Source organism: Nymphaea colorata, chromosome 8 (genome assembly GCF_008831285.2).
Source record: "Nymphaea colorata isolate Beijing-Zhang1983 chromosome 8, ASM883128v2, whole genome shotgun sequence".
Classification (NCBI taxonomy): Eukaryota; Viridiplantae; Streptophyta; class Magnoliopsida; order Nymphaeales; family Nymphaeaceae; genus Nymphaea; species Nymphaea colorata.
The window spans coordinates 13,131,109-13,275,287 of NC_045145.1; the positions used below are offsets into that span (position 1 = coordinate 13,131,109).

The window sequence follows — 144,179 nt, forward strand, 5'->3', positions numbered from 1 at the left end:
GCAAAGGCCAAGGTGATAAATGCAAAACTGCCCTTGGGGTATGCAATACTATGTTCTATTTGTTGCTCATAATCTAAATAAATTTCTGCCTGTATTATGCATTCAATATGGGTTATGTGCCTCTGAGTTATGTTTATAGTTCTATAAGGGATAAGGGATAAGAAACATGATCATACTAATGATGGGAACTACTTTCTTTTCAGTTGATTCCACTGGGAACTGGATCTGATTTTGCAAGAACTTTTGGTTGGTCAGTTTGCCATTTTCTGATATAGTTAGAACTTATATGTTAGGTTATATGCGCTCATAATGTCTGTTTAATTTTGTCAGGAAGAACGACCCTAATCAAGCTATTGATTGCATTGCTGCTTTAGGCTTAAAGCAAACCTCAAACCTCCAATTTACTTGCCATTTATATTATGCTTGAGTTGCATTTGATTTCTTAAGTTCTTAACAATCAGTTTTGCTGTCTAGTTCTTTGTGATTTTAATGCAATGAACTGAACATTGAAATGCTTGCAGGACTGAAGAAATACACAGATGTTGGTGTGACTAGTCAACTAGGTTCCAAACATCATTACTTCTTGAATGTTGCAGATGTTCACTTGTACGTTTCATTGATTGAGTTTGCTGGAACTTGCACAATTTCTAATGATGGCTTCATGATTTTTTTTGCGAAAGCACACAGAAGTGCAAAGGCCGGCTATTATGCTTCCATGTAAAAAAAATTTGGCAATCTATGTTATGTTTTTGTTGCTATGAGAGGTTTCATTGGGCACAAAAACCGTGATCTGAGGATAAGGGTTGGTAACATGTCTGATAATACTCACGTAGTCTGTAGTCTCAGTTAACGTTGTATAATTGTATTTTTGTGCACTGTAGATTGATGCTGGTGAATGGGAATTAGTTCCTAAAGTAACAGCCCTATGCATAGGGAATCCAAAATCCTTTGGTGGCAGTATGAAAATAACCCCACATGCGGAACCTCACAGTGGAAACCTTAGGTTTTAGAATTTTCTTTATTTTCATCCGTTGAAAGAGGGAGGCATCTTACACCTGAGGGATGTTAAGGATTACAGTCGCTGCTTATAATAGAAACTCCCTATCGGGGCATGGATAGGTTTGAAGGATTGGTTGATGAATGTTTTGTTAATTGTAGAGAATTTGTTAATTGTAGAGAAGCCAAAGGAGGATGTTCACACTATGGGGTTTTGCTTATAGAAACTCCTTATGGGGCATGGATAAGTTTGAAGGATTGGTTGATGTATATGCTATATTTTGCCTCAAATAACTGGAAATTTTAATGCGTGGAATATTTTGCCTCAAATAACTGGAAATTTTAATGCGTGGAAAAAAGTTCTCTTTCTTGGAAGCGTTTTATTTTAATCAGAATCTTTTCATAGATTTTATTACAAAAACTGATTTTATTTAATTTATAAACCAAAAGGTGAGCCAAAAGAATTTTCCTTAAAAATATATTTCTTTAAGAAAATTGAGCTCAGTTGTATAATCACATTTTGTTAGGTATTTAACTTGAAAATTTTGGATCAAAGGAAATTACGGGTGACAATGAAGGGTTTAAACCCCAACGCTGATGAAGGCAATTTGAACTCCAGGCATCTTTTTTGAGATTCGGCTGTTGTTTTGATTGCCACCAGTCCTCCCCCAACAAAGGTTCCTACTCATTGTTGGCAGCTCATGGCAAACCGTGTCTCATATCTTTTCGCGGTTGGGTACTCTTGATTTAACAGAAAATAATCTCATAAAAGTGATTACAGGCACCGCCGTAAGGCGATGCCGGTGATGGACGCCATCGGAATTGGTCTTTTGCGGTGATTGAATTCACCTCTGCATGGGATCTCGACCGGTGATTTGTGCCGCCGCTATTTCGAGCAAGTTATAGCGGTGATGGGATTCACTGCTGTAGATCTATAGCGGTGATGGTTTGCGTCGAAACTGTACCGGTGACGTCTCTCACCGTTGTAAATCTATAGTGGTGATCGACTTGAAAATGGTCATTTGTGATTAAAACGGATATGCAAGGTCAGAAATGGTAAATCTGATTCATTCTAATCCATTGAATGCGATGGAATTGAACCAACTTCACTCAATCTCTCTCTAGAGATCAATTTTCTGTTATTCTCTTCTCTTCTCTAAAAGGTCTTCCTAATTTTGCTTATAGTCTCATATCCCCCTATGAATGAATCCAATCATATAAACGACATTAAACTTTATTGTGACACAACTTTGATGAGGTATGAGATGCGTTTCATCACATTCATTGATTTTACAAGCGCGAAATTTCAAACAAAACGAATAAACATCAATAAACTTGGACACACACAAAGGCTCTTGCATTTCTAGCAAAAGCGCATCTATCAAATTGACAAGACAATGCACGTTTGAAATTTTGATTAGGCAACCCCCTGAGAAGGCTCGGTAGGGCAAAGAATGAGAAGAAAATCAAAGGGAGGAAAGGCAAAAACAAAAGTTTATCTTCATATTGGACAGCAAGGCAAGCCCAACGATGACATCAAAAATTGCATGTCATAGAATAAATGAAAACAAAGAGACATATAGGGCAGTACCTTATTTACATAATCAGGTAGAAGTCCAGCTCATAATTGTATAAAATTGGCCATGAAAGTAGAACTAGTAGAGAATTTTGGAAAAATGCAAGCAAGTTATTGAACAGCCAAAGAAGCTAGTAGAGAAGTTTGCATTATTGTGTCTTTGGCTGTTCAACAGCTTGTTTGCATTTCCTTAGTTTCATTTAAAAGTACATGTGACAAAACATCACAGATAAGAACAACCAACGGAAACAGAAAAACTTAGCCATGTAGCAACTGTAAAATTATTTATTGTAAAGCCAATTATAGTGTGCAATTTTATAACTTTCTAAAAATAAAAAAGGAATGACAAGCGAATGGAGGCACCATCAAGATGCATACCTCAGCAGCACTGATTTTTGTCAAGCCCAAAAAACATAGCCTTCTAGATCAACTTCAACATTTAAGTTCATAATAGCGGTACAAACCTAGGAGAATGTGTCAATCACAAAGTCTGTTATCAAATTGTTGAGTACACATCCCACACACCCATACCTCCAAACAACTTGTGACAGATCACATGATATATATATATATATATGTTAGATTAATCTAAAAAAATATTTCCATATTCCAATGCTAAACATGACAAGAGCAGGACAGGAAAATATAAACTTAACCCATTGAATGTAATGTGAAAATCATAACTCACCTTAAAAACAAGTTTCTTTCGCCGCTGTTTTATGCCATTTCTTACTTTTAAAAAGACCTTTTAATTGTTTTTAAAATTGAACAGTTATTTACTATTTTGATGGGGAGCCCATAACGACCGAATAAAATTCAAATTGAAATAAAAAACAAAAAATCCCTGCCCATTATACGTGAGATAAACAAAACGCTCGTTCGGGCAAATCGAATTTTTCTTTCCTGCCCATTAAACCTGAGTTGAAGAATATGTCCGTTGCACGATTTTCCCGTAATCATATTTCCAGAAATTTCGGATCAGCTTTCCTATTCGATGAAAATGCCCGTTAGGGCTGGCATGGTGAGCATCGGCTTCTGCCGCAGCCGCCGTCCTCCTCCTTGCAGCTTCCTTCATCGCAGCTCCCTCCTCTAGCCCTGCAGCTTCGTGGGTGAGCGGAACGGCGTTGGCGGTAAACAGTTTTCGTCTGGCGACATCTGGTCCGTGTGCCGGCTGCCGTGAAGGTCTTCAAAGCTCGTCCGGAAGCCTGCTTCAAAAGGGACTGGTTAAGAAGCACTGGAGTTCTCCGTATTCTGCGAAGCTTTTGTTCCTCCCATCGTCTTCTCAACCAACCGAAAGCTTTGAGATTTTCACCAACTGCAGGTTCCTCTCCCCCCCCTCTCTCTCTCTCTCTCCTGCGATGAATTAGATTGATTGTCTTCTGTCTCGCTATTTCCTTGTCCTGTTTCTCCTTTCTTACCTTGTTCTGGTTGGATAGATTTGAGCGACCTTTTCCTCGCTCTCATCTTGGAAGTTGAGGGTCTTCTTTTCCTGCCTCTAGTTGCTGATCATTTTAATCCATGGGCATCCGGTTTTTTTTTTTTTTGTTTCGCGAGGTTGAGATTCCCTGATTTCCTTTGTTCTTTTTTTTTTGTTTTTTTTGTTTTGCACGGTCGTGTTTTTTAAGGGCTTTTATTTTTTTCTGACCCGAGAATGTTGTTTTTCCTTTTCTGGCGACCGTTACGGGCTTACACTTTGTTCCAGGAATGGAACCCCACAAGGTTTTGTTTTAATAGAATTTGGCAGAAGAACATGGTTTGGCAGTGTCTCAGACATGAGGGGATAAGCCGTGTTTTTCCATGCTTCAAGCACTGTTACAAGGACGATTCCTAAATCGCAAACGCAGGCTGTTTTATGGTGAAATTGAGTAATTTTATGAGAAATTTTCACATTGAAGGTGTGGTTAGGAGCTTGGCAGCACACTTGATACGTTTTCTTGTTTCAAGTTCTGTTTTGCGTTCTCACGGTCTTCAAACTGTGATACTGCAGTGTAGCTGGAAGTTTGTCTCTGTATTAGAAGTGGTGTTGCATTGTTTTATGTGATATAAATGAGGGGGTCTGACTGACAGGATTTGTTTACATGCTCATCTTCTGAAACATCACCTCGACAGTAGTTTCGGTTACATTCTTCACTTCAGTATGGTCTGAGTCGTAACTGCTGTTTTCTAATACCTTCCTGTTAGTGTATTTCTGCTACTGAGAAGACCACTTCAATACTCGACAAGGATAAGCTTGCAGACTGCTCTTATGCTAGATCTTTCATATGTGTGTATATGTAGATCTTGTGTTTTCCATTGTAAGGAAGCTTTTTCCACAACTTTTGTTGTGATCCAATTATATTTTTCATTCTTTATTTTCTTGGTGACTTGGCATTAGTGCCTTTCATTGAGTTTCAATTTAGGTTTACATGTCACTATTGTGACTCACATTTTTGTGGTATTAGAGCTCTGGCTTGGGCTTTGATTTGCTGATTGTGGATACAACTTTTTAGTTGGTTCATAAATGTGGTGTTCACCAACTATTGGTGAAATTATTGAAGTTACAAGTTGTCGGTGGGCCAAACTTTTGTGCAATCCAAACCTAGTCGTTTGTTTAGGGAGAGAATGTGCTTTACCCAATTGTTTGAAACTTCCAATTAGTTGAGGACCTGACACTTATGAGAACTTTTCACCCTTAAACCAACATTTTGTGTAGAATGCCCTACTTTTATAGGAGAGCTGAAGTAGTTCATTCTTCTTCCCAACAAATCCATCTGGTTTCATAGACACTCCTCTCGTAGTGGCAGACGAGAGTTTTCTACTTCTAGGTGATATACCATTTGATGTCAAGAAGTTTTTTGAAAGTGAAAATTTTTAATTTTACCTAAAAACATTTTAAAAGTGTTTTCTCACCTAATGGTATACCTTCATCTTATTCTTAATACCTCATCGAGTAGAAGGAAAAAATTTCAAGTTTTTGATGCCAATCATTAGAAGAGGAAATCTTCAAAGATCCTGGATATGAGCAGTGAAGAAAAATTCAATGAAACTGAGAAAGTCAAGACTATGAAAGGCTATTGACTTAAGTGATCAAGCGTCTGCAAGGATTTATCAGGAAAATATCTTAGGAGAGAAGCCATAATGCCTTTTAAAATATTGGCAGGTAGCAAAATGAGAGTTGAGAGATGGGCTCGGGGCTTGTGTGGTCGTTCCTCTGGGTCAGTAATCGAGAGTACCGGGTAGGCATAAAGGTGATTTATGTCTATACCGCGAAGATGAAGACTTATGAACTTTTGACATGTTGAAAACCCGCAAGGTGAAACGGGTTGGATACATGAAAAAACTACACATAACCACTAAAGTGGTGGAGCTCCGTAGTAGCCTTTGGGGTGGTGAGGGATTCCCTCAAAGGTGAAGGTCGGCCTAAAGAAAAAAATCAAAAGCAAAAAAAAAACAAAAGAAAAGAAAGGGCAAAAAGCCTATTGCAAAAAAAAAAAAAAAGAAAAACAAAAAAGGTGGCTGCCAAGATATGAATGGCATGAAGGCTGAACTCCTAGGAATTGAATGTGACAGTCTTTTGTGGATGCACGAGTCTTGAGTCAATAGCCATTCCTCTTTTTGACTTTCTAAGATGTTGAGGATGATTCTTTTATGTTCATATTTTGAAAATTTAAAGATTTTCCTTTCTAGAGATTCAACAACATTGATGCGAAATGAATCATACTGCTTGTACAATATTGAGGGTAAATGAAGGACATATCATTTGCACAACGAGCACTCAAGCTTATGATTTAAATCGATGATTAATGAGTTGTTTCAAAATAAAAACTTGACATCTTTTGTTATGTTTCTTAGCTTCTTGGACCTGTAAGGAACTCCCAACTCCTCTTTGTTCTTGAAAGATGTCGTTTTCTGATTACCAAAACGGCTACCCCGCAAACCTATTCCATTCATATCGAGTGTAATGAATTTCCTATCGTGTGTTTGCAGTGTTAGCTGGGCAATGACTTGCATAAAGATGGTTAAACAGTTGTTTGTTTGTGTTTTTTGTATATTGGGTTGTCATAATTTGGTAGGAAACCAACTCTATGCATGTACATTTGAGAGCTTGAAAACCACACCCAAAACACCAGAAATCTCCTCAGGGATAGTGTTGTTGTTGTAAACTTCTATTTCCAAAATTGTGGATGTTTAGGTGACTTCAACCTTTGACAATTGATTTGTTTTGCTTCCCAAGACCGGTTATCCCTTGGTTTAGCTCATTTGATTGCAGGGAATCTGATTTGACCCAGTGGTTGCAAATTTATATTGAAATGAAGAATTTTTGCTATAAATTCATGAGAAAATTACATATATGTGCAGAAATTAGATTGCTTGCAGCAACCTGACAAGTTTCTAGTAGTCAATTAGTCTGTCTTTTACCTGAATTTGTGATCTCAGTTCTGCTAGTGTATGCATGAGACAACTTAAGTCAGAGTCATGTACACTTAAAGCAGTCTTTCAAATTTGTTGATATTCAGTTGCCGTTTACCATAGTCCAATTAGTTTAGAGAGTACAGACTCTATAATTAAAGCGTTTATCAGTTTATCTTAGAGCTCTTACATTTTTTTCCAAGTCTTATTCATTTGTTTCCAAGTTGGTGATCAAAAGAAACTTTTGAAGAAATTAAAGGGCGGATGCATCCAGAGAATCTTGCATTTTTAGTCTATCTTCGTACATGTTTGGCATCTAGAGAATTGTGCATTTTTGAGTCCGTTTTAGTATCTGTTTGTTCCCCATATTTGATACGGACTTGCCACTTATTGGAAAATTTAAAATTTGGTGTATGGTTTTCTCTGGTTTTTATGAAGAATATCATTTTAAAGAGATTTAACATAAAAACCACACCAAATTTTTGTGGACATTGCCAGGGCATGGAGAAAGTATACTAAAATTACTTTTGTTGCCTCTTAGGTAGAATCTGCAACATTGTTTAGTATTCAAGCGGAATCCTTCTCATTAACCTTGTAGCCATTAGTGGAAATCTTTGTACACTTTGTACTATTGCCTGCTTTGTTGATTTGGTTTTTCCTTTTTCTTTTGTTTTTGTGTGCGTGTGGGTGAGAGAGATTTTATATCTGGTAGTTAATAAGCATAGAGTTCAACTTAGTTAGTGAATGTAGGATTATTTCTTCATTTTCTTGGTGTGTTTTTATTCCAACTTTTTTGGCTTGAGTTGTTGAATTATTGAGCTTAAAGTGCAAGGAGGAGAGATTAGACAAGTAGGGATAGAGTAGAAGTCTACTTGTGTTTGATGGTTTAATTGAGTGTTTATTTCTTGATTTTATTGCGGCTCAACAGTGATGGTTTGTGGAAGAACAAGATCTTGCGAAGCTGGGATCCTAAAGTTACTTGCTTGAAAAAGAAAACTGAACTTTTTTCATACCTTACTGTAAATGAGAAAAAGAAGGGTAGCACTGTTTGTGAATAATGTGTTATTTACTGAACTTGCGTAGATAGTGAATAATGGGCGGTTCTTTTTTCCTTAGAATTAGTATGATCGCTCTGCAGTTACAGTGGGTCTATATGTTGATGAGGCGTCAAGAATAATTTCAAGCCAGCTTCAGTGTATAGTAGTAAACTTTGCGCCCTAACTGAATTTGACATGTTTACCCTAAGCCAAGGCCACCTTGGTTGAACAGGTATTTGGCAGTTAGGTGGTATTGCAGACTTGAAAGCTAGAGATTAAATTGTGACGCCGAGCTTGCAAGGTTAGGCATTTTCAAGTGGATTGTCACTGGCCTTTTATCATTTTCCAGATATCCTTTCCTTGTTCTGCATGGGTTCTTGCAGTTGCACAGGCCATTAAATTTTGGGAGTTGAGGTTAGGATCTAGACAACAAGGCACAAGAAAATCCTTGAGCATTAGGGATACCTTGCAATTCTACATGCTTTTCTGAAAAGCATTACTCAGTAACCCTATTATAGTTGGACCGCTCTTCCTCAGGTTAATAGATTTGGGTTTTTGGTTAATCCACAATGCATATGTCACACTTTCCTTTCACCAATGATATTTGCTCAATTGTTCCTTGAAGACGACTGGGCTTTCAAACTTCAAATATAAGCTAAGCTGTTCTTATATGGTGCAGGTTGCTTATCCTCTTCCACAACGTGTTTGGTCTGCTGCTTTGGCGGATCTGAAACACACTCCCCCCTCAAATAGCTTCAGTTTCACTGCTAATAGCCTAATAGACTTTAATGATTTCATGATTTCACAGAGTAGAATACTAATAATGCTGACCCACAGGTGATCCTAATGCAGCCCAGCAAATTACCTTTATATCGTCACTTAGAATGTGATGTAAAGGTTCGGTCAAAGACTAAATAATTGGATCTCCAATGAGTAAAAAGATAAAAGACAAGAAAGAGAGCAGTAGTAGGGGCATGGTGGTCAACATGGGCAAAATGTGATGGCTGATAAACTTGCAGTAAATAGTTTGGCAGAAGGCTTGTGCCTGGGAAGGCGAGTAAGCTGTTTCTCGTGGCAAGGGAGACTCACTGGTCATTGGGATGCACATTGCCTAGTTGACGCAATCCATTGATAGTTGAAACCCGTGAAGAAGTCCATGGACCAGGTGACAGATTGTAGGGCGGCCTGTGAATGGAAGGTGAGTGGTTTATTATATCAGGATCAGTAGCATGGATTTATTTTGAAATAATAGATTTGATGTTCACTTGCACCTCCAGCATGACTTTTTTATTTTTTGCTGTATTATAGCAGACTGCCTAGTAAAGAATTCTTGTGACACAGGACTATGGACATGCCTTAGAATGCCCAATTTAACCAATAGGCACACATACATTATGAATCCCCAAATTATGCTGGAGGTTTTATTGCTTGAACTGTTTTACCATTCTAAAAAGGACCAATGCATTCCTGCTTGATGTTGTTGGCCAAAAGGACCAATGCATTCCTGCTTGATGTTGTTGGCCGAGGTACGCTTTGTTCATGGGTTCAGGAGATCAATTCATGCTCTTAAGAATGCTAGCAGAATTAGTCCTTTGGTGGACAAGGGGCCTCAGAAGTGTCTTGCAAAACAGTCATTTTGAATACAACATGCATGTGTGGTATTGTCCTTTTTTTTTTTGGTTTATTCTGTAGAAAAAGAACTAGGAACTGGAAGTCTGGAACTATATTGGTGCACTAGATGAATGGCTGAAGGTGCTTTCTCTCTCTCTCTCTCTCTTTTATGATACTCATTCGTGGGTTTAGGATGTGGGCAATTGTAGAGCCATGTTAAATTTTCAATCAACGTACATCGCCCTCCTCCTCATCCTAATTCTTCGGGCACTTTAGTCACAGCAACAAGTTCAACAGTCTCCCAGGGGGATATAGAGAAAACATACCCCTACCCCTAGGTGAAGACGCCTAAGGAGGTATTTCACTTAGCTGGATCTCTGGAGATGAGCCTAACTGCCAGGGAATTTTAGTTTGCCAAAGGGTTTCCCTTTCTGTAGTGCATTTGGAAGAACCAAAAATTAGATGGTTTAAGTAGTTTGTCTCTTGACCAAGGTGACAGCAGTCTAGATTTGGCCCTTCAACTTAGATTATAATATTGAACAACCACAATTGTAGGGGGCGTACCTGATGAAATTCACATTGATGAAATTCACATTGAAGTACAGGCAGCTAAGCCATTGTTGTTGGCCTTTTCAACGGGAGAGAGTTAGGAGTCCTTTTAGGAAATTCTTTGATGTTGCTTATGACAAAATACAGAAGTTGGTTTAACTGTCAAAGTGTTTGGCATTGGGTATAAAATTGTGTGGGATCCCCAAGAGACTGATCTAGTAGTTTATATATATATATATATGGTCAAGGACACCACAAACATTGGGAGTCTGGCGAGGGAGAACCCTAATTGGGGATTAGGGCTGATGAGCGTGCGTAGCGGTGGGTACAACTGGTAGTGGCTAACAACTGGTATCATAGCATACCAGAGCAGTGTTGATCCTTCAGCCATAATATGAAATTCCTCATAGCTGTATGGCCATGCCCTCGCGAGTTTTGGGCTATGGCTTCGGTGGCAGCTCTTCCTCTTCTTCGTCTACTTGTGCCGTGGGTATTTTTTAGGAGTAAGAGGGAGGCGTCTTCACAATAGATGGTTCTTTTCATCCGTTGAAAGAGGGAGGCATCTTACACCTGAGGGATGCTAAGGATTACAGTCGCTGCTTATAGAAACTCCCTATCGGGCATGGATAGGTTTGAAGGATTGGTTGATGAATGCTTTGTTAATTGTAGAGAAGCCAAAGGATGTTCACACTATGGGGTTTAGAAAGGTCTGCTTATAGAAACTGGGGCATGGATAGGTTTGAAGGATTGGTTGATGAATGCTTTGTTAATTGTTGAGAAGCCAAAGGAGGGATGTTCACACTATGGGGTTTAGAAAGGTCACTTGTCTCCGACCAACTAGTGGTGCAAGGCTGCAGGCGGCCTAGTGAGTGGGAGGCCTAGTGAGTGGGAGTCCTACCGAAGCATCTCTTGATGTTGGCAAGTTAATGGTGAGAGTTGCAAGCCGAGTCTTTTTTCTTGGAAGGAGGCGAAATTGTGATTGCCTGGTGGGTGGACTATTAGATGAGCAAGAACAAGCAAAGTGGATGGTGCACTACTCGTTGTAGGCATACAGAGAGGGGTGGTGGGTCGACTATTAGATGAGCAAGAACAAGCAAAGTGGATCGGTGTACAGAGAGCTTAGATGGCTTGCAACTATGCAATCTAGTTAGTACTTCCTGCAAAAACTAGGGGACTCAATGTCATTGAGGGCAGGAACGGAGCAGCAAGTTTGGAGAAGATGGGTAATCAACAGCTTGTTAGAGTCCATCTTACCATAGCTATAGCTGGAACTATGCGAGACAAAGTAGTTCCAATGGGGCAGGCTGAACTCTCTAAAGATGCTACCATTGGGTATCAATTTTTTAAAACATGCTTGTGGGGGGGCATGTAGGTATGTAGGTGACCGAATGGTTACAAGCATTGTATCTGTCGGAGGGGGAACGAGATGGAAGCCTATAATAAATCCGAAAAGAAATGAATGATGCATTCTCTGTGATAGTAGGATCACATGTTCCTCGAAGTACTAAGCAGGTAGAGGGGCATATATCACAATTCAGGCATTTCCAAACCTTTAAAGATAAGTGAAGAGATTACTCAGCCTTCAAGAATGATGAGCACCTTTCTTAATCTCTTGAGGCACACCTTGTTGATGACCCATTTCCAACCAGTCACAGCAAACTCGTCTGCCGAGCACTTTGAAGTTAATTTCAAGGTTAGGCTAACATTGATTGAAATTGCCAGAAAATTTAAGAAATATCCTTTTAACAAAGATGTTGTTCTAAAGGGTAATTACACAATTAGGAAGCGGCTGTTGAAGTTGTAGAGAGGGGAAAAGATTTTGCCATATTGCATATTCATTCCAGTGGGCCGCACTATGATGGGCTACCCTGGTCACATTGCTTGAGAAGATCTGCAAAACAAACACAGTCAAGAAGTCAATGCACTGTGGGGGCCTGGACTGCATCTCCTGGCTCAATGGAAGGCTCTTCTCGTACAACAACCATTTTTCTTTACACGTTGAGGAGAAGGTGGTTTTTAGGCATTGGGTATAAAATTGGATAGGATCCCCAAGAGACTGATCTAGTAGTGCTTATATATGGTCTAAAGACCACCACTAACATTGAGGGTCTGGCCCTCTGGCCATGGATAACCCTAATCGGGGATTAGGGGTTCGAAGGGGGGACTCTTGTTAGGGGTGGCTGACACAAAGCCTTTCCAATAATTAGGTGTTTGGATTCACCTACCTAATATTGTTAGGTTTTTAACTTGACAATTTTGGATCAAAGGAAATTATCTTGAAATGTGCATTGGGTAACAACCAACCCCAATGTGATAACTCGGATGAAGGCAATTTGAATTCCAACCATCTTTTTCGAGATTCAGCTGTTGTTTTGATTGCAAACGACTTCCCCCAACAAACTAACTTCATTCTATGTTGGCACTTGGAGAATCCGTCCATTCTATTCATTGCTAAGTTGACATATCCTGCTCAGGACAGTGCTTGCTTGCTGTTATCTGAAGTGATGATTTTGACAAGAAAATTTTTAGAGTAGGATTTTAGATTGTTTCTCTCGGTACTTTAACTTGGAGACTGAAGGACGGAAGTAAATTCCTTTCATTTGTGTTGTCAACAAAAAGTAAAGTTTGAGTGCACAGCATTCCTGGAGAAGCACAGCTGTTATTTTCTCTTTGATTCCTCTTTCCACCAGTCCTTAAACCCAATATCCCCAGACTGCAAGGATGAGATAGAAAGCTTCGTTCAAGAATTCATTCAGTCGTAAATGAAACCGTTTTCTTTGGTTCGGGAAGCAGTTGGATCCACATTTCAGGTATAAAGACGCAAAAGCTTTCTCAGTTCATCAGTTAAAGTGGAAACTTCTTCAAGGAGCACTACTTGTTGAAGCCCAGTATGGGCCACCGAAGTCCAATTAGATAGAGAAAAGCATTTTCGTTTTGTTACTATTTTGAGTCATATGAAACGAGTTGCCACACCAAGCTGACAGTGCATTAATGTCATGCCCAGACCTCGTTACAGCCGTGGAATAAGTTGAAGGGAAAGCCTTTTTGGCCTTTAAATAGCAACTTAAGGCAAAACGTACCACAAAAATTTAATTATTGTATATATGCTATATTTTGCCTCAAAATAACTGGAAATTTTAATGCGTGGAAAAAAGTTCTCTTTCTTGGAAGCGTTTTATTTTAATCAGAATCTTTTCATAGATTTTATTACAAAAACTGATTTTATTTAATTTATAAACCAAAAGGTGAGCCAAAAGAATTTTCCTTAAAAATATATTTCTTTAAGAAAATTGAGCTCAGTTGTATAATCACATTTTGTTAGGTATTTAACTTGAAAATTTTGGATCAAAGGAAATTACGGGTGACAATGAAGGGTTTAAACCCCAACGCTGATGAAGGCAATTTGAACTCCAGGCATCTTTTTTGAGATTCGGCTGTTGTTTTGATTGCCACCAGTCCTCCCCCAACAAAGGTTCCTACTCATTGCTAAGTTGAAGCGATGAGTTTGTTCAAGTGGGATTTTGGATTTTATGGCAGCTCATGGCAAACCGTGTCTCATATCTTTTCGCGGTTGGGTACTCTTGATTTAACAGTTATTGTGACAGAAAATAATCTCATATAATTTTATAGTAAATATATTATTGAACGTAGGCTTCCTTCTGTCAAGACAATTAAGTCTCGAACTTTCATTAGGCTGCGTTTTTTCGTTAGAACCGTGCCCCTGACTTAAGCTATACCGGTGATACTAAGAGCCTGAAACATGACTTTTCTTGCACTCTGTGAGGCTTCTCTATTCAGATTCATAGTGATAACTTATGATCATGTTAGCTGTGACATCATTTGATTTCTATTGTAACTGTGATGACCTCAAAGTCTGTCATAAATATGCAACTTCAGCATCAGCTGTTAACAGTTATTTCTTCAGCAAGTTAATCTAAAGAACCTCTGTTAACGTGATGTGATAGGAGACTTAAGCTATACGAGATTCAGCAAGTTAATCTATAGACCTGTGATGCCAGGTAATTGAAACTCACGCTGCGGCACATTTATGAGGTCTGATTATGGTGATGGAAGATGAATTGGCTGCTGAACCACTGTATCCTACAGTTGTAAATAACAATAGCATACATTAGCATGTCCAGCTAGTTGAAAACATGTTGCTTTGTCTGACTCAAAGTGATGGTTGGTGAAAATTTGCTTTCTATTACCAGCTGTCTGTTGCTAATATGGATGGAACGAAAGATAGGAAAGACCATGGGTTTTTGTCCTTGCTGTGCTCAGACTTTTTAGCTCCACTATGCAAAATGGTACAAAACATAGATCATGGGATTTATCTTTTCCGTCCTTGCTGCGGTCATTTATTTGCGTCCACTAGGAAAATGGTACAGATCTTTCCCTGTTTCTGTCACTAAAGTATTCAATGTTTTATATCTTTATTGTGTGATAAATTTTTCCAGTTTCGGTGGTATGAATCTATGATGTTTTAAAGCATAAGGTGGTACCATCGGGCATGCCCTGTTGCTCGGACCATCTCTGGCCTAGTTACTTCAGCTCCAAAGAAGCATGTGAGGATACAGTAGCTCAAAGACAACATGCTTACGGTCCTCTTGCTACCACTTTCAAGTTTCAGGAACCTCCTCATCCACACACTTTAGTGCACCATCCTGAACTTTTTGAAGTGCAGAGCTGCATTCAACCATGCGTACATGTAATGGTCTTTTGAATTTATCAAATTTTGACGTACCCTGCAGTAAAACCACATACTTTAAGCCTGCAAATTTGAAATACCAATGACAACCACAACTACAAAATAATCATTGATTGAAGTGTACTTGAAATCTAAACCAAATAGAAGAAAGTTAAGGTATCATATGGTACACGGAGAATATCAGTCATGAGAGTTCCACGTTCAGGACTAAGTTCAATAAGGTTCACTAAGTTCAATAAGGTTCACTTTCTCTGGTTGGCCCATCTGTTCCCAAAGGCATACACTCCATATGCCAATCATCTACATCAGGAGTACCACTAATAAGTTCTAACATGCCAAAACCAGGGCAGCAATCCATCAAGTCTCTTAGTAGGACAATACAATAATCACTTATACAATTTCTAACATTTGCAATCACTATATCACATTCCATGTTTTAATTACAAAAAATGGGAAAAAAAATTGGAGGCAACAATATCACTAATGATTCCCATTTCACCCAAAACAACCAAGACAAAACCTTTCCCTTTATCAAACAAACCACACACACACTCTCTCTTTCTCTATTCCAATTGTTTTGGATCTAACCTGACCCGTTCATGTTCCAAGCTCTTACCTGGGTGTCAAAGTGTTAGTCTTGTATACATCCAACTAAAAACCTGGCCCCTTTCTCCTCAATGAAGTTTGAAACCTACGAACGTCACACAATATTATAAAACAGCAACACACAGGAACACCACTAGCATTACATTTACAAGTCAGACAAAACTTGAGAAATAATTTAAAAAGAAAAGAAAAAAATTAATTTGCAGTTCTTTCATCTTTGCATCCCTAACCTTTCTCTTAACTATCATTAAACCAAAAGAATGAAATACACAATAAAATAACAAAAAAATGAAAAAGAAACATATTACCCACACACACACCTTTGCAACTATAACTCATGGTTGACATGCTGACCACTTAGATGGGATGCTGCTGTCATAGATATTCAATCAAGCAACCTACAAACTTAAGCAATGTAGACATGTAGTTCAAAGACTACATCAAGAATGTGACGCAACCAGTAGTCCCATGAACTTCATCAAGTTTTATTTATCAAAAGAATTGAGCAAAGACAGAAAAAATAAAAAACCAAGCAACTATGTCAACAAAGCTCCTAAACAACCCATGCCAAAATGAAAGTGAAAATTAACATGACAAGCACTATGCTGGACAACCACTAAAGCAAAAAACAAAATAAAATGATTGAATATGGTCCTACTGAAAACAAATGAAATCAATAACCTTGACCTATATTGGACAACTACAATACCTAAGGCATCTACTCAAGTAACATGACACAAGAAGAAACTGAGTACTAACCTGGTCTAAATACATGAAGGACTCTGCAGAAGCAAAGGCACGGCTGGATAGTTGATGAGGAAGAAGAATACCTTCACCCTTGGCTGCTCATTTTTGTTACTGAAAAAAGCAACGCCAGCCAAGTTGAAGAAGGATGAAGAAAAGCGGGCTAGATGAGAAAAAGATTGATAGACGGGTTAGGCAATAGATATGAGGCTTTCCACCCCCCCCCCCCCCCCTTTTACCTTGGATAATAAAGGAACACTATATTTTGCAAAACTACCTATTGCAAAAAGGCCAATGTAAAGATTGGATGAAGCCATGGACAAAACCCATAACACTTTGACGAATAGAACTTTTCAAAAATGTTACAATTCAAAATCGACCAGTTCTTTTGAAAGGAGATAGGAGGTTTTTTATGAAAGTCTCAACCCTAAGTCTAGGTTATGCTGTTGAAAACCAGGTTGAAGACACTCAGTTAAGAGGGAATAATGGCTCAACTTCCCAAACGATTTGCCTCTCCCAAGACAGAGGAAAAGATGGATGATTTATCACACTTAGCATAATTGGCCTATGTTTGAGGAGTTTCATCCATTCCAAGAACGGCCTAGTGGCTGGTAATGAAATGACAAACACCTTTTAAGATCAAGGGATTGATTAGTTCCTCATATGCCTAGAAAGCCTCGAAACATAACAAGAGATGTCAAGTTTTTACTTTTGAAATAGTTCAAAATGATCAATTTAACTCATAAGCTTAAGTGCTTGTGTTGTGCAAATAACATGCCCTTTGTTTATCCATAGTACCGTACAAGCACCAGGGTTCATTTCACATCCATGCCGTCGAATCTCTAGAAGGGACATTTCACATCCATGTCGTCGAATCTCTAGAAGGGACATCATTCAATTTCCAAAATATGAACATAAAGGAATCACCATCAACGTCTTAGGTAATCAAAAAGAGGAAAGGATATTGATCCCATAATTACACATCCACAAAATATTGTCACATTCAATTCCTGTGAGTTCAGCCTTCATGCTTTTCATTTCTTGGCAGGCACCTTTTGCTTTCCTTTTTTTTCACCTTTTTCCCTTTTGATTTTTTTTTTCTTGCTTTTGATTTTTCTTTTCAGGCCGACCTTCACCTTTGAGGGAATACCTCACCACCCCAAAGGCTACTACGAAGCTCCACCGCTTTGGTGGATATGTGTAGCTTTATCACGTGTCCCACCCGCTTCAACTTACGGGTGTTCGACGAGCTAAAGGTTCATAAGTCATCATCTTCGCGGAATAGACATAAATCACCTATATGTCTACCCGGTACTCTTGATTACTGACCTAAAGGAACGACTACACAAGCCCCGAGCCCATCTCTCAACTCTCATTTTGCTACCTGCCAAGATCTTATAGAGCATTGTGGTTTCTCTTTTGGGATATTTTCCTCTGAAATCCTTGTAGATGCTTAATCACCAAAGTCAATAGCATTTCCTAGTCTTGACTTCCTCAGCTTCATAGGATTTTTCTTTATCGCACATATCCAGGATTTTTCATTTTTCCTCTTCCATTGATTGGTAACAAAGACTTGAAATTTTCTCCTTCCACTCGGGAAGGTACTAAAGATAAACCAAAGACATAATATTGTGTGAGAAGACAATTTTAAAAGGCTTTTAAGGAAAATTAAAAAATTTCCATTTTACAAAAGTTTTTGACATCAAATGTTATGTCACCAGGAAGGAAGAAGGAACTCTATTGAATGTTAAACAAGATGGGTTGGATTGTAGAAGAACGAACTCCATAAAAGTAAAGCCCTTTACACAAAAGGTTGATCTAAGGGTGACCAGTTTCCATAATATTGGGTCATCAACTGAGTGAAATTTTGCAAAATGGTTTGAGTTAAGCTCTTATGTTTTCTCGAAGGAAGCCCAGGATAAACCAATCATACACAACCGAATTTATAAAATCATTGGGTATATGATAAAGGCAACTACGGGTTTGGACTTTGTTAGATTCAGAATGCAAGGATATTCACCAAAGTTTTGACTAGTTTTGTGTTCCGGTTATACAAGGACTTTGTGAAATTATGATTTTGAAAAAGGATAACAACACAAGGGACAAGTTCTCCTCAAAGTCTCTTCATAAAAATAGAGCCTTGTGGCAGACAAAATTCCCCAAATTCTCATGTTGTAAGGTTTCCTTGCATAGGGTTTGATCATTGATTACCAAGAAAAAATGTCTAGACCAACAACTCACTCTTCTAGCCAACTAATAGGGTACTTTCAAGACTGAGTTGGATTGGATTGAATGGTTTGAAATGCTTTTAATCAAAACTCGTGTTCATGATCAACATGACTTTGTGCACAAAGATAGAGGACAAACCTTAGTAACTCGAGTGTGTTGAACAACATGAATTAGTGCATAAAAAAAGAGGACAAACGTACAATATTTCATCCATCTCGTCCTCTTTCTTCTTGCCAGACACAAGATTTTTTGGCAGTGCCTTTTCCTTTTCTCGCTGCATCGCTGTTGGATCACCGGTATTTGTTTAGAACGGTGATCATTGTCCCTGCTATAGCATTTTGGGAAAAACAATCACCGCTATAGATCTATTGCGGTGAGAAAGTTCCTCGCTATAACCTGAGAGTACCGGCGACAATGCTCGCCGGTAGAGGTAAGCTGTACAGGTGACTGCATCCACCGCAAAATATCAGTTCCGACGAAAATTACCGCCGCTACAGTCTTACAACGGCGAAGTCAATCACCGGTATTAGTATATAGCGACGACCAAAATCACCACTGGAGACCTGGAGGATTCATTACATTGATTATAAGACATATCTAGATAGATTCCTTGATCTAGCTTATTCATATGCTATGCGGTGTTAATGCTAGTGTGCACGGTTGTGCAGCCAGAAACTCCTTTTGCTCCCTTCTTCTTTCATGTTTTTAACATTCCTATTCAACAAAACTTTAGGTTTATATGCAATTGAATTGTTTTTGTGCAGAAGTGTTGCTTCTCTAGTTGCTTTATGAAAATGTTAGTCACGTCTTCACGTGCAATTCTCAAGCATCCAAACGTTGTCAAGCTTAGCTTGGTGTGTCTTATGTTCCTAGACTCAGAACCTCCTCTGTCTTCCTTCATCTAGTTCATGACCATTGTCCACATGTGAAGCTTCAAAGAGCAATGAACATCCCATTCAAAAAAGTTACTTTTTTTTCTTACATCAATAAAGTTTAGCTAGCCGTCAGCATTTAAGCACGTCTTGGCATGAGCATATCTAATCCTTGCTCGGTTTCATGTTCTATCTACTTGGATATTCGTATCCTGCAACACAGAAGCAAGGCCATTTATTTTATAAGCAAGTTTCGTTGGAAGACCAAAATAACAAATACATAAGAAACCTTTTTATTGGCCAACAAAGAAAGCAAAATAACGAAATACAAAAGAAAGGGGAGGCGGATGACTTATTGATCTTATGTCAGTGGAACCCATGCACCAACCAAAGATCGGATTCATTCTTCGTCCTGGACCTGCAATTGGAGCCTGCAAAACCCTATTCTTTAAGCTAATATCAAGGAAATGTCAAATGGCTTCCGTTCAAGAAGCTGAAGAAAGAAACCAATTGGGTTGAACACGATGCCAAGTCTGCTACAAGACATCCCCGATACATGCTATCAAGAAAATTGAGAAAGAAACAATGTAGAATATCAAATATAGGAACGTCAAAATTACAGTTACACAATGCAGTGCCTTGGTTCATTAAAATGAAAAGGAAAAAATGCAAAAGAAAGTTGGGACAATTTATCCTCATCATCAAAAGTCAGTGATCTTGGATGCGGATGTTGGTAATGGCAAGGGAACAATTATTGCATTTGTTGCAGGGTTAGATTTATGTAATGGGCGATATGATACCAAAGCATTCTTCATTTACGCCTTCGTTCTCATGCTTTCCAATTTTTTTGCTCTTAAAATTTTCTTGTTTTATCCATTCCCTGCACCATTCTCTTAATCCTGGAAAAATTTCAGTTTCCATTCCATCACTCTCCTGTGTAAAGTCAGCAAAGCTATAGACATAGTTAATATTGCTTCATCTAATAACAGCTCAGTCTAACAATGATGAAGATCTTTGTGCCATGAGTTTTCTTGAGACGAAAATCGGATTGCAAGCTATAACATTCAAAACATTCATTTGTCATTTTTCTGTTAATGGGGCCCTTATAAGCAGGTGTGACTTCCCCAAGGGAGTCGTGGCATGATTTACCCTGCAAAACTTGATGGCCCTAATGATTCATTACCGAAGCTTTCAAGCATTTCTGAGATACTTAATATAGAAGATGTGTCGTACTTAAAATAAAATGGTCCAAACGCATGACATGTACATGTCATTCATTGTTCCCATTGGCGCAACAAGTTCTCGGTCTCAATAATGTAGAGACATTCAGCCCATGCATCTATCAACCAAGAATCTCTTAAAACTGAACAAAAAACACTGATTCCAATGGTAAGTCTAGCTAATTGAAACAACCAGCATCAAAATTCTACAGAAGAAGTGAATTAACGAGCGATGAAAATGATGGATGGATGGTGTGGGTATGGACCAAGTTTTTGGGTGGGAGATGTGGAAAATGATTCTCTGAGACGGGACATTTTTTCTTGATCCCATACTCTTTCTTTCCTGTTTCCCAATATACGTTTTGATAAAACCCCTCTTTGTCACTGGCTCTAAAAACCAAATTAGAGACATTAATGTGTAGAGAAGAAGACGAGTTGCAAAACCGGCTCTAAAACTTAAAGGGGGCCAAAAAAAGAAGGTTATTAAGAAGAAGATGAACAATCAATGCAATAGGCAAACAAAGAGGCAGGAGAAAGGAGGTGGCACAAGAGAGAGAGAGAGAGAGAGAGAGAGAGAAACCTTCTCAAGAAAGCAAGACAAAAATCACGGCAAAAGATCACGACATTGACCTGTAAGCAAATGGGAGAGAAGGGAAAATGGTCAACTCAAAACTTTTTCATTGACAATAACATTGGAACCTGAAAGCAATTCGGAGAAGACACACCCATCTCGATCAATTTGCTCCAGATGTGTGCTACCAAGTGGAAAATGGCAAATAGCAACTTCTAAATATTAAAAGTTCACAAAAACTTTTTTTAAAAGAGAAAGAACAAAGATATAAGGAAAAAAGAATCTATCTATGCACGTGAATTGCATAACCATACAAAATAACAAGTAAAAGAGGGTCTAGTAACAAGAAAAACAACAATTACACTACATCATCTATTGCCTTTCCCGACATTTAATAAATGCACTCTACCGGCACCCCACCAGCGTTGGGTATGCACTGGTTTGGGAGAGACATGAGTTTGGGCGCCGTTAAATAAATGCCAGTAAAATTCCCAAAAAGCACTACCTCCATTCCCGCAAGCTACATTTTGCTGCTGCCTGCAGCATATTGCCATTTGCAAAATGTATAAGTGGGGCAAGTTTGTCCGCTTGTTAAAGTAACTAATGCATGGATCAAATGGTTTAATACCTACCACTATAATGTTAAAAAAACAAGTCACCCAAGCATGCTGGAGTACTTTTAGCTATTTACCACGTCATGAATTGTTAATGAAGAAAATGTCAAAACAAAGTTTGGAACCAATACTTTGATCTTATGCAATTTAGTTACAACTTGATGATCTAACATGCATCTTACTCATAACATGCATTTTATGAGAGAGATTAAAAAAAAAAGGAACATTACATACCTAAACAGATGCTTTCACTTGATTTCATCTCTCTGCCCCTAATTGAAATTCTTTCTTCCTCCTTCCTTTTATTTTTTTCCTCCCTAGAACATGAAAGAGAAATGCAGGAGAAATATTGCACTCCAATATGGTTAAATGTCTCCTAAGCAGGGTTTCCCTGTACAAAAATATTAAAACAGGTGGATTCTTCATGACACAACTTTTTATCTCATCATATATCAACACCTCAACCAACTCAAATCATGTTAAAGAGAACAAAAATGAGGGCATTACTTTTCAAGAGAAAACCAGACCGCAACAGACATGTACGTCAAAGGAGTTAGCTCTCTTAAGGTGGTTGGGATGTTCTAGTAAACTGATTTGCTGAAAGAGAACTACATGGAGAAGTAAACTTGTAGTAGAAACTCTAATAACGATGAAGAAAAAAAATTCCATGCAATTAAAACAGCTATCCAGTGCACAACACCATAGGCATAAATGTTAATCACGTCTTCATGTTCAATTCTAAAGAATCTAAAGGTTGTAAATCTTAAGCTAGGCTTCTTTCAAAGTGTGACTTTTGTTCGTAGACTGAAAACCTCCTCTGTTTTCTTGATACCTTCATATGGATCATGACTATTTTCTAAATGTGAAGTTTCAAAGAGCAATTAACGTCCCACTCAAAAAAGTTGGTTTTTTTTCTACATCAATAAATTTTGGCTAAGTCATCAACACTTGTGGATTTGTGGCCACTTCAACATCAAAGCACGTCTTGGCATAAGCATATATAATCGTTGCCCGGTCTCATGTTCCATCTACTTGGATATTCATATCCTGCAACACAGAAGCAGCCATATATTTTATAAGCAAGTTTCATCAGAAAACCAAAGTAACGAAGTACAGAAGAAATCTGATCTGGTTATGCTATTTTACTGTCTACAAGAAACCAAAGTAACAAAATACAGAATCTTACGTCAGTGGAACCCAAGCACCAACCAAAGATCGGATTCATACTTCATCCTTGACCCAAGTAGAGAGAGAGAGAGCACCTAAATTGCAAGATATTCCAAAAGTTGAAAAACCTTAGTGTGCATGGTTGTGCATTAAGAAATGCAAACAAGTCTACACAATTCAAACATGATCAACTACAGGAGGGCGTAAACAATGACTCAAACCTTGTTTGACCAAGCTCACAAAGAGCAGGGAGCTTCTGATTATTTAGTATTTCAGGAAAATAATTCTCTGATAGGTTGATCAATATTCACACAAACAAAAGCAAGCACATGTTGAAGGATTCAAATCAACAAACCATGGTGGGTCGATCAGGCCATGGACAGCATGGATGAGAAGTTGCAGGCGATGGTCACAGGTTACGAGGTGATGAGAACGACGCTTGAGGAGTTGCTCGGCAAGACGATAACAAGCGTTGCTTAGGACATTCTCTGAGAGAATGTCAAATTAGAATTATTAAGAGCCAGAGAATGTCAAATTATAATTATAAAGGGCCAAATATTCAAGCAGACAAACTACGTTATATTGAAACTGATTCAAGAACAACCCAGGCATAAAGCATATCCCCATTTACCATCCACTGTTAAACATGGAAGAACCAGATTCTTAGAGCGTGATAATGGCTCATACATGGAAGTGGAAGCTAAAATGAATGGTGACCCCTTCTTTCCGAAAAGGAGATGATAATCTCCATGCCTGGCATGAACTGTTTATGCACAAAGTGTGAAAAAGTCTGACATATCATGCACTTTAAACACTATATTGTCTCAAATTTTCAAGACCCATTAGCAGACCCTTTAATAGAGAAAAGTGCTAACCCTATGAACAACCAAACATTTAAAATACTTGTTGAAACAACAGCATGAATAGCATAAAAAAGGCCAAGACCAGTTATCTACTTTGCTATCTATAAAATTGTGGTAACAGTAAGTAAAATTGGAAGCATGAAGGAAATCTATCGCAAGTAAAAAATGTGCATTTCATGTGGAGAGAAAACTTTTCAGAATCTTATGGTACCCAAAAGTTATAAAATTTTAAATTTGGCAACTAATAGTGGTATATGGTGCTTGCTGGATCCTAACCCCTTTCTGAAGGATTTTACTGTCATCTTTGTTATTAAGAGAACTCAAACCACCAGAAATGATGCAAAGCTTAAAGGGAATTCAGTCTTGAAAACGTCCTAATGTTTTGTTGCCATGTAAGGCTAATAAAACTTGCAGGTTCAGAATCTTGTTGAACTCCTATCAAATCTAAATACCTGTTTTTGCAAACTAGCAGTACACCACCAGGACACAACTTAACATCTTGCATGTATAGACCTTTATGGAGGAGAAACGTTTTTTCCGTTAACTAGGGGGTAGGGGACTTGATCAAGTAAACAAGAAAGGCTAAGAAAGAATAGTTGGCAATTGTCGACTGACTTCCTTGGACACTTGGTCTTGTGAACTATCTTAGTTTACAAAAGGATTGGTTGCTGCTTTCATAGTACTTGGTTTGCATGATTAAAAATTTTTGAAAAATTACCTATTAATTTTTGCAAAGTATGGCTGGTCCTCTTACAATCTACATATATTTTATGGTTCCACCTGTTTGTTTGTCATGCTCTTATGGACGTATTTGTGTGGTTTATGATGAAGGATTGACATTGTTCCTTTTATAGATTTCCAATTGTGAAATGGAGGACCCAAGATTTGAGTGGTGAGTGGAGATTGAGTTGTGATGAAAGGTACGCGCAAGCTACGGACATGTATGCCAATCTTCTGGCTTTGTAGTTTGTTGAAAGTCCAGTTCTTTTACAATCTCATGGCCAGTTTACTAGAGGTTTTCTTAATTTGGGTAACATGTGTGCCTTTTCTTATTCGGCACGGCAAAGTGCACTTGCTTACGTGATCAAAATCTATTGGAGCTAGGATTGGTCAGACGATGAAGTGATGTATAATGAGCTTTTGCTTGGGGGCACAGGTATGACATAGCGTTGAACATCGCCTTGGGAGTGATGGCATTTGGCACCGATGCCACAAACAGCAGATGTTCCTCCATGTCTCCACAGGTTCCATTGTTTCCTTTCTCTCTGTAAATTCGGCCTGCCCAACGAATGGTTCATCTGCCAAACTAAGACAAAACGAGTTATATTTAACACTTTGTCTTTGAGAAGGATCAAAGTTCCCATAATCCATCATTAAATACTGAGAGGAGGACTCCTGATGTCTGCCAATGATAACTAACTAATGAGTGCTGTTTACTCCTCAGGAAAGCATAAATGGCTAGTTGAATTTCTACACTGCAAATGTCTCCAAAAATGTCAATGTTTGACTTGCCATAATTTCAGCATATGTTTGTGGATGTGGATCCAACACAGGCTTGATTCTGGAGAAACCGATCCAGATAGGGGAAGCACGAAAGGAAGAGTTTGATCTTGACTTAGAAAGGAGTTGCAGTGCAGCTGGTGGAGAAAAAACCAGAGGAACTCCGAGCTGGAGGAGTTGAGAAGGCGGAAAAAACAGCAGCTATGAAAGAATGCATCTTTCAATGGTCGAAATTATATAGAGCCGACGCTGATCCTTAGAGAACATCTATGTGAACTGACACCCTCATTTTGTCTTCATTCAGGGAAAGATCTTTTGGGTGGCCTAATTCATATGAAACGCATGGGAGAAATGCTGATCGGAGAGTTCATGAAAGACCTGTGACTGGTGATTATCCGTCCAACCATAATCCAAGCCACTGTGCGAGATCCTTTCCTTGCTGGATTGAAGGATTCAGGTAAGTTTCATTTTCTATGTTCCAGGAAAAATTTCAATTGGAAACAACGCAAGTATAACAATAACTTGGCATGCTCAACTCGCCACCAACATCTGCATGCACCAGCGGAGAAACATCATAAGCATTTGATGCTAGTTGGTAGTTGATCTTGTGCATTTGATGCCTTCAGTTTTTAGCAGTAATAGTTCAATCATCATAAGCATTCTCAAGTTGAGTTGAACATTTTCCCTTCTTGCTTATTTGCTTACAGGTTATTGTCCTTCAGAAAATTTCGCATGTTTATGATGGTTGCCTTTTGTTTGTTCTTTAAATCAGATTTTGTTTGTATCATATGTTTGTACCATATTTTGATCACTTAACGTGCCCCAAGTTGATTTTAGATACCGGTCGAACCCAAATAATATGCAGAAGAGCCTACTCTTTCTGCCGATAAAGCTAAAATTTCGCCTCTTGATGATGATTGCCTTTTGTTTGTTTTAAATCAGATTTTGTTTGTATCATATGTTTGTACCATATTTTGATCACTTAAAGGCTTCCCAACCTCATAGCTCCTAGCTCGTTGGGATCCGAAGGTTGATTTTAGATAACCCAAATAATCTGCAGAAGAGCCTACTCTTTCTACCGATAAAGCTAAAATTTCGCCTCTTTACGATGGTTGCTTTTTGTTCGTTCCTTAAATCAGATTTTGTTTGTATCATATGTTTGTACCATATTTTGATCACTTAAGGCGTCCCAACTCCCAACCTCATGGCTCCTAGCCCGTTGGGATCCTGTCAGCCTACTCTTTGTGCCGATAAAGCTAAAATTAGGATGGTTGCCTTTTGTTTGTTCCTTAAATCAGATTTTGTTTGTATCATATGTTGTACCATATTTTGATCACTTAAAGGCTTCCCAACCTCATAGCTCCTAGCCCGTTGGGATCCGAAGGTTGATTTTAGATACCGGTCAAACCCAAATAATCTGCAGAAGAGCCTCCTCTTTGTGCGGATAAAGCTAAAATTTCGCCTCTTTATGATGGTTGCCCTTTGTTTGTTCTTTAAATGAGATTTTGTTTGTATCATATGTTTGTACCATATTTTGATGCATCCCAACCTCATAGCTCCTAGCTCGTTGGGATCCGAAGGTTGATTTTAGATACCGGTCGAACTCAAATAATCTGCAGAAGAGCCTCCTCTTTATGCCGATAAAGCTAAAATTTCGCCTGTTTATGATTGCCTTTTGTTTGTTCTGAGATTTTGTTTGTATCATATGTTTGTACCATATTTTGATCACTTAACGCGTCCCAACTTCATAGCTCCTAGCTTGTTGGGATCCGAAGGTTGATTTTAGATACCCAAAAATTACCGGTCAAACCCAAATAATCTGCAAAAGAGCCTCCTCTTTGTGCCGGTAAAGCTAATGGTTGCCTTTTGTTTGTTCTTTAAATCGGATTTTGTTTGTATCATATGTTTGTAGCATATTTTGATCACTTACCTCACAGCTCCTAGTTGAGATCCAAAGGTTGATTTTTAGATACCGTCGAACTCAAACAATCTGCAGAAGAGCCTACTCTTTGTGCGGAAAAGCTATCTTCACCAACAGCCTAATGGGTGGTTTCAATAGGAATGAGATTGCATCAGAATGGGCAAAAGGAATGTGACTTATTTGTTGCCACAGTTTCATCCTTCTTTCAATCGTTTAGCTCTTTTTTTTTGTGGGGGTCTTGCCATTTGTGATCTTTCCTCCTCTTTTCTTTTGGTTGGTCAATCAAAGGTGGACAGCTGCTGAAAACAGAACATTATACTGCGAAGGTATGTCGGTAATCAGCGACTATTAACACAACAAGATCGAAAAAGGAATCAAAAGCTTCAGAACGTCTTCCTGAATCACATCGCCTAAGCTAGTTTTTTTTTTTTAAAAAAAAATAAAATTTGAAAACATTCACTTCCCCACGTTCCTAAAACGAAACTTTCAACCATGTGTCCATCAGAGAGGGAGAGAGGTTGCTATGTTGGAGGGAATTTCCAAACTTCAGGCAGATACTGGAAAGCTGCAAGAAGCCTGACACACCACGACTCCGGAGCTCCCATCTTTTTCCTTATCAAAGGAAGGGATCCAGAAGATTATGCAAAATCGATGCAGAACGTGTTGTATTAAGAGAAGATGGAAAAAGAAAAAAAAAGGAGGAAGGATCAAGAAGATTACTGCAGGAAGTTCTGTGCAAAAACAGAAGAAAAGGAAGGGAAAACAAACAGTTTTATTGTGAAACCAAACTCATAAAGACAGAAAAATAAAGAGCAACAACACACACCCCGATAAGTGGCATTTGGGAATGTAAATGGGTCGGTTCCAAGTCCGACCTCTGGAGTAGCAATTTCTTTTGGCAATACCACCAAAGCTAAAAATGATGTTATGGCTTCAAGAACTGGGATGCTGAAACCGTGATTTCCATTCTTCTAAGGCAAATGCTCCTCTGGTTTGGGGTCATTTCCATAGCCTTGAGTGGTATAGGAGCTTCTATCTTTATGGGGGTTTCTCTGGCTGCCTCGATGACCTTTTATCCCAATCCATACAGTCATCTTCCTGACATCTCTTTTTTTCCAAATAGGAGCCCTCTTTGGGTGTCCAACAAGTGGTACTACCACCTATGCTAGCGTTGTGATGGTCACACGCATGTGGTGTTGAGCATTCCAGAACATGACATCCTTGGGCAGAGATGAGAGCGGAACGATGCCCACATTCTCGCCAACATTTTCTATGAACTCATCCACATTCTTCTTCTTATTTATCAGTTTTACCTTCAGCATTGTCGTACTCACTCATCTAAAAACTCTGGTGCTTCTCTAGGTTCTACCCATTTTCTGTTATCATCAGGAATATTTTCTTGAGTTATGGGGTACCTGTTCTCTGGAATGGCAACGCTTATCGTCTTGCCGAGCAACTCCTCAAGCGTCGTTCTCATCACCTGGTTGTGACCATCGCCTACAACTTCTCATTCATGCTGTCCATGGTCTGGTTAATCATTGAAGAAGTAGTCTCCATCCTTTCTAGGCGACCCGCCATGGTTTGTTGATTTGAATCCTTCAACATGTGCTTGCTTTAACTTGTTTGTGTGAATATTGATCAACCTATCAAAGAATTATTTTGCTGAAATACTAAATAATCAGTTAATGCTCTTTGTTAGCTTGGTCAACCAATTAATAGGACCTACAAGTCCCTGCTGGGTTTGAGTCCTTGTTTATGCCCTCCTGTAGTTGATCTTATTTGAATTGTGTAGACTTGTTTGCATTTTTTAATGCACAACCATGCACACTAAGGTTTTTCAACTTTTGGAATATCTTGCAATTTACGTGCTCTCTCTTTCTCGCTCACTCACCCTCTCTCTCTCTCTCTCTGTACTTGGGTCAAGGATGAAGCATGAATCCGATCTTTGGTTGGTGCATGGGTTCCACCGACGTAAGATTATGTATTTTGGTTTCTTGTAGCCAATAAAATAGCATATGCAGATCAGATTCTTCTGTATTTCGTTACTTCATTACCTTGGTTTTCCAATGAAACTTGCTTATAAAATACATGGCGCTGCTTCTGTGTTGCCGGATATGAATATCCAAATAGATGGAGCATGAGACCGGGCGAGGATTATATATGCTGATGCCAAGACGTGCTTTGATGTTGAAGTGGCCACAAATCCACAAGTGCTGGCGACTTGGCCAAAATTTATTGATGTAAGATAAAAACCAACTTTTTTGAGTGGGACGTTAATTGCTCTTTGAAACTTCACATTTAGATAACTCATAATAGTCATGATCCATATGAAGGTATCAAGAAAACAGAGGAGATTCTCAGTCTACGAACAAAAGACACTTTGAAAGAAGCCTAGCTTAAGATTTACAACCTTTAGATTCTTTATAATTGAAAGTGAAGACGTGATTAACATTTATGCCTATGGTGTTGTGCACTGGGTAGCTGTTTTAATTGCATGGAATTTTTTTTCTTCATGGTTATTGGAGTTTCTACTTCAAGTTTACTTCTCCAAATCAGTTTACTAGAACATTCCAACCACCTTAGGAGATCTAACTCCTTTGACGGACATGTCTGTTGCGGTCTGCATTTCTCTTGAAAAGTAATGCTTGCATTTTTGTCCTCTTTGACAGGATTTATGTTGGTTGAGCTGTTGATATATGATGAGATAAAGAGGTGTGCCATAAAGCATCCACCTGTTTTGATATTTTTGTACAAAGAAACCCTGCTTAGGAGACATTTAACCATATTTGAGTGCAATATTTCTCTTGCATTTCTCTTTCATGTTCTATGGAGGAAAGAAATAAAAGGAAGGAGGAAGAAAGTGAAGAAAGAATTTCAATTAGGGGCAAAGAGATGAAACCAAGTGAAAGCATCCGTTTAGGTACATAATGTTCCTTTTTTTTTTAATCTCTGTCAAAAAATGCATGTTAGATCATCAAGTTGTAACTAAATTGCATAAGAACAAAGTATTGGTTTCCAAACTTTGTTTGACATTTACTTCAACAATTCATGACGTGGTAAATAGCTAAAAGTACTCCAGCATGCTTGAGTGGCTTGTTTTTTTAGCATTATAGTGGTAGGTATTAAACTCTTTGATCAATGCATTAGTTACTTTAACAAGCAGACAAACTTGCCTCACTTACACATTTTGCAAATGGCAATATGCTGCAGGCAGCAGCAACATGTAGCTTGCGGGAATGGAGGTAGTTCTTTTTGAGAATTTTACTGTCATTTATTTAACGGCAGCTGAACTCATGTCTCTCCCAAACCAGCGCATGCCCAACGCTGATGGGGTGCCGTGAGAGTGCACTTATTAAACGTCGGGAAAGGCAATACATGATGTAGTGTAATTGTTGTTTTTCTTGTTACTATACCCTCTTTTACTTGTTATTTTGTTATAATTATGCAATTCACGTGACATTTAGTGAGAGAATCGTTTTCCACATCTCCCACCTGAAAACTTGGTCCATACCCACACCATCCATCCATGTGTGGTGTTGCGTTTTGATGTTGGTTGTTCCAATTAGCTAGACTTACCATTGGAAGCTGTGTTTTTTGTTCAATTTTAAGAGATTCTTGGCGGATAGATGCATGGGCTGAATGTCTCTGCATTATTGAGACCGAAAACTTGTTGTGCCAATAGGAACAATGAATGACATGTACATGTCATGCATTTGGATCATTTTATTGTAAGTACGGCCCATCTTTTATATTAAGTATCTCGGAAATGCTTGAAAGCTACAGTAATGAATCATCAGGGCCATCAAGTTTTGCAGGGTAAATCGTGCCACGGCTCCCTTGGGGAAGTCACACCTGCTTATAAGGGCCCCATTAAAAGAAAAATGACAAATGAATGTTTTGAATGTTATAGCTTGCAATCCGATTTTCGTCTCAAGAAAACTCATGGCACACAAAACTCATGGCACATAGATCTTCATGATTGTTAGACTATGGGTTGTTATTAAATATTAACTATGTCTATAGCTTTGCTTACTTTGCACAGGAGAATAATGGAATGGAAACTAAAATTCTTCCAGGATTAGGAGAATGGTGCAGGGAATGGATAAAAAAAGAAAATTTTAATTGCAAAAAAATTAGAAAGAATAAGAATGAATGCGTAAATGAAGAATGCTTTGGCATCGTATCGCCCATTACATAAATCTAACCCTGCAACAAATGCAATAATTGTTCCCTTGCCATTACCAGCATCCGCATCCAAGATCATTGACTTTCGATGATGAGGATAAATTGTCCCAACTTTCTTTTGCATTTTTTCCTTTTCATTTTAATGAACCAAGGCACTGCATTGTGTAACTGTAAGTTCCTATATTTGATATTCTACATTGTTTCTTTCTCAATTTTCTTGATGGCATGTATCGGGGATGTCTTGTAGCAGACTTGGCACTGTGTTCAACCCAATTGGTTTCTTTCTTCAGCTTCTTGAACGGAAGCCATTTGACATTTCCTTGATATTAGCTTAAAGAATAGGGTTTTGCAAGCTCCAGTTGCAGGTCCACTTGGGTCAAGGACGAAGGATGAATCCGATCTTTGGTTGGTGCATGGGTTCCACTGACATAAGATCAATAAGTCATCTGCCTCCCCTTTTGTATTTATTATTTTGCTTTCTCTGTTGGCCAATAAAAAGATTTCTTATGTATTCGTTATTTTGGTCTTCCAACGAAACTTGCTTATAAAATAAATGGCATTGCTTCTGTGTTGCAGGATACGAATATCCAAGTAGATAGAACATGAAACCGAGCAAGGATTAGATATGCTCATGCCAAGACGTGCTTAAATGTTGAAGTGGCCACGAGCGCTGATGGCTAGCTAAACTTTATTGATGTAAAAAAAAAGTAACTTTTTTGAATGGGATGTTCATTGCTCTTTTAAGCTTCACATGTGGACAATGGTCATGAACTAGATGAAGGAAAACAGAGGAGGTTCTGAGTCTAGGAACATAAGACACACCAAGCTAAGCTTGACAACGTTTGGATGCTTGAGAATTGCACGTGAAGACGTGACTAACATTTTCATAAAGCAACTAGAGAAGCAACACTTCTGCACAAAAACAATTCAATTGCATATAAACCTAAAGTTTTGTTGAATAGGAATGTTAAAAACATGAAAGAAGAAGGGAACAACCAGAGTTTCTGGCTGTACAACCCTGCACACTAGCATGAACACCGCATAGCATATGAATAGGCTAGATCATCAATGTAGATATGTCTTATAATGAATCCTCCAGGTCTCCAGCGGTGGTTTTTGTCGTCGCTATATACTAATACCGGTGATTAACGTTGCCGTTGTAAGGCTGTAGCGGCGGTAATTTTCGTCGGAACTGATATTTTGCGGTGGGTGCAGTCACCTGTACAGCTTACCTCTACCGGCGAGCATTGTCGCCGGTACTCTCAGGTTATAGCGAGGAACTTTCTCACCGCAATAGATCTATAGCGGTGATCGTTTTTCCCAAAATGCTATAGCGGGGACAATCCTCACCGTTCTAAACAAATACCGGTGATCCAATAGCGATGCAGCGAGAAAAGGAAAAGGCATTGCCAAAAAATCTTGTGTCTGGGAAGAAGAAAGAGGACGAGATGGATGAAATATTGTACGTTTGTCCTCTTTTTTTATGCACTAATTCATGCTGTTCAAACACTCGAGTTGCTAAAGTTTGTCCTCTTTCTTTGTGCACAAAGTCATGTTGTTCAACACACTGAAGTTACTAACTCTGCTTCTCACAATTGCTAGGGAAAAGTGAGCAAGAAGCTCGACCTCTCAAGAACACAGAGTCGACACGTTAATTTGTCTTTTGCTTTGCTTTCTTTTGGGTATTTGGCTTGTTTTTTTTTTTTTTTTCAAGATTCTCTCCAAAGCTATACTTTGGTAAGTAGAAATGAGGTAGCCTTTTTTTTTTATGTTGCTGCACATTGAGTTTATTTGCAAAAGAGGCACGGTGTTTCACCATTCATCAAGTAACTTTAATGTCTGATTTTCTGTCTTCAAGATAGATATACAATAAACAATCTATTCGGTTTGAAGGTCGCCTTATGTTGTTATATTTGTCATCTTAATACTTCTTTAAATTATTAATTATCTAAGAAGGGGAAACGAGTTTTCCTGGGAACTGTGGCTTTTATGGGAAAATGGAAGGATTTGGCCTCATAAGTATTGAGCAAATGGTTTGAATAATGCTACGTGGCAGAAGAATTACATTGGTTTGGAATTTTTGGAATCATCCCCCTTATAGGGAAAATCATTCACATGCATTTTCTTATATGAGAACAGCTATGTGGCAGAAGGATTATAAGGGTTTTTTTGCGTGAATCTATCACCATGTTCTGTTGTTGACAATGGTCATGGATCACAATTGGTGAGCTGCAAGAAGATTTCTAAGTCAGGGAAGATCTGAAGTCCGTCAAACGAGTCCAAATTGGGTGAGTTATTCGCAAGTCGTCTAGTGCAGCCCTCACATGTTGTTGTCGATGTTATTTCAGTTTTTTTATATCTGAAATTTTCTTCATGAAATATACATGAGATCTAGATGATTTCTGTTAGTTGTTGCAGTTAACGTCTAATATGAGTTCTTGTTTGCTAATTGTCATTATCCTGTCAGTGGATTGATGATACTGCTAGTTGTGTCAACTTGGATGTAATATTTAGATCATGGTGTTTATATACGTTAAAGACAGAGAACCAAATTTGATTTTTTTGAACAGAACCAATCTGATCAACGATTGGATCTGCACAACTTTTTATTGCTTAAAGTTTGTGTGCATGTTAATTGATGGAGCAACCTGGTGGTTGTCGATTGTTTGGAATTTTTTGGTCATGCATTCCTAGCAGCTGAATATTAATTTCTTTAACTGCCATGGCTGAGGAAAAGGGTCACAAGAGTGATTCCACATTTGATCTTGTGGCTAAGTATAAGGCAATTGCTAATACTTTCTCATATGGGTCAGCTATCAAATTTGACAACAACAACAACAATGAAAGGTGCTCAAGAAGTTTGATGATGTCAGTGATAGGGCATCGAAGAGAAAATATTCTTTCAAATCTGAACCCAAGGAGAAGACCGGAAAATATGACGCATGGTGAGAGAATAACAATATTGCCATGTACTGGATTATGAACAGTATTCAAACATATCATAGTTACCCTAGTTTACCACACTATAGCAAAACAAACGTGGGATTCATTGTGAGACACATATTCTAAGGATAAAAATGTCAGCAAGATTCTATAGGTTCCACACAAGATCTTTCAACTTCAACGGGTGATTACACCTCATTTACTTCCCATCCATCCTTTTGTGCTCATAATGAGACTATCACACCACATTTACTTTTTATCTCTTCAACACTACTGAAGTTACGTGTGCCATTCTCTTTGCCAGGATGATGCAACATAAATAATCGTCCCAAATAAAGTACGCCTTTTTATCGCTTTTCATTATGAATATGCACCCACATGGAGCATCCACTACTTGCCTATGACAACCAATCAACATATTATTTTAATACCACCTAATTACTATTTTTAATGGTGGGACATTACTTCATCAAGATCCTTAAATAGTTCTCCGGTGTCACGACACTACTTTCCCGTTGTTGAATGGGATTCATCATAGACCTTCCATCCTATTTCGATTTACCTATATGGAAATCTATTTTTCAAAAACTTTTTGCATCTCCTCTCATTTACTAATATTAACAACACCCAACAATTTCAACCCGTATTTGTTTGTTCATCACTATTTGTCAAGAATGTGCTCCCACATGCAGCATCCACTACTTTCCAAAGACAACCAGCCAGTCATTTATTTTAATTGAAAATAATTGACATTTTTGAGCTTGCTTGTCGGGACATTGTCTCATCAAGATCTTTGAATAGTTCACAGGTCTCATGATGATGGCAGGGTCTTCATGGCCTTTTTCATGAAAAGATTGTAGCATTTTTCATCAATGAAAATTGAGCGTCTCAACCATCTGGCCTCAAACTGCTGAAGGCAGCATGACATTACTATATTAAAAAATAAACTTAAGTAATAGAACATTTAGTTAACTATTTTCATCATGTTCTCGCACTTGTCTAGTGTTGCATGCTTTTCATTGTCATTCCTTTTGTCTCACCCATAACCTCCTAAAAGTGACCATTACACCGCCATCAAGAGGAGGGATGCTGCCGGTTGGGATCCACCGGCCACAAGAGGTGCAGCTGCATTTCCAGCCTAGCGTGCAGCCGGGCGGGCCGCCTTTGCCTGTATCCCTCGGCGCTGCACCCTACTGCCCGTCGCATGTGCCAACACTGTTGTGGCCGACAACTGTCAGTCGTCTTGCTTGCTGCTACCTACCGACTAGAGCCAACTCTGTTGTTTGCTGCGACCAGCTTCTGCCGCCGCCTGCTGCGGCCAGCGCCTGCAGCCTGTCACCTGCGGCCATCGCCTGCCTACAGCCAGCGACCAACGCCTGTTTGCCTATTGTGGCCGGCTACCAACGCCTGCCAACAGGTCATTCGAGCTGCCGCCTTCACCACCCACAGCCGCTACTTCGAGTTGGTATTTTCCTGTCCTGTAGCTGCAATACTCGAGGGCTGGTTATCACCTCATGGTCCATTTTGCTGCTCTTTGCCAAGCTTGTCTTGACTGGTAACCTCTCTAGATCCCCCCCTATAAATTCGTGGGAGGTAGTACTTGCTTTTGCTCTTTGATTTAGCCAGGCTACGACCCTTGTTGCACATAGAGGTCCCTCGGAGGCTCCAAGCCGAAGACACGACCTCATGGCAACTAGCCTCCTACGAGTGGGTGTGGTTTGCTTCGATTAGGTTTGGATTGCATGGTTTGCTTGAGTGAGTTGTGAGTGATTAAATTGTATCGCACGCGTTTGTACTGGCTTCACAATTTGTAGTTCTTTGTAGTAGGAATTGCTTGGGATTTGAGAATTAACCTCACTTGTATTCCTTAGTCTTATTAGGTTTTAAGCCGTGGTTTCTGTCCAACTGAATAGTGTCTTTGTATTTCATCTATCTTAGGTAAGTCTTAGGCTGTTTCAAGGTGATCTTAAGGGTAGGCACGACAGTCGGCATGAAATTTCGGTCGACACCGAGTTAAACCCTAAACCCTAAACCATATTTCTCTCACCATTTTATTTATTGTTTCTATGTTTTCATTGCTTTATTTCATATAGTTATTTGACATTTTTTCATTTAAGGTTTTTTTCTTGAATGAATATTAGCAATATTATGATTAATTATATGTGTCCGATCTAGGTCTCTTCTTTTTTTTCTTGTCTACGTTCACCTATCACCTTAATATCAATGCATAAAAATGAGGTCCGTATTGTCGAACCAGCCAACCAGCCGATTCAGTTGTAACAAATATGTTGAAATTGTTTTAAATTGTTTTTTAGTTATAAAAACTAAGATGTTGGTCCATTTGCTCTTTACTTATGTTGTTGTTATTTTAATAGTTGCTTTTAATATAACATTATTTTATGGATATTATATATTTAACGATTTTGGTGTAAAAGCGCTTAGACTCACCCGGAATTTATGGGATAAGAGTTAAGAGGTGAGGAAGGAAGATCGAGAGCGAGTAAGCCAGCGAAGGCTGTGGCGATGAACATCGTTCCTCCCTATGTTGTCATGGGGGAGCAAGAGAATGGCGGCCAGCCTTATCACCATCACCTCAACCTTTCCTTCCTATCTTGGTAGGCGTACTTCCCCAATCGTCCACAAACTAGCTGGCACACGTCCCTCCTCCTCACCTCTGTTAGCTCGTCCTGATTCTTCAGACACAGAGGTAACGAGGGTAATCTTCCTTCTTCATCCAATCGCTGTTGTCTGGTCGTTTGCCTGTTTATCCCGTCGATCCGTTCTCCCTTTACCTTATCCTCTTGATTTGAGCTTGCCGTGTTTATGGTTGTTCATAGGCTCATTACTTGGTCGCTGCCCTTCGATCTCGAGGCATTTGCAGCTCATCTGTTGAATCGGAGGTAGTCATGAGCGGTAAGGTCGTTCCTCAGAAATCCCTGGAGAATTTTCAGACTCCGGAAGAGATTTCTTACCTTACGCAGCAAGAGGCGGCGGAGATCGACGACATGCTGATGGGTCCTTTTGGCTTCAGCGTCGATCAGTTGATGGTAAAAAAATCGCACATCCTCTCCTGATTACGCACATATTAAGGCAGTGAACGACTCGCTAACTGATCGCTTTTTTGATTTATTGGCACTGAGACATGCAGGAACTTGCCGGATTGAGTGTTGCAACCGCTGTAGCAGAGGTGTGTACCTTCTTTTGCTCAGGTAGCGTCAAGTTATGAACTATATAATATCCATACAAAATATGGAACTCAAAGATAAATACTGGTAAAACACACAGAAAAATGCTTTAAACACTGAAATACATAATACAAACAGGAAACACTTTGAACAGAAAACATTTTGAAGGTGAAAATACACCTTCAATGGACTAGGCATGCTGGTGCCTAGTCCATTCTAGGCGCCAACCCCAAACCCTCGCTTGATGACTTAGGTGAGGGTTGTGGACTCACGCCTAGTCCACGACTAAGCGTCACCTAGGCGATACCTTAACAACTAAGTGTGACTCAGGTCTAAAAGCAAAATGAAGGGAACACTTATAGTGATCCATCAGACTCCTGGTCCATGCTTCACTTGTCTTTGCTTTGTTGATCACTTTCAACTTTGTCACATGTCAGTAGACACAGCTATCTGTCTTCACCTATAAACAAAGTAGAACACACTTACACACTCCTAATCCCAGATTGGGATGAAGCCCTTGAGTGCCAGAGGTTCTTTTCATTAACCAAGTCATACAAGTATATATATACATATATAGTATGTGCTAACACAGGGTCACCATTTAAGACCCAACCCAAACAATTCAGATTCTTAGAAGACTGTTTTAACTTCTGAAGGACCCTACTTATTCTCCTTTTCATTTACTCACTATTTCCAATTTTACATAAAAGGCCCTCGATTATCAATTGCCCCTCCCTTGAACAAACACCTTGTCTCGTGTAAAAGTAGGAAATCGTTGCAGCAACTAAGAGGAGTCTTCCCAAAATTGCACTGGTGCATCGAATCCTTCCCATTCTACCAGACAGGCAGACAGTGAGTTGAAGAAATCCTTACACAAACAGCTTTTTGCTATAATACTCAGAACGGGGGTAGGTAGCTAAGTTGGGCAGGGGCTGGAATGTGAGAATAGCATGGCTTCAACCTTGATTCAAGGAACTTGGTGGATGGTGGATTCAGTAAGGAGTTGAAGCTTGTAGGCCACCTTGCCTATCTCTTCTAGCACTTGAAAAGGCCTAGAATACTTAGCTGATCATTTGTGAATTGCCAATGTACCTTGCGTAGGAAAGTTCTTTAAGTAAACCCAGTTTCTGATCTGATATTTCTTCTCCCTTTGGTGTTTATTGTGCTCTTATATCATTTGGTGTTGGGCCTCCACTAACTTTCCTTCGGCATTGCTAATACTTGATCTCAACTCGACAACTGAACCTCAACCTTGTCAATCTGTTGTGTTCAAGGATGGAATTGTCGTAGATCTGGTGGGGGCCTACCTTAGGCTGCTTGAAATGGTGAGGTTCCTATAGCTGAATGTGAAACGGTATGAAAATTCTACCCGGAAAGGTATTCTATCCAATTATGAGTTTGGGGTTCAACGTAGCATCACAAGTATCTCCCCGATTCCTGATTTACCTTCTTATAATAGTCACTTAAAAGAATTCAGCAAGTAAAGAATGCATTGTTCACATGGTGGCTGACGAAGGTTGGAGTTCTCATCATGCTGCAAGCAATTAAGCACATCATTGCGGATGGTTATGGTGGGATAAAGTTGCTTATTTTTTGGACTTTACAAAGCCAATTTGGTATACATTGACAGAAGTTGATAAAGATGAGCCTATGGTTCATGGGGTGCCACAAATGTGGGATAATATGATTGAGCAAATTCAATCTATAGTTTTTTATTCAGGAATCATACTTCTTATCTATGTCACACGGATACGGCAGAATGGTTCAAGTACCGGCGTGGACACGCCGACACGGGGATCCCGACACGGCGATACGGCTGGATACGTTTTGGATCGGGTCTGGGTCAGACCCGATCCAAACCACTTTTATAACCGATTTTTTAACCCATTTTGTTTTACGCATTAACACTTACCCTCGATCGTCGACCTTCCTTTACCCTCGACGGCTTCCGCGGCAGGCTGGCAGCACAGTTCGGCAATGGCGGGCGACGGCGACGACCTCCGGCGACTTCCGGTGGCGTCCGGCGGCAGCCGGCGACAGACAGGTAAGTGTTTCTTTTGTCTATTATTTTCGATATTAGAAGTTAGGGTTTCAACTTTTATTTGGGGATTTTTTAGATTGGGTATTTCTTGCCGATTTTGGGATGTTTTCGGTTTAGAATCATATTCTTCAATGCTATGTGTGATGTTTTATTTCACTGTTTCATAAATTTTATGTTCATTATACGTTTTTTCCATCTTTTTTTTATGTTTAATGTATATTGGGCATTTCTTGCCGATTTGGGGATGTTTTGGTTTGAAGATTGGACGGTTTAGAATCATATTTTTCATCTTATGTGCGATGTTTTATTTCACTGTTTCATAAATTTTATGTTCATTATACGTTTTTTCCATCTTTTTATCATTTTTATTTTTTTTGAATTTAATATTCGCCGTGTCCGCGTATCCTAAAATTTTGAAACTTGCCGTATCCCCGTACCCGTACCCGTACCCACAGGATACCCGTACCCGTATCCGTGTGACATAGCTTCTTATGCATCCCTACAGTCCTTGGCCTTTGATGTGGGGCGTCTAAGTGCCCCACTCTTGTTGTGTAGTTGCTCCTATCAACCTTGGAGACAGCGCAGCTTAGAAAACATTGAAGTTACAATAGGAAATAGTTCCTCTATAGTCTATAGTCTATACATACAAGACCAAGAGGACTAAATGTGGTTGTTATTGCAAGTATAGCTGTTCGAACTAGTCATTGGCTAGTTGAGCTTGATGAAAGTCCAAATTTTACAAAAACAAAAATAAAGAGGAAAATATATATTCGGCCCATATCACATATATATACCTAGTGTATGTATATGTGTGTCATTATGTATATATACTAGAATAAGTATATAGCGTATAACAGCTCTAATAGTCTAATTAGAGCCATAGGTACCTCATTCAGTCTTCTTACTCTTTGTATGTACAGGAATTATTTCCTTTTGTAGCGTGTTGTGCCTTAGTGCACTCCGTTTGAGTGATTTGGCGATTGGCCTTGAGCGCCTTATTTCTCTTAACCACCGGCTGGTTTGGATCGATTTCATGTCAACATTGATGAACGGTGGAAATATCGGAAAGGAGGAAAATTGGTGTTACATTTATTGTAATGCCCCTAGTAATTTTTCTTGATCAAACAGATTATTTAAATTTTAACCAGATGTTTCTTCATCAGGTTTTCAAGCCAAGTACACATAGTCGTGTACTTGCTATTTGTGGCCCTGGAAATAATGGTGGTGATGGTCTGGTGGCTGCTCGGCATCTATATCACTTTGGGTATAAGCCATTTATTTGTTATCCAAAACGTACTACAAAGGCTCTTTATAGTGGTCTGGTAACTCAGGTATGTCTTGTAACATTCTAGACCATCTCAACATGAACTGAAAAATATTTAAGTAACCTCTTTTGTGTTGATCTGTGTAAACAAGGCTTTATTTTTATATTTTTTGCAGCTGGAATCATTATCTATTCCCTTCTTGACTGCGGAAGAGCTGCCTTTTGACTTGTCAAATGATTTTGACATAATAGTAGATGCAATGTTTGGATTTTCGTTCCATGGTAATGTAACTGCTTCACACTCATTCAACTTGGGTGTTCAAAATTGTACTTGTGATATGGATAAGAAATTCTATATGTCCTTTTGTGTATCATTGTATCTTCAGTTTTTGGATAGACAATCTATAATCATGTACAGGTTCCCCCTTCCAGTGTATGCTGTAGTTAAGTTCGCTTTTTATTGCACATCTTTGTATTTCAGGCCCACACTTATTGCAAAGTATATTGCATTTGAATCTTACAGTAAAGTATTTACTTTCTTCTATTGATTTTTTTAAACAAAAGCGTGCTCTTCTATATGCAAGCTCTGAGAAGAGTAATTTAATGGAATTATAGGTGCACCTAGGGCCCCATTTGATGTTCTTATTCAAAAGCTGGTTGATTTGCAAAATGTGGATTATGGCCCAAAAATGCCTGCAATTGTGTCCATAGACATACCTTCAGGATGGCATGTTGAGGATGGAGATGTTGGTGAAAGAGGAATCAAGCCAGATATGCTGGTTAGTGTTGGTTGAATATGGTTTTCCTATCACAGTACCAGTTCACTTTTTTCTAAAATGCGTAGCAGTTCTTTTTTTTTTTTTTTTTTAATTGGAAAGTCTCTTCAAGGTTTCTTTAACAGCTCCGAAGCTGTGTGCGAAGAAATTTTCTGGTCCTCACCACTTTCTAGGTGGGAGGTTTGTTCCACCAACAATTATTCAGAAATATATGCTAAAGCTTCCACAATATCCTGGCACTTCTATGTGTGTTCGGATTGGAAAACCTAAAGCAGTAGATGTTTCATCATTAAGAGAGAATTATCTTTCTCCTGTTTTCCTCGAGGATCAGGTGCATGATGATCCAATGATCCAGGTAGAAAGTTACCATAATGCCATCTTTTTGTGTTTATTTGCAATCAGTTTGTTTGGAGTCTTTTGATGTATATGTATATGCTACAGTTTAACAAATGGTTTGAGGATGCTGTTGCTGCTGGACTGCGTGAGCCAAATGCCATGGCCTTGTCAACTGCTGACAAGAATGGGAAACCGTATGTGTCTGTCAAACTAAACTGCTGCCTAAGTTTGCCTTTCTGCTCGTTCAGGAGATCCAAGCTTTTACTTTTCTTCGGATATTACCTTTCTGCTCATGTAGTTGTCATGGTATCCTGCAGGATCTATAGTTTCTTAACAGATATGTCTGATTTTGTCTACACTGAATTACTTTGTAGATGCATCTTCCCTTATGGATCTTATTTACTATTTCTTCTGGTTTCCTATCCAGTTCTTCAAGAATGGTGTTGCTCAAAGGCTTCGATGAAAATGGTTTTGTCTGGTAGGGACCGACACTGAGCATTTTTTTACATGATCTAAGTTTACAGGTCAACTCTTTTTTAGTTATTGCAAGCAGCCTAATCTTCCTGTGAAGGCCCCTTTCTTTTTTTTTAAGAAAAACATGGGTGCTTATCTTTATTTCATCATCAATCTTGATATTTATGTTGATGTTTTTTCTTGCTTATCTTTATTTCATCATCAATCTTGATATTTATGTTGATGTTTTTTCTTTTTTCTTTGTTCCTCATAACTAGGTACACTAACTATGAGAGTCGAAAAGCAGTTGAAATATCAGAAAATTCAAATGCTTGCCTCCTCTTTTTCTGGAATGATCTCAATCGCCAGGTTAGCTTTCCAATTTGCACGTTAGTGGCTTTGTTTTCATAAAGGCTTCTGGTATTAATCTAGCTACTTCAGGGTCCCATCCTATATGCTTCAAGTCATAGGAGCTTATGTATTTTGATGTGTGTTTATGTATGTATCTGCTGCATTGCCAACATTTTCATATTGTTGATGCTTGTTATGACTAAAAAATTCCTTGAATTGTGAAATTACCTATAAATGTCCAATCGTACTCCTTCACTTTCTATTGGACAACCAAAGACATGCACACAAACTGTAGACATATTTATGTTTTGTCTACTACGTTAACAGGCTATCCTCCGTTTTCTGTTATTGTTCATGCTTGGGTTGTCTAAGAAGTGTTTTGCTGAAAGTAGAGTCAAATGGTGTTGGTTAAGGAGGAGTGAACTTTGATATGGTTGAGAAAAAATCAAATGAATAAGGATCCTGACCAGTTATTGGTACATATCTAACCAAAATAAGTACCTAGGTGCTGATTATTTCTCTAAAACCAAGTCCAATGCCTAGGTGTTTGGAGAGCTGCTTAAGAGGAGATTATGTCTACAGGGTTGCCGTAAAAAGCGTATTGTAAGCCGTATCAGTCTAGCTTTAAGATACATTGTATCGTAAAATATCGTAACATATCGTAACTGTATCGTATTTAAAAGAAAAAATCAGAAAAATAGAAAAAATTCCAAAAAAAAATCAGTAAAAGTCAAGAATAATATGTTCTTCATAAAAAACTTGTTTTATAGAATGATAGACTTATTATTGCTATAAAGTTATGGTTCAGTAATTCATAATTCATAAACATCAAAATTCATAACAATATGTCAATATCAATCTAGAAAACACAAGGAACATAAGCTAAGTACATAACATATCGTAATTGTATTGTGACTGTATTGTAACGTATCGTATGATACGTACAACACTGGCTAGAAGAGTTCTAATGGTAGTCATATGTGCCACTGGTGCAAAAGTCTTTGAGTAATCTCTTCCAAATTGTTGATTGTAACCTTTTGCGACTAAACTTGCCTTGTAATGCTCAATTGATCCATCTGCTTTGGTCTTGATTTTGAGCACCCACTTGCAACCCATGACATTCTTCCCTAGAGGAAGTTTCATTCACAACATCTCATGCATTCATTCGTTCTAAAGCATTCAACTCTTTTGCCGTAGCTAATTGTTGTTCCTCCTTGGAGACTGCTTCCTCATAGGGCTTAGGCTCATTATAAGAATGAATCAAAGCAAGAAAAGCACGATGTCTAAGTGAAAAGGAATCATAAGAGACAAACCGAGGAGGGGTGGAGATTTTAGAACTACGACGTACCTAGGAGAGCGAAGGTGACAAGGAGGAGGAGGATGTAGTGAGACGTTCTCGTGAAGTTGGAGGTTCATGACCAGCAGATGGAGTCAGAATGGAATTGGCCCCTTCAAGTTCTTCCAATGGCTCAGACTGCTCAAGAAATGGCACATGTATAACTGTTTTCCCCTCCTCTGATATACTTGTGTTACGATCCATATAGGGATCGTGTGGTGCAGTAGGAGTTTACTTCCATTATGTTTTGATATTTGACGTTTTCAGTTTGGATATGATTTCAGTAAGAGCTGGTCCAGTCCGGACCCGTAATTACTTGTACTTAAGCTGGGATTTGCCCTAATTAAACATGCTTTTGGATTGCCTTTCTCTCTCTCGTTCTCTCCTCTCCTCTTCTCCCTCTTGCACGCCCTTGTTAGCCGGCGACTATGCAGACGGCTCGCCCTCCTGGCCGAGCGGACGCTGATGACTGACGAAAGTTGCGACCCTCCTAGCCGCAGCAGGTGTTGTGGATGCGGGACGAGTGCAGCCCGCCTGGCGGCACTGGATGACGACGGGAACTGGAGCTGGCGGGCAATGTGCCTGCGGCCGACCGCAGGTGGATGGCCCTGCTGGAGCTGGACTGGTGCTGGCCGAGACTGTGATGGATGCAGGCAGGTTGTGTGCGGTGATGAAGCGGGTGCGGGAAAATGGCCTTCTTATTCTCGATCCTCTAACGGGTAAATCTCAGAGAAGATTCCGGCGGGCGAGTTTTATCAAAGTGTCATTAAGGTGACTGTCTCTATCTCCTAGCAAACTTCCCTAAATCTGGCGCTTGAGAAAGAGGATGTGGTTCTTCCTCTTCTTCACCCAACGGCCGCACAGAAGCTCGATCTTCCGGTGACATGGTTCTTCTCCGGTGGACTTTTGCCTCTCCGATCCCTATGACATTCGGGAGTATTGCTCTGTGGTTTTGAGCGATCGCCGGCGACGAAGATCGCCATCCGACTGACCAACATCTTCCCTGTGCCTGCGACTCCACAGTAACCTAACACGTTACTGTTCCATTGGCTAGCAGATTCTTCACCTCCCGAAACCATCTCGGCTTCATTCCATTTGATCCTCCAGCATCATCTGCATCTTCCATAGCCTTTCCATGAGCATCCATTGCGTTTCACCCCCTAGATCATGGCATTTGGTGCCTGTTCTTTCCCTGCGCTTGAAGAAGGTGCCATCGGCAGGACACTGGAGCACAGAGATTTGCCTTCCGATCACCCTTGCTGAGCGTGATCTTGGGTGGCGACCGCATCAGGGCCTCCTTCGGCAACCCTTGGCAGCGGGGTATTGTTCTTTTCTCTTTCTATGTCGTTATGATTATTCTCACTTGAATCCTCCAGCAGGCTCCCCTTTTCATCACAATTCTTCCTTCAAGGATATATCATTAAGAATGACACATCTACATTTCTATATTCTCCCTTCTCTTTTTCTTACACAAAATATGGTTTTTGCTCATGAAATACTACATGTCTCGAAATTATCATTTTCTTTCCAATTGGTTCATAACATTTTTGTAGCTTTTTTTATCTTCTGCTATACTCAAAAAAACAACATTTTGCTGCTTTAGATGACAATTTGTCTCTCAATTGTTTTGGTATAAGTACAAAGGATGTGCAACCAAAGACTTTTAACATGTCATAGTTTGGCTTCCACCCATGCAACTTCTCATATGGAGATATTCTCTTCAACACTCCTGATGGCATTCGATTTATTTGATATACTGCCATACACACAGCATCTGCCCAATGAACTTTTGGAACATTAGTATTAAAGAGAAGAGATCTAATGGCTTCAATATATGTCTATTCTTTCTTTCAGCGACTTCATTTTGTTTAGGAGTGTAGGTACAAGATTTCTGATGTAATATACCTTTCATTTGCAAATTGCTTTCAAATTGATGGATCAGCCTTGGATGTTCATCGCAGTCTTGTTCTAGTTGAAAAGAAATTAAAGGAGTCAAATAAGAGGTAAAGAGGGAGACAAACTGCCTTGCCTACCGCAGCCTCAACCCCAAAACATATATATATCGCTTTGCTCAGTCCAGATCAAAACACGTCTCGACATTTCTTGACACTAAGTATAGCACTTACCAGAGTTATCTCTGACTAAAAACAGAAGAAGCAGCTCCTGTTTCTTGTTTCCTCAAACAGGGTTAGACAAGCGGGGAAGCCAAAGTGCTACCAAACAGGGTTAAAGAAGCCCTCTACAAGGGCCTTAACCCCAAGTAACGAATTTGCTGAAGGTGACTCTTCCGTTTCCCTTCGGTAGCGTTTGACGCATTGGAAATGTACTATTCAACCGGAAAATTAATTCAAATTTTTAAAAAAAATTCCTTCCCATCAAACATGGGGAGTAAAAAATAGCCGTTGAACCCATTTCCGACTATTTTTTTCTGGAAACTTTTTTCCGCCTGAGAGTCGGAAAAAAATTTCTTGAAATATTTTTCTACCCGTTGGGCTTCTCCGCGCGTCTCTCTCCTCGTCTTCCTCTTCTCATCCTCCGCAGCTGCCTCACCCTGCTCATCCTCCGCACCTGCCTTTCCCTGCTACTTCCTCAACCCCCACCGCAGCATCAACACCACTGTCCTCCGCAGCTGCCTCACCCTCTCACTCTCTCACTGGAAACCCTCGCTCAAAACCCTTACGTCTTTTTTTCACCCAACTTGCCTTCGTGAAGCCTTTCCTCTTCTCTCCCTGCTGCTACCTCAGACCCTTCCGTCCCCTTCTCTCTCTGCTGCTACCTCAGACGCATCCATCCCCTTCTCTCCCTGCTGCTACCTCAGACGCATCCGTCCCCAACACAGCGTTCTTCCTCCTGCACAGCCTTCTGACTAGTGGCTTGATTTGGGCATCTCCTCACCAGCGCAGTGTATAACAGGGGTGAAAGGTATGTCTCTCTCTCAATCTCTTCCATTGCCATTTTCCCACCGTCCATTGCAGCCTATGTTTATGCATTCCTTTGTAGGTTTTGAAGTGTGAATCTCCTGATCAATTGTTGATGCATCCTGGAATCCTGTTACAATTGATAGGAGAACGATATTTTGGTTCTAATTTTGAGAAACCCTTTCATGACAGTTCATGATATTTGTGTTCCTCGTTCCCCTATTTACTGTTAGTTGTTTCCCTTTTTACTGTTAGTCGTTTCCCTTTTATGCCTGCTTGTCTACACTCCCAATTGGACCAGGCACCAAGTATGATATATCTTAACCCATCCCATAGCCAGGTTCCACTCAGGCCTTAGAAATGTTACAGAGCGACATTTGGTTGTTTTAGATCAATTCTCTCACACACACTCTCTATCTCCCCTTGTTCCTGTCATCCTATTCTGGGTTTTTCGGTCCAAACGTGAGCTTCTATGAAATTTCATTTTTCAAATGGGGAGTTTTTAAGGGGAAATGGTATTCCTAAGGAAACCTTTCAGGAGCCCTCTCTGTGTCCCTCTGACGACCATGATGGTGGAGTCTCCAGCGACACTGACGATAAGCTCCCCTATTTCGAGGCAGTAACCGGCAACCAAAGATGCAGGATTCTGTGGAGTATATAAGTTTTTCAAGACTGATTAAAATCTTTACTGTAGATCGTTCTTAAGTCCTCTGACATTATAGGGTGTTAGAGTCCATCCTACTTGAAGAGCAGACATCCCGAGATGTGGAATTGTAGGCCCAAATTGTTGAGCTTGTCTGTGATGCTAATTTAACATTTTCACCCAAAACTGACCCCAACTCTCTGTTTGACAGGTCTCAACACACCCCATACCTTTCATGGTTCACCTCTTAAGAAGGCTATGAACCTGGAAATTTATAGTGTGAGATATATATATATGAGTTTCTCTGAAAATTTTTAATTTGGGTCTATTTTCAGGTTCTTTCTCATATGTGTGTGTATGTTTGTGTGAGTGAGAGAAGGAGAGAGTTAACGTAAGCAGCTAAGTCTGCTGCACGGTGATAAGCATGAGGCATGTTTGGACCTTACCTGCTATACTCCCCAAGTAGGTGAATGTTTGTTCCAGTGACATACTAAAATATGAAAAAGGAACAAGTTGTTGGCTCACCTCTTGCAGACAATTATTCCTGTTATTGCAGTAACTTTATGGCAGTAACTTATTACGGTGCAGCAGACTTAGCTGAAAATTCTCCGAATGTTCAGAGAAGGAAGGAGACCCTTATCAATATGTGTGTCGCAAGGGCGAGGATGTTGCAGGATCAATTCAATGTGAGCATGAATCATGTTATTGTTGTTTTATGTGTCTATGCTTGTGCTTGTTATTGTTTTTTATGTGCTACATCAATCTTTCTCTTTCTAGAAAATCTAGAAATATGTTTCTTATATCAAACTAAGAAATATATTTCTGGAAATCTGGAAATATGTTTCTTTATCATCAAACACAGAAATATATTTCTGAAAATATATTTCTCAGTCATCACACACACATCAAAATGAGAATCAGAAAGATTTTTCTCATTCCATTTTTCAGAAAATATATTTCCAGAAATATATTTCCAATTTTATATTTCCAGGCCATCAAACACTACCTTCATCCACCATTATTAAGTACTTATATTTCCTATTAAGTTCAATTCTCTCCTTCCTTTTCCACAACTACCTCATTATGACTTAATAGCAGATTTAACTAGATCTAAATTTTATTTGGCTCCATATAATGTATGTATGTATGTATGCACATATATATATTTGTTGCAGCCGTGAGGTTTGGAGCTGTGTCGTGAGATGTGGAGAGAGAGAGAGAGAGTAGCAGCCGTAATTGGAGAAGGAAAACTCTTCATTGATTCACTAACCCTAATCTCCATTGTAAAGAGATTAGGGTAGAAAGGAGATTTACAGATTACATCAAACAGAAATAAAGGAAATATTAAAGAGATCTTATAACTCTTTAATATTACAAAGAGCCACCTAGAAACATAAAATCTTCTAATTCAACACTCCCCCTCAAGCTGGAGCATACATATTAAAAATGCTCAGCTTGTCACAACATCTAGAAAAGTCACCAATAGGGAGAGCTTTGGTGAAGATATCTACAGCTTGGTCTTCTGAAGGAACATGAATAGTGGCAATGGTTCTTCCTTGAACGAGATCCCGAATGTAATGGCAGTCCACTTCAATATGTTTAGTTCTTTCATGAAAAACTAGATTGTTTGCAATGTATGTGGCTACTTGATTGTCACAATACATCTTCATGGGAAGTGGAATCGACACACTTAGGCTAAATAGCATGGATCTAGCCCAAGTCATTTCTACTGTAGTTTGAGCCATTGCCCTGTATTCGGATTCTGCACTAGATCTTGACACCACACCTTGTTTTTTGCTTCTCCACGATATAAGGTTGCCTCCCACAAATACATGGAATCCGTAGATTTCCTGTCTTCGACTGAGCCAGCATAGTCAGCATCACTATAAGCTTCCACTTCTAGGGTCTTGCCTTTTGTGAACAAAAGGCCTTTGCCAGGAGACGATTTCAGATATTTGACCACCATCAAAGCAGCATTCCAATGAACTTTTATGGGTTTTTCCATAAATTGACTTAGCTTCCTCACTGCAAAACTAATGTCTGGTCACAGTAACATAGAGGAGTTTTCCAATAAGGGATCTATATGATCGAGAATCCACTAATTCTCCTTGGTCATCATGATGATGTATGCATTGATTCATAGGTAGATTAGCCGGTTTAACTCCTAGCATCCCTGTGTCCTGCAATAAATCAAGAACATACTTCCATTGAGAGAGAACGACATCATCCATATTGCGAGCAACCTCTATTCCCAAGAAATAACGTAGTTGGTGCAAGATGGAAGCATAATCAAATCATGTAATGGATCTAATTATATTTTTGGTACTTATTAAATGGATCCAGATCCGAAATCCATCCCTTTCTCTATAAAAGGGGACTTTGGATCATTTTGTAAGGGATCAATCAGTTTGAAAGAAATGAAGTGCTTTCTTATTCTCCTTCGTCTGTTCTTTTTGTTCCTTGTTCATTTGCTTGAGTTTTAGTTACTTTTAGCTAAGTTTAGTTTAAGCTTAGTTTTAGTTTAGTTGTAAGGGCAGTTGGATTAAGATTAGTTAGTCTTAATTCCTTATTTCATCAATTGGTATCAGAGTGAGGCTTTTACGAACATGAAAGACCAAGTTCAGCAAACCTTGCTCACAGTAGCAAGGCAGGAATTTGATTTATCTTTCATTAGACAAGATCTTGTTGTCGTAACCAAGAACATTGAGGAAATCAGAGGAATGCTCAGCTTTATTTTGCAGAACCCACAAATTCTTCATGGACATCCTTTGGCGTTGAGTCGATCGTCGTCTTCTTCAACCTATGAGCAGGCTGCTCAGTTGCTGTCGTTTGGACATGATTGGGAATTGGCCTTTTCTTCTTCTTCCTGTGAACTGACAGACGACTCAGTTGTGGGCAGATTGGAGGAGGGAAGGATTCCAGCCACCATTCTTCCCAATGTTGTAAAACGCACATCGTAAGGCGTATCGGTCTGGCTTTAAGATACGCCGTATCGTAACCGTGTCGTAAATTTTTTTAAAATAATAATAATAAATCAGAAAAAATAAAAAAAAAAATCGGAAAATTTATAAAAAAAAATCTGAAAAAATTAAAAATAATAAATTCTTCATTGAAAACATGTTTTAGATAATGATAGACTTATTATTGCTAAATCTATAAACTTGCGCGTTCACGGTTCATCATTCATACTTCATAGACATCAAAATTCATAACAATATCATTCAATTTCAATCAACAAAGCATAAGTCATAAAGTGATAAAACATTCAAATGTTCAACAACTATAGATTCATAACTCTTAAGTGGTTCGATACATATAATGATTCATCATTCTTCATCATCTTCATCTTCATCGTCAAGAATTGGAAGATCCTCACCAACATATTCAGCACCAACAGTAGCACTAGTAGACTCTCCTTCATCAACAAAGTTGCTTCAGCTTCAAGGTTGAAGCATTCAAGATCATCATCAAATATTGTAGCCGGTTCTTCCTCAATTCATGACTCCAGATCGTTAAAGTTTTCCAAGCTAATAGGAACAAACTGAGATGTGTGCTTCCTTGCTGATGTTTTTTGTAATTCTCTATGTTACATAAGAGAAAACTTGTTAATATATAATTTCATATAAATATATTGTACAAAAAATGTAAACATTAAGCTATATTACCTTTGTTTCAACCTCATATTATATCGAACAAAGACAAAGTCATTCAACCTTTTATGTTCGAGCCTATTCCTTTTTTTACTATGGATATGTTGGAACACACTCCAGTTCCTTTCGCATCCACTAGCACTGCATGTCTGGCTGAGGACTTTGATTGCAAAACGTGCTAGGTTTGGACAATCAAACCCAAACCTATTCCACCACAATTCTAAACAAAAATATAACGTTATAACAAATCAATTTGAAAGTTCTAAAAGAATGAAATGTAACAAATGCAAAGTAAATTAAACATTTTTATGTATTTACCTGGACGCATGGTTGTCCTGGCTCGAACGGTGACAGGTTGTCCCATGCCCCGATAACAAGTATCATATAGATCTAACTCATTGCTGACGGCATCTTGTTCTCTAGAATTTGCCACTAACACGTTAATACAATCCAACAAACCACTTAAGACTTCTCTGTCCTTCTTAAATGTAGGAGAAAATCTAATTGCTGGATTTAGATAGTAAGTTGTTGCATGAAGAGGTTGATGAAGCTATCCAGTCCACCTTTTATCTATCATCTTTCATATGGGTACATATAACATTTTCTTTCCTTTTAAGTTGTCTCGAATTGCCTTTTTGCTTTATCCATGGCCTCATATAAGTACCCTATGGAAGGTCTATCCTCGCTGTCAGCTAACCTGAGGACTTTCACTAATGGAACACAAACTTTCAATAGCTTCACACATGATTCCCAAAATTCGTTATTAAATATGATATCCACAACTAAAGAAGCATTTCTTTTATGAGCATGTAGATATGCAGCCCATTCTTCACTAGCGAACATCTGCCTCAAAGGAGTTCTTTGTTTCACCACACTATGCACAGTCAATACATTTGTGGCAAATCTAGTTTGTCCAGGTCGTATCAATTCAACTCCTTTTGTAAACTTTCTCATCAAACTCAATACATATGCATGATTATAGATAAATTTTGTTACCTCTTGACATTGGTCCATGGCTGATTTCATATCATGCATCTCATTAAGATCTTGAAGCATAAGATTAACACAATGAGTGGCACATGGACTCCAAAAGAATGTTCCATACTTTTGAAATAACAAATCTCCTGCAGCTCTATAATTTGTAGCATTATCTGTAATAAACTGTACAATGTTTGTAGGTCCAACTTCTTGTACGACATTATCAAAAACATTGAACAAAATCTCAGCAGTGTTAGGAACATGAGACAAGTCAAGAGATTTCAAGAATATTATACCTTTAGAGCAATAAACAAGAAAATTTACAAGTGTTCTTGACCTTGTATCAGTCCATCCATCTGACATAATGGAGCAACCTGTTTCCTTTCAAGATAATTTCAATTGATCGCAATGTTCAGACACTTATTTCACTGTATCTTGAAGAATTTTACCCCTCAACTGATGATATGATGGCATTTTGAATCTGGGGCCTATAGAAGCAATTGCATCTGCCATGGCTTGGAATTGAAAAGAATTAGCTGCATTAAATGGAATACATGCATCATAAAACCATTTCCCTACCACCTTTTGTGCTTATAGCATATCTTTAGACGTCATAGTAGCATGAATCTACGGCTGACCACCTGGGCTAGTATATGAAGGGAAAAAGCTCTTAATAGGGCAACACTAGACCTACCAGTGGGAACTCTACCACTAGGTGGTCGCATACCACGCCTGGCCCTACCTGCTGTGTCTCTTCTCTTGCTTCTCGTTACGCCAGATTGACCTCCTTCATACATGATCCCTTTTCCTCTATGATTTCTACCTCTTGAGGTCTCCAAATCTGTTCTTAGAATGCTATCATCTTCATCATCACATTCATAAGCTTCTTCCTCTTCTTCTTCTTCCAAAGGCTCATTATAGCCTGCATCTGCCTCTTCAATTTCTTTCTGTATCCTCTTTTGATGTAAAGCATGAAGCATATCTAAAACATTGTTGACGCACATATGGAGGCAAAGGTTTGTTTGGTACTCCAACACAAGGAGATGCATCTTTGGAGGTCCCTGCCAAATGGTGTCTCATTCTACTAATCCCTCTTGAAAATGTATTCCCACAGAAGCTACATTTGAGTTTCAAGCGATTATTCTCCTTCACCCTTTCGCACCATTGCCATGTGGGATCCATATCTTCAAAAAAAAAAACGAAATCCTATGGTCAATTTAATGAAAAACATTCAAAATCTTTCAATCTACGATTATACGGTAAAAAATTATGAATACATGGTAAAAACATGAGATTTCTTACCTTACGAAGATGAAATGAAGAAAACCCCTTTCCTCCCAACAAAAATCAACCACCCACGCACAAATCGACCCCTTAATCTTCGATTTCACGGTGAAAACTTTTTGATGGTGAAAATGGACGATCGCCATCCCTGACGGCAGTATCCGAGCTTGAGAAATGAAGAACGGAGGCTTTTTTTCAAAAAGAAGTCGAATAAGTAGGTCTCGGGCCCCCTTTTGCGAAATCAGCCCCGTATCGTACGATACAGGCCGTATATCGCTTGATACGTGCGATACAGGAACGATACACCCCCTATTTACGATACTGGGGGTGTATCGTACCGTTTTTTTAAAACGATACGGTACGTATCATACGATACGGGGTCGTATCGTACGATACGTACAACACTGATTCTTCCGACCAGTGGGGTGACAGGAGTCATCGAAACAACAGATGGGGGAGACGGTGAACCACTGCAAGAGTGGGGTCGAAGGCTACCAGATTTGAGTCTGGGAGTACCACCCGTCGGTGTGTGAGCGACGACGTCTTTTTCGACCGAAAGGATGACACCGCCTGCATCTGACCGTCCTATCTCCGTAGGTAGGTGGCAGGAGGTGCGGTGCTCCCTTGCGTCACCGTTTTCGACCGGCGGGGCCACCGGATGCACCGCCACTTGCAGTAGAACAATTGGAGTTCCACCAGCTATTCCTAGGAAGGAACCAAAGGTTCCACCATCCGACCAGCATCCGCCTGCCAGATTTCCTCCTGCCAGTGCCATGGGTAGGCGACCGGAGGTCACGCGCTCGTCGGCAACCCCCATTTCCAGCCGTAGGAGTTGCCAGACTTGCAACCCGTGGTGGTGGAAGGGTCGCCCTGCTCCGTCTGCTTGTGGGCAACATCTGAACCTGCTGCCTCACGAATGGGCTCCGCCCATGGGTTCGTCGCCCGCCGGCGGACTGGATGCGACAGGCAACTATCGTCCGCCTCCTCCCCCCCTCAGAATAGATGGATGGGGGGCGGAGGGCGCCGCACGTCCGCCCTCTGGTTTGCCCTGTCCGCCTCTGTTTGAGGCAGAAAGGGGGACTCTTGAGCGGCGCCTCGAGCGATAGCTCGAGGCGCTCGTGGGTTTGGACCAGTTCCTTTTGGGACCGATTCAAACCAAACCAGGTTTTGGACCCGGTTCGTGTTCATATCGCCCGATTCACGGGTTTAAGAGTTCAGATTTGGATCCAAACCAGTTCTTTGCATCACTTGAGACTGGATTTGAATCAGGAATGCCCATAGATCATATCCAAGCCTGTGTTTCTTCTCCAAAGCCACCACCTGAGCCGCCACCTTGATCATCTTCAGGAGAAGTGAGCGGACCACCAACTAGTGGAGCGGTTGGTCCTTTTTGTTCAGCAGATCCAAACTTTATCCAAATCCTCTAAGGTGAAGAAACATTTTGGCAGAACGAAGGATTTAAACTCGTCGAGGACGACTCTTCTTCAACTAGGGGAGTCTGATGCAAGATGGAAGCATAATCAAATCATGTAATGGATCTAATTATATTTTTGGTACTTATTAAATGGATCCAGATCCGAAATCCATCCATTTATCTATAAAAGGGGACTTTAGATCATTTTGTAAGGGATCAACCAGTTTGAAAGAAATGAAGTGCTTTCTTATTCTCCTTCGTCTTTTCTTTTTGTTCCTTGTTCATTTGCTTGAGTTTTAGTTAGTTTTAGCTAAGTTTAGTTTAAGCTTAGTTTTAGTTTAGTTGTAAGGGCAGTTGGATTAAGATTAGTTAGTCTTAATTCTTTATTGCATCAGCAGTGGACCAAGATCTTTCGTTACAAAGTGTTTTTGCAGAAACAACTTTGCATCAGAAATTTCTTGATCGGAGTCTCCTATCAGGATAATGTCATCAACATAAACCACTAGAACGGTTATACCCCTAGAAGTCTTCTTTATAAATAGAGAATGATCAAGGGGAGAACTCGCAAAGCCACACTTTGAGACTACCTCGAAGAACTTGTGAAACCACGCACGAGGACTCTGCTTGAGTCCATAAATAGCTTTCTTCAATTTGCACACTTTTCCACACTCCCCCTGTCGTTCAAATCATGGTGGTTGTTGCATATAGACAGCTTCATCAAGATCACCATACAAAAAGGCGTTTTTGACATCAAGCTGATGCATGTGCCAGTCATGGTGTACAGCCACTGAAATGATCGGACGAATGGTTCCCAACCGAGCAACTGGAGAGAAGGTCTCAAACAAATCCACCCCGTAAGTCTGTGTGTAGCCCTTAGCAACCAACCGAGTTTTGTATCGTTCCATAGAACCATCAGAATTATATTTTACTGTGAATACCCACTTAGAGCCAACAATATCACAATCAAGAGGAGGATCAACAGGTGTCTCGCTGAACTAATGCATCCATCTCATCTTGCATAGCCTGTCTCCACTGGGTATCTAATAAAGTCTGCTGATGACACGTAGGAACTGTATGAGCAGTCAGAGCTTGAATAAACTATTGCATACTTTTACCCACACCGTCACTAGACACAAAATGAGATATAGGATGCAGAGTACATTGTCGCTTGCCTTTGCGAAGAGCAATAGGTAAGTCTTGACAGAGATCAGACGGACTAAGGCTACTCACTTCAGATGAACTTACCTCCTGAGAAGCGGTTGGTGAAGGATCATGAGAAGGGTCCTGTCGACGTGTGTAGACTAGCGGAGGATCACGAAACTTGGACACTACAGTCGGAGAGTCTTTAGAAGGAGATTCAAAAGGGAAAGACTCCAAAGGAATATGAGGAATAGGTAGTGGATCTGGTGACCGTGGCATCTCAGTAGAGATAGGAGTGGAGCTATAATAAGGTTTATACTCAAAGAACGTGACATCCGCACTGATATACTCCTTTTGAGTTAATGGGTCAAAGCATTTGTAGCCTTTATGGTTTTTGGAGTAGCCTATAAAGATGCATTTAATGGCTTGGGCACCCAATTTATTACGTGTGGGTCCAAGTATGTGAACAAAGCATGTGCAACCAAATACTTTGGGAGCCACGGGAAACAATGGTCGTTGTGGATGCACAAGTTTGATGGGAACCTTGTTGTCAATGGAGGAGGATGGTAAACGATTGGTCAAGTAGGAGGCATTGAGGATGGCATCTCCCCAAAAGTATGCAGGTAAATTAGGGAACGAGCCACATTTAAAAGTTGGCGATGTTTTCGCTCAGCTACTTCATTTTGTTGGGAGGTATGGGGACAAGTAAACTGAGGAGAAATGTCATTATCAGAGTAAAACTTCATTAAGGTAGATGCCTTGAACTCAAGAGCATTATCAGTGTGAATGCTTTTAACAAGAATACCAAATTGGGTCTTTATTTCAATAACAAGGTTTTTTAGAGTACCTACGACTTCAGACCTTCTTTTCAAAAGGAAGACCCAAGTGACTCGAGAATAATCATCAACAATGACAAGGAAATAACGAAATCTTGACCTACTAGCAACTTTGCTAGGACCCCATACATCAACATGAAGAAGATCAAATAGCCCACAACTGGACGGACTCAGACTCGATGAATAACTGCTACGGATGTGTTTGCCTAGTTGACAGGCTTCACACTGAAATTACCCTGGTACTGAAAGATGAGGAAGAAGGTGACGGAGCTTCGAGACAAATAGATGACCAAGTCTGAGATGCCACTGGAAGGAGGAGGACAATGAGGTGATCGATGATGCTGCAATACCCACTGGATTCGATAGAAAGTTGATGCCCCCTTTCTCAGAGCCTCCACCAATCGTCTTTCCAGTTTGCAAGTCCTGAAATTAACATACACCAGAGTCAAATGTAACACGACAAGGTAAATCATTAATCAATTGTCCAACCGATAACGGATTTGTGGAAAACTTAGGAGCATATAACACATTAGGGATAGTCATAGACTGAGAGATCTTGATATCTGCATAACCCATAATAGGTGACCATCGACCATCTGCAAGTCTTACATGACGTGTCTGAGGTAATGAGTGCAGGACAGTAAACATAGAAGATCTATTACAAAAGTGTCTCGATGCTCCTGAATCAATTATCCAAGTATTACCTGTATCATGTGGGACAGTATCAATGGACATAGGACTGTTTATCATGACTGTAGAGGCCGATGGCTGGATAGATCTGTGTGCTAGGAAGTCCTCATACTTTGACTTGTTGATGCTCACAGTCAGTGTCTCAGGGTGAGAAGAAGATAAAGACCCATCTACCACTGATGACGTTGTTTGGGTAGATCCAATAGGAGACTGTAAAGAGTTCTTTCCCAGCTTAGATGCAACATTTCTTCCTAGGGGCGGCGCCGCGGTAGGACGACCATGTTTATCCCAACATCTGTCTTCCAAATGCCTTATTTTCCCACAATAGGTGCACTGAAATCTCCCCCGACCTCCTCCTGACCCACGACCCATGCATCTCCCCCTAAATGAACTGCGTCCACGACCTCCTGAGGCTACCAAGGCAGAGGCATGGATATCACTAGAGGGCGGAGAGAGGGTCACAGGAAGACGGTTGAGTCTGTTGTAGGCTTCAGCCAGGTCAGGGATCTATGCTCCAGTTAGCATCTGTGCCTTTGCTACTGCATATTCAGAAGAGAGACCCTGTAGAAACTTCGCAACCATGGACTGTTCACCATGGGTCTTATGGCATGTTGGACAAGGAGGACGTAATGCTTTAAATCGTTCATAGATTGACTTGAGAGAAGTGAAATACTGAGCCAGACTCTGGTTGCCTTGTTGCAAATTAAGTAATTCCTCTCAACCTGCAATATCTTGCTAACATTCTTGTCATTCGAGTAAGTTTGTTTCAAAAAATCCCACATGTGTTTGGCAGAGGTATAGAATGCAATAGTAGAAGTAATATGTGGTTGCACGCTGTTCATGATCCAAGACATGACAATATTTTTATCTTCCTTCCATGAAATATATTTCCCACTCTTTTCCATAGGCTCATCTTCTTCGATAACATGCTCCTTCTGATGTTCAATCACACACAACATAAACACATGAGACCAAATCTCGTAGTTGGATTCATCTAACTTTACAGCAGACCCATAGGAGAATAGATTTCCTTTGCTTTAATCTCATGAGAAAAATCAGTTTTATGATTTTCAGCCATGGCAAATCAGCCCACAAATGATCACCCACCACCAGCAAGCGAGAATATGTATATATATATCTATAAAGACTGCGACTAATCAGCAATAACATATGTCCAACACCACACGGCAACGTTAGATGCAAAAGCACTTTTCCCAAACAGCTTCTGAAATTGTTGTCCAACTGTTGACAGCAACCCTACAGCAAAAAAACAGCAACCTAACAATAGAGAAAAATCCCACGATAGACTGCTGTCCAACACTCCCACGACAGATAAAATCCAGCAACACAAATAGAAGGCTGACAGCACCAGCAATACAAATAGAAGACTGCTGTCCAACAACCCCACAACAGAGAAAATCCAGCAATCCAACGGCAAGAAAAAATTCCCCATTGCTTGCACTGTCTTTAGCAATCAACAACTTATCTATTTATGCATCTAACGCTGCTATACCACAGATTATTTGCCACTAATCATGAATAGCGACAGAAAAAAACATTCAACATAAACTACCGCAGACTCCCACCCAGCTGTGATAAAAAAGTATATATTTAGACACCCATAGCTGGAGTCTATTCACGCAGATTTCATAGCATGAATAGACTCCTCCACACGGCTCAGTTGCTGGAACTAAACGTGTGCAGCAGGAGAAGGAGACGGAAGAGGGAGATGGAGAAGAAGACGGTGGAAGAGATAGCCTGAGGAGGAGAAGCCGGCGGCAGTTTTCTTCACATCGCCAGCCTGATTCACGCCCCAGCCACTGTTTTCTTCACGTCGCCAGTCACGATGGCTCTGATACCATGTTGCAGCCGTGAGGTTTGGAGCCGTGTCATGAGATGTGGAGAGAGAGAGAGAGAGAGTAGCAGCCATAATTGGAGAAGGAAAACTCTTCATTGATTCACTAACCCTAATCTCCATTCTAAAGAGATTAGGGTAGAAAGGAGATTTACAGATTACATCAAACAGAAATAAAGGAAATATTAAAGAGATCTTATAACTCTTTAATATTACAAAGAGCCACCTAGAAACATAAAATCTTCTAATTCAACAATATTTACCTATCTCTTAAGCTCTTAAACCACATTTGTTATATTTACTTGTACACATATATCTAACTACACATGCAAGGAAAGTGTGTGGATTTGCAGTTACTGGATTACATATAAACTATAAAATAATGAAAGAATATGTAAAACTTGAGAAATAAAATATGAGAATCTTTGGTTACTTTACAAACATTGACAAGTGGAAACCAACTGTGTTCCTATGCACACGACTAAAATGATATTCTTATATTATGGTCATCATCTAATTTACTGCCTAGTTTGTTATTTGCATTAAAGCGACATATAAGCATGTCTTCTGATTATAGCATTTAGTGGAACCTGTGCTGCTTTTCTGACATAATTCTCAGGTACGGATTGAAGGAACGGTACAAAAGGTTCCCGAAGATGAGTCTGATAAATACTTCCATAGTCGCCCAAGAGGAAGTCAGATAGGAGCCATTGTGAGCAAACAGGTCTGCTTCTATTCTGTTGGTTTAAATAATTGTTCCCGTTTTGTCCAAAGGTTGACTTGTCTTTGGAATCAGAGCTCCGTGATACCAGGAAGACATCTGCTTCGCCAGGCATATGAGGAGTTGGAAGCCAAATTTTCAGATGTGTAAGTTTCAGCAATGATGATTTTAGTTTCTGCTATACTTTTACTCCTCATTTTGTTCGGGCTGATTTTTCGTCTTCCTATTAAATGACTGAATTTTAGAAGGTAACTTGTTCTTTGGTGGCTAATTTTACGTGTTTTGTTTAAAAAATTATGCCTATAGTATTGCCATAGCCAAAATGTATCTTTGTGGGCTGAATTATTCCATGCAACACATTTGTGGTTGCACACAGTAGGACACATTTTTAATCATGACTATTTAGAACTGAATATTCTTTGGGGTATATGCCTTTTCTTTGTGGGAAAAGTTGATTGGACTTGCTTGAATGAGGTTAACATTACGTGTATGTTTATGCCATCTTTTTATAAGGGAGAGCGTCTCTAGGGTGGGAGGCCTGCCATGGTGGTTTAACTTGTACCTTTGCTCACCTTTCCAAACGGTGCAAAACTCTTTTATGTAGGCCCTTGGAACTCCAGTAATCCCCTCTTTGGCAAGCTCGGTGGGGCCAGTTTGAACCCCCTTGACCAGCTGCCTACCGTTTGTGTGTGTGTGTGTGTTTGTCTGGATTGTATATATTATTTGCTTCTCTATCTTTCATTTTGGGCTCCTTTGTGTTTTTTCTATTTATATATGAAGCTACATGCTACGTCTATAGCCTAAATCAAATCATTAGCGCAAGTTAGATCTAACTGCTTGCTCATCGTTTCTTGTTTGATTCATAACACACATTTGTGAAAGCCATAATTTGTTGGAAATTTCAGCAGTGACATAGTTCCTAGACCAAAGCATTGGGGAGGCTACTGTCTGAAACCAACCATGTTTGAGTTCTGGCAAGGGCAGCAATCTCGATTGCATGATAGGTGAGTCTGGTTCGTCATTGCAGAATTTCTGAAACTTGTGACCTTCATTATATGAGGAAGCATATTAGAACAGATAGGTTTCCAATTTCAGTGTTCTAACTACGATCAACATGTTAGGTTCGTTTTTTCCGTCATAACGTATCTGTTCTTGTATTTCTTTGCCCTATAAGGCCAAAAACCTAAAAGTGCAAAGGAAAAAAAAAAGCTCCCAAACACGTCTGAAGTAGTTAGCTACTAGCATTTGAACCAGAAGGATAAGCTAAATATCCTTGGAGTGCCCTAGAGGAATTACGTAGCACCAGATGGTAAATCCGCTTCTCGTTTAAGCGTAGATGGTAAATCTACTTCTCATTTCCTGAAGGTGTGTATCGTTCTATAGATTAGCGAATCACCTTTGGTTTGTTCCCAAACTGCCATTCATGACCTTCGTCTAACCTGGAAACAGTGCCATGATCATGAGCAGATGATTCATTGAGACTTGCAGTTTGCCACTAATGATTAATGTTTCAGTTCTCTCTGACAGGCTGCGATATTCAATAAGAGAAGTTGGGGGAAAGCAGGTGTGGCATATCGATCGATTGGCTCCATGAGCGATATGTAGCTCAAATATGTTCTGGAGAGTGATGCATGTCGATATACATTACCTGCAAATTGCATACTGTTTGAAGTATTTTTTATGTCTAAATTTAAAAGGCTAAGCGTAAGTTATTTAGACATTAGTGTTCTTTGGTTGTTCAAATTTTGCCTTTGATAAAGTACTTCTTGTTAGATTTAAGTACTGTCTGAATGTTCGGAAGGTTTCATTGTAGAAAACTTTGGTGGGGATGTCTTCAGCAAAGCACTCCTTAGAAGATTTGAAGATCATAGCCCATCCCCAGGTTTCTCGTCCTGTGCCCCTAATGCACGTGTCATTGAAGGATCAAATATTTGAAAAGCACCCACGAACTCATGGGAATGTGCAAGTTGAAAGTCATCTTTCTGAACTTTTTACATTTTGCATGCGTGCACGTCATAAACGTGGAAGACTGTGGGAAAACCTGCGAGCTACCTCTGAAAGAATATACGGGAGCATATGACATTGAAATGATTTGCCTGCCAAATATGCACGTTGATTATGGCTGATATAAGAAAATGTCGAGAAGCGTGTATGTAATTTGCAAAGTTAGGGTTGCCTAGCCTCCGTAACGGTGGATGACCTCTTCATTTTTTCCTCCTATTCCCTTAGCAGTAGAGAAAAATCAAGGTGAAAATTAGTCGAAAGATTTTCTGTAACTGCAGGGAGATTGATATTGATCTTTCGAAAGGAACTGACGAATTTTTGCAAGTGACAGGTTGCGGTCCGTACATGATTGATTGGGTAATTTACTGAAAACAATGTAAGGGCGTGATAAGAGTTTGCTTAGGCCTAAGTCTACTACCAAAGAAAATGCATGAAATTACATAATATTTTTGGAACAAACTGCCGATCAAACTTTTGTACTATGAAACTGAATTACCTCATTTTCTCCTGCAAGCTTGTTTACCACATTCTTACAAATAACTCAGAATTTGTGAAAAATGAAAGTACACACGCACACACACAAGCGGATAGGATAGAGGAGGGGCTTAAGTCTTATCCTGGAAGCAAGTGTGAAAGGTAGGGCTGGTAGAAGGGCCAACCCTCCCTCTTCAAATTTTCAAAGTATAAAAAATATCTGTAATTTAAAGAAATTTAATTTAACTCATATACAAATTTTAGAAAATCATATTTGACTCTTTGTCAAACAAATTTGAAATTGTAGCTCGGTCACCCTTTTGTGTTCCTTCTCTTTCTGGTGTAAAAGTCTCTTGGAAAGAACATAAAAGCCGCTGTGACCGAATCATGCCTCTTGGGGTGGTTTCGTAAGCAGTAAGGCATTGTTATGCCAGTACTTAAATTAATTTAATCGTGGCATGGTGATTGCTGACATGCTGTTAGAAAGGACGAGAGGATGACCATGCAGGTACCCTTGGTGATCGGCGCTTCCAAATGCCAGTTTGTAGTGCGAAGGTGATCAAGTGGATCCGATGTTAATCGAACCTACTTCGGTATGACGTGAGCACCATGCCTTTCATTTTTGCTCTTAATAAGGAACGTGTGAGGATGACCGGGCAGGCTTTGTCGGTATTAAGGAAGCACAACGCCTTTCATTTTTGTCTATTCTTCATTTTGTTAAGGGCAATTTTGTCATGCGGAATTTTTTTGCACTTTTACCTCCTTGGGGGCAGGGTGGGGGGTTAAAATGGACAGTCACATTGAAACTGACTTGGAAAGTTTCTTTCTTAACCTTAGTGTTTTGATAGGTTTAGATTTGAAATTCGAAAATTAAGAATCCAAAATCTGTGGATTTAAAACCCCCTACCATCCAACTTCAAATTCTCAAATCCTCTCTTTTGTAAATTGGTCTTTGCTTAGATTATGGGTCCTACATAAATGGGATCTTATATTAACTTTATATCTCAAAACATGGCTACCGAACACATTTCCAAAAATCATAATATTCATCTTTTGGACTTTCTCTCGACCAACTATGGGACAAACTTAAAGTTGCAAGACAATGGTAGGGATATATTGCTCACAATGGGTCCATGTTTGCGGTCCACCCTGGGTAGGTTTAGGCTTAATTTCAGCTTTTCATCTCTCGAACTCGATAGAATTGTGTTTATGTGAAAAAAAAAAAAACAATCTTACATATAGACCATTTGAAAATGATAAAAGTATATTGCTTGTACTTGCCTTAATTTGTCTATACAAAACTCGCAAGAGATAAAACCCATCCGATCAATACGAGAACTAATTTTTCCTTGCACCTTTATCAAGGATAATTAAACTAAAAATAACAGCAATTAATGAAAGTGGTAGATGTTAAAAAACAATATAAGTAAGAACCTTCAAAGCATTGAAGGACTGCTTTGGTACACCCATGCATTTAATACATCTGAAACCTGAAGTTGGTTATATATGTCGCCTTCATGTATGAATTTTCATGTGTCATTTTAATAATGACAAAAATAACCATAATTAATACAAAAAGAAAATTTGTATGGGCAAAAAATGAAACTGCAAAAAAAAAAGATTGATGTATTTCATAAAGGTAAAACTTGTTAGTCCATATATGCATATCCTTATAATCAATATACTCCTTTAAGCCGTAATTTTTTTTTTGTCTTGCTTATAACATTATCTTATTATTCTCATAAATATTTTATTATCTCATAAACATTACTCATATTTATGTTTAATGTTATTTCACACATCTGTCTGTTATTTGCTTTTCTCATAAATCTTTTGTTATCTCGTACATTTGTCATTATCTCACACATATTTGTTATCTCACATATAGTTGTTATCTCGTATCTATGTATTATTGCATAAAATTGTTATCTAACACACATACATATGTAATATTTGGGCATAAAAACAAATATACATATTGGTAATAGGGTCCACATCTCGTGTATAAATAAATGGAGTGGCTTGTAAAACTCAATCTCCTGAAACACCGGGAATGTAGACATAAAAGTTGTGCTAGGTCTCTTATTGTAACGAAGGGTGTTTGGAAGTTATGCCAATAGCATTTTCCCAAATACCAAAGTGGCTGAGCAAACCGTAAGGGTAAACCAATTATGGGCAAAGAGGGGAGGGATAACTACTTTAGTATTGACATTGCTTGTTGGTATGCTCAGGAGCATATGAGCAGTATTTTTACTCCACCTTGATTAACAATGACAAGGTCACAAGATAAGCTTGAAAACTTTTATATATTAATATCTAAAATTTGAAAAGGACTCAAATTCGGTGGAGGCCGCAAATGCAGCGGAGGCGACTCCTCGCCTGCCAAGGCAAGGGCCCACTAGGGCCACTACTGTTGGTCCATGACTCATGCACGCCACCATATGGCGTTGCCGCTAACTAACGTGGATTTATTGCAGTGGAAACCCTCTCTCTCTCCAGTGGGGGCTGGCGCAGCTGTGGAAGATCATGGCTCTTTCAGTAGGGCAAATTAAAAAGCCTTAAGATGTCCAAAATTTACGATGGCACCCCTTTGCAGTTTTTCAGAAAACCTGCCACGAGCCAAAAAAAGGACAGCGATTATATTAAACCCCAAAGTGATTCAATTGAATTCGAACTCACGCTCTACAGCTTTGGGTCTTCGTCCTGATCCATTTGCACTCTGCGTATCCCTCTTGCCTCTTTCCCCCCCCCCCCCCAACATATGGCCGTTTTTTGACTCACCAGTTAGTCAGTCACTAAGCATCTCAGCCTTTCCTCTTTTCGAAGCTTAATGCTGGAAATACTGTTTCGATATCAACCTGCGGCGAAGGTTCATATAAAAAAAAAAAAAAGGAAAAGAAAAATAAGGGCCTCATCAACATCTTTATCTTTCTTCACATTTTTCTCAAGCTGTAGAGCGTGAGGTAGGCAGAGGTGACCACCTAGGACATGAAGAATATACCCAAAATCCTGCCTTTTGTGTACTTTAGTCGTCTACCGAGAGTGCTCGCTCGGCTTAACCAGTTGAATTGAAGGCGGCTTTGAAAATAAAGGATTTGACAAAAAGAGGAAAATAAAGTTATTAATACTCTAATTGATCGCCCAAAAAAGGGATTTGTTTGCATTTTGCTTCGAAGTCTTTTTTTCTTGCCTGAAAAAATTGCCACGCAAAACAAAAATGCCCAAACGGTGATTGTTTTTCAAATTAAACTTTAAGAAACATTTATTGAACGGGAGAAAGTTTATTTTATTTTATTGTTTACTTCTTGGTGAAGAGATCAATTTTTTTATGGAAAGAAAATTTTTTACATATTTTTGGAGATAGAAAATGAATAACTTTCTTGGTAAATGCTACTTTTTTCCAAAATTTTACTTTAAAAACGCACTTGAAAGTTTACTTATTTGTAATACACTCTAAAGTACATCCAAACTACATCATCCCTTATCCGAGGAATAAAAAAAAATGCTTTCAATGACTTAGGTCCCATATGGTAAGACACCGGCCGTTGTTAGGCTAGCAGCTCAAAATTCAAAAAGAGCAAGCAGCATCCCATATCCATTTCGGCAATCTCGTGTGGCTCCAGGGATACTTTCGTAACTTCAATCTTGTGGCGGTTTCTCGCGTAGAAAAGCTAACCCGTCCAGTATCCTAGTCATTCGTTTATTTTCAATTCAATTAATAAACATGTGAATGCTTTCTTCTTTTCATTTTACGCTGTCATTTTCTTTATTTTTTGAAACTGAAATTGAAAAAATAGGGGGGAAGAGGGAACGGCCACTGGAGTGCACCAAAGGAGCGAAAGGAGCCAGGAGAGGATTTCATTGAGGCCGCGAGAGAGAGAGAGAGAGAGGGAGATCTAGGAGGAACAGGATCGCTGTCCTCACCGAAAACTTTTAACTCGAGTGGCGGAACAAAGGAGAAGCAAAGAGTTTTGCGAACATTGTTTTCTGGCCTTTTCGTTTCGTTTCCTTTGTTGTGGTCACTAGCATTGTTGTTTTCTTCGTCGCGGAAGGCAAATCGGCGTCAAACGCAAGGAAAATGTGCCGAAGCCTTCGTCTGAGATGACCGATCTTTCTTTCGCCCCTAGTTGAACTTAGCAGAGATCTGAGGTTTCCTTATTATGTAAGAATTTTTTTCAGTTATTAGTTTTTATCCTTTTTTCTTGCTTTAGTTTCTCTCTGCTATTCGGAAAATTCGGGTTCCTCCATTGTGGCTGATAACTTTGTGGGGCGGTTGATGATTCAGGTGAAGGCGTGTTTGACGACAAGAGAAGATGTTCACAGACGGTCTCGATCCTAACGCGGTCAAGTGGGTTCGAGAGGTCAGTTTTCCTCATTTTGTTTCATTTCTTGTGTTACACTCGATTTTTCTCCTCCAGCGCCACCCCTTGGACCATTTGATTTTAACATTTATTTATCTTCTCCAACCACATATATAGTATATATGTATCTTTGCTCTTCAATTTACATGCTAGTGTTTCGACACCTGCATTTCCTTTGTGTGCCCTACATTCTCTGAGATTGGAAGGGGATCTTGAAAGAACGAAATCCTTGCACTCTGCGGAACCAGTCTTCCGCGTAGTCATATTTGACTTGTTTGGTTTGCTTGTCTACTCATCATTGTTCCTTGATTTCTCAACGAGATTGTTATAGGGTTCCGGCATAAAGCGCAATGTGGAACTTCAATCCTCCTTTAACCAGAGGTCAAGATATGATCCAGCACACACCAATAGAAAGGGGGTTGGGAGCTTCGGACTTCCTCCCACAAAGCTGAGAAGTGTTCACTTGCCCCATGGGGACGTTGAGGACAGTGGCTTTGGCTCAGAGACAGAAGCAACATCGGACTCAGAGGAAGATGTTTATGGTGGAAGGTATTCATTAGATTCTTCTCCACAAGATGAGGTACAATGGTATCAGAAGCATAACAGAGGATCTGCACTGAACATAATGCCTAAAGGCATGGATTCCAGAAATACTACCAATTTAAGACAGCAGAGCAATTCTGATGACAATACTTATTCTGACGTCAGTTCGTCCCTGGAGACAATGGCCAGGCATTGTTCTAGAACCAATGTGCACTCAAGTCCAGCTCATCCAGCAGAGCGGCCTGGGACAAGGGTAGCTAGATATGAAAATCAGCAGAACGAATATACTGAAGATGAATCGTCTGATTCTGCTGGAAGTTCTGAGTGTACGAGAACTACAGACAGCAAACACAGAATAAACAATGGAAAAAGATATGTTGTGGAAAGTTATTTATCTTCTAGCACTCTATCGCAGACAGATCTTGAGGGCACTGACAAGGTTTGCTGCACAATTTGCTCATCCTTGTAGTTGATATTTTATGGCCTGACCTACTTTGCAGCATGTTCTAACTGATGGTTGATGTGATATTCTTCATGTTTTTGAGTTGGCTATGGTGGTACTTGATACACTAGAAAGGGAAAGTCTCTGTTGGATTTAGGTATGAGCAGAAAAAGCATTAGATTCTAGCAGCGCAAATTTCCCAGTGGGCTCTTCGACAATTTATGTCACATAGACACTCATGCTTCCACTGTTGTCTCGGCATCAGAAGGATACTGCTCCTAACATGGCCTCATTGACATTGTCAAGTTTGTATTGACTATAGTCAACCATGTTAATTTCCTTAGCAAATCGGACTAGATTAAATCTTGACTGAGTGTAATTTTGTGTAGGAATAGAAAAGCCTTTGCTTGTTTACAACCCCTAACAAATAGGGGATGTCAAGAACACTCAAGAGTGTTCTTGGCAAACACTTATGGGTGTTGCAAATGTTCCATCACTTTCCATCGACTGCTTGGAATGGAACAGTGCACCCTCTTCCAGCAATCGGATGAACTCTGAGGCTTAATTTGCTTTGACCATTATGGCTCAATATTACCCGATTGACTTTTTCTCATCTAGTTTATTTAGTGATGTCAGTCACTTGCTTTTTCCATTGATGATAATTAAGTTAGTTCCTAAAAGTAAATTGCTGTAAAAGGCAGAATCTAGGGTGTCTACAAATAATTTGAGATTTCTAATATATAAAGACTCAAATAGCACTCCTATTCCATCTTTTTGCTCTATTCACCCATTTATTTTTATTCTGATGCATGACGCTTAGGAGATATAGAAGTGTTGGGTTCCCTCCCTCTCCCTTGTGATGAAGAGCGGTCTCCTCATTTACACATTTATCACGTGTTACTTTTACTTATTGGACTTAGAAGCCATTAGGTTTTTCTGTTTCATATCATTGTAGATAGACCAAAAGAAAAAGATTGTCTTTGAAGTTTTCCTACTGAAATGATTCAAAGCTGTGCTAGCCAATCAGTTTGTAATGGTAATATAAACTATTTATGGTTTCAAAATTAAAAGGCAGATTGAAGGCAGTTTTTATCTTTTGAGATTTAAAAAGATTGGCCCTTGATGCCATGTTTATTTTAGTTGGTGGTGTCTTTTAACTTTTAACTGGAATGCTTGGTAGTATAGTTGGCTGGCAAATTGGAGGCAGTCTTTAACTCTTAATCTCTTTTAGTTGTTGGAGTGGTATGCACCAGGAAGATTTCAGGGAAAACATGGATCATCCTTTTGACAAAATTTTCTTGTAAGATAATCAGTATTGGTCAATGGTCATGAATGTTTGGTAGTGGCGTTATTGGAGTACTCACTAGGTTCTTTTCATCCTTATCCCTTGTCAAAGACAAAGTCTATTGATTCTATTCTAGAAATTTAAAATTGCTTAGAATGATTAGCAAATAACTGATGGAACTTTATTCTAAAATATGAACAGCAATTTTTGTTTTTCGCCTGTCTTCTTGGTCTGTTGTTGAACCTTTTCTCTTGCAGATCCCTAGAGGATTGCAAACTGGAAGACAACGGGATGTTGATCTCCCAACTGCACCACCATTTTGTGGATTAGAGAAAGAAACCAACCATGCGGTTGATCAAAGTTCAACATCTAGGGCTTCGGCAATGCCAAGAACTGTAGCAGCTGAACGGATCCCAGGAACCACACAACCAATCCCTGAAAAAGGTGTGGGTAATGGGATTGGTAAATTTGAGAAGCAGGAAAGCACCTTGCCTAACAAAACTATTAGGTACTGCGTTCTGGTACCCATGGTTTAGCAGATCTGCCTTTTCTTTCCATGTGCGAAAATTGTGGTGTGGCATGTTTTTTCGACTTTAGCGATTCTTTTTACTAAATTCTGATTAATTTCACTACGTGTATATATTTGAGAAGCAGGAAAGCACCTTGCCTAACAAAACTATTAGGTACTGCGTTCTGGTACCCATGGTTTAGCAGATCTGCCTTTTCTTTCCATGTGCGAAAATTGTGGTGTGGCATGTTTTTTCGACTTTAGCGATTCTTTTTACTAAATTCTGATTAATTTCACTACGTGTATATCCACCTATTTATTGTAGGACTGGTTCTGTTGGTGCTGATGTTGGGGTTTCACCCTTGGGCACAGTTCCTGCTCGCGTTCCTACTTTCCATGTCAGGTAGTGTAATGCAAATCTGTTTCTGAAATCTGATTTATGTGCTAATTTTTACTATTGGTCTTTAAGAACTTCGATAGCAAAAATGACATCACATTTTGTGAACATTTAGTTACATGACTGCTAAATATATCAACATTGTTAACAAATTTGAATGTTCTTGTTTAATTTCTTTTAAACTCAGTGGTCAGGGACCATGGCAAGCCATTATTGCATATGATGCCTGTGTGCGGCTGTGCCTACATTCATGGGCTCGAGGTTGCCTGGAGGCACCCTTCTTTTTGGAGAATGAATGTTCCGTACTGAGAAATGCATTTGGGTGAGTTGGAATTGACTTATCATCTAATTTCTATTTGCAGGATTTTATCCTTCTAGAAATGGGCATTGACTTGCCTGAATTTTTTCAACATGGTGTAGGTTCTTTCGCTATCTGCAGGTGTTCACTGTAGACAATTTTATTATTTATAGACATTGTGATGGCATCCTAGGTTTTTTCTTTGGAAGTGTTTACTGACTTACTCTATTTTCTAAAACATTCACCCTCACAGATCTAGTTATTAGTTTTGCTGTTATTCATCTTTGTGACACGATCCATTTACAAGATTCTTTTAAAAGATTCCGTTCAAGTGGATACAGTCAAAATGTCTACTTTAATGTTGGTATGGCTGAGTTTACATCATGAACATTGGTAATCTGTGTATAATGGTTGATGCGGCAACACTATTTTTGTTGCTTTTGGTCTATATATGACATGGCATCTCTTACAGGAATTTACCTAGTTACCCTACAAAATCTGTGTGTGTGTGTGTCAAAGCTTTTTCTCCAATTTGGAGTCTAAGATGGTGCTTCTAAATCCTGTGAACCCAACTCTCTGCTTGCAATTGCACCTAAGCTGAATTATGAGCTGAGATGTTTATGAATTGCTATCCTTTGACACTTAGAGGCTATTCTGTCTTTAGTTAGTTGTGCTCTGGGAAAATGTATAAGATTATTCATGTTTCTCTAGTTTACAAAAGGACTTTTTTGTATTCATTTTTCTATTTGAAAATTGCAGATTGTTGGATATGCATAGTCTTGCACTTTGTTTTAACTTTTAAATGTCAAATATGTACCAATTTAACTTTCAGTTGTATATTCTGTTTGATGCTCGTAATAGTGCATTTTGCTTTTATATATGTAGGCTACAGCAGATTCTTCTACAATCAGAAGAGGAGCTTCTGGCAAAACGTTCTGCTGATATTGGACCTGAAGTAGCTGCTCCAAAGCCAAAAAAAACCATTGGAAAAATGAAGGTGCAAGGTAGTTCTCTAGATCTGTTTGTAAGGCTAACTAACTAATTGGTGCTTTTGGTCATTGGTACTTACTGCTTTATCTGAAAGAGTTTCTAGGGAAGTGAAAATTCTTGGAGAAATTTGAATATTTAGGGCAAGAGAAAATTTTGAACCTTAATTTAACGACCCATGCATTAAATTCTTGAATTTTTGTATATCATTTTAAGATGCTTGATGGAGAACTCTGGATATTTATTGCTATTATTTCCCTAGCCAGAAGTTCTAATCAGACCATAAAAGTTGATGCATCTTAAAGAAGTTTTCCAGTTTCTTTCTTGTTTTATTTTGTTTCGTTTCTTTATGCTGGCATTCTCTTTTAGTGCTTGGTCCTTTTCTTTTTTCTTTTTCTTTTTTGGGTAAAGTTCCTCTTACTTGGTTCTGGATTGGATTGTTTTACAGTACGCAGAGTGAAGATGGTGCTTGACGTGACAACAGGCTGCAGTTTTTCTTCTATGAAACCTTCTGCTGTAAACTTGCAGGCACTACGTTCTCGTGTTTCCAACTTACGATCAACCTTTTCAGCTGGATGGGAAGCACTGAGCAAAGTTCGTGTTTTGCCACGTATTTCTGCCAATGCAAGCTTCTCTCGCAACAGTTTGGCATATATGCAAGCTAGTACACAGTATATCAAACAGGTTTCTTCACTTCTGAAAGTTGGTGTGACAACTCTCCGTAGCAATTCATCATATGATTTAGTGCAAGGTACTTGATTTATGAACCATCTTGTTCTTGTCTTTTTGCCACTCTCTGACATTATCAGTTCCATGTTCGTGCAGAATCATACTCCTGTTCACTTAGACTAAAAAGTTCAACTGAAGATGAAACTGTGCGGATGCAACCTGGATCCAATGAGAAACATGTCTTGTATAACTTTGATCTCTATGGATGTTTTTTTCATACTCTCTAGCTCAAAGTTGCATCTGGGATCACTTATATTCTTAGTGCAGAAAATGTTTTCTTTTACTTATGATGTTAGTAAACCACTGTATTGTGTATCCAGCTTTCCAGACAGTCCAGGTGATGATCTCATTGTTGAAGTTTGGGATTCTAAGGGTATTCTCCATGGGCGTGTCCTTGCTCAATTGGCAACCATTATCGAAAATCCGGTGGGGCATTATCTTTTCCTCATTCTATAAGATTGAGATGGTTCTTGCATGCTGATGTTCATATCTGGTTATTTCAGAATGACAAACTTCGTTGGTGGTCAATTTATCATGAACCTGAGCATGAACTTGTAGGCAGATTGCAGCTATACATAAACTATACAACTACAGATGAAAATAGTTCTTTAAAGGTACACATTTACTTAATAATGCCTATTAAACTGTGTTGAAGCTGGTGTTCTTTTAACATTGTGGTCAAGTCCTGAAAGTCTTAAATTAAGGTTATGTTATTTCTTCTGTTGACCAATTTGAGGACTGCTGGTCAACTTGTACAATATTTTCGGGCAAACAAGTTCAGTAGTTTTTTGTTTCATAGTTTGAAGCAAGTTAATGTTGTGTGTCATTGCTAGCATTTTATTTTGTGTGACATTTATGTCTCAAGGGTCTGGATTCTTCAGTAACTTTACACAAAATTTGGCTATATATTGGATTGAGTTGCACAGTTGGAAGGAAAGCTGGTCTTGAATTTAAGCAGTAATGAGCTCTATCCATGTGGTACAGCTTCTTTTCTTATGTTCCTGTAAACATGTGTTACATGAATCAATCTCCATGGTAGCCTTCTATGTGGCGTTTTTGTATCAGCTAATATGAGCTGTAAAATGCTGTTTGGCATCCTTATGAAAGAGAGACTAAATTTGCAGCTGCTATTTTGCAATCTAAAAGTTCTAGAAGTAGAACTACTATTTCCCATGGAGTCATCTCATGTGTCTTATTACTGCATATCCTCTTTGGTTTGAATACAAGGACATTCATGCAATGTATATGTACACACGTGCTTGAGTGTTCTAACTAAATAAATCTTATGTGTTTTTGTGTTCCAGTGTGGTCCTGTTGCGGAAACTGTGGCATATGACTTGGTTTTGGAAGTTGCTATGAAGATTCAACATTTCCGACAAAGGAATTTGCTACTGAACGGGTCATGGAAGTGGCTTCTGTTAGAGTTTGCATCTTATTATGGAGTTTCAGATGCTTACTGCAGATTAAGGTGGCATTAGTTTAATTTTCAGTACAAACTTCGGTAGCTGACTGTACTAGCATATTAAGTGGAAAATATGATTTTTCCTGTTTTTATTTCTAAGGATGATTGCTCCAACTATTCTTTTATGAATATTTTATTCTAGTGATCCAGTGCTAACTCCATAACCCATGTACTTTAGGTATCTTTCTTATGTTATGGATGTTGCTACACCAACTGAAGATTGCTTGGTTTTAGTACATGATCTACTGCTGCCTGTCGTGAAAAGTCGCAATGAGAACAAACTAAGCCGTCAAGAGGTGGGTTGAAGCATTGTGCTTGTGGCTTCCACCTGTCACAGTTGATCTTAAGACGTTGAATGTCATTTTCTTTTATCTTTCTCTCGTTGGCACTGAACTAGGGGAACTTTAAGCACATAATAGTATGGTAACATAAATGTTATCTGGACCAGAAGCGCATCCTGGGGGAGACTGAAGAGCAAATTGAGCAGATCCTAGCACTTCTTTTTGAGAACTACAAATCATTGGATGAATCATCAACATCTGGTTTACTGGATGTCATAAGGCCACCTGCTGGTGCACCGGCACCAGCCTTGGTTCCTGCTGTGAAGCTGTACACGCTTCTTCATGATATACTATTACCAGAAACACAGTTGGCATTTTGTAGTCATTTCCAGGTACTAGCAAATCTCTCTTTCTGATTTATAAGTGTTTCATTGGGAAAGAAAAGACAGAATTTTAAGTGCTTACGATGTGTTTGTCTGTTTGTCTATTTAAAGGTTGCCACCAAGAAAAGATCAAGAAGGCACATGGCAGACACAGACGAATATGTGGCAAGCAATACTGAAGGAACTTTGACGGATGTTGTGGCCCTTTCCACAGCGTATTCCAAAATGAAAGCACTTTGTATGAATATTAGGAATGAAATTTTCACAGACATCGAGATCCATAATCAGCATGTTCTTCCCAGGTAGCTCTCTTTATATGTTGTTCACTGATTGGCCTTTTGTTTGACTTGTTTTTTAGCTCATCTAGATATATTGTGATTGTTTGAACAAATGCAAGCTACTTTTTTTTTTACTTAAGCTGATGATAGTGATTTAATTGCCTTGCCAAATTAACATGGTTTTTTCTGGAAGTGGAAAAACCTATGTCACATAGGTACAGGTACAGCAATTTTAGAAAATTTTGGTACAAAGGTACAGAAAAAAAAGAGTGTGTGTGTGTGTGTGTGTGTATATATATATATATATATATATATATATACAACACATTATTAAGACAATTTTTAACAATTTCTTTTATAACTTCTACGTATAATCTCATAAAACATAAATAAACTAACAAAAATATGGTTAAAATGTAAGGAAAAATGAGTTTGGATCAGTTCTGACTGGAAACGGATCCAAACGTACCACTTCCATACCACCGTGCCAGTATTGGCATACCGCCAGACTGGTACAATGCCCACGTACCACTGTGACATGGGGAAAAACTAAGTTGCAACCAAAACTTTCTCTGAACCAATGTTTGCTTTCATAGTTTTGTTCTAAGCAAAGATTATTACTGATCTTAGTCGTCAACCTCAGGACTGATAGATCTAACTAGTCGCCTAAGCACTAGTCAACTGACTAGTCCCTAGGTATTAGTCAGTTGGGCCCACAACGAGAACCTGTCAACTGGCTTGGTCATTGACTAACTGGTTCTCAGAGTAGGGTTTTCGAGAAAAAACTTGTAGAACCATCCAATGTAAAATTTTACTGATTACTAAGTTTAAATTTCCTTTTAATAGCTCTCCTTTACCCTGCTTTCAGCCTTTGTTTTTTAATTAGCTTTCCTTTGATCTGCATCCAGCCACTATTTTAAATTACACACTCTCTCTCTCTCTCTCTCTATCTATCTATCTATACACACACACACACACACACACACAGCAAGCTTATATTGCTAATTGCATATTCTATTCTATGTTTTGTGTATATGTATGCTTGTAGTTTGTATATATATATATATATATATATATATATATATATATATATATATATATATATATATATATATATATATATTTCTTTCTTATTTTTGTTAGACTAGTGATTTTATATGTGACCTCTGAGGAACCTTGATGGTAAATAGTTAAATTTCGATTTAACATCGAATAGTGCTATATGTAATAAGTGAATTGTGTGGTTGATGTGATTCATATTTCATAATAACGTTTATGCCTTCTATTTGTTTTTTCACATCAATTCTTGTGTCTATGTGCCTTCTTATTAATATCATTTTAGGCAACGCTCGAACCGACAAGTCCTAACTAGTTCTTTATTACTTTGACCAACCTGAGTCCGACTTCTGATTTTGACAACTAAGATACTGATGCAGTTTCTACTAAGTTCTAGGGTCGCCCAAGTGTTGGCTTATTGTTCCTTGTCAGAATAGGTCCTGAAGATGCTTCTGAATCCAAAAATCTCCTCAGCTTGTTATCATTTGGTTTTCTCTCAAACAAACATGGTCAGTTTTGCATCTTGAATCATCAATTTAGTTGACTAGCTGACTGACATTCTTATGCCATCAACTTGTCTAAATTTTCTTGAGTAGCGAGCCTATTTGTAATAACATGCATTTCTTTTCTGAAAAATTTCTGCATGGTTTCCACCCATTGTATTGACGCTTGTTTGAAATTTTACTTATTTATTTATTGGTTACAACTTACAATTGGACTTGTCTGCTGTTTATAGCTTTGTAGACCTTCCAAACATCTCTGCATCAATATACAGTGTGGAACTTTGTAGTAGATTGCGTGCATTCTTAGTTGCATGTCCTCCATCGGGGCCTTCGCCATATGTCACAGATCTTGTGATTGCAACTGCAGACTTTCAGAGGGATCTTTCCAACTGGAATATCAGGTAACAGTTTCTTCAGCTTAACTAAAACACTGCTGACTGGTAACAATTTACGCAAACATACAAATGTTATCTATTTGTGATCTTTCTGCTTTCTTTCTGATCTGCCAGTCCTATCAAAGGTGGTGTTGATGCAAAAGAGTTATTTCACTTGTACATTGTCCTGTGGATAGAAGACAAGCGGCATGTACTTCTCGAAACATGCAAGCTTGATAAGGCAAGAATTGTTTTCATTTTTTTCTCTGCAAAAACTTTTCATTTTTTCTTTGGGAAATCGTCAAGTCTCTCTCTCTCTCTCTCCCCCTCACTCTCACACCACATGCACATATATACGATTGATATTATACGTATAGAAAAGACTGGTAATAGCAAATTGCTGATAAAAACGTCTAGATCAATGGTTTGGCATGGATTGTGGATTGCCCAACTATGATGTGATTTAGTTATTGATATAACAACCCAGCTCACTACCACACTAAACTCGGACTCCTAGCTTGGTGGATCCCAACTAGGCCCTTGGCAGTTTCAATTTCTGTCTTAAAAGGGCTAGGAACTAGGACAACAAGTCATTTCTTAACAATGGCTAAGAACTAGGACAACAAGTCATTTAGAAACCATTTACAAAGACTCAAAAATTTTCAAGAATCTTCTATACGAGACTAAACTTTCTTACTATGGGGTATTATAATTTATCCCCCTTAAGGCACATACCTTAGCACCTGTAGGACCCTAAGTCCAAGTATTGAACTTGACTCTAATACCAACTGTAACTCTGGTCTACTCCCACACTGATCTCAGACTCCTAGCTTGGTGAATCTCAATTGCCTCTTGGTAGTTTTGATTCCAGCCCCAAAAGGCGCTAGGAAGAAGAAGAACAAATAATTTAGCCAACCTCTTATAGACCCGCGAAGATTCCAATAACCTTTTGTACGGGACATGGGGGGCATTACATCAACTTTTTTTTTTCAGTTTCTAGTTTGGATGTGAAATCATATAAAAATGATTTTCTGCACTATGTGGATCAATAGTAGTAGGCCTAAAGTTAGATACCATCCTTGCATTCTGCTAATAAAAGAAATTGCAGCATGTAGGTGGCAATACTAGGTGTGATAGATAGTATGAATGAATGGATGCGACTCTCTCTGCAATTTTATAAAAAGGAGAGAAAAAAGCACATTGAGCTATGGTTGAAAAGAAAGGGTGATTTTTAAGCTCCATTATTTAGACCTCCTTTAGTTGGTGCTATAAAACTTAATTCTGTGTTAGTTTCTAACTGAACTTACATAAATTTTTTTTACTCAGGTAAAATGGTCTGGGGTGAAGACCCAGCACCTGACTACTCCTTTTGTGGATGAGATGTATGATCGTCTAAAGGAGACACTGAATGAATATGAGATTATTATTTGCCGTTGGCCAGAATATACATTTGTTCTTGAAAATGTGAGACTCATGTATTATATTAAAAAATTGTATTTGAACCAGTTTATTTGTTAGGTTGAACTCACTCAATAGTTATCTGATTTCACAAGGCTATTGCTGATGTGGAGAAGTCGCTTATAGAAGCATTAGAAAAACAGTATGCAGATGTCTTAGCGCCACTAAAGGAGAGTCTGACTCCAAAAAAGTTTGGACTCAAATATGTTCAGAAGCTTGCAAAGCGACACTCTCTATCTCCTTACTCTGTTCCAGAAGAGGTGAGTTCCTTTCTTTATCCTGGTTCTTTAGGGGGGACTTTCGGTTGCTCTGAAAAGGAATTTCAGGATGAACTGGATGGGTGAATTTCACCTGCTTGTACATCCTGAAACAAACATGGGTGAATCTTTTACAGCCTAACTCAAATCTTCTGGAAAGTGGTTGGTCCTCAGGAGGATGTCCAACTACTTTTTCTGAATCACTTTACCCTCCATACAGCTTTTCCTGCTCTTTTATTTAATTTGACAGTTGGTAACTTCTGTGCCCTACAGCTCGCAATTTTCCTGAACACTATAAAAAGATGGCTTGATGTTCTGCAGCCCAAGATTGAAGCACAATTAAAATCTTGGGTTGCCTGCATTCCTGATGGTGGAAGCGTATCTGCTGGTGAACGGCTTAGTGAAATCACAGTGATGCTGAGGTCAAAGTTCCGCAATTACCTTCAAGCAGTTGTGGAGAAACTCTGTGACAATGTAAGGTTTTTTACCAATGTTGTAAAAAGTGTCCCGTAGCCTGTATCGGTCAGCCTAATAGATATGTTGTGTTGTAAAGTATCGCATTGTATCGTAAAATTATCTTTTAATTCAAAGAAATCAGAAAATAGAGAAAAATCAATTAAAAAATTTGTGACTCATCCCATGCAAGAAAATTAGAGCTTTCATGGTTTTTTATGACCATTCAGTTATTTCAAGACCTCAAGGAGTACAAGTCATGCATGAAACTTATTTATTTTGATACCCATTTACTATCTTTTAAAGAATTCAAATAACCATTCATATATTGCCAAAAAGAAACTTATAGTCCACGTTTATTCTATAATTTAATCATTTATTAAAACCAACATAGCCAATAATGTTTATATTAAGTTTAAAGCATGTTACATTTTACACTACTTTGTAGGTGCTTAGAGTTGCTTGGCACATAAACTGTGTAGTGGCTACTAGTTACTCCATACATGCTCACTGATTGCATATGACTAGTAAAACTCATGAAATATGAGACCCATTATGCATTGCTCAATCCTATAGATTGGGTGATACATGTTATCTTCTCCGAAACTTTTAAAAGTCAAATTGAGCCATTGACAGCTCGAGGTCACATTCTTTAAATGAAAATAATCAGAAAAAATAGGAAAAATCAACAAAAAAAAGTATTGCTGATTCCATGCAACGAAATTAAAGTTTTCATAATTTTGATCTGCATCATATGATACTGGAATTTGTATCATACGATACATATACAATACACTATGTATTTGTGATATGGGTGGTGTACCATATCGTAAAATAAAAAGAGATGATACGTATCCATATTGTACGATATGTACAACACTGGTTTTTACTGAAATTTGTTTCACTTTTACTGATTTTCAATGTCCTGCATGCCACAATAATTAACTAAAACTTTACAAGATGTTTTCTGGTCATATTTACCTATTTGCAGACTCGAGTTCAAAGTGCAACAAAACTGAAAAAAATTATACAAGATACCAAGGAAGCGGTGGGAGAATCTGAGATCAGAGAGAGAATGCAGCCTCTTAAAGCTCAACTAGTAGACACTATTGACCACCTTCATGGTGTCTTTGAGAGCCATGTCTTCTTGGCAATATGCCGTGGTTACTGGGACAGAATGGGGCAGGTATGTTTCGGCTATAATATTTCAGAAACATTATATGTTCTCCAGGAGATTTTTTTTTTTATTTCTTTCACATTACAGGATGTGCTTAGCTTTCTTGAAAACAGAAAAGAGAACAGGTCATGGTATAAGGCTTCACGGGTTACCGTTGCTGTGAGTATTGCTACTTAATTTCTTGTCTTGAGACATTTTTTTGGCCTCGTGTTCTTAATGAACATAGATTCTAGCACTGGGGCTGTTCCAAGGAAGTGATGTATGGCTGTTGGTATCTTTCATTGATTCTCATGTGTTTGTTGGATGAGTAGTCTGTCTGGTATCTTACTGTGTCTGATCCTGCATGCAGATTCTGGATGATACTTTTGCTTCTCAGATGCAGAGATTGCAGGGTAATGCTATGCAAGAAAAAGACCTAGAACCACCTAGATCTGTCATGGAAGTGAGATCGATACTCTGTAAAGATGCACCGAACCATAAGGACTCAAATTACTTCTACTACTAAATCCTTCTTGTATATATGTTCAGGCTGAGGGGGAGAGCGTCAGCTTTTGGCTGAAAGTTTGATTTATGATAATTTACTGAAGCCCTACATGAAAGAAATCTCTCCAATTGTTTGGTCCTCCTTGACCCATTGACCGTGTAGAATACTATTATTACAATGTTACGGTTGCTGCAGCATTTCTGCACAGGTAGAGGTTTAGTAAGTTGAAGGCAAACACGATTGCCAATAAGCAGGAAAACTTGACCGACAAAAAGAGAAACTGAACTTGTGTATCCGTTACGAAAAAAAGCTGCATATTTTTGTTGTGTCCATTGTTTCAATAAAAGCAACTATTTTATATGTATGTTTATTAGCACTTATGTGCATGGCGGAGCTCTAGGTCTCTGAGTCACAGGATTATGATTCGATTTGAAAGAACACTTCAAGGGTTCCATTACGATTGACCTTTGTGAAATATAAGAATTTTTTGCCTTCAGTAAATGGCGAATCCCTCTCCTTTCAGTAGACGTTGTTGGAGCGTCATATGCACTGAACCGAGTAAAATTATTCGACCTACTCAAACCTTGACGGCAACTTCTTCACACGCAAAATTTTGATATGTAGACATGAAACTCCTGCAGAGACAGGGCTTGTCGGCGGGACAAGGCAACCGAGGGCTCAGGGGTTATATCCTAGTCATCCTATCAAATTCAGTGGGCGTCCAAGGACCTTTGGCAGTAAAGTGTTAGTATGTTCAGAACCCGTTATGGCATGGTTAGGTTCGTATTAAGAAAGTGATTTAGAAATCGAAGTGGTTGTTTGTGAAGGTGGCCTGATTTTAACGACAGATGGAGAGTTTTGCCAGGGGGGATGCCAAAATTCATCGTCCGAACGTCAGAAAGCATATAGAGCAAGATCTGAGCATGTTGAGAAAGGCCAAACACATTAACTGCTTGGGAAGCTTTTCGAATTAATACTTACATGTCTAGTAAAGTGCTGAACATTGTAAATCAGTGCTACTGAATCAGTGTTGAACCTTGTAATGCAGGACAACTATTACACATGAATCATGATGTTTCAGGTGTCGGTAGTGCCAATATAATTCTGACTCCAAAATAAGTAGAAATGAAGAGTGGAAACTTCAGACCCATTGCCTTGTGCGAGAGGAAGAGAGAGATGCAAAGATGTAAAAGGTACAAAAAAAAAAAGTAAAAGGAAAATACATAACATAAAAATAGGGAGAGGGGGCTAGTCCATAACAATAGACTAGTTGATGGACGTTAGCCTACACCCTAAAGGAGATGGAAGCACTTGAGCTCAATGAATCCCGAAAGACTCGACCTTTACATTCCTCTCAGATCCACCGCCAACAACAATTGAACTAAAAGTCATCATAAGTTAAGAGTGGTGAGGCAGCAGGGGAAAGGAGCAAAAGAGCAGCGAATAGGGTGTGTGTGGGGGGAATGCCATAATAGACAAAGATCATGATTTAATAAGCGAGACGCAAAAGAAAGGATAGGAGACAAACCAGATGAACAAAAATGGTAGCAATTGGCTAGAAGTAAGTAAATGCATTAAAGGTGGTCAAAGGTTTTGATGTGACGATAGTTGTACCAAAAAAAGAAAGAAAGTCATGGGGGTCACCAAGCAACATGAGAGGAGTTGTGACAAGTCATACATCGAGGTTGATCATAAGTGAAAGTAAGAGAGGGACACAAAAAGAGGAAGTAATGTAGAGAAGAAAAACAAAGATAAGGCAAATAAATGGAAGGATTAATGAAGGCAAATGCATCCTTTGTATAACATGCTTCTTTCCATTCCAATATTTTATTTCCATCTCAATCTTTTCGTTTTTATTTGTGGAAGGAGTGACAATACACACTTCTTTTCTTTCTTTACGTTTTTCTTGTTTTCTTTCGTTCCATTCAAACATATTTTTCATATGATCCTTTATTTTTTTCTATTTGTAAATTTGACACAATTTACTATTTCTTTTCCTTTCATTTTGTTCTACTTCCCTCCACCTGTACATATTGCAATTATCAACCAATATCGCTTTATCTTTTGATTTTATAAACATTGTACGGAGTTCAAAAGATAGTTCAAATTAAATTTAAAAATAACAAATAAACTTATATTATCAATGATACAATACTTATCAATTGATATGTACAGTCATATTGATCACACTAATTGCCAACTTGGCACAAGAAGTTGACCTCCTTCTCCTCACCTTTGAGATTTACAATTGCTTACGGGCCTAGGCAGGAGATAATACACTATTCAACTTGAGTATTACACTTTACACTGTTTGCATCCCAGGAGATAGCAGCCAAGTGAATTGAACCAATGACACGAAGCTACCAAGCTTCAATAATGCCAGCGCAACCAACTACACCATGTCGTTTGCGACTCCTAACAAAAATGTTTAAAAAAGATAATGTATCCAACTAGCAAATCATATTCAGAATCCTAGTTTTGGGGCTGACTTTAGATATTCGATTCTTAAAGGCTGTGGTTTTAAAGATACCCTTTGATGGCAGCAACTATAGCTTCTTATTTTTTCCCATCTTTCTCTTTCTATTCGTTCACTCTTCCAGGTCCTTTTGGTCAATCTCTTTCTGTTTTTCCTTTTTTCTGTGTTATTTTTTTGTTCTCTCTCTGCCCTCTTCATCAATGAGCCTTCTTACGGTTGAAGATTTGAAACCCTCAAGTTAGGTTTCTCCTTGTTGTGAAAACCTTCCATGACATTAAGGGTTTCTGCTGATCTTTCCGTTATTTTTGCTTGCATGCTCAGGCCAATGGATGGTTACTGCAGCTGTTGTTGCTTTTCGCCAGGATTTCTCCTACATATCTCAAATTAGGGCAAGAAATTTTATCCTCAATCTGAAAACAATGATTTTGTCCATTTCCTATGCAGGATTGAACTCCAAGGCTCGCTAAAAGCTGAATTTATCGCCAGATCCGACAGTAGGGCAAGGACCATCAAACCCCACATGACCGAGCGAGTAAAAGAGATGGGAGGGACGGGAAGGAAAAAGAAATGTCCCCTCCTATCTCATGCCACAAGAGGGCGCCCGCGGGAGCCGCGCCCCATCTGACGCCCCCTGCCCAACCAGTTACTCCGTGCCATGCCCCCCACACCTCAAACCGGACCAACCCATCGTGTACGGTGCAGCAGTACTACGAAACGGGCCACTCCAAAAACAGTCACCTTAACCTCCGGGTTTCTGTTTCGCCATTGGACAGAGTTCCCTCACCCTCACCCTCCTCACCTTCCTCACCCCCCTTCTCTCGCTCTCTCTCTCTCTCTCCCTCCCCTTTTTTCATCCTCCTCCCCCTCCTGACTCGTCGCCCTACTCACGCCTTTGGTTTCTTGTTTCGGTATGCATCAAGTGCACGCGTCTATCCTGTTGTTTCTTTTCCTTCATTTTTTCCCCTTTCTCTTTCACCTCCTCATCCGCCAGCGGATCCCTTATATGTACGTTCCAATTCTTTCGTCGTTCGGGTGGTGTTGTGCTCTGCCGGAGGCTAATCAACTTTGAACGCAAATTGCAGGCTTTCGTTGATGGTTCTGATTAACATTGGGTATGGTTTCACTCAGTACGGACGTGTCTCAGGTATTACGCGGCGGCCAATATACGTCTGTTTTTTTGGCTTTCGTTTTCTTCTTGATTGCTGCCTCTGAATTTTAAAGATCTAAGTGAAGGGGATGACTGCGCGTGCATCCATGCTGACACGTGTGTTTCATGTGATGCGCAGGGAGACAGCTGCTCGATGTTTGCACCAACTGCGCCAGTGCCATTTGATCGCTCACAAGCGCGGATTACGAACACAGTACGCGAGAATTGCAATCCTTCCCCCAATTCGCTTTCCTTTTCCATTTATTTATTTATTTTGAGAAATTGTCGCGTCATCTTTCCCTTATTTCGTCTTCTCCATACTTTTTTTGACGTTTGCCTGATGTAGGCGTTCCATGAAATTTTCAAGTCATCATAATGTCATTTTTATTTGTTTAAATGAAACTTTTGATGGGCTGGTGAGGGCGCCCTATGTAGCTCCGCCACTGTTCGTGCCACATTTTTGAATAAATCTCCTCGTGCGGTAGGTACGAACCATTTGCGACCGTCTTGCAAGGAATAGAGTGAGACTTTGGAGTATAATTCACTTTTGCAAATCTATTTTGTCAGCCGTTCTATTGTCATTTGTTCTACTTGCTAATTCTTAATATGGGTACAATGTGTGCAACGTTCCATACATTCTGGCCAGAGAATTCTGCTGTCCTTCAGTACTAGCACCTATCGTGTCCGGTGATTGTTTACTTTATTATTTGTAGGTTTTCAAGAGTGGACCACTTTTCATATCCTCCAAAGGTGTGTATTTGTTTGAATTGTTTCATTTGCTTGGCTGCATTCTGGATTCATCCTATGGACGCCTTCTCAATGTTTTTCTCATTTGAGGCCACGATTTTTTATTCAAAATCATATACGTGGTCACTATCAAGCATAAGTTGGATTTTCACGTAGTTGCTAGATGTTAGACTAGACATTAGACATCCGTTTCTCAACTGCTTCCAAATAAAAACATTGTGATTGTGCTTTTTTTGGCGTGATCTATATCTTTGATCACCATAACAAAATTGTACAATTATGAACTTGATACAGGTAAAAACCTCCCAACTATGGAAATAAGTTGTTCATTGCTGTGGTGTGCATCTGTTTAAAGTGTTCATACATTCTTTTAGGATAAAGGCAAGACATGATACTGACATACAACTTTTCATGATTATTTATCACTTCTCAGCTTTCTGAAAAACACGGACATAGAACACCTCATTACAATTATTTGTAATTTTTTTGTTTCCAAAACTGAATGGGGCTAGAGTGTTACATCACTGCTTTTCTTTATGCATCACAAATTTACTTATATCTAAAAACGTAATGGCAATTAAAATTCCATGCACTCCTTTGTGCTACACCATGCCAATATCTGAAGCCATTTAAGTTTTGGTATACAATTCATCGATATGGATGGGGAATAAAAATTACATAGTAAATATGAAGGGGACAAAATGGTGCTTAGTGTTCTCATATGTCTCACTCCCAGATGGTTGAACACAAAGTACTTTTTTCTTTTTCCTCGTAGTGACATTTTGTACTAGAATTCATTTTAGCTGGTTGTCTTTGCATTTCTAACACTAAAAGTGAAGTTCAATTTAAGTATCTTTCTTTTTTACTTTCTTAAATTTCTACCTAATATTGAACTTATTAAGATTCATTCGACAAGTCAAAAGGATAAGACTGCACATAATCTCAACTATAGGGATTGTTGAACTGGACTGCTTCTGTGATTTACCCTCTCATACTTCTTCCACATTTAACAGGGATAGGGTGGACTTCTTGGAAGAAACGCTGGTTTATCTTGACACGCACATCACTAGTGTTCTTTCGAAGTGATCCAGTAAGAACTATTGATTTCAAATTATAGATAGAACAAGAGATGGTAGCTTAGGTGTAGCCATTTGGCTGTGGGTGTGAACATGGACATGCATGTGGCTCTCTCTTTCTGTCTCATCACACACACACACAATTATACTTTGGCTGTGCAGTTCTTTCTTTTCCTTTAATATAAGTCTAAATGCAGATATATAGTACAATATGGATATAAGATGGGTAATGCTCAGATGTGCCATGTACGCTTAGCCACTTATCTTTATGGAAGTATCCTTGTGATGTAGAGTCTCAGGCTTTTGTATAATATTGACTAGTGCGACTAGTTGGTTGAGTCACTTACAGACTGACTTGTGTCTCCAATCAGCAATTAGTTGGTCAGGTTAGTCAATTAGTCAATCTAGTTTTTGGTCAATTGACTAATCTCTGACCTATATATTTATGTGTATGTATATATACATCTATACAAAGAATACACACACACACACACACACACACACATATATATATACATATATGTCTTCTTTGTACAAATATATATTTTTTGACTTATTTTTTACATAAATTTGTTTATGTTTTATTTATTTATTTATTTATAGCTAGTTAACTTGGACTGTGTCCAATTGACTAGTAGGTACCCACTAATCCCAATTAGTCTTTTAAGGTTTTTGAATGACCTGTGTAGACTTTAGGTTTTGACAACTTAGGTGCCAGGTATGCACCAATTTCTTGCCGAGAGCTCTTAATATTCTTTGTTTATGTTTTACTGGTCATCTTTCTTTATTACATGTAAAGTTGGCAAGTATTGTATATGTAACTGATAATGAACGAATGTTATAAAGTATATACCATGTTGTGTATCAGTGAGACAAAGAGTTAGATACACATCCTAACTTATGGTAATGTATTATAAGTTTTGCAAATTTATTTTTTAATGTTAAAAATTCAAAGAAAATAAAAGAAAGAAAAATTATAGAAAAAGCCCAAAAAGCATGTTTTCTATAAAAACATGTTACACATAAATATACCAATAGATGTTCATCAATTCAGCATAACATAATGTCATAACACAACAAGAATTGAGCTTAAATTCTTATGAATTTTGATCATCTTCATCTTCTTCATTCTCATTGTCATTTCAACCATCCTTTTCTAATTCGATATCCTCCTCAATAGGTATGGATTCCTCAGCATCAGCATCCTTAGCTCCTTCAACATTAAACCCCTCAAGATTTTCCTTTAAATTTGGTATCTGGTTCTTCATCAGCACATGAATTCTACACATCAAAGTTCTCCAAACTGATGAGATCAACTTGAATTCTATGCTTTCTTATTGAAGTTCTTTCGAATTGCCCTCATTGCCTTTGTCTCAATCACGTTATGTCAAATGAAATAAGGTTACTCAACCTTTTCTGTTCTAGCTTATTTATTTGTTTATGAGAAAAGCTCCAATTTCCTTCACATCCACTTGCATTGCACATCTGACTGAGGATTTTGATGGCAAAAATATAAGTTTGGGCAGTCACTCCTAGGCATATTCCACCATATCTAAATGCAAACGAAAAATTATGAGAAATAAACAAAGAAAAATTGAATTTTGTAGTTTAGTGTTAATACCAAGACACATTGATGTTCTACTCTAAATTGATGCATTTCTTCCCATGTATCTGCAACTCATTTGCAGACTTCTTAGGATTGCATATTCCATAAAATAAAGTCCTTTATGCCTTGATAATTATCATATATTGCTACCTCATAATGAATGACTTCTTCTACAGGAAGGTCAATTACTAATGTCTTAGTGCAGTTGAATAAACCCTTATTCACTCTTCTGTCCCTTTTAAAAATTGTAGAATACCTTAAGACATGATTTAAATGATATGTTGCTACGTGCAGGGCATGATGAAGTTTCCCGTTCACCTCTTATACATCATATTCAAAATTGTGCTAAACCACATATAGCCTGCACCTGTTCTTTGTTTGAATGCTCGAAGCTTATCAGGCTTCATCAGTATGCTTATTTGATCCGAACAAGTGTTGAGTCTGTCTCAAACTCGCAAACTCGAGTTGAGTTTGTGGGATTGAATTTGACTTGATAGAGATTCGCAAAGCTTGACCTTAACTTTGGTTAAGCTCGAAGTAAGCCATGATCCGAGCCAAATAAAAAGGTTCTAAACTATTTTTTATCCCATGAAACTTGAATAAGGATTCTTGACCATCAAACCAACAGGCATATATATATATATATATATATATATATATATATATATATATATATATATATATATATATAGGCTTTTTAGAGTCACTCAACCATCTAACCAGGGTTGTCCATTTGAAGCAGATGAAAGACTGAGAGAGAAACAGTGAGAAAAAGGTGTGAACTAATATTAGATGATGAAAATACCCATCACCTTTTTCTCATTGTTTTTCTCTTAAGTGTCTATCATGTTGGTTTAGATGGATCTGTTTAGATGTAACGCCCCAAAAATTTAGTCTCATATTAAAAATTGTGAGAGATCTTCAAGGGCTTATAAATTAAAGTGATTGGTTGTCCTAATTCTTAGCCTTTTTTGGGTGGAACCAAAATTGCTAGGGATGGGTTGGGATTCACTAGACCAGGGGCTCGAGCCCAGGAGTGGGTCGGGTCGTCACAATGGTATCAGAGCACGGTTCAACACTCGGACCTGGGGTCCCACATGCATGGACGCGTGTGCCTTAAGGGAGTGAACTGTAACACATCAAAAATTTAGTTCTGTATTGAAGATTGTAAGAGATTTTCAAGGGCTTATAAAGGGGGTTGTTAAAGTGATTGGTCATTTCGGTTCTTAGTCTTTTTTTCGGTTGGAACCAAAACTATTAGGTGGTGGGTTGGGATCCGCCAGACTAGGGGCCCGAGCCTGGGAGTGGGTCAAGTCGTTACATTAGTTGGCTCGGTGACTTTGAAAAGACTGAGTCATCATTAGTTGTCCAGCCATCCAAATGCTCTAACCCTCTCATACATGCAAGCTGATGCATTTCGTAGGGCTGCATGTGTGAGAGACTGGAACGTCGAGATGGCCAGAGAAAAAAAAAAGGAAAAAGTTCACGATATTTTGAAAAAAAAATGAAAAATAAATTTCTCTTTTTTGGATTTTGTTGTGTTTTTTCCCCATTTTTTCATCTTTATCTTTTTTTAACATTAATATCATCATGGATTCATTCTTTGAATATTTTAATAGCTGTTTTGGATTTTAAACATTGTTTTTGTAAGAAATTTGGCAGAAAATTAAAATCTTCATAAATTTTCTATTACTTTTTAGTTTTACATTTAAAATTTTTAACTTCTCAAAATTTCCTGAGAAAAACAATTCTCTCTGCCCGAGGGAAACTTCGCCAATAAGAAGTCAAGACTAATATTTGTGATAATGATTATACGAGCCTACTCAAGCTATTCAGGTAAAATTCGTGCAACTCAAACTTGACTCTTTTCACTTGTACAGGCCCAGTTTTGATCCACTTCACCCGAATAAAAGGTCATTTTTTGGCATTATTTGATATATGTGAGCTTAATAGAATGTTGAGTATTGCTATTAGAACTTCCAATTGAACTTTACTGTGTTGTAGAGGAGAATATGTTTCATGTCACACAGGTGATATCTCATTGGCACATGTAAGTGCTTACTATCCTTGGCTTCCACTCTGATTTCAAAGAAATAATTAAGTTTCGTAACTCCAGTTCCATCAGTAACCTATATAGTCAAAATTGTGTGTCAATGGCAGGTTCATTGAGCCCCTAAAATGAATACTTGGGACTAGTTGCTAAGTCGATCTCCAAAAGCAAATCAATAAGAAAACATGGAAACCTGACAGTTAATTTGTCAAAGCAATAGAAACATATAATGTCACTGTAAATCAAGTAAAACACATAGTTCATCCATTGCATGTAATGTCCAATGATGATAAACTGTAAGTATGCAATGTTATTTAACAGTCTATATATGAAGCCATTAATTTAACAAAAAAAAAAGAGAACAAAAGATTGCTGTACACTGGCTAGGCAATCAAAGGACTAGTCATAAGACTAGTTTAGCCAAGCAAAGATTAGTCTGAATTTTTGGGGTCACAATGATTTTTGGCTGAAAGGCTATCCAGTTGACAGCTGATTAGACCAACTAGTTGACTAGTCGACTACTGACTGGCTAGCAGTAATCCTTGACTGCAAAGTCAATAACGAAGGATGATTCAGACTTACTGCATAAAAGTAATAAATTAGTTATTCTGGACAAGGCTTACTGAAAAATGCGTGCCTCTTTGTGTCAAGGCTTCTGCAGTACCACTGAAACTTGAACTTCCAGATTTGCTTTTCCTATTTATATGGCTGATTGTACCAATGAATTCTTCAAAGTTACAGAAATGATAATAAAAAAACATTTCCTTGGTGCTATTTGTTTCTTTCCTATGTAGAAATGCCTTCACAAGTCTATAAGATCTCCATTTGCTTTTTTAATGATCAGTTTTTCCCATTCATAATCATGATTTTTTCCCTTTTTTATTATGGGACTTTCAGAATGCACTTCCTCATAAGGCTGGGGAAGTAAATCTTACCCTGGGTGGGATTGACCTTAATAATTCTGCAAGGTACTTTTCTCTTATTTGATCAAAAGTATTCAAGGTTACCTATCTATGGCCATTGCTTTACTTGAAGAACACCAATTGAACAGTGTGGTTGTCAAGGCTGATAAGAAGTTGTTGACAGTTCTGTTTCCTAATGGAGGTGATGGACGAGGTTTTACACTCAAGGCATGTCTTCTTCTTTAACTTCTGCTTGATACTCCGAGAACTCATCCTTGTTTTCCGCTTCCTTTTGATAACTGTTTTTCCTTAAAACATGCAGGCAGAGACATCTGAAGATATGTATGAGTGGAAGGCGGCACTTGAGAATGCTTTGGCTCAAGCACCTAGTGCAAACCTTGCAATGGGGCAAAGTGGAATTTTTCAGAATGATGCAAGTGTCACTGACACTATTGGAAGCTCTGTCGAACAATGTATTGCTTTTCTTCTGATTAAATTTTTCTATATTCATTCTTTAGTCAATCTCATAGCCCTTCTGAGGGGCTTATATATCTCCACTAAAAGAGTTGGACAAATTATTATCACCAAGAAAACAATAGAGAAACACAATTTGTAGGATTTGGATGGTGTTAGCCTCAAAACTCATAAATTTGTTTGCTGGGGCCTATCCATCACATATCTTATACTTTTTACTTTTGCAAGTAGGTTGTCCGCAAATGCATTATTTTGTTTAGTAACCGTGGTATATTACTTTAAGCTTTCTTTTGCTAATCCAGATACATCCTCAAATTTACTTTTGCACTGCCTATGCATGGCAAGGTGGATATAAATGAATTGATTTGCCAGCAATTAGTTTCCGAATCTGTCCTTGCAAAACACAAGAGCTCAGGGAAGAAACTTTGTATCAATAACAAGTGACATTTATCATTGGTTTGGTGCATATAAAATTAGCCTGCCATGTGGAGGCTGTGATCTTTGGAGGAAGTTTATGTTGGCACCCATGCAAGTTAAATTGATATTTTGGTGTAGCTATAAAATAGTCAATTTGCAGTAAAGTTGCCTTCACCAGTTTAAATAGGGAGTAGCGGAAGATCCAATTGAGGGAAACCTATCCGTCTGCGACTCTGCTCCTTCATACAATGCTCCTAACTGAAGTGGTTGGCTTCTATTTGATAGCTGCTTGTTCAGTTGTCAGCCTATGCAGATTTATGTGCATGTGGGTATTCATCATCTTTGAAAATAGTTAATGGGAACGTACTTGGGATTTGACACTTTGTATTTTGGAATCGCTCTCAGATTTACAATTGGAAACATTATTTTTTTTATTACCAATCAAAACTGTGTTTCTGTTATGACTCAGTTACTGCATTAACTTTTTGGGGTAAAATATACTTCAGCATATGTCATATATGACATTAATGTCTGGGAAATCCCTGGCTTGGTGTTTATTCTTAACTGATACTTAAAAACATTTTGTTATATCAAGTTATCTAGATTTTATTGTCCCCTTTTGACATGCTATTGCTTGTTCCCATTATGTGTTGATTCTATGTGATGTTCCAGGGAGAGAGAGGCGCCCTGTGCAGTCATTGGTTGTTGGTAGGCCTATACTGCTTGCACTGGAAGACATGGATGGAAGCCCTTCCTTTTTGGAAAAGGCTCTGAGGTTCATTGAACAACATGGTATTATTTTTTCCTTCCCATGACTTCTATCATCATGTGTCCAGTATAGCATAAATTCTGTGTTTATCGTGCAATAATTCTTCATTCAGATCATACAATGGTTCACAATTCGTTTAAGACATTAGATATACACCCAGCTGACTGTTTCTCCTTTCCTCCAGATTTTCGCCCATGTAACAAACCTTTTCTCTGTGGATTTTGGCTAAGTCATATCTGTGCACATACTGTCTTCCCATCCCTCTCCTCCATTCTGAGAAATAAGCTTACTGAACATGGTCTGGATGCTCGATTACTTCTATCTTTTTTGAAATCTATCTTCTCTGTGGTAAAAAATGTTACATGCTTCTTCTGGCTGAAGCATGTCTCCAGAACATGTGGTGTTTGAAGCAGTCACATTTCGTGCTCTTATGTTTTATTCCAAACGATACTGCATCCTAGTCAGTTTGCCTTGTTGTAAATGATGTTGAACTGACAAAATGAAGTTCATCTAGATGCTTGAATATTGTTCTAATGTCTGTCCTGTCCTTAGTTGACTTGCATGTCATCTGGATTTTAAACTCTGGCAAAATTGGATTGCTCTTACATTATATTCCGTTTTTGGTAGATACCCTGTTGTATGGCGTCACAAATTAAAAAGACTAAAGCTTCCCTGCTGTAGCATTTGTACCTGCTGCTGAAATATCAGGAGCACACTGCATTACATTCTTGGTTTTGCCAATGGTGAACTGCATATAGAGCTATCAATATTGCTTGACTCAAAGCTTTCTGTACATGAATGATTTTCTATCTCTAAACAAATAGAATGGGTATCAACCCAATGGATGATGGTTGTGTATAAGATAATAAATATGCACGAATTGTACCTCATTCATGCATTAGAATGATAAGAGGCTAAAAGGATAGACACCAGTAATGCTGAAACTCTGCATGTTCTACACAGCCTTCTTCAACAGTGGGCAACACTTAAGTGGTAAAGTTGGCGAGGAACTACCATGTGTTGTGGAAAGTGGCAAATATGATGTTCCCTTCTCCTGTTTCATTGTGATCCCCCATAGATTTTTGATATCTTCTTAACAGGAGTAAAAGTAGAAGGCATCCTAAGACAGTCTGCAGACGTTGAAGAGGTTAAGCAGCGTATTGAAGAGTATGAACAAGGTTTGCCTTGCGTACTTATTTTTGTCATCTTGATCTTAATTACCTGTTTGATTACTAGATAATGTTCCTGTGTCTCATGGAGTTGTAATTGATGTGTGGTTATCTCTAGAGTGTACATGTCTCAGGCATTTGTCATGGTATAATTTCAGGGAAGACTGAATTTTCTCCTGATGAGGATGCACATGTTGTGAGTGACTGTGTTAAGGTACTTTTCTCTTGTATCTTGAAATCCCTTGAAGTATTTTCTTCTCTTTATTCCAAGTTCACATGTGAAGTCAGTTAATCTGAACATTTCTGCACATGTTCAGTATATTCTTCGGGAGTTGCCGTCATCGCCAGTGCCTGCTTCTTGTTGCACAGCACTGCTGGAGTCTTTCAGTGAGGAACTCTTATCACTGTTACATTTACTTCATATTGAGTTTTGAATTCTTCAGTGCATAAGTTTCAGAAGTGGATTGGTTGGACATGTTAATTTTGGTTAAATAATTTTGAAGCTGGTGGCCAATTGGTTGCTCAGAATCTTTTGGGTATTGTTAAGAACCATGTTCATTGCCTCTTTTATTTTAAACTTTTGGGTTCTAATTTCTCCAAGTGTTATTATTTCTCAAATCATGCACTTTTGTATCATAAAGGAGCATTCGACAGCTGAGTGAAATTTTGGGTCTACTGTTTGGACAAATTTTTTCACTCCTTGTAGGTGACAATAAAGAAAGGTTAAAGTTCTTCTTTCTGTAAAAGGATTTGTATGGCATTTCCAAATTTCAGCCAGAGGTATGAGGTTTGATTTTTTCCCTTGAAGGTGAAACATTTCAGACTATCAAAGGCCCGGAGGAGAGAGATAAATGTTAATAGATTAAAATACTAAAAGAAAATAACATGCAAATACTAGAAAATTATATTGGATGACACAATTAATGAGGAGAAACTTCTCTCAGTTCCATTTATTTGGCTTGTATAATGATGGAATACCTGTTCCATGGAATACTTGTTCCTTAGTGCAACCTCTCCTCTCTGGGACACACTGGAAAAAAAAAAGTGCAACATTTAGTACCACTGAGAATATACTTGTGAGTTACAACTGGAAAATTGTTGTTTTGTGATTTGTAGGTCATTGTCTGTGAACTGTCTTAAACAGGAGCCTGAAAGAAGAAACAAGTTCATCCTTCATCTGTTGAATTTGTCATCATCCTTATGAGAAATAATGCATCTTCATGGCAGCATATCATTTCACACTATTCCTTAAATACTTGTACTTTAACTGTTTATGTTTTTTATATTTCAAAGCTAGTCTGTGTTTATTTAATTTAAGTTCTGAACTATGGTATTATTACAGTTTTGAGTTGTTACACAAATGGCTCATTAAATTGGTCACTGATTTTTTCCATGAAGGATCTAGTTCCGATTTTTCTTTGGTGCCTTTTGGAGTTATCTTCTGCCTTCTCTCCCACATTCAACAATTATCCACACCCCATTTAAACAAGGGACCGACAGTCACAAGGTCATCATTGTGTTTGTAGACTTGTTTTTTCCTATTTTATCACACAGATGCTAAGTGACATGGGTACAGGTATGATTTGTGTGTGGCTACGGAGATACAGGTATAGACACGGCAACTTTATAAACGAGGGTACTGGGGTACGACAAGATTTATATATGTATATATCCAAAATAAAACAAAAAAGTAAAATGAAAGCAAGATTTAAATGAACAAGTGATATAAATAAAAATATACATGTTAATGAACAATAACTCTAAAAACAGAATGAAAACTGAGTTGGAAAAAAATAAATCCAGCAAAATTAAATAGTATGGATCAGTTTTGATGTATAAGTACTCCACGGTGTCCAAGTGCTCACTTTTGGTACACGAATGGGGATACAAGTACGTGGACCTTATTAAAGTGCCCATGTCACTTAGCATGGATGTGAGGCTTAGGTTGTCGCAACCATGTCTATGTGTCATGGGTGCAGATACTGGTGCTTTTGTGGCTTGGGTGCAGCAAAGTCATGGAAAAGGAGGAGGTGGGGGAGGAAGTGGAAAAGGGAGGAGAAGGAAGAAGGAGAGGAAAGAACATGGCTGTGAATGAAGTGATGACAAAAATTGCAAATCAACACCTATCCAGAAGGGTGAGTGGATTTACATAAACCTGGAAACAACACTCAAGATTCTTGAGACTTGTTCCTCCATGGGCACAGCCAAGTCACAAAAATTGAAGGAAACAAATTTGATTCAATGACTAAAGAAGGGCTACAAGAGCCCGCCGATTATGGGAGGAGGTAATGCTCTTTATATATATATATATATATATATATATATATATATATATATAAGAGGAAGACGAGGAGCTAGAAGTCTAGCCATTGGGTTAGCTTACTTAGCCAATAAGTGGCTGAAACAAAAAGAAAAAATACAAGGAAAAAAAAGTACTATATATAGTACACAATGTATACCCTTCTCAAACTTCTGGTGTAACCACTAGAAATTTACTCAAAAAAAAAAAAGGAAAAACAAGGAGTATCTAAGGCTTTTACAAAGAAGTCTCTAATTGATATTCTGATGAAACAAAACAAAGACTAATAGTTCTTACTTTTGTCACATGGGTTTGAGTATGGGTGCCAGTGGAAGTACTGGTGTGGGTACAAGTGCAAAACAATAACTTGGGTACGGGGACATGGCTGTACATATATATTTATACGTATATGTATATTAATAATTTTTTTAGCTAAATAAACACATAAATTTATTGCATATATTGATAAAAAATATATTACTGAACAAAAGTTGCTAAAATATACCCAAAAGATACAAAAAGTACTAAAATATACCAAAAAAATACAAAAGGCTGCTGTGTGCAAGCCCACACCTGCACCAGTATCGGCACGGGTACGTGGCCTTTTTGGGCTCACCCATGTTTCATAAGTTCTTGTAAGGACTCTTCATACATGTATGACAACGTAACACCCCATTGAAAAGTTGCATAATGTATCTAAGATCGTGACGAGTCTTGGGCAACTTGTAAGGGGCTAGCCAAATGGTTAAGTGACCTAGTACGTAAGCCCTTTTAGGGCTGAAACAGAAGCTGTTAAAATGCGGATTGGGATCCAGCAAACTAGGAGCCTGACCCTGTTGTAAGAGTGGGTCATGTTGTTATTGTGGTATTAGAGCCTATTCAATACTCAGACTTTTGGCCCTACATGCACAGAGTTGTGCCTTAGAGGAGTGGATTGTAATGCCTCATTTAAAAGTAGTCATAGATAACAACATTTTCGAAATATTGTGATATTAACCACAAAAATTAGAAAAATGAAAAGAAAAAGGAAAAAGTTCATGATATTTTGAAAAAAAATGAAAAATAAATTTGTCTCTTCATCTTTATCTTTTTTAACATTAATATCATCATGGATTCAATTTTAAACTTAAACTAAATTATTTTTCATTATTTTTATTATCTTTAAAACTTTTTTTTATTACTTTCATCTAGTTTTATTTATGTCTTCTTATTAAATTCTCATTTATTTTATTTTTACCTAATGTTTAGAAATTTTTTAATTTTTAAAGTTTGCTGCAATTTTCCTGAGATATTTCAGAGAAAAATAACTTTGCCGAAAAATATCCAAGAAAAAGCTTGCTGTGAAAACATGGGAACAATATTTTTGACAATGTTTTAAAGTTTAGTCTTGTATCTAAGATTGTGAGAAATCTTGTGGCTTCCTTCTCACTATCATGTACAATCATGTCAACAATGTACAATATAAAAATGACAATCCCTTCATGGGTTTTTCTTGGATCAACTATAATTGAGGGAACGAAGGACCTAATCCCACTCGTAGCATTTTGTGCTTGTGACTATTATCATTTAGATGAATCTTTATAAATGTAATTGCCAGTTAAACTCTTTGGATGAAATATATTTGTACAATGATGTACTTAAATCTAGTTTGTATCATTACGTACTTGTGATTACAATCTTTTAAATGAATCTCTGTGACATAGCAATGACAGAAGGACAAAATTTAAAACCGAAATCAATCATAACTTTACTAAGCTCATCATACTAATCTTTTGGGGCTTGTTGAAGACCATACAAAGCTAAGCTCCTTTCTCTCGGAAATGTTTTGAAGGAGATTCCATATAAGTATCTTAATTTAACTTCTCATCTAGAAAACATTTTTGACATCCACTTCATACTCTTCTTTATGAAAGCAACAATGAACAAAGTTCTAATAGAAGTTATTTGGCAATCAACAATTTTTTTTTTTTTTATAATTTATACCATATTCTTGAGAGTATTCTTTAGCAACCAACCTAACTTTCTATCAATACTCTTCGTTTTTACTTTAAACATCATCCTATTGGCTACAATCAATGGTCTTATTTCCTTGAGGAATATGCTGAGTTATTGATATTTTTGTCTGTTCAAGAGAAGTTCAAGCATCATTGGCCTTGATGTTTTTTGTTGTTTGGCTTTATGTTATCTTGTAGGTTCATGATGTGAATGAATCAAAATTGCTAAGGTGTAGGTTACGATCAATCAAACAAAGGACCCAATCCACTCTGGGAGTGGGATGGGTCATTATAATGTTACAAAGCCGATTCAACACTCAGAACTAGCATCCCATACTCGCAGACGTGTGCATTGAGGAAGGTGGATTGTAACGTTCCACTTCAGAGTTTAGTCCTGCATTGAAGATTGTGAGGAATTTTTAAGGGCTTATAAAGTGGGTTGTTAAGTGATTGGTTGTCCTGGTTCTTAGCTTTTTAAGGCTGGAACTGAAACTGTTGGGAGGTGGGTTGGGATCCATCACACCAGGAGCCCGAGGCAGGAAAAATTGGTTAGGTTGTTGTCTATCTATGGCAATCAATCTACATTTTTTCATAGACCTGAGCCTATGGCCCAATTCCTACATGAGGATGTCATCATCCAGGCTCTGCAGAAACCATGTACCGTAAAGGAGATTTTTCTCACACACACTAGAGGGTGCATGTAAACCCAGTGTTTCATAAGCCTACTTTGGACATGCAGATAAATGCACAAGCGGGTGCATGTACTTGTGAATCGAAGCACAGATAAACCCAAACATATTGAACCTTAATGTTTGGGTATATATATAACTGAACAACTGTTGATATATTTGTAAACTGTATCAGTACCATATCTAAACTAACATGTATTATAGCTTACAAGTGGAACAAAAGGAAAAATTAGATAGGTAGTTGTCTATCTAAGGCAATCAATTTACATTTTTACATAGACCTGAGCCTATGTCCCAATTCCTACATGAGGATGTCATCATCCAGGCTTTGCAGAAACCATGTACCGTAAATGAGACTTTTCTCACACACAGAAAGATGCACAAATTTACCTTCCCATCCTCGTGGCATACCTTATAAGATCAGAGTCATGCAAACACCTTTAAATTAATCTTCTATCTTCAGACTTTTCAGGTATACCTTTTAAGATATCTGATGGGACTTATCAAAACAATGTTTATCTTAGCTTTGGTGTTTGGGCTTCAAAACTAGCACATTTTTTAGGCTGAATGTTATCACAAGAAATATACAATCTGAAGTTTTCTTTTCTTTGTTTGTTCCTGTTCCTGGTCTATCATTTTTCTTGCACAGAGATACAATTTTCTTTTAGTAACATGTCTACAAACATTTCTAATTCTGTGTAGGAACTGACCATGAATTTCGGGTTGATGCCATGCATGATGCTATTTCTGAAACACTTCCGGAGCCTAATCGCCGGCTACTGCAGAGGTACACAAGTTCTTTTCTTGGATGACATTGCTAGGCTAGAGGAAGCATTTTTTTTAATGGGCTAAAAGCGTTTTTCTTCTTTATGATTGTGAATTGGCTGTTAATTCTTTTATCTTAGTCACTTTCAGTATATTAGATTGTGTATTTGTTACTTTCTGCTAATTGAGTTGCTATGTGGTTTTTCAACTAATCAAACCTTGAACAATGAAAGCCTATGAGGTAACTTTTGTTTGCACAGATGTAGGCATCAATTTCAGTAGATTTAGTTGTCCAATTTATTTAGTATTATTCCATTACGTAAGACTATGCAAGTAAGTCTGACTACCTTTATTGCATAATATGCTTCCAATTTTGAATTGGCGAAAGGTTATCAACTCAAGAATATGAGAGTGCTTCAAGAATAGCTTGAGCAATGTTATAAAAGGCGTAGCGTATCGCGTATCCGTCAGGCCGACCTATACGTCGTATCGTAACGTATCGCAAACGTAGCGTAGCGTATCATAAAATTAATTTTTTAATTGAAAAAAATATTAAAAAAACGAAAAAAATATAGAAAAATCATTCAAAATCTGAAAAATAAACGAAAAATCAGAAATCAAGAAAAATGTTTTCAAATATAAAAAAGATCATATACGTAAGGAACATTCATGTGTATGACAACTCATTCAAAAATAATAAATCAGAGATTCAAAATAACATAATAAACATCCATCACAATCTTAAACTTGAAAATTTTATAGAAACTTAGGACTTAGTGTCTTAGGACTTGGAGTCTTAGGACTTAGATTACATCACAATTTCATAAGTTCAAAACATATAGTTATCATCTTTCATGATTCAACGATAATATCTCCCCAAATCGATGAATCCTCCATTATTTTTTATGAAAATGGACAAAATCTCTCCTTCCCACGTCTCTTGGAGTCTTTAAATACAAGAAGAAAGAGAGGGAGGAGTTTTTAAATTTTAAAAATTAAAGAATTTTGTGTTTTTCCCTGTATCATACGATACAGGGGTGTACCGTCCTTATCGTACGATACGGCCGATACGCTTACGATACATGTACATACGTATCGTACGATACGGATAACATTGAGCTTGAGTATTCATGTTGAACTTAACACATCGAAACAAGTAAGTCCTATTAAAATGTTTTGTGCAATATGCCAGACTCTTTTGGATGAAGAAAGTAGTTTGTTGGATATTCAGGTATATGATTGACAGCCACACTTTTTTCGTAATATCTAATTGTGAAGCATGTGCCCTGCCAGGAACTGACAACCGCATTCAAGTTTATGCATTTGAAGTTGTAGACTTGTACAACAAGCACATGCACTCACACACAGAGATTTACACATGCACAACTTTGGTGTGTTGTCACTAAAGTTGTAGTTGCAGCTCATTACTGACGTGCACTTCCACGTATTTGCCTATGGTCAATACAGTTCTTAGGTACAGTTGGAGTCCATTGTTTGCATTTACCATCAGTGGGCATGTAAATAGTGCAGATATGATTTTGGCGTTTGTTTTGCTATGTAATCCATTTGCTTGTGTATTTTGATAAATCTAAATGCCTTCACATCTCTGATTGTTGCACCTGCTGGCGCATATGTCTTGTTGCTTACAAATGATTGTTCTATTTTTTTGTTAGATATATTCTACTTTATACTGTTGTCTTCATTTTAGGGTCCTCAAGATGATGATTGCTGTTGCTTCTCATAAATCTGAGAATCGGATGTCTGCACCAGCTGTTGCTGCATGCATGGCACCTCTACTTCTTCGTCCCCTTTTGGCAGGTGACTGTGAACTGGAGGATGCTTTTGACATTGGTCATGGTGGTTCTGCTCAACTTATGGCTGCAGCTGCAGCTGCTAACCATGCTCATGCTATCATTGCAACATTGCTGGATGAGTATGATGGCATATTTGAAGTAAGATACATGCATTTTTTTCACCATTGACCTGAAAGTTTTAGACAATTTCTTTTCTGTTGTTTTCTGTGAATTCCTGCTTCGTTAGAAAAAAACACATATTAAAGATATATTCTTTTGGTTTGAAGTTTGCTATCAAAGCAGTTGGTAATGAAAAAGTACACGGACCTCAATGTTACATTTCACTCTGAAAGAGCAAGCTGGTCTTGGAGGTTCACATTTTTATGAATTCTTCCTATAAGAAGATTTTTTTTGTTAGATTGACATTAAATACAGGAATTCAAAATATGGTTTTCGATTGAGTTACCAGAGAGTGCAAATTAGCTCACTTGGTCTCAACATGACGCACCATTTCGACACACACTTGAATTTGTGTGCCATCATTAGTACATCAACAGGCTTGCTAGTGAAAAAGACGTCTTGATGATATGGATTCAGTGTTGGGTCTGTATATTGTCTAATGATCCAGGTGTGTACGTTTGTGAGGGTCCATAGCATACTTGTAATTCTGTATAAGTTATTGGTTGTATTAGTCTCATGTGTAATGTTATAATATAATGAAGGCTAGGGCACACCTAACCTTAAGGAGGCTGCTGTTTTCTGCTTAAGTTCTGGTCTACAATTTCTCATCATCTTCTTCAGTCATGACTCTGGAAATCGAAAAAGTATCAAAGTGGTCTTGGTTCTAGGGACAGCATGAATTCCTAAAGTTTTCTTCTCCGGTTAAACGTTATTGATTTCTCTGTTCTTTCCTCATATTCTGCCTTCTTTGTCTGAATCTGAACTTCATCTCTTGAAACATCTCTGTTCTCCTTAAATCTGAAAACTCTACCCTTTATTCTGAGTGTCATCTGCATCTTTGGAAATCTGCTCTATCTTTCACATTGTCAACCTAATCCTGCACATCTGGTTTGTTTGTCTAATCTGTCCCACATATGTACGCTCAGCTCAGTATGCATCATAGGTGGATCTGGACCGAATCCAGATCTGACAAGGCAGATCTAACCCTTCTTACCAATACCAGGTGACTTATGTCAATTCATCTCTTGCCAGCAAATACTTTAAAAGTTTTCTGTTTACTTTGTGTTTGTATGCTCCTCTTAATTTTTATCCATAAGACTTAAATGCTATGTCACACGGGTACGGGTACGGACCATTTTCAAAAAACTTGGGTACGGGGTACGGCCGTATACACATGGACATATGTATATATATATATATATATATATATATATATATATATATATATATATATATATATATATATATTTCAAACAGAATAACATATTCACATTTCACACATATATATCAAAAAAATGCAAACAGAATAACACACAAACATAAATCATGGTCCAAAACACATAAATCATGGTCGAAAACACATAAATCATGGTTCAAAACACATAAATCATGGTCCAAAACACATAAATCATGGTCGAAAACAAACATCGGCATGAGTGCAGTACTCATTCGATGCCCTGCCGGCAAATGCAATCCAGAATCGACATTCAACAATACCTTGCCGGCAAATGCAATCCACATTCAACAATATTCTACGACAGTGAAGAATGAAAAGGCCTCATATTCTAAGACAGTGAAGATTGAAGAATGAAAAGGAGGCATCTATTATATTTGAAAGGGATTTGAAGCCCTCTCGGATTGGTGGTTGGTCATCAAAGATTTAGGGACGTCGAGGCCTACGATTCAACATCTTGGTTCGTATTCATAGATTTGAAACACAGAGAGAGAGAGATTTGAAACCGTAGAGAAAGGGCGAGCCAGAGGGAGGGGTGATGGGTTTTCACTTTCAGGCGAACAACACACAAAACCCGTCGCCGGTCGTTGTCGGCGGCGAAGGCAGGGGCCGATTAAAATGAAAACAAAAAATGTAAAAAACTTCAGTCACCTCCTGTCTTCGCCGCTGCCGAAGCCGCAGTCGTCGTCGCTGTCGTCGCCGCTGCCGAAGACGCAGTCGTCGCTGCTGCTTCGTTGCCGGAGAGGTAAATGTTGCCGGAGAGAGACGAGAGGTAAGGAGTCGAAGGTTTCAATTTCGTTTTACCTTTTTCTTTTAACGTCAAAATATTTTTTAACGTTAAAATCAGTTAAACGTTTAAAAAAAATGGACAAAATTGGACCCGGTCAATGTTGACCGTGTCCAATTTTGGACGGATACGGTCCCGGGGCCGTACCTAGGCCCGTACCGGTACCGGACGTACCCGTGTTACATAGCTTAAATGTGATGTCCTCTTCTTTCCCATATGCAGCACAGAAGAGACTGTTAAGTGATGGTTATCTACCTAAATCCACAAGCTTCTGTGTGAAACTTCTGTATGATATTATTGATTTGTTTCTTTTTAATTATTTCTCAAAAAATGACAGATTATTTATCTTAAGAGTGGGGTTTTAACTTTCGGAGGATGCTGGCATTTATGACAGATGCAATCCATTTATGATATGGGCAAACGGCCCTCTCTTAGATCTTGCTAGGCAAAATCATCTGTCATATATCTATGAATCTGATCTGACCGTGTGTCTACGTTTTTTTTTTTATATATATATATATCTATACCTTATTCGATTTCAGCTAGCATCATAGTTTTATTCACATTTGCTCATTGTCACAGATAACTGCTTGCTTTTTATGTTTTAGCTTTCTAAATGCTGACTACAATTGCAGGATGATTGCTTGCAAAGGGAATCTCATTCGACTGATATGTATTCTGATTCAGAAAGTAATGGCAGCGAGGATTCAATGGAGGATGAGATTCTGGAAACTGTTGATGATGGATATCATGATGTAGAGAATGACCTTGACCCAGACGATGATCCTGAACAATCATTTTGTGGAACACTTAGTGAAAGTAGCGACCATGCAGAAAGTGATGTATATGACTATAAGGTTTGTTTTAGTAATCATTATTGTAGTTTTTAAGGCTGTTCTTGTTGGTGGCTGCTGTTCTGTGAACCCTGCAGCTGAAGTATTATGATGGTTTCCTTTGTTTTGCGTAAAACCCTGCATGTTTTTACTTTAAAATGCAATTGCAAATTTCTAGCTAGGTTATATTAACATCTATATGTTTCAAGGATTTTTCAACATTTTTGAGGTTTTCATTTTCAGCCTGACAAACAGCTCTTACAATATCTTTCATTACCAAAGTTTCGTATTTCATTCTCATGGGAAGTTTTTGCTCAAGTATGAATTCTTCTTGTGAAAATTCTTAAAAAAATGCCTGACTTTTTTATGATATAAAACCATGCTCAAGTTTGAAATGGTTGATATATATATATATATATATATATATATATATATATATATATATCGGTTTTCTTCCTTTTCTAGTGCAAGTGGCTGAATGCAAAACATTCAAACATAGATGTGTTTTCTTTTATTTGTTCAAAATTGATTTCGTTCTTATTCAAATATGGAAGCACATTTTTGTGAGGGGAAATATATTTATTCCATCACTTTCATGAAAAATTTCACACCATCCTATATGTGAAATTCAGAGTTTCTGACCATGGCTATATTGTCTTGTTTTTTTCATTATACATTGCTTCTGGTGGTGTTTGATTTCAAAGGTTTACAGATTATGACTGTGTTCTCTGTCCTGCTTCTTCTTCTGGTAATTGTAGGTCTATGCTGGTGCTGATTCAGATGCTGATGCTCAAAATGATGGTAGCATGTGCAGATCTGATCAGAAATCAACAACCGAAGTCCTTCCTTCATTAAAGGAATTAGTTATGGAAAATTTGACTGAAAATCACACTTCATCAGGTGTTTTTGCAAGTGAATGTCAGGATTCATTGGGAGATGATTCTGCTTTGGGAAGTCCAAAACAAGATGTATCTTCTTTAAGTTCATCATCATGCCTCACAAATACTTGTGACAAATTAAATGCAGCTGTGCTCACTGCGAAAAGGCAATCAATCTGGGGACGAACTGCTGTAAGTGCATGATCCAGGCATATGAATATGAAGTTTTAGCACAAAAATGTTTTGCTTCAGTTCTTCATATTTTGGTTTTTCTAAGCCGTAGTTGGTGCTTTCTCTAAAGCTAGGAAACAAAAACATGCACATTTTAATAAATGTGCATTTTAAATTCTTAATCTGGAGTAGTAAAAAACAGTGTTATTAGATGCACACACATCACCGAGTGATGCATGTGCACGCGTTGCCGAGTGATGCATGTGCACGCATCGCCGAGTGATGCATGCGCATCAGTCCAAATAACACACCACAAAATGAGATGATGCGTTATTGGCTTGATGCGTGCGCATCAAGCTTGTGATGCACACTCATCAGCAGAAGCGTGGTTTGTGTGCATCAGGCACAAATGATTTTTTTTAGTTTTCGACATTTTTTTTAATATTTGACATTTTATTAATTTTTCACTTTCTCTCATTCATACCTTTTATCGTTTTTCTTTATGCTTGAGTGATGAGTTTTCTCAGTTCTCTCAATTTCCCCAGTTCCCCTTTTCTCTATCTTTTTCCCCTTTCACCATTTCACTATTCCACTGTTGGCTGTGAGAAGTCTCAGCCATCTCCGTGAGGGCTCCCAGCTTCAACTGAAACATTATTTTCTTGCTTCTCCCTTTTTCTGCTCCTCCACTCTCACAAGAAATGCAAGAGAAGCTTCAGAATTGCCGTGAGGGCTCTTTCTCTCTTATGGTCCAAAAATGCTACTCCTATTTCAACCAGAACTCTTGGCTTCTCCTTTAGGCATTTGTCTCAAAAAACAGGCATTTAAAGCTGCAGATGGTAAAGCTTTAAGGTTTGTCTCCTAAAAGAGAAGACCACTAATTCCTAATTTCCAATGAGAGGAACAACCCGTATGAGAAACCCATGTTCACTATCAAGTATGTCCTTGTTCAGTATCAAATGAAAGAACCCTATGTATATGTGTGATTGTTTTTGTGTACCTAGTATGTGCGTATGGTAAGAGAGCAATGTTCTCCGCAAAATGTACTTTTGCTAGGTCCCTCATTTGTACCTAGTTGCTGGCATCTTGTTGTGTAGTTGTTGACTTGACACAGTATAACTTTATGGGAACGCCTTTTTTTTTTCTCATGATCATGTGCTTGGGTTGGACAAATTAGCAATGTCTTAGTAATCAAGATTTCTTCTTTTGTATTTCTATAAGCTCATTTTTGACTACCTGTTGTTGTCAGGCAAGAAAGAATCTGGCCATGGATTCGATTGATTCTCACAGTGATGACGAGTAACCACCTTGAGCTCTTAATTCCTTATGAATAGTTTTGAGTATGCCTTGGTTATGTTTGTTGAGAAAAAAGAAAGCTGTCTGGTGGTGTCACATTGCTTGCATGTGTGTTTCTCTTTCTCTTTTCTTTTTCTCATTCAGCTTCTTTATGAAAGTATCATCCTAATCAATTGGTTTTTTTTTTTGGTGCATCAACCATATAAAGTTGATAATGCTGTTGAAATTGTAAACCCAAATGTACATTAATTTTAAACTATAAATGCTTGATCATGTGCTCATTTGAAGATGGGAATATGTAATCAAGCTATAATTTATTAGGTTGAAGTCTTGAAAATCATATTTGTGGCTTTGGCATGTGGGCACGCAATTTGGGTGGGGTAAACAGGATGCCCTACGTCCAATGGCGAAGTTCAGAGTATGGGACATTTTAGAAAATACTGCTCAACTTTTGAACAGTTTATTTCTTGATTACTGAAGCAATCCATTGATAACTTCCTAAGTCATTCGAGCAACAAATTTGTTATGACAAAGAAAAAAACTTCTATTCATATATCTGATATTTTGAAGCATGCTTCAAAGCATAATTTAGTTCTCTGACCTCTCCATGCAAATAAAAAAATTCAAGGTCATATCCATAATCTCTTCTGGGGATTTTTAATTTGTTTTATATATGAATTGCTCAATTTATGAAGGAACGAATTCATTTAAGCTTGGCCATGAGCATAGCAAGAGATCTTTTTCCTAGATAGAGAAGGTACATGGATCTACCATCATGTTCCTTTCACTAGGGCAGCTATTTTCAATATATTTGATAAATTACGATCACATTATCTCTTACCAATAAACAGTTTTGTCATTCTAGACCATGCCAACTTAGTGAAAAGGGCTTACTCGTTTTGTCGTTCTCGACCACGCCAAATTAGCGAAGAATGGAAGGGCATTCTGATGGGTAAATCCTATAGTTCATCAAAACAAGACCAAGCATAATAGGCATTGAACTACACCAGAACATCTGGGTGGCTGACATTGTCAGCATGTTGGTTATTGAAGTTTTGAGTTTTTTTAATGTTCTACATATGCATGGTTGGATGATTTGCCTTCAGGTTTATTTCACAATGAGAACCAACTAACTCTTTGCCTTCCATATAAAAGATGCAAAATGAGCAAGCCACTTTGAAAAGAGCCGACCCACACCAGGCTTGGGCCTATGGTCTAGCGGATCCCAACTTGCCCCCTAGCAACTTCGGCTCCAATCCTTAAAAAGATAGGAACCAATCACTTAACAGTTCCCTTTATAAGTTTTCCAAGATTCTCCACAATTTTAGATACATGACTAAACTTTTCGGGTATTACAATCCACCCTCTTAAGGCACACACATCCGTGCGTGTGGGACCCCAGGTTTGAGGGTTGAACTTATCACTAATACCACTGAACCAAATGTTTGATTTGTGCATGTCATCCATGCATAGGGGCCATGCTAATCTTCTTGTATCATTCCAATTTTAGTGGATGTCTCCAAAGAGTTTAATATTGTATCTAATAACCTAATATTGTATGGAATCTTGAGAAACTTATAAGGGAGATTGTTAAGTGGTTGGTTGTCCTACTTCCTAATCTTTTTTAAGGCTGAAAGTGAAGTTGTTAGAGGCCGTGTTGAGATCCATCAAACCGAGAGCCTGAGTCCGGTTTGGGAGTGGGCCAAGTTATTACACTGGTATCAGAACTAGTTAAACATTTGAATTTGAGGTCCCACATGCATGGATGTGTGTGCCTTAAGGGACTAGATTGTAACACACCAAAATTTAGTCTCGTATCTAAGATTGTGAAGACTCTTGGGAGACTTATAAATGAGGTTCTTAAGTGATTGGTTATCTTGGGTTCTTAGCCTTTTTTGTGGCTGAAACCAAAGCTGCTAGGGAGTAAGTTGAGATCCGCCAAAATAGGTCGTGACACTTTTATTTAGTACATATTTTATGAATGCAAACAATGAATTTATGTGTTTATTTGTCTAAAATATTGTTAGTTTATATACATGCATGTATGTATGTATATATGGCCATTTCACCGCATCCAAGTTTTTTAGAAATTATCTCGTGCCAATGTTCATACCAATGCCCATGTTGGCACCTGTACCCATGTGACATATTAAAATATATGCCTCGCGATATGGTTCTTTGAGGGTCAAGAAGACACCAACAGATGGTTGAAAGGGATGTCAAGTGTCAATAGATAGACTCACTTAACTCAAAAATTATCTGTTTCTTCAATTTCTGTAATGATACAGAATATTTAACTCCTATTAGGTCTGTAGCTTATACCCTTATACATTTTCTTTAGCATTCTCCCTTCTGGTGACCTATACAGTGAACCAAGAATACGTCACCGTTAGCAGCAGATATATTGTTCTCATGGTGACTATGGTTTTAGTTTAGTCAACCCTATCAATGTTGAACAAACCACACAAGCTGTATCTCTCTCTCTCTCTCTCTCTCTTTGTGTGTGTGTGTGTGTATGTGTTTGTGGGACTCATTTCAATGGCAACAAATTGCTTCAAAATTTCTCAAAGGTAACAAAGTACAGTTGCACATTATTAATAGACATATATCCATTTCATTGAAAGGCATGTATTTTTATATAGTAAAAATATCCAAATGTTGAACCATTACCTAAGGCCTTCATGCTGAGATAGTTGTTTTCAGAAATTCATTACATGTTGGTTTTCAGGGCTTATATTATATTACACACTTAATGAATTGTGCTCATTTTCAGGATTATGATTCAAAGGCTTGAGATCACTAAAAATGATCTTCAAAACAAAATTGCAAAGGAGGTGAACATTAAACACATGTTCTTCCTATTGGTAGCAAACTGTTGCTTCAGTTATCTTGAGTGACCAAGTTGTCTTCATCTGTAGGCAAAGGGGAATGCAATCTTGCAAGCAAGCTTGGAGAGGAGGAAGCAAGCTTTACATGAGCGTCGATTAGCACTTGAGCAAGATGTAAGTGTATGCATGCATGTGTGGGACAGAAAGGGAGGGGTGTTAGGGTTTTGCAGGGTGGGGTGTGGCAGAGGAGGGAAGGAAGTGTTTGTTACGTTATGAATAACAATTTCACCACTGCCTATTGTTCCTCTAATTTGTGTTATGTGGACACGCCAAAGAAAGTGGCTACACCTTTTTTCACACAACCAATGTATGTCACTCCACATGGCTTAAACATGTTTAAAATTATGAAGGTTGAGGAGGATGAATCATTATTCAAAATATTCCAAAGTTGTACTAAGCCTGATCAAGTCCAATTATTTTTTTCCCCATCCACTTCTTTGACTTGCTCCATTGTTACAGTTTCCAGATGTTCTTAGTTTACTCATGGCTTGTTATATACTTATATTTAGGGCTGCACAACGAGTCGAGCCAACTCGGGCTCGACTCGAACTCGCTCGAAAAAACTCGACTCGAGCTCGACTCGTTTATAAACGAGTCGAGTTCGAGCTGAAAGTTAAACTCGAGTACGTTAATGAGTCGAGTTCGAGTTAGTCAAGCTCGACTCGATTAAACTCGACTCGACTCAATTTTAATTTTTTTTAAGTTTTCTTCTTTCTTCATTTTGTTTCCCTCTCGTTTTTTTCGTTTTTTTCCCTCTCATTTTTCTTCCCTCCTCTTCTTCTCTTTTCTCTCCCATACCTTTTCTCTTCTCCCGCCGCACACCGCATTTAATGCCAATGCCATTATCTCTCTTCCCTTTTTCTCTTTTCTCTCCCACGCCCTTTCTCCCTTCTCCCGCCGCATTTAATGCAATGCCATTATCGATGACACTGGGTGTTGTAAAACGAGCCATGGCATTTATGGCAGGTGTTGAAGGAATCGCGTGTGGAGAAAGAAATAAATGAGTCGAGCCGTTCGAGTCGAGCTCGAGCTTGGAAACAATTTATCGAGTCGAGTTCAAGTTAAAGTCATCAAGCTCGTGTCGAGCTCGAGTCGAGCTCGAGCTGACTAAATATAAGTCGAGCCGAGCTCGAGCTGGCTGAACTCGAGCTCGACTCGGCTCGTGTGCAGCCCTACTTATATTCTAGACTTGCTCTCATATTTTACTCGTCTTACTTTTCATTGACTTCTTTATCAATTGGCAGGACGGAAGAAGCTACTTTAGATTCTGTTACTCATAACAAATTACTAAATTAGCTATTCTTACTTTTAACACAAATGTACTTATTGACTATTCTTTTATACATAAAGGAGGGAGGTGCATTTCTTATGTACTTGTTCCATAACTTTATTTTTTCAATGATAAAACACAAATTTGTTTTTTATAATTCATTTAATGGATACAATGTGCACAAGTTTTTTAGTTCTTGAAAAGTCATTGACCCCTAATGCATTTAAAAATGTTACAACATATTCCTATGTAAAAAATGCTTCCCTGGTGAAGCATTCTTGGTTGTAAAACCAAATAAAGGAATTGATGAACTTGTTAATGTCTTGTCATGTAAATTTTAACTAATGAATTGAGAGATATTTTCGGATTAATTAGGTGGAAATGATAAAGTGTATCAAAGTAATTAAAGTCATTAGTTTTTCTCTTTAATCCTCAATGTTTGATGGTTCTAAGTAATAATGGTAATCACAGGTGGCTAGATTGCAAGAACAGTTGCAAAGAGAGAAGGACCTTAGGGCTACTATAGAGGCTGGATTAAACATGCCTCCACAGAATTACTTGGCCTCTTCTAGTATGGATATTAAGGTTGGTTTTTTATCTCCACTGTTTGTTCATTTTATAAATGACTTGCGTACTAATATTTTCTCCCTGTAGCAGATACGAGCAGAACTTGAGGAAATTGCTCTTGCTGAAGCAGATGTAGTAAACTTGAAACAGAAGGCTGCTGATCTTCATTTGCAGCTCAACCAACAGCATCGGCATATTCATAGTTCGTTCTGCAAGTCTTGTGGCCATGATTTGCATGCTCAAAAGCATGAAATCACACAGTATGACTTGTGTTCTTCCAGCCCTGAGTTTATGTTACACATTTTTGCTTAGGTGGCTAGAATTTTTTTCCTGCTACACTCCAAGGTGCTGAAATGAGATGGAAGTGCACGTTTTGATATCTATTACATGATATTATTTGGCATGAAGCTTTGTCCAAATTTTTGTTCTGACTTTAATTATTAGATGGATTAGAAGCATAACGATTGTGTTATTTTTTTGTATGTTGCTTGATGTCAGGAAGGTTCAGCAACAAATTTTAGGGACTGGTAATGATGTACTGCTTCACGAAGGGACTAAAAAAAAAAATGAAGTAAAGGTATTGGCTTACTAGTGTAGCTATAGCAGGGGCCAGCTTAAAGTGGCCATCATGCCTCATTTCTGCTGAAACGCAACTGTAAATATCTTGACTTCCTGTTTCTGGCCTTGTAAAACTTGCCTCATTTCTGCTGAAACACAACTATAAATATCTTGACTTCCTGTTTCTGGCCTTGTAAAACTGAACAAAGTCTGCCTATCTTGCGCAAAACTGTGACAATTGAAACATATGGAATCCTGAAGCATCTAGGTGATAAGATGTTGGATCTAATCTGATCCAGATCCAACACGTCTACTGATTCAGATCCAACACGTCTTACCATGTCTGAACGCATTTATCTAGGCAGAGTTATGATTGTAATTTTTGTAATTATTTCTTTCTAGACTCTAGGTTATTGTGTTGCTTGAGTCTAGGCTCTAGGTTATTGTGATAATTGTTTTATTCTAGACTCTAGGTTATTGTGTTGATTCACTCTAGGCTCTAGATTATTGTGATTGTTTCATTCTAGATTCTTGTAAAATGTGTAGAGGGATCACTATATAAATGGGTTGTGTGAGGATGTAAAATCTCACCTCTTCCTCATTTCTCTTTTCCTTTCTCTCTCTTACCATTTCCTTGTTGGCAGCAGGATGTCTTCCTCAGTTGTGACTCCAGAGCTGTGAAAACGCAATTAATACCTTCTGTTCAGAGCAGACAACCCCACCGGAAACAACAAGATTTGACAAGTAGATCCATGTTTAGTTCTGATTTGGTGAAGGAGCCCTTTGCAAAAAATCAAGTATGTTTCTTTCTTTGCATATTTGCATCAACCTTACGTTTAATCTATTTTCTGCAAGATTTCGGAGGATGGATTTGGTAAAATGCTTGGGAAGATAAAGTACCTGATGGTCTGCTGTGCTTGGGTCCAGCCTTTTAGCATTAAGTGCTTACTTAACATACCTTTTCTTTTTATCGGAAGCTATCTTGTTGTCTTATCCTCCATATGACCTTTTTCACCAAGTTTTTACATCTTTAGATTGCTTAATGCCTGTTGCTTTCCATATCTAGCTTTAGACGGGAGAGTGTAAAGTTTTCAATAGTTTTAATTTTCTTTTATCTGAAACAAAAGAGTGAGCTTTAACACTGCATCCTACGGCTACTCCAGGAACAAGCTTTCATATCTTCTGTACTGGTAGAATTGACAACTAGACTTGATTTTTTGAAGGAACGGCGATATCAGCTTTTAAATGAGCTTCACAACCTTGATGGGAAAGATGGGACAAGTTCACACAAATAGATATATTTCTGTTCAGGATAAGCAAGCCACGTATCCTTGTAGCAGTTAAAGCTTCTATCACCTTCTTCAGTGGCCGGGAGTAAAAACGTCTGCTGCTTTTTGCCGCTTTTCAGTCTCAGCTTCTCGGTTCAACATTGCATCCAGCCGATTGTAACTATTTACAAGTACCCGTCAAAGACTAACTGGATTATCTACTAGCGGCTATGGGCCCACAGGGTTTGTATTTCTTGCCCTTCGGATTGTACAAGCTTTCTTCTAGTTTGCAAGAGAAAGGGGAGCTTATGGGCGTAAGCAAAATGAAGCAACGTCCACAGAAAAAAGGTTTCTGCCTTGGTGACACAATGTTTCGCTGACGTGAAGAAGCTGGAAAAAAGATCCACTGGCTATTTTGTCTCAAAATTTGTCCCTTTTCCGACGCGTTCTAAGCGCGCATATTACGATGATATGCATGGTCATAATGTATATTATTGATATTGTACGCTCAGCAAGACTGGAATGCTTATCAGAAAAATTTCTGGACAATTCTGGCCACAGTGGATGGACGATCGCCGGTCTGAAGATGAATAGAGAGATCAGGATGGATGGAAAATTTTGGGGTTCTTTCTCCGCCTGTGATATCCCAGGCGACAGGAACGTAATTTAGATGATTCAAGAAAATATGGGATTTTGGGAAGCTAAAAACCTGATGGGTACAGAGCTGCCATCTGAGCTTTTTCCATTTTTTGGGGGTATTTATTCTCTCCAACGCGAATAGATCACGTTAGATGTTTAGACACTTAGAACGTATTGACTGTAATATTTGCATATTAGATTTCGTTCAAACTCCAGAAATATTTAGGTTTGATGTTGATTTTGGATTTAATAATGTACGGCCCCTAACGTTGTGAGATGGAAAAAGGAAATCCGATTTCTTTTGGGAGAGTTTGGTTAGTGGGTAAAACTTTTTAAGTTTCTGGGTGTAAAATTTAATTCGCCATACGAATTATTTCAGGGTAAATTTCTCCTTTCTATGAGGAGGTTATAGATCTGTACGATTTCTTTTCAAATCCTTAACGACTTTGTCTTGAAATCTATCTACCGCCCTTTTCTAGGCCTTCGGATGTTCTTTCCTCCTAAAAGTATCGTACGAAGTGTCATGTTCAGCCCGAAATATTCCATGTGAATGTTTTGCCTTGTTCCAATGAAGGATAGTTTTGCCTTGTTATAAGTAGAAATTTTCTTTAGAAGATTCAATAAATGATGGGATTTTGGAATGATAAAAACCCACGGATTCCTTTTTCCCTTTTTCTTTGGGGGAGTTTACTCTACCCCAAACGCTGATAGATGGCATCAATATTTAGACACCACGGAATGTGTTAACCTTAATAGTTGCATAGTACATTTAATTCCAGCTCTGGAAATATTTTAGATCTGATGTTGATTTTGGATTTAGTAACAGTGCACCTAACGTTGCGATTAGCAAAACTATATGCCACCTTTTTTTGGTCTTCGAAAGTCCTTTCGGCATTCTGCAACCCATCTGTACAATTTTTGTACGGAATATAAACAGTTTAGTTTTAAATGAAGGCCTCATACCCACCGCCAGTTGACTGGGTCATATCTATGGTTCGGGCCAGATCAAAATAACAGAAAGTTGAATCTGGTCAGTTGTATGTCCAGCTTCTAACCAGTATATGAGAAAATCCTCAGTGACCCAGTTAGAGAATGGCTTGTTTTACCATGCTCGCCAAAGCAACAGTTTACAGCATGTCATAAATGCTTAACAGCCCGATCCTCTTTATTCATTTTAGCATCGATATAAGATCAGTGCAGATCACAGAACTAGATCCACTTCTCATTGTTGAAAGAAGTAAGCCTAAACAGCTATTCGACATGTAAAGTGAGAATACGTCTACAAATTGATAGTGCATTATAAGTCAGGAATTATGATCAACTGACAGTACAAAGCCGTAAACAACACACTTTCTTAGTACAACTCATATTGAAGACCCGACAGCAGAGTCACCTGGGTGCGTTTGATTTGAGCTCGCACCCGCACGGACGCGTTGCGAGTGCGGGTGCGCTCCAGGTGCGCACCCAATCAGCACCCGCTGATGAGCTCGCACCCAAACCGCACCCGGGGGTTGGATCTAGTTTCGAGTCGAAACCAAATCCAAACCAAGTGTATGGTTTGAATCTAAATCTGATTTCGAGAAAAAACCAGATCCAAAATCCATAGATATCAAATCCACAATTCTCACCCGTCGGCCATTACATCTAAGTTAGATACATCTATAGATATATTATATGTTCTCTTTTCTTTAAAAAAAAAAAACGATACAGAACTAAAGAATGGTGGCTTTCATAAAACAATCTGTTTGCATTTTTTTACAAACATTTCTTTTTTGATTTTTTTCCACTACCATAAAATAAAATATATAATTTTAATTGTGTTATTTAATTTCTACAAAAAATTAATAATAATAATAATATTATTATTAATATTAATAAAATATCTTCACCGCACCGCCGCACCTAATTTTTTTGAGATGTGCCGCACCGGCATCCGCACCCCGCACACAGGTGACATAGCCCAACAACTGGTCAGGGTGACAGACAAAGGGTAGACGAGAAAATGCTGTTCCTGCCCGGTCTCGGGATTCGCTGCCTCCTATCGAGTGACGGCCTCCCCGGACAGCACGTCTTTTAGCCATTTATGATATTCTTTTGGCTACTTTAAAGGGCAATTTCAAAGAATTTGCAACTCTAATTTAAGATTTTTCCTTCTGAAAGAGATGATTAAATCATGAGGAAAAAAATGAGCACAAGTGGCCATTTGTTATTAGCTCAAAATTTGGATGACATTTGATCCTAATGCCCAATATGAAAACCTAAATGTTTCCGTTTTATATAAAAAATCATTTTACAATATTTAGATGACATTTGATCTCAATGCCTAATAAAAAAAACGAAGCCCGCAAAACTTTCCCATCTTCAAAACGTATGGACATGTTTTCAATATCACAGCTTTATTATGCTCTAACTAATATACCAGTGACCTCTCTAAGAGTTAATGTTTCAACAGCTCGAAATAGCTCCAAATAAAAACTGACAGCTTTGGAAACTAAGGCTCAGAATGATGACCTCCCTAACAAAAAAGTCAAAGCAGAAAATACAATAAGGTGAAGTAATGGTCAACCGTGAGGGCTCGAGCTCTTCGGACAAAGCGGAGCAAGCATCTAAGCCAGGGGCACAGGCAGAACCCTGCGTATTCGGCAAGCGATTGACACCCTGAGGTAGTTAAAACCGGGAATGTTGGCAAACCGAGCTATGTTACCTGAAAGGGGCTGATTATACAAAAAAAAATGACGCTAGCTCTACGAACAACAGGTTTTCATAATCTACTTTTTCCACTCCAACGACCCTTTCTAGTTACTCATGCCCTTGGGACGTCGAAGGTACCACCAGCATCCACAAGTCCAGACTCCCATCTCAGACATTCCACGCAGCCGTATCCACCCACCGTTTCCACCCTAAAATGGTGCTAGAAGAAACTAGTGGCGAATAAATGTCATACTAATAAGCTACTTTTTCTATACCGAACGACCTTTTTTTGGTTGCTTTACGCCCTTGGGACCTCGATAGCACCCACACCACCGTCAACGGGACCAAACCCACCATCTATGCAGCCGTATTCACCCACTATCTCCATACTAAGATGATGTCTAAAAGAAACTGCAATGAATAGCAAGAATACTAGCAAATAGAAGGTATTGATTCAGGAGCAGTGTTTTGCGATAAGATGGTTGCAGAACCATAAGGTAAACGAATGTGATGGACTGGAGGTAGGTGGTGGTGGCAGAGGATAAAACAGCTAGCTTTGCCCTTATAAGAATCAAGAGACGTTCGTTTCAATGCGCAACCAATCACCTAGGAAGGCATAGGCAATCCTGTAGGTACAAGCAACTACTATGAATTCTAAAGATGCATAACAAGGGGAGAGCTCCTTTTTAAAAGGAAAAAAACAGTTTCCTAGGACTGCTAATGTTCAAAAACTTTCAAAGCATATAAATTTAAGAACATGAGATCCATCGTAACAGAGAACTTAATCGGTTTACAAACTTACACGAACTCAACTGTCAGCTCACGCTTAGAACTTCAATCTCAAAAATCAAGACTGAGTTTGGTTGTATACCCCATGCAGGAAATCCACTTGCTCCATACGCATAATCTGGAGAGCACTGAAACAGCAAAAATGTATAATAATTCGCAATCATGCCACACATGGGATGCTTTTTTCCTTTTACTAAAATATTGGCATCCTTACATTTTTAATATACAACAAAATGTCTGTAAGATGCTCTTTTACCTATTAGTTTCATACAGTTGCCAGTTTAGGTTTCTGCAGTCATTATATGTTATTTGCTATGACATTGCCACTTCTAACTATGGTCCTCAGTGGCACAAGATTTCAAGCTCCCATTTGATCTAGAAAATATCTACTGTTCATGATCTGACAAGAGAGTGGTCTAAAAAATATTGCTAAAATTGGTTTACAAACCATAGTTACGAAAATATTAAGAAATTAGCTGAATCAAATTAGAATAGTTTGCAAAGTGGATCAAGTTAAAATTTAAATAAAGGGACACAATAAAAAATAAGACTAAATAAATAAAAAATGTCACATGCCACCATGAAAACCGACCCCGTATAAATAAAAAAGGATACAATCTGATCCGTAACACATATAGCTTCTAAAACATATGGCATATCACAGTGTTTTCATGGTAGAAAAGGTACGTCGTACCTCAGCTAGCTGACATTCATATTTGGTTTAGTTAATCCACGCATATCCATTATCCAGTTACCATCATATCTATTACATGCATTGATACTTATCCCTCTACGTATAGGGCAAATTAGATCATGAATTTCACCAGTCCCAACAACCTAGATTTGTAAGTTTACCTTTCTCATCAAAAGTTTATTGTTAAGCATTAAAATGAAGAGATATAGACAAAATTGTCAGGGAGTCGTTTTGTAGAGATGACGATCTGAGTTCCCCACGTATATGTTTGTGTTTATCTATAGAAGTATATTCCAGAGAATTTAGATCCTTGCCCCTCTCCCCACCCCCCACACAAAAAAAAAAGCATCATTCACTTGCCCTGAAAACTCAAAGGCCCAAATTGCACGAGAATTAGTAGATCAGAAATCCAAGTTTCCTGCTACAGATTATTTGATCCGGTACACATTTATAAGTATATAGACAGCTAGAAATGCATAAATAATTGTGTAAAGAACCAGGTACCTCTTCAAGTACATAGAGGTCAACAACTCAACAATGCTTTTCAAATATTTAGCACTATTTAGTATTTTGTGCTAAACACACTCACTAAAGTCCATTTAGGGGGATCCCAGAAAACCGGGAAGCTATTTAATTAGTTAAAAACATGAAGACATTGAACTGGCTATCCATATGATTAAATACTTCGTATGTCAAATATGTTCATGTCTTAAGTTTAGAGCACTTACTGTTTCTTGAGAAAGTTAAAAAAAAGTACTTGCGTGCATCTGATCGTTAGACTAGTAAATTTGGAAATGAAACTTTTTTTTTAAGAGGCATTAGGACAAGCTTGAGCACATAGCTTTTGAAGAAAGGAAAACAAACTAAAGGAAATATTACCTGAAGACGAGCAACTTCTCCCACTTGCATACCCATTACACCTTCATCCCAACCTAGGCATAAATAGATAGGGAACCTTCAGGACAAAGAAATGTATGGCTAAGAATGAAGAGTTACCCATTACTTGCAGAATCAACTAAAAAGTATCACATTTTCAATTCTTTATTTCATCAAAATGGGTGCTCAATTTTAGCAATATGATGCAGGAGCGGATGCAAAAGAGATCCAGTTCTCATAGTTTAAGTTTGTTTATTGTCTTCTTTTATTTGGATCCAGATCCAGGGATCCGCTTTTAGTCTATATAACCACCTGTGCCTGTCATCGTGAACTAATTTCTTTTATTATATATTATTGCTTTAATACATGAAAAGGACAATAATGCCCTGCTAGAGAGAGAAGAAAAACAAGACTAGGTAACCATGCCTTACACAAAAGAGCACGACTCTCCAGACCTGGGTCCCGATCTGATGTCTTAAAAGCCTCCTCAAGTTACACATGGTTTTGAATGACAAAAAACTTGCCTTTGGGGAACCAAAACCTGTGCTTTATCAATTTTTTTTCTAAGGGATCAGTCAATGGTTTTCAAATGTGAACTTAAAGGGGCTCAATTTCTTTGTCTAATCTACTAACCAATGAGATTTTGATATCTTAATATGGTTCATCCGATTGTGACAAACGCGTTTGTAAGAGATACACTTTGATTGTCTCCAAGTAAAGATGATCTCGACATAGGCTCTCACAATATGGTCAACAAATGTCTAATTCACGTGACATTTGTGGACAAAAAATTTATAGCTAAAAACGTGATGTGGACAGAAACAAAAGCAGAAAATGCAGAAATTAAAGAAAGATTTGTTTAGTATATGAACAGCGACAAACAAGATGATTTGAAGCTGAAAGAATGCGAAGCGAGAGTAAAGAAGTAGGGTTTTACCAATACAAAGAATTATGGTTAGAAGAAGCTAGGTTTATGTATAAACTATAAACCTACGAAGTGAGTAATCAACAAGAGACACGATAGCTTGGAGACAAAACAGATTTTGTTTGGGTATAAAAAAAGGGAATAGTATAAGAAGGATTTTACCGAAAGAACATAGAATCTCAACTTGAAGTAGATATGGATCTTTGGAGACACACAATTTGGAAGCAATCACAGGTGACGGATATAACATTGCTCCATTTTCATGTTAGAATTTCAAGAAATATCACATAATCAATTAACAGAAAGGAAAAAGAAAGTGGCACAAGGAACAAGAAAGAGGTTAAGAAAGTGGCGCACATTAGTCATGGGTCACAATCTAAGTCACAGGGCTATGAGTACGGTTCAGGTATGGATACGGAAACATTAGAAAATGTGGGTACAGGGGCACAACATGATATGCATACGTGTATATGCAAAGTAAGAGAAAAGGTCAACACGAAATCAACATCTAAGTAAACAAGTGAAATAAATAAGAAAACATTACATGTTAATATGTTAATAAACAATAACTCTAAAAACAGGATGAAAACTAAATTGGAAGAATTTAAATCAAGTAAAATAAGTAGTTGGGATCAGTTTTGATACAAGAAATACCCAAGTGTGTCCAAGTACCCACTTTGGGTATGGGTACGGCGACATGGGTACGTGGATCTTATTGAAGTACCCATGTGACTTAAGTCACAATATGAGTAATGACCTAATCTCTTATGTTATATGTTGCAGCCTTGAGACGTGGAGAGAGAGAGAAAGAGTTGAAGACGCGAGAGTTGGGAAGAGAAAACGTGGTCTATTCACTAACCCTAATCTCTATTATAAAGAGATTAGGGTAGAAAGGAGATTTACAGAGTACATCAATCTAAAATAAAGAAAATATTAAAGAGATCTTATAACTCTTTAATATTACAAAGACCCACCTAGAAACATAAACTCCTCTAATTTCAACACTCTCCCCCTCAAGCTGGAGCATACATATTAAACATGCTCAGCTTGCCACACCATTTAGAGAAATCACCAACAGGGAGAGCTTTGGTGAAGACATCCGCAGCTTGATCTTCTGAATGAACATGAATAGTGGCAATGGTTCCTGCTTGAACGAGATCCCGAATGTAATGGCAGTCAACTTCAATATGTTTGGTTCTCTCGTGGAAAACTGCATTGTTTGCAATATATGTGGCTGCTCGATTGTCACAATACATCTTCATAGGAAGTGGAATCGACTCACTTAGGCTAGATAGCATGGATCTAGCCCAAGTCATTTCTGCAGCAGTTTGAGCCATAAACAGAGAATGATCAAGAGGAGATCTCGCAAAGCCACACTTTGAAACTACCTCAGAGAACTTGTGAAACCACGCACGAGGACTCTGCTTGAGTCCATAAATAGCTTTCTTCAGCTTGCACACTTTGCCACACTCCTCCTGTCGTTCAAACCCTGGTGGTTGTTGCATATAGACAGTCATCACCATACAAAAAGGCATTTTTGACATCAAGCTGATACATGTGCCAGTCATGGTGTACAACCACAAAAATGATAAGACAAATGATTCCCAACCAAGCAACCGGAGAGAAGGTCTCAAAGAAATCCACACCGTAGGTCTGCGTGTAGCCCTTAGCAACCAACAGAGCTTTGTATCGTTCCATAGAACTATCAGAATTATATTTCACTATGAATACCCACTTAGAACCAACAATGTCACAATGAGAAGGAGGAACAAGTTCCCAAGTGTCTCGCTGAACTAAAGCATTCATCTCATCTTGCATAGCCTGTCTCCATTGGGTATCTAATAAAGTCTGCTGGTGACATGTAGGAATTGTATGAGTAGTCAGAGCTTGAATAAACTGTTGTATACTTTTGCCAACACCGTCAGTAGACACAAAATGAGATATAAGATGCAAAGTACATTATCGCCTACCTTTGCGAAGAGCGATGGGTAAGTCTTCACAGGGATCAGATGGACTAGGGATACTCACTTCAGATGAACTTACCTCCTGAGAAGCGGTTGGCGAAGGATCATGAGAAGGGTCCCGTCGACGTGTGTAGACCAGTGGAGGATCACGAAACTTGAACACTACAACCGAAGAGTCTTTAGAAGAAGATTCAAACGAGAATGACTCCAAAGGAATATGAGGAATAGGTAGTGGGTCTGGTGATTGTGGCATCACAGTAAGAATGGGAGAGGAGCTATAATAAGGTTGAGACTCGAAGAATGTGACATCCGCATTGATATACTCATTTTGAGTCAATGAATCAAAGCATTTGTAGCCTTTATGGTTTCTGGAGTAGCCTATAAAGATACACTTAATGGCTTGGGCATCCAATTTATCACATGTGGGTCCAAGTATGTGAACAAAGCATGTGCAACCAAATACTTTGGGAGCTACTGGAAATAAGGGTCGTTGAGGATGCACAAGTTTAATGGGAACCTTGTGGTCAATGGAGGATGAGGGTAAACAGTTGGTTAAATAACAGACAATGAGGATGGCATCTCCCCAAAGGTATGCAGGTAAATTAGTATGAAGACGTGAGAGTTGGGAAGAGAAAACGTGGTCTATTCACTAACCCTAATCTCTATTATAAAGAGATTAGGGTAGAAAGGAGATTTACAGAGTACATCAATCTAAAATAAAGAAAATGTTAAAGAGATCTTATAACTCTTTAATATTACAAAGAACCACCTAGAAACATAAACTCCTCTAATTTCAACATTATATTTATATACCAATGCTTTAGTACATTCAAGAGGATAATAACATCCTACTACGCATCTTTATTTTCCATGTGTCCATTTCGGCCTGTTTGATGGCCACAAAATTACTGTAGAAGCCAGAAGGGGAGAAAAAAACTTTTTTTTTTTAAATTTCCCCCAAACCACCAAACACAAAAAAAATCTGCAAAAACGAGCTTGAAATGAAGATTTTTTTTCACAAAGAAAAGTCAGCCCTTGAGAGGACTGACCTTTTTTTCGTGAAAAAGTATCTCCCATTCATTCCACTCTCCACCCGTTCTTCTTCTATATGTACTGAACTTCGTGCATGCGTCTCTATTTTCATTCTTCTCTTTATATCTGCTGAAAATCGCCCCCGCCTCTCTTTTCACCTCTCTCTCTCTCTCACCAGTAGGAGAGGCAAGCAGTTAAGAACTGTCCAATTCTTTGGAATCAGATACATCGACAATATCTAACTCACAATGGTTTATTCTCAGAGTCGCTAGAGTTCTCTTTTAATCAGCTATATCTATATGCTGGGGAAAAAAAAAAGGGTTTACCACCCTCCCAAAAAAACATTCGAGAAACCCCTTTGCAGTGCTGTCGATGGAGGACAGTGACAAGGAGATGGTGATTTCCTCTCTGCAGCAACGCTGTCAAGTGTCAACTCAAGTGTTCAATAAGGAAATCACAATGAACACAATCGTAATGTGAAAAAACCTCAACACGAGGAAAAAACCACGATTAGAGAAGGATTCCAGTGCTCACTAGCTGTGGGTCCCTCTCTCACTTAATTCTCATTCACACACCGAAAATAGGGTTACAAATGCTCAAATAGAGCTCAACATGAACAATGGGTCAAACAGGGTCCAGACCCAGACCCAAACATACAAACACGTCAACATGAAGAAAGTGGTCAAGTCCCAAATTTCAAGCCCCCATTGTGATGCTGACAGCATAGGATTGGTTCATGAATTTTTCTTATTTATCAAATATGGAAAGGTTTTTCAGGAGTATTATTTCATGCTTGTCAAACACAAGTTTAAAAAGAAAGGCTGGAATTTTATTTCTTGCAAGAAGAATCTGAAACTTTGTTTCATGATTTGCTTCTCAGAAATCTATTTTTTGTGGCCATCAAACGGGCCCTTTATCTTGAAAAACTTGCAGTCACTGAATGGATTCAGCATGGTGTTTCAGCAAGGACCATAGATACATGAAGAATAAACAACCATACCAACTTTGAGTCTCCAAAGCAAACATAAGGAGGGGCAAAATTAACTGAAGAAACAAAATTACCTTTTATAACTGAACCTTGCCCAAGCTTAAAAGTGAAAGGTCTCTGGCCTGGATCTTTAGTGCTGAGTTTCCATTAAACAAACGTTTAATAAGGAAAATATGCATAATCTGAACTGGAAGTGCTACCAATACAGCTTTTTGGACAAGAAGAAAACAGAAGGTGCAGTTCAAGGATCACCTCCAGAACTTCTGAGACAGGTCACCATTTTTGCCTGCTCAAAAAAGAACACCAAAATATAAAAAGGACATCTAGAGAAACAAAAAAAGACCATCTGAAAAACAATGCAAGTGATAGATTTAGTTTTCAAAAAATAAGAAAGAAAAATAAAGGCTGACAGACTATATATATATATATATATATATATATATATATATATATAGAGAGAGAGAGAGAGAGAAGAAGAAGAAGAGAAATTTATGGTTTGGCCTCTTCTCTTTTCTTAAACTATTGATGATTCTTATGGATTTTTAGTGATTTCGGTTTTAGTTTGGGAATTATCTACAGGAAAAGTTGAGAATAAATATAAAATATGCAGTGTGGTAATTAACTTAAATCTGAACAGATTCGTTTTAGTTAGTTTCACAGATTTCATAAAAAAAAAAAATACAGTAAGGTGATCATCTACAAAACTCGGTCATGTATAAAGACTATGCAAGGAGCAGAACTGAACAGGACTTTTCCTCTGCTTATGAGCAGATGGCGGTTAATTGTTTTGCTAGTACAGTATGCATTGATTGATTGCTCCTTCTAAATATTAGAATTTGCGATGAAACGTCTGCATATTCGTCTCTATGTAACGACCTTCAGTCTGCATGTGCTGATTTAAAAGAAAGAAAACTATGTTGCATGGACACTTCAAAAAAGATGAAGTGTCGGATCCAGTCGCATCCGACACTGACACGCCTTGACACGGCTGGGACATACCATTTTTTGAACATGAAGTGTCCAAAAAATGGACATGCGTGTCCCCTTTCCTTTCTCTTTTTTCCTTTGCTTTTCTTGACACCTCTCTTTTTTTTCTTTTCTCTCTCTCTCTCTCCCCCTTTTTAGAAGGACATCCTTTTCTTTCTTCTTAGAAAAGGAAAAGTCCTTCTTCCAGCTTTAAAAGGACAACCTCCTAAAAGAAAGACAAGATCTATTCTTCAACTTATAAAAAAGACTTTATTTTATTCAACTACATTTTAAATTAACTCATATAAAATATATATACAAACACAAAGCAATAAAGTTATGAAACAATAATTGATTATATAACAGATTTTAGATTAACTTTTCTTATACAAGTTGTTATTTGTCCCAATGTTGTAAAAGGTGTACATGCTTCATGCTCTGAAACATACGCCTCGAGGCATTTTTAAAAAAACATGCCTCAAAGCAAGGTGGAGAGGCGCACGCAACCTGAAGCGGGCGCCTCACCTATATTTACGTCTCATGACTGAAGCTTATGCTTCAGGCATATTGTATTTTATTCAAAACAATTAAAATTTCATTTAAAAATCATTTAAAGGAAATGAAAAAGGAACCCAAAGGAAAAACTGATCGGGCTTCATTGTTCAGGCAAAGAGGGAGAAAGCGGGAAAAAGAAGGAAAGGGAGACACTGAAGGTTTGCTACCAATGTTGTAAATGGTGTACGCTTCAGATAAATCATGCTATGTGTCAATTATGCAAGCACTCTATATACTGCTCACGTTAGGATAGGTCAAGCCGTACGCAAATTACGTAGGCCAACATTGTATCCATTTGGATTACATGTGGCTATGGTGTGTGTATGTGTGTAAGAGAAGATTAATATAAGGTATTCGTTCAATATGTACATAATCTTAATTGCTTTTTCAATTTTTTATTATCATATATGTATATATTATAATTCACAACTTTGTCCGTGAAGCTTACACTTCAACTAACGCCTCACTTCACCTCGCCACATGAGGAGCTCAACGCTCGCTTCACTTCTTGCCTTTTACAACATTGATTTCTCCTATCTCTTTACATATATATATGGTCTAGGACGTAGCTTTAGCCTCTTATTTGTCTTTTTCTATGTTTCATGGACACAAATATAGGTGTCGGTGTCAAACACAAATGCGGGTATATATATATGTGTGTGTGTGTGTGTGTGTGTTTGACATTGACACTTGTATTTGTGTCCATGCAATATACAAAGAGACAAATAAGAAGCTAAAGTTACGTCCTAGCCTAAGAGGTCAAGAATTTTTTAGTTCAGTTAAGGTTGCCATGAAACTCAACTCGTGCCCATGGAGGAAAAAGATTAGAAAAGTATTTTGGGGGTTAATGATAGATGAATTCTTATATAGATTATCAAATGAATTAGACCTGTTGAGATATTGGTTAATCTAAAGCAATTCCATATTTCAACCATGTTTGAGAGATTTAAATACATGTAAAAAGCTTTGGGAGTAAGAAAAAGAAAATGCAAACCAACAATGATGAAGCAAGTCTATGTCAGGACTGGCCGCAAGGGCTGCCATGGGGTGGTGACCAAAAGAAAAGAATCTTTGGAAAGGGCAGGCCTGCAATGACTATGAGTGAGGAGCAAGTCCTCTACAAAATCTCCCTGCTTAATTAGACAGTTGTCAATATTGGGTGCTTGAGTGCTCCTTATGGGATAACATTTTTAACACTTTACAAACTGTAATGACCCGGCCCACTCCTCGGCTTGGGCCCCTGGTCTGGCGGATCCCAAACCGCCCCCTAGCAGTTTTCATTCCAGCTTCAAAAAGACTATGAACCAAACAACTAACACCTTACAACCCCTTTTATAAGTCTTTGCACATCTCTCACAATCTTCAATACAGAACTAAACTTTTGGAGTGTCACAATCCACCCCTCTTAGGCATACGCATCCACACGTGTGGGACCTCAGGACTGACAGATCTCAATCTATCCTCTAGCAGTTTCGGTTTCAATCTCAAAAAGACTAAGAACCAGGACAACTAACAACTTAATAACCCCCTTTATAAGTTCTTGAAGATCTCTCACAATCTTCAATACGAGACTAAGCTTTTGGAGTATTACACAAACACTCCCTCATCAATTAGATTGTTGTCAATCTTGCATGTTCAAGAGGTCCTTGTAAGGCAGAGACCAAAACAAAATTACACAGTTACCAGTCACAAGATTCCAGCGAGGGGGAGCGAGTCCTCCACTAGTTGAACCCCAAGCAAGAAAAGCAAGCTTTCCGTATGGAGGCAATAGCGAAAAAAGTAAACAATGTGGACACATGGCTGAAGAAAAAACATGAAAAGAACATTAAATCTCAAACAGAAGGGTAAAAACACATATTGAAGAGCCATCTGATGCTGTTTTCGGTTAATTGTATTATAAATCGCATGCTAAGTTATTTTCTTTCTTGTAGTTGCCCATTGAGTCACTAGAAGTCTGGAACGCAATTCAATTTATTTGTCTACGACTTCGGCTAATCATGCGATCGAGGGGCAAAGCAGCTGATATGCAACAGTCTTCTCAGCGTAATCCAAGTTTTGATTGTAACTATTATGTAATTGGTTAACCAGATTCGGACATAGATGGTTTTGAGAAGATGAGGAGGAAAAAAAAACTAGTCGTGAATCCTAATGGTAGGAACATTTCAAGTTGCATATGCGCTTTTGGTAATTTAATTTTCCGTTAGTTGAAAACGTTATAACTTTAACTAAGTGTTTGAAGTTGTTGGTTTCACCTCATCTGTTCAAATGACGGTTCTTCTCCTCTACAGTGCGAGCAGTTCGAAGAACTCCAAGAGGTTGCATGGTTTCATGACCTGCACCTCAATGCTGATTTCTTCCTTCAGACTACCTACAAAGGTCCCAATTAGCGCTTTCAGAGGCCAGCTTCTTACCATGTTATTGATTGTTTCAAACTATTCTTGGTATTTCGTAACGGTTCGAATCTGCCAAATCATACAGAGCTCGATGTTGTAATCAAGGTAGGCAGACAAACCGAAGCTTTGCGTAATTGCTCCCACTAGAGATTCCCATTTGGGTTTCCCTGATGCACCACCATCCAATGGTACCACCGAATGGCCGATCCTCTGAGACGGACTGTCGGGTGCTTCACCTTGTTACCACCGACTATCCCCTGGCAGTCAAAATATTGTTCCGCCTTGAAGATCCAACTTATCACATACTCATTCTTAAGCGTAGCTTTCGGTAGTTCAAACAAAAAATAGAGGTGAGAGAGGCATTCGTCCATGTACACATACATTATCACAATTTTGACGGCACTAGTCGTAGTGAAACTCTCGTAACATGGCGCGAAATCAACGAGAGTAGGAGTCCAACGGGGGAGATGGAAGAAAAAAAAATCCTCTTGATAAAAAAGCACATGCATCGATCGCCCAAAACTGTTTCCGTGTTAAACAGCAGATAAAGAAGAAACCAATTCATGAAAAGCACCCGTAAGAAACAACCTAACGGGAAATCCGATACGAGAGAAAGAGGAAAAGGGCGATAGCCAACAAACCGTATCCAGTGCAATGGACTGTAACACTTTGACCAGCGGTCGGTTTGGGGCCGTTTCCTGGTCGCAGCACTTGCTTCTCGACGCCCATCGCTGCTGGTCTCCTCCGCCACTTCTTCAGCCAACACCAGATGTCGACGAAGAGCCCAACCCTAATACCGAAGACTCGCGGTGTCGGTAGGGGCTCAAATGGATCGGATTTGGATCGAATTTAATAAATTCAGCGAATGTTTAATTCCTGGAGATGTTACCCGCACGAGACGGACGTTCAATGACGACGGGCTCGCCTCAAAATTGCTCGATTAAACTCAGGCTCTCTATCCATTTAATAAATGAGCGTAAGTTTAAATTGAAAAATAGACTCCGCTAAGTAAACGAGTTGGGTTCAAGCTGGTCGAGCCATAAGCTCGAACAAAACTTGTGAAGGTTTTGTTAATAATTGCTCTCCCCGCCAACTGGAGCCAAGTTCACACCCTCGAGCTCGGCCTTTGGAGATTCGAAGTCGCTGCCTTTGAAGACTTAAGTCTTAAACTGCGTTCGAGCTAGGTCAAGTCAGTTTGTGCAACCTCTATAATACCCAACTAAGGTTGTGAGGTCGGGCCTCTCGTTATAATAATTAATAATCAATGACGACGATGATGATAGTATAGGACTGACCAACGGCCTGTTTTGTTGCCCTTGAGTTATAATTCCAGACCGATCGTCCGAGCATTATAATTCAGAGATAGCTGGAAGATGAAAATGGAAATTTCCAGATTGGGCTTGTCTTTGGTGGCCCAACTATTAACTCCGGCAAGGCCGTTCTATCTTCCTTTTCTTCCATCATTCGCTGATTCAAGTCTACATTTACACATCACTGTTGTTTGTTTCATTAATGGTTTCTTACAAGGAAAATTAATATGTTGTGAGGTTGAAGGATTTGTCCGTCCAAATGTCTCCTATTTGCATATGTTTATAAATTTTCCATTCATGCCATTTATTGCTTTGGATTCACAAGTTCACGAGGTTGTTTAAAATTTAATAGGAGACAAATTGACTGGAATAATACCTTAAATGTCAAAGAGTAATTTGTTAGTAGGCGCCATGTAGCTCGAACACAATATTAGGCTTCACTCATATATGTAGACAGACGTATATTTGTCGTAGTGCACAATTTACAGTTAGTATGATTTATAATTCTCAGGAGCTGTTTCAATGAAATTGGAAGTTGAGCCTTAAAAGTGTCGTATGTTTTTTTTTTTTTTTTTCTATTTTAGTGCATTTTTAAAATAGACGAGTCTTCTTGGCAACTCGATCTCTTATTTTGCCAACATAAAACGATGTACTTGTCTGGTCTGAAAAGACCTTTTCTTGTCATGTTTATTTTCTGTAGTTAAAATATTTATATAAATCATTCAACTAACTTATCCGATGGTTCATTTGGACTTTCGCCTTTATATGTGACATTCTGTCAAACCATAGTCTAGTTTTCATGAAGTATTGAAACGTATGCTTAACTGAAACCAGTCTGAAGTATGCATGAAACTTGTTTGAATCATATCTAGCTGATTAGTGAAGATTGGGGACTCTTGTCCAATTACGGTTGTAGCTTGATCAAGTTTCCTTATGTTTGTAACTCCAAAAAAAAAAGGAACCTAAAGAAAAATTGACCAAAATATTTTGGATTTGTTTATCAGCAAAGGTGCATGTGCACAATGGACTTCAATAAAATACAATCTCTTATTTAGGAGGGATGAATAGAACATTATCTCAGTCCATGTCCTCTATAAGTGCATGCATCAAAAATTCACAAATGGTGATGTTGTCAGCAGCATATAGAAGCAAAATAAGCACTTGATTTCATAACCAATCCAATTCCTCGTTATGCCAACTCGTTCTAACAGGAAATTTCTCCCAGATATAGGCAACCATCAAGCCAGCAGCGCTGCTGGGGGAGGCAGCACCATTGAGGAGGGCCACATGCGGGAGTAAGAGAATAAGAAGGCGACGACCATGGTCATGGCGAGGAATCTGAGACAGAAGGGTCATGATTGTCTAATAAGCTGTGGGAACATACGCTGGAGGTGGAGCCATTCCTCTTATAACACGTTATCGACGGTGGTGCAGGGAATACACAAAGATCACTGATGGCTTTTATTTTCTCATCATCTTGGTTTGGTGTCTTCGTGGAATCATTTGAAAGCATTTAAGCGAGACAAGGACCAAGGTCGACGATCGGCTCTCCCTGTCGCCCGTCGCCATCCTCCACGCTGCCGAAGCTACGGGTCCTTTTTAATTTTTAACGGGGCATTTAGCTTATTAAATAATATGTTTTTTGTTCAAGTTGAGAGCAACAGTCAAAAGTTGAGCGGCCATTCATGCGAACAGCCCCTTTCACCTGTTACGGCCCCTTTCTTACTTACCTCAGGTGATTGGCCCATTTCACCGTCACGTTGAGAGGCCGTAACACCCAAGTCCTTCTTCTCATTCATTTGTTGTTTAAGACAATCGTTATCGAGCCACTAGTTAGGCGATCAACTGTGATTTTTTCAAAATAATTTAAATTTTGGGGATCCCTACATCACAGCTCAAACACAGTGGTCGGAAGATGAACACAGAGACATACGAGATGAAAAGAGCGAAAAGCGTCCCGGACATTAGTTTGTCACACCAAGCCATCTTACGGCACACATTCGCAACGCAAAAACAACTAAAGTCTGGTAGAGGAAATAACGAAAACACGACTATCATCCGTCTAAGATACGCACATATATATATATATATATTGACAGAACAGAGAGACGACACTATTCATAACAGGACGTCGCAGTGATTGCGTGGTAGTCACATTATTATTCTTTTATCACCACGCAATAATATTATTCATAGTTGCGGTTCTGTTGAAGAAAGTGGCGCCGTCTCTTCCGTCCCATCTCATTTAGAAGACAACCAGTCGGGTAAAATCAATCAACCCCACCATTGATGGACAGCAACTCCTTCCTCCCTAAGCATCCCATAGAGGGCCAGACACTCCCAATAGGCCATGCTTCTGCTCCCCCTCCGGTTCCCATTCCCCTCGTCCTCGTGGTCGCAAACCAGGAAGAGCTCGTCTATCAGGCACACTGCCTTGCTCCTCACCATCTCCCTCACCACCTCGAACTCGCCACCGCCACCCCAGCGGTCTCCCTTTCCCACCTCCATCTTCACCACAACATACTCTTCTTCCCGGATGTTGCGCTTCAGCCAATTCGAGAAACTCGTGGCCACCATCCCAGTTGCTCCGCCTTTTCTAGCCCATGTCACTGCCGGCTCGTACCTGCCCCCATCGAAGTCGCCCTCCAGCACGTAGATGTCGAAATCCCGGCCTCTTGCTGGATAGTTCTCCATGAACCACTCTCCGACGCCATCCGCGCGACGGCTGACCTCCACGTACACGTGCCGAGCAAAGGATGCGAGGTCCTCCCCCATAAGATCGGGAAGATACTTCACTCGTTTCAGATAGCCTCGTGAATCCACCCACGATTCCCTGGGCGGCTCCAAAAGGACGTCTTCCAGATCTCGGATCGCCCTCCGTTTCGCGTCCGACGTGGGGCATAGGCCATTACCGGACTCGGCCATCCCTGCTTCTCGGCCACCGTCGCCCCCTTCGTTCATTTTACGAATCGCGATTACCGTGTTGGACGTGGGGGCGTGGAAGTGGCGGAGGTACACGATCTTGAAGTTTGGCGGCACGCTGACCGAATCAGTGGCAGATGAGAAGCGGAGGGCAGCGACACCCCCCACCCGGAGAACGGGTCCGATCAGCAGCACCGAATTGAAGCCGTTAGCGGTGAAGGCGAAGTCGACGGTACCGTCAACGATGAAGCCGCGGCCCTTTCCGTTCACGTCGACGAATTCAAGGGGCGGAACGGCGCCACCATCGATGAACATGCGGATCTCGGCTGCCTCCGAAGACCCGCCGATGAAGACCGCCTTTTCGCCCACCTTGAATAGCCCCTGGTCGAGGAGGTCCTGAAATACGGCCGGAATTAGCTGCTCCGGAGAGGCTTTTTCGGTGGCGACAGCGGCTACGCCGGAGTTCTGTCCGGAGGGGAAGATAGCGGGGACAGTGCGAAGATATTGGAAATGGCCAAGCCAAGGCAGCGCGAGCATAGCGAAAGTCAAAAAGAGGGATCTGGCAAAGAGCCTCAGAACTCTGAAATCAGGAAAGATGATGACGAGTTGATTATCGCAGGAGTTCGCTCGACCTGTGGTCTTCCGAAAGACAGCACTGTTTCCATCCATGGCCGATCGACTAAGGGAGCGACGGCAGCAGAAGCTCGTAAAACCCACTTCTCGAGGATCTCGCGGTCAAACGATCGGAGAAGGAGATCGGAGGGAAACACTGAAAAAGTTGCGGGGATAAGGCCAGGAAAACAAGAGGAGAGGACGGATTAGCGAGTGCAGAAGCGGGCGGCAGTGTGATTCCCACCCACAAGTGCCACACGGGTCGACATTGTTCGGAGGTAGAGGAGCATCAGTTGCTTCATCCGCAGCGCCTCCATGGTGAAAACCATGCACTCGCCTCTCTCTCCCTCTTTCTTGCTCTTTCAGCTCAGACACCGCCCATCAAAATCTTCGTCTCCTCTTCTTCCCTCTCCTGAAAAGATGTTCTGGAGCCGAAGGAGGAGGAAGGAGAGAAGGAGGCAAGGCGAGAGAGTTAACCACAGCCCCTCCGGCCCTCTTTTTATCTATTTGCTTCCTACCTATATGAAATATGTACAGACGCGTTTGTTTCGTGGACGAGTGAAGTCGACAAAGAGAGGAGGAGAATAATTAATACCGGCGGGCCAAGGGAAGAGACGGGAGGGTGGTTAATTTTAGAATGGAGGAGGAAGAGGAGAAGGCTTTCCATTCGTGAGGGCAACAGCGCTAATTAAGTGGGATGCCGTTGGGCGCTTTCCTCTTTCTTAGGAGATAAAAAAGGAAAGAAGAATTTCTTTTTTTTTTTGAAACTTAAGCGTTGCACCTTTTGGCCATAAGTTTGAATATCCACTTCACCTCTTTAATCTTTTATGTGGGCCTCAATGTGTGTTTGGCTGGTAGCTGTTGAATAGATACCAACTTTTATTATTGCTATATAACTTTAATTAAAGCATTAGAGGAAGAAAACGGTAATATATATATATATATTCTTCACGAAACATAAAGTACAGATTTCAATTAAGAAAGACAATGTTGAAAAACATAGATTTTCATGTCTTCCAACATTTCACGATTTAATTGGAACATATGTTTAGCAGACCCATATTTGAAAAATATTATAACTAAAATTATTCTTTTTTTTTTACGATTCTCATGCTCTCTCTCTCTATCTCTCTCAGTAGATATATCTCTCTTACTTATTGGAATGACAGTTATGGAATCACTCACATCAACGATCGAGGAAAATGGAGTTTGTTACCTCAAAGATTGGTTAATTCATATCGGAGAACCAACGTCGAATGTCGTTCAACAGCTCGATTTTGCAACTAGATGTATCTGATGTGGTCAGGGAAAGATGGAACAAAAATGAAAGATTGAAAGGGCAAATAACGGCTAGTTGGCGCTTGATACCCATGCGGGTTGCTGGTCAGACTGAGTTGCTCGTCCGTTGATTCACAAGGCATAGTGGCAGTGGCAGATGACTGCGAGGCTGCGAAATTATCAGCGACAATTTGAAGGTGTTTGGTGGCAGATTTATGGAACGCTAACATAGTTTTCATTCTACTTAACACCGTTTTCACAATACAACTGAAATGGTATTTTAATGAAAATGACGATTGTCATGTCCCCCATTGTTTTGATGTCTTGTTTGAAGGAAAGAAAAGATGATAAAGAAGGTGGTAGGGAAAAAAAAAGAGAAGCAGAAAACCTCACGTGTCCTCGGTTATGCATCGTTTGTTTTATTGTAAAGCTTTGTTGCTACAACTATGGAGGTTGGTTGCTTTAGGGTGTAACACAATTGGGCTGCCAAATGGTTCACTTAAAATGGGGGTCTTTGTTACCAAACCTATGGTCTCTATCATCAATTAGTAGGTTATCCATTTGAATCACAAAAGGTTGTAATGCAAGTTCTCTGAATCTCGGGGATGAGGGACACGGGGGAGGCTATGACCTCTCTTCCAAGTAAAGAAAAAGTAACTACTCACCCATAAAGAGAGAGAGAGAGAGAAACTGTTAGGCACGTCACCGGTTGGGCTAGAAAGTCCGAACCAAGTACGTCCTAAGTTCCCAAGACCTTCTTGATGGTTAGTCTAAAAACCGAAAATCCTATACAAATTATTACAAGAGAGCTACCCGGCCGGACAACCCCCGGCGCAAAATCCCATAGGACAGGAATACAAGTGCGGGTTACCCTTTCTAGAGCCTACCTACGGTTAATCCTACTACAACCAACTAATAAGGACCAAGGCTGTACAAGGCGCGAGCGATACAAGGTATTGAAACACTCTCAACTCACTCACAAACCAAGCACACCACGCTATCGATCAAACCACGCCCAACCAAAGCAAATGGGTGGTCGGCTCCTTGTGATCGTGTCTCGGACAATAGGGCCCTCGAGGTACCACAGTGAGGAGCTAGGCCGAAGCCTGGGGCTAAAACAATAAAAGAAGTAAACTAGATGCGACCTAGAACTGAAAGCAAAGAACACCCTCCCCGAATTTACAGGGGGACAAAAGGAGGTTACCGGCCAAAGGAGTGCCTTGGCTGCACCGGATAGGGCCACGGGGTGAAGACCGATCCCCGGGCAATGCAGCTACGGATCAAGAATTCCGCTTGAGGAGAGCCTCCACGGAGATCGCTGTACGGACGGACGGGCCGGTGGGAACGGGCAGCCTGGACAGTCGCCTGCTGTCGGGTGGAAGGGTCGGCGAGAAGCGCACGACTTGGGCAGCCCCCTGCTGCCGGGCGTCGAGAGGAAGGGGGTGACCGCCTGTCGCCGATAGCGCGGGCTGGACGCCGCGGTAGTGCCGAGGGGGGCGAGTGCCGAGTAGCGGCAGCGCCTACCTGCCTTGCTCCGGAAGTGGCTCGACCACGGATGTCGGCAGAGGAGGGCCGACGGCGACGGAGATGGCCGAGGTGCTCGCGCTAGCCGACATCGTCTGTGCCTGGTCCCTAGCTAAGGTCGGGTTGGCTTGGACTGGCAGGGCTCTATGGGTAGGCCGGTCAGGTCACGTTGAGCTGAGGGCTAGGGTAGGCCGAGGGGTCTTGTAGCTTAGGTGCGGAAGTGGGGAGCCTAACTAATAGGTGGGCTTAGTCGGGTGGCTTATGAGGTTGCACCTAGGCTCGGGTCAAAGGGGCCTCCGTTGACCGAATGGAGGTAGAGGTTAGACTAAGTAGATGGCTACCACTGGACCAAGTTGAGTGGGTTCGGGTGAGCTAGGTTAAGTGAATCACTCGAGGTAGGCTCGAGTCAACTAGGCTAGGGTGAGAAGGGCTCGGGTTTGACCAAATGCCTATTGAGCTAAGAGAGGTTAAGTCAAGGCGGCTTAGGTCAAGGCCGAAATAAGGGGTTGACTAAGGAAGAGGTCAGCGTCGAGGGTGCCTAGCTGGGTTAGGGTGAGACTTGGCTGGTTGAGCCAAGGGAGAGATTCTTGCCACATGGCAAGATCTACGGACAAGACAGAGCACGCTAGAAAAATCCCTAGCGATAAGGAGAAGAGGTCAACTTTCCTAAAGCTAAGGAGAGTGGGCCGGTGAGGAGTTTGCGAGAGAGGGGAACGTGGTGACTAGTGGATCTCGTTATTTACTCTCAAGAGGGGAGATGAGGACACGTGTGAGGATCAAGGGCTAGGAAGAGCTGCGGTTAAATGAGGTGAGGGTGAGGTAGCCAAGGAGTAGGCGAGACTTGAGGGACGTGAGCTAAAAGGTAGGAGAGGGATCCGAGAGTGGGGGAGGTGGCGAGCTGAGCGGGAGATGCGGTTAAGTGAGGTGGCAGGTCGTGTAACAGAGTGGGACAGTTGGCTTGTGCGCTGGAGAGCGAGCTGGATAAAGGCCGAGGAAGATGATGACACGTGGACAATGAACGGCCAAGATTTCCTACGACTAGGGTTAACACTTTAAACAAAAAGCGAAATGGAAGAGGTGGCGACTGGGGACTCTGAAAAGCTAGGAGCTCGCGATCCTAGGTTATCTCGGATAGGGGACACGTGACTACAGCTGGGATTCGAGCGGGGGTGGAGGCTGGATGGAGGACACGTGGCAAAAGCAAGGGTTTGGATTAGACTTACCTGGTTCAAGCCGAGAGTCAAGTGGGTTCGCTCCACGGGTTGCCTCAGCTAGGTTACAGCTCGTCGTTCCTTTTGACCAAGTTGCCCTTGTCCAATCACCTCGGGCCTTCACGGGACTGAGGACAGAGATGTCCTTTGGTGCCGGAATCAATGGCGTCGCCGGAATGTTCAGCAGCCGTCGGAATCTCAAGCTTTTCCGGCAGGGAGGCGATCTCCCTACTCCACCGTTCGAATTCACTGAAATTCAAGTATCATGAACATTTTCGCCTAGCGATTCCAATGGACTTCTTTGTGGAGGGTTCTCACGGCCAGAACTGGAGTTTCCTTTGATTTTATATCTGCTGGACCAAAAGAGAATGGGGGAGAAACCGAGCCTTTCCTTTGTGGATCTCGGGGCCCTTCCGCCGTTAAACACACCAAATTTTGGCTAGATTAAGCCTAGAGATCGTCAAGCCCCTTCAAGATGAGTAAGAGACAGTCTAGAGTAGTTTTTGCCACTCGACTTGAGCCTTACTCTCGGGTATGCTGAGAGGAAGACAGGGATTTCGGGAGAACGCTCCCCTAGATCAATCACATGCAACTCTTGAAGAAGACAAGGAAATCTAAAGACTAACCTTTGTGTCGTCGTATGTTGAATCATTGATCGAATTCAACCTTCCCAATGCAATGTCGGTCTCTCAACTCCTTCGTGCTCAAGGAGAAGGCACCATACCTTGCTGGAATTCTTCCAAAGGGGGAAATTGTCGAGGACAAGGGAGGGATCACCGCCGGTAGGAGGGAGATCCGCCGCAAGCCATTCCACTTGGAACCTTGGTCGATATGACGCCGGAGTTCCTAAGTTCTTCAATGGAGAAGGAGGTCGCCACGGGCCAAGGGGGCGCGAAGGGGGAGGAGACACCAAACTCTCACACGGGAGAGAAGATGAGAGACTTAGAGAAAATGAAACCTTGAGAGAGGAGAGAGAGTAAAACTCGCAAAATGCCTTCAATTCATTAAACTTCCATCCTTTGTACATAGATCCAAATCTTTAAATACTATTCCTATTTGATCCGTCCACAAATCGGACTAGATCTACTACCCATGACCCAATTACATCTTGCGCCAAGCACAACCCGCTAGGCTAGGTTCCTACTTCGAAATGCAAGAGAGACACCAATTCCTAAGTGCGAAAACAAAGTGTTAAAAGCAAACCGGGCCTAGCGCCCAACGAGTCAAGCAAACACTAAAGTCCCTGAGCCTTGTGAGCCCAGGGCGGGGACCTCGTGAGGGTTGCCGCCCTCACTTCGGATTTGGCACAAGAGCTTGGTCTGGTGGACCGAGCTATTTGCCTAAGACTAACGGGTCTTAGATCGCCTCAAGGGCCGTGGGAAATCGGACTCACTTGTGGGTCAAACTTATCAAGTTCGGTGAGCCCTACATTAGAATCAAGGATACCCTGAGACTTGTCCAGCTTGAGCACCTCTTCGGACCTAGTTGCTCCTCCCGCTGCAACTGGCTGTGGTGCTGCTTTAACCTCCTTGGGACTAGCTTCAATGCACTGAAGAGATCGAGCCCATAATTCTGACGCCTTACGCTTCTGTCGACTGGGTTCGGCCTGCTCGGTCCTTGCTGGGTCTGAACCTAGGGGTTGGTCCGTAACAGAAACTATAGAGGTTGGTACTTGGTCGTTGGTGGTTAAGGCGGTTTTATCAGTGCCACCAAGGCGTAAATGGGTTTGATCTCAGACTCAACTTGATGTTTGAAAACAACCCTCCAGTCACACTGTAAATATGAAAACTAGTAACCTGACGATGATGATCAGGTGCTTGTTTTTGGGTTATGATAAAAAATACATGAAGAAAATAACACTAGCACCGTAAACTAAAAGCAAATCTCTGGGTTTTTGCTACTATATGCTGGAGTGACGTGTGGATCAACGACTGATAAGCAGTCTTCCTGCTGATAAGAAGGCACCGAACTTGCCCAGATTTGAAATAAATTTGAATCGGTCCTGACTTTCTATAGCCATGTCCAACCTGATTTTCAACTTGATCATCTTCCTTTTGACTGATCACATGTTCAAAGAACGGACCCAACTATGGCGCAGGCCTGTGGCAGAATAGGCCTCCGTATATCAACAAAAAAGTAGACAAAATTGGAGAGGAGATAGGATATGCAAAAAAACAAAGGGAAAAGGAAAAACAAGAAAAGACTACCAAGCAAGAAACCTCAAACAGCAAGCCAGCCCTTTGGAATGTCATTCCAGATTACCTCACTAGAGGGAGAGATCTCATGAAGTAAAGGGAGAAAGTTTCAGCATGAAGCTGGGGCATAATCAGCTATCATAGCATAATTACATTGGCGATGGTTTAAGGGAACACCTAATGTAACACCCTAAAAGTTTAGTCTCGTATTGAAGATTGTGAGAGATCTTCAAGGGCATATAAAAGGGGTCATTAATGAGATGATTGTCCTGGTTTCTAGCCTTTTTGAGGTTGGAGCCGAAACTGCTAGGGAGTGGGTTGGAATCTTTCAAACCAAAGGCCCGAGCCCGGGAGTGGGCCGGGTTGTTATAGTGGTATCAGAGCAGTTTCAACACTCGAACCTAAGGTTCCACAAGCGCAGATGCATGTGCCTTAAGGGGGTGGATTGTAACGCCCAAAAGTTTAGTCCCATATTGAAGATTGTGAGAGATCTTCAAAAACTTATAAAGAGGGTCATTAATGAGATGATTGTTCTGCTTCCTAGCCTTTTTGAGGTTTGAGCCGAAACTGCTAGGAAGCGGATTGGGATTCATCGAACCAGGGGCCCGAACCCAGAAATGGGTCGGGTTGTTATACCCAACCCCGCGGCTCGTGCTTTTCGTAGCTCACATCTGAACGGTTTCCTCCAGTAGTAAGGGCCCTTCTTCATTGCCATAAAGGAATATCGTGAGTTTAGAAAACTTAGAATGGCCACTTCCAATTCTGGCCAGTAGCCCATCAAACCATTCCTGCCTCTAAGAAACCAATCGGCTTGTCCGAGTTGCCTCTAATAGTAAACGCAAATGGTACTCTGCCGCAACTGCATGATTTTTCCCTTGAATTGTGAAGTGTGCTCTGCCAAAAGGGGTACATGTAACATGGATCCAGTCTCAAATTAGTCTACAACTACACAATGATCTCTTTCTTGAATCCAGAGGTCCACAGCACCAGAGTAGATGGTTCATAATATCTCTGCATATCAAGTGGCAAATTTCACCGGAACGCCACTGCTGCTACCCACACACCTTTTAGGACCTTCCACAAACACCATATGGGCGTAGGAAAGACAGGCTTCCAGTATCTTCTCATCCATCCTTTCTTAAACTTCACTAGCCACCACCAATCAAAGGCTTGGGTATAAATAGTATGGGACTATGGGGGAGAGAGATCGTTATGTCATATTTGATGCCCCAAACCCACATTTCCTTTTCACACATACATGATCGAAAGAGTTACAAAGGCTACATCTACTGGCCAAGGAGAAACCCAGCTCTTGAAGTCAGTCTGCCATTGAAGGCCTTCTCTCATAAACTAAAGAAAAAGTTCATTTGGCTATGGCGATCACATAATGTACCCAAATCATTTTTTTCCATTTATCTGTCGCTCCCATAACTCTAATTTTTATCTGTCTTCTTGAGCAGTGGGGGTTGACTGCTAAATGCATGACAGAAACTGCAGATCATATTTCAGCTAACTGAAAATGTTAGGATTAGAATTTCTAATTAGTTGAGTAGAGAAATCAAGACCACTAACACATATGTCAAATTACACCCCTTTCAAAAAGGTACAGAAGGAGCCATCAACCCCCAGCATTTGTTCCAAAAATTTTGACTCACTACCATCCCCAGCTTTCCAAGCAACTATATAGCTGACTTCCTCCTTGCCCCACAACTGACTTTCTCTCGGCTCCACAAAGACCACAGGCAGTGTTTCCCAAGATGTTTTCTTCTCAAAATCTTGCTCATAAGGAGTTCGAGCATCTAGCCTTCAAAGCCAAGAAGTTCATGTTGGTTTTGACAAAAAAAAGTAGTACTTCAAGGCCCGCTCCACTCTCTTCCATAAGGATAAACAGTGAACCTAGGCTACCTAGCTGACAAGGTGAAGCTTACAATGCTTCTTTAAATCTAACTATAGGAATTTCTTCCCATGATTCTGTTCACTTTATATACAAAAGCACTTGGGATCTTGACGCTTATTGCCTGGCAGTTAAAAATGTTGCACAAAGCATTCCAATTTTCCATCTTTTTCAATATCTTAAACAAGATGTCCAGTCCTCCTTATGAGGACTGCCAGTGAAGAGCAGGAGGCCCAAGTAAGGGATATACAACTGAACAACATTTCAACCAAATTAAACTTCACAGCAACTCTTCTTCTGACAGCCAAATGGGATGATGGAGGGTAACCAACACCCCATCCCTTCTCTCATATTCAATTTAGGGGCTTCTTGGTGGTCTCCATAGTGGTCAGATAATGCTAGTTACATCATTTGCATAAAACAAACCTAAACAAGAAGTCATAGCCAAGAAATTGCTTTGGGTCCGCACCAATGAGTTTCAAGAGTCTGTCCAAAGTCGAAGTGATGTTGAATGCGCTGCTGTGAGTCGTCTCCTCAAATTACATCGAGCGTTCAGCTCGATCATTGTCATGTCAAGATAGCGAATCTTCTTAAAGTGGGCTGCCTAAGTTGAACCTGGAAAACCTACTTTCACGTGTCAATAAAAATCTAGTCTCCTTAACAAAGCTATTTCAATGTGATCATATGTCATCTAATTGGCCAAACAGGTTACGAACGGGCTTCTCCTATTTCAATAGCTCTTCAAGTTTTCGCCGTATCTCTCAACCAGCCGCTTTTCAATAAAAAACATTTAGAGTAATCAATAAAATAACTCATTTGTCCTCATGCGTTCCTTGAAACAAAAAAATGAAAAACAAAAACCAACCGGCCCACCTCGCTCTCAAAGCTGTTGGGTCGGGTCCAGCCTCAAAAGAGGACCCGACCCGGCCCGTCACTTAAGTGACGGGCGGGAGAAAGGAAGGGCACCCGATGGTGCCCCTTCCTCACGGTCCTCTCTTACGTCTCTCTCTTTGGTTATCTCTTTTGGGGGAAAAAGAGAAGGGATACTTGTGGCTGCTCATAGAGGAGAAGGAGAGGAGAAAGGCAAGGAGGAGAAGAAGGAGAAATCGCAGCAAGGCGCGTGGGTCGATTGGCACGCCAAGAAGAAAGAGGAAAGACAAAGAAGAAAGAGAAAATGAAGGGAGTCTTCATTGGGTGATTTCTTTCTTGAATCTTTGGGGCTCTTTCTTTCATTCGCATAAGAGATTGTTATTGTTCTCTTGAGTTCACTGTTTTTCTTAAAACAGTAGGGATATTGTTGCTCGTGTATTTGGCTCCCTTTCTTGATATATAGAAAGTCTCTCTTGCCCGTGGTTTTTTACCCCATTATTGGGGGTTTTTCCACGTAAATTGGTGTCTCCTTTTTCTGCATTATTTAGCATATATTTTGACGTATATTGCTGCAATAGTGGTGTTGGAAACTCGTTCTTTTGCTCGCTGCCCTGTGATTCCGTTTTTAGCAGTTTTGTGGTGGATTGCTCTCTTTTATTGTTGTTGAGCATTCTTTTGAGGGACTCGACTATAACAAAGTGGTATCAGAGCCAGGTTAACACCAAGTTAGCGCCAGGTTAGCGCCAGTGTGGTTGTGTGCATTCTTATTAAAGGATGGAGTCGACCCCTACTAGAATGGTCTCTTTAAATGGAAACAATTGGACTATATGGAAAGCGAAAATGGAAGATTTGCTGTATTGTAAAGACCTGTATGCACCAATTGAGAACCAAAAGCCAGCGAATATGACAGATGAAAAATGGAAGTTATTGGATAGGAAAACCATTGGCACCATCAGACAATGGTTAGATGACTGTGTTTTTCATTTGGTATCCGCAGAGACGAGCGCGAAGTCGTTATGGCAGAAGTTGCATGATCTTTACGAGAGGAAAACAGCTGAGAACAAGGCTTTCTTGATTAGGCAATTGGTAAATCTCAAACTTAGAGAGGGAAAACCAGTGTCAGAGCATTTGAATGAAGTACAAAGCATAATCAATCAGTTGTCAGCCATGAAAATGATATTAGATGATGAGTTACAGGCACTCTTGTTGCTCAGTTCTCTTCCCGACAGTTGGGAGACTTTGGTTGTTTCTTTGAGCAACTCCGCTCCAGATGGTGTGCTTACGATGAAGCATGTAACCAGCAGCATTCTAAATGAAGAAACAAGGAGAAAGTCTCTTGGTACTGGTAGCTCGCAAGTGTTAGTGATGGGAGACAGGGGCAGACAGAAGAACCGTAACAAATGGCAAGACAGATCAAAATCCAGGTCCAAATCAAGACCAAAGATGACAGGTAAATGCTTTCACTGTGGTATTCCAGGGCACAAGAAGATTGATTGCAGAAAATGGAAAGAAGAAAAAGAGCAAAAAAAGAAGATTCAAGAGAATGTGAAGCCAAAAGAGTACACTGCAGTTGCTTCAGATGATGAGGTAGTGTTATTTTTATCTGAGGAAAATGATTGTCTTACAGTTCAGAATGGTGATTCTACATGGATTTTAGATACAGGGGCATCATATCATGCCACACCATGTAGGGAGTTATTCTTATCCTACAGAGCAGGTGATTTTGGAGTAGTTCACATGGGCAACAGTGACACTTCGAAGATTGTTGGGATAGGAGATGTTTGCATTCAGACGAACACAGGATGCAAGTTGACTTTGAGAGATGTGAGACATGTTCCAGACTTGAGAATGAATTTGATTTCTGCAGGAAGACTAAGTGAAGATGGATATTATACTTCGTTTAGTCAGACAGGTTGGAAACTTACCAAGGGGGCACTAGTGTTGGCTAGAGGTGACAGATTTGGCTCTTTGTATAGGATAAAGTCTCGAATCAGTAGTGTGGATGTCAATGCAGTTACTGGTGGTACTTCGTCAGATTTGTGGCATAAGAGGTTAGGTCACATGAGTCAAAGAGGAATCGACTTGCTCACCAAGAAGAATTTGTTACCAAAGGCAGATGGTGCACAGATATCTCCATGTGATCATTGTTTGGTTGGTAAGTTGCATCGAGTTTCTTTTCAGAAAAAGCGCTCTTCAAAAACTAAACATGTTTTAGATTTAGTTTATTCAGATGTATGTGGACCTATAAATGTGACATCTAAAGGTGGAGCATCCTATTTTGTTACATTTATTGATGATGCATCTAGGAAGGTGTGGGCCTTTACAATGAAAAGCAAAAGTGAAGTAAGTAGCATCTTCATGACTTTTCATGCAGCGGTTGAGCGCGAGACTGGTAAGAAGATGAAGAGACTGCGTACAGACAATGGTGGTGAGTATATAGCATCTTCTTTACGAGATTATTGTTTAAAGCATGGTATTAGACATGAAAAGACAGTTCCTTATACTCCACAGCATAATGGAGTTGCAGAAAGGATGAATAGAACAATAATCGAGAGAGTTAGAAGTTTGTTATCTAGCTCTAAGTTGTCTAAGTATTTTTTAGCAGAGGCAATGCGTACTGCAGTTTATTTAATAAACAGGTCTCCTTCAGTGCCTCTAGATGGAGACATTCCACAGAGAGTTTGGTCAGATGAAGAGGTTAAGTATGATCACCTCAGAGTTTTTGGTTGCAAAGCTTTTATGCATGTACCTAAAGAACATAGGACCAAACTAGATGATAAAGCTATTCCTCTGATATTTCTTGGTTATGCAGATGATGAATTTGGTTACAGGTTATGGGATCCAAAGAATGACAAAATCTACAGGAGTCGTGATGTTGTCTTCAAAGAGGATCAGACTATTGAAGATGTCATGGGAGACACGAAGTCAGGTGTGAATGCTAGTGGTGTTCATGAGCCAACCTATGCAGAACCTGAAGAACTTTCATCTGAGCATGGTGAGACTGATGAAGATGTAGAGGAAGAGGAAAGAGAGACAGATGAGCAGTATACAGATGGCAGCCCTATGGAGACTCAAACTGATTATGAGCATGAGTTGGAAGGGGAGCTTCCTTCGCATTCAGAACCAATTGAGGAGCAATTGGGTAGAGGTAAAAGAACACGTATACCATCTACTAGATATTCTAC

The 144,179-nt window shown here is 39.2% G+C and overlaps 6 protein-coding genes, 1 long non-coding RNA gene and 1 other non-coding gene across 36 annotated transcripts in view; 5 read left to right on the top strand and 3 right to left on the bottom strand.

Moving 5' to 3' along the window:
• Positions 1-880, top strand: part of LOC116258623 (sphingoid long-chain bases kinase 2, mitochondrial-like) — a 17,126-nt gene extending 16,246 nt beyond the window's left edge. For 5 of the 11 annotated variants that reach the window (XM_050079333.1, XM_050079334.1, XM_050079332.1 and 2 more), the window contains 3 exons: positions 1-38; positions 204-246; positions 522-880. The exon at positions 1-38 is cut by the window's left edge and continues 39 nt beyond it. In XM_050079333.1, the coding sequence (XP_049935290.1) occupies positions 1-38; positions 204-246; positions 522-721 (281 nt within the window). In that variant the 3' untranslated portion in view covers positions 722-880. The other 6 variants (XR_007574140.1, XR_007574141.1, XM_031635863.2 and 3 more) reach the window with 5 other exon arrangements.
• A 2,640-nt stretch (positions 881-3,520) lies between these two features.
• Positions 3,521-14,503, top strand: LOC116258583 (uncharacterized). Its single transcript, XR_004173761.2, has 3 exons — positions 3,521-3,893; positions 8,836-9,196; positions 14,178-14,503. It is a non-coding gene; the product is annotated as an uncharacterized LOC116258583 (long non-coding RNA).
• A 22,252-nt stretch (positions 14,504-36,755) lies between these two features.
• On the top strand, positions 36,756-62,311 carry LOC116259414 (pyridoxine/pyridoxamine 5'-phosphate oxidase 1, chloroplastic). Of its 12 annotated transcripts, none has more exons than XR_007574131.1 (16): positions 36,756-37,017; positions 37,139-37,348; positions 37,450-37,488; positions 39,444-39,530; positions 40,691-40,858; positions 40,968-41,073; positions 41,407-41,570; positions 41,680-41,922; positions 42,009-42,097; positions 42,331-42,381; positions 42,635-42,725; positions 60,071-60,175; positions 60,248-60,318; positions 61,078-61,176; positions 61,700-61,876; positions 61,986-62,311. XR_007574131.1 is itself a non-coding variant. In XM_031637219.2 (15 exons), exons 1-15 carry the CDS (start codon positions 36,844-36,846, stop codon positions 61,694-61,696), a joined length of 1,707 nt encoding a protein of 568 aa, XP_031493079.1. In that variant the 5' UTR covers positions 36,756-36,843; the 3' UTR covers positions 61,697-61,951. The 12 variants fall into 12 exon arrangements, 9 of the variants coding, with proteins under 9 accessions (XP_031493079.1, XP_031493074.1, XP_031493080.1 ...); XR_007574132.1 differs by having other exon boundaries at positions 62,011-62,311; XM_031637219.2 differs by lacking the exon at positions 61,986-62,311 and having other exon boundaries at positions 61,687-61,951.
• A 4,092-nt stretch (positions 62,312-66,403) lies between these two features.
• Positions 66,404-80,730, top strand: LOC116259261 (uncharacterized). Its single transcript, XM_031636984.2, has 23 exons — positions 66,404-66,812; positions 66,936-67,011; positions 67,343-67,993; positions 69,539-69,789; positions 70,115-70,192; positions 70,374-70,508; positions 71,370-71,488; positions 71,920-72,222; positions 72,297-72,384; positions 72,521-72,626; positions 72,704-72,814; positions 73,505-73,668; positions 73,841-73,958; positions 74,111-74,335; positions 74,438-74,628; positions 76,397-76,564; positions 76,673-76,778; positions 77,864-78,001; positions 78,091-78,255; positions 78,526-78,726; positions 79,697-79,891; positions 79,970-80,041; positions 80,232-80,730. Exons 2-23 carry the CDS (start codon positions 66,964-66,966, stop codon positions 80,385-80,387), a joined length of 3,789 nt encoding a protein of 1,262 aa, XP_031492844.1. The 5' UTR covers positions 66,404-66,812; positions 66,936-66,963; the 3' UTR covers positions 80,388-80,730.
• Positions 80,731-82,966: 2,236 nt separating this feature from the next.
• Positions 82,967-113,614, top strand: LOC116258672 (rho GTPase-activating protein 7-like). Of its 8 annotated transcripts, XM_050079114.1 has the most exons (25): positions 82,967-83,079; positions 83,287-83,847; positions 83,925-83,986; positions 84,129-84,203; positions 84,703-84,739; positions 85,750-85,826; positions 90,366-90,436; positions 90,520-90,602; positions 90,697-90,843; positions 91,934-92,053; positions 93,131-93,208; positions 93,358-93,413; positions 93,517-93,586; positions 98,884-98,968; positions 100,655-100,898; positions 103,576-103,797; positions 104,532-104,843; positions 106,069-106,118; positions 108,889-108,949; positions 109,034-109,117; positions 110,745-110,858; positions 110,928-111,100; positions 111,339-111,417; positions 112,043-112,195; positions 112,622-113,614. In XM_050079114.1, the coding sequence occupies exons 9-25, from the start codon at positions 90,711-90,713 to the stop codon at positions 112,691-112,693; spliced, it is 2,106 nt and encodes a 701-aa protein (XP_049935071.1). In that variant the 5' UTR covers positions 82,967-83,079; positions 83,287-83,847; positions 83,925-83,986; positions 84,129-84,203; positions 84,703-84,739; positions 85,750-85,826; positions 90,366-90,436; positions 90,520-90,602; positions 90,697-90,710; the 3' UTR covers positions 112,694-113,614. The 8 variants fall into 8 exon arrangements, 5 of the variants coding, with proteins under 5 accessions (XP_049935071.1, XP_049935072.1, XP_049935070.1 ...); XM_050079115.1 differs by lacking the exon at positions 82,967-83,079 and having other exon boundaries at positions 83,151-83,847; positions 90,555-90,602; XM_050079113.1 differs by lacking the exon at positions 82,967-83,079 and having other exon boundaries at positions 83,152-83,750.
• LOC116259752 (U6 spliceosomal RNA) lies at positions 107,544-107,644 on the bottom strand. The gene has a single exon (XR_004173966.1). It is a non-coding gene; the product is annotated as a U6 spliceosomal RNA (small nuclear RNA).
• A 3,043-nt stretch (positions 113,615-116,657) lies between the features above and the next one.
• LOC116258673 (peptidyl-prolyl cis-trans isomerase FKBP12) lies at positions 116,658-128,018 on the bottom strand. Its single transcript, XM_031635968.2, has 5 exons — positions 127,820-128,018; positions 123,517-123,550; positions 123,339-123,400; positions 118,359-118,411; positions 116,658-116,913 (listed from the first exon to the last, which is right to left on the bottom strand). The coding sequence occupies exons 1-5, from the start codon at positions 127,905-127,907 to the stop codon at positions 116,812-116,814; spliced, it is 339 nt and encodes a 112-aa protein (XP_031491828.1). The 5' UTR covers positions 127,908-128,018; the 3' UTR covers positions 116,658-116,811.
• A 2,527-nt stretch (positions 128,019-130,545) lies between these two features.
• LOC116259681 (uncharacterized) lies at positions 130,546-132,658 on the bottom strand. The gene has a single exon (XM_031637559.2). The coding sequence runs from the start codon at positions 132,077-132,079 to the stop codon at positions 130,763-130,765; it is 1,317 nt and encodes a 438-aa protein (XP_031493419.1). The 5' UTR covers positions 132,080-132,658; the 3' UTR covers positions 130,546-130,762.
• Positions 132,659-144,179: the final 11,521 nt, after the last annotated feature.

Bases quoted from the DNA above. Each gene is read 5' to 3' on its own strand.
- LOC116258672 (XM_050079114.1), top strand. From the start codon at position 90,711: ATGTATGAGTGGAAGGCGGCACTTGAGAATGCTTTGGCTCAAGCACCT. The intron at 90,844-91,933 runs GTATTGCTTTTC...GTGATGTTCCAG, and splicing joins TGGAAGCTCTGTCGAACAAT to GGAGAGAGAGGCGCCCTGTG. The intron at 109,118-110,744 runs GTAAGTGTATGC...TGGTAATCACAG, and splicing joins GATTAGCACTTGAGCAAGAT to GTGGCTAGATTGCAAGAACA.
- LOC116259414 (XM_031637214.2), top strand. From the start codon at position 36,844: ATGTTGTCATGGGGGAGCAAGAGAATGGCGGCCAGCCTTATCACCATC. The intron at 40,859-40,967 runs GTATGTCTTGTA...TATTTTTTGCAG, and splicing joins ATAGTGGTCTGGTAACTCAG to CTGGAATCATTATCTATTCC. The intron at 60,319-61,077 runs GTAAGTTTCAGC...TGGAAATTTCAG, and splicing joins GAAGCCAAATTTTCAGATGT to CAGTGACATAGTTCCTAGAC.
- LOC116259681 (XM_031637559.2), bottom strand. From the start codon at position 132,079: ATGGATGGAAACAGTGCTGTCTTTCGGAAGACCACAGGTCGAGCGAAC.
- LOC116259261 (XM_031636984.2), top strand. From the start codon at position 66,964: ATGTTCACAGACGGTCTCGATCCTAACGCGGTCAAGTGGGTTCGAGAG. The intron at 67,994-69,538 runs GTTTGCTGCACA...TTTCTCTTGCAG, and splicing joins ATCTTGAGGGCACTGACAAG to ATCCCTAGAGGATTGCAAAC. The intron at 78,727-79,696 runs GTAAGGTTTTTT...ACCTATTTGCAG, and splicing joins TGGAGAAACTCTGTGACAAT to ACTCGAGTTCAAAGTGCAAC.
- LOC116258673 (XM_031635968.2), bottom strand. From the start codon at position 127,907: ATGGGCGTCGAGAAGCAAGTGCTGCGACCAGGAAACGGCCCCAAACCG. The intron at 123,401-123,516 runs GTGATCCTTGAA...ATGGAAACTCAG, and splicing joins CTGTCTCAGAAGTTCTGGAG to CACTAAAGATCCAGGCCAGA. The intron at 116,914-118,358 runs GTAATATTTCCT...TTGCTGTTTCAG, and splicing joins GAGAAGTTGCTCGTCTTCAG to TGCTCTCCAGATTATGCGTA.